Source organism: Pagrus pagrus, assembly GCF_965226575.1.
Source record: "Pagrus pagrus genome assembly, contig: HAP1_SCAFFOLD_42, whole genome shotgun sequence".
Classification (NCBI taxonomy): domain Eukaryota; kingdom Metazoa; phylum Chordata; class Actinopteri; order Spariformes; family Sparidae; genus Pagrus; species Pagrus pagrus.
Genome location: NW_028175421.1, coordinates 328,521 through 457,500, shown reverse-complemented (window position 1 = coordinate 457,500; position 128,980 = coordinate 328,521). Strand labels below are relative to the sequence as shown.

At 41.5% G+C, this 128,980-nt stretch overlaps 2 protein-coding genes and 3 long non-coding RNA genes across 14 annotated transcripts in view; 4 read left to right on the top strand and 1 right to left on the bottom strand.

Moving 5' to 3' along the window:
• Nucleotides 1-7,431: 7,431 nt before the first annotated feature.
• On the bottom strand, nt 7,432-22,989 carry LOC311253762. The gene is made up of 3 exons (XR_014621871.1): nt 22,573-22,989; nt 8,370-8,532; nt 7,432-7,707 (listed from the first exon to the last, which is right to left on the bottom strand). It is a non-coding gene; the product is annotated as an uncharacterized lncRNA (long non-coding RNA).
• A 7,310-nt stretch (nt 22,990-30,299) lies between these two features.
• On the top strand, nt 30,300-50,609 carry LOC311253754. The gene is made up of 4 exons (XR_014621863.1): nt 30,300-30,352; nt 31,835-31,943; nt 33,839-34,001; nt 48,389-50,609. It is a non-coding gene; the product is annotated as an uncharacterized lncRNA (long non-coding RNA).
• A 3,262-nt stretch (nt 50,610-53,871) lies between these two features.
• Nucleotides 53,872-66,462, top strand: LOC311253755. Its single transcript, XR_014621864.1, has 3 exons — nt 53,872-57,834; nt 57,926-59,880; nt 65,077-66,462. It is a non-coding gene; the product is annotated as an uncharacterized lncRNA (long non-coding RNA).
• Nucleotides 66,463-78,388: 11,926 nt separating this feature from the next.
• On the top strand, nt 78,389-80,261 carry LOC311253756 (uncharacterized protein). 2 transcript variants are annotated; one of them, XR_014621865.1, is made up of 3 exons: nt 78,389-78,517; nt 79,096-79,706; nt 79,793-80,261. XR_014621865.1 is itself a non-coding variant. In XM_084384233.1 (2 exons), exons 1-2 carry the CDS (start codon nt 79,679-79,681, stop codon nt 80,146-80,148), a joined length of 384 nt encoding a protein of 127 aa, XP_084240359.1. In that variant the 5' UTR covers nt 79,046-79,678; the 3' UTR covers nt 80,149-80,261. The 2 variants fall into 2 exon arrangements, 1 of the variants encoding a protein (XP_084240359.1); XM_084384233.1 differs by lacking the exon at nt 78,389-78,517 and having other exon boundaries at nt 79,046-79,706.
• A 36,242-nt stretch (nt 80,262-116,503) lies between these two features.
• Nucleotides 116,504-128,980, top strand: part of LOC311253764 (uncharacterized protein) — a 50,625-nt gene continuing 38,148 nt past the window's right edge. For all 9 annotated transcript variants that reach the window (XR_014621874.1, XR_014621875.1, XR_014621876.1 and 6 more), the window contains exons 1-3: nt 116,504-116,585; nt 118,507-118,669; nt 119,893-120,000. Coding sequence is in view for 3 of the 9 variants with exons in the window: in XM_084384237.1 (XP_084240363.1) it covers nt 119,969-120,000 (32 nt within the window). In the remaining 6 variants the exon portion in view is untranslated. The remainder of the gene's footprint in view (nt 116,586-118,506; nt 118,670-119,892; nt 120,001-128,980) is intronic.

Here is a 128,980-nt window from a genome sequence, read left to right as displayed (position 1 = left end):
AAAGTGTCATTACATAACACCTCAGAGTGACACCATAATGCAGATGGGGGTCAGTATAATAGACCAGAGGCAGCTAGGCCAGGTCTTTAAATTAGGACATCTGGATAGAAGACTCCCCATCTGGTAAATATACACTCACCGGTTTCAATATTGCTGTTTTATTTATGTTTTGCTATGTGCTACCACTCTCTGGGGTTGAGCGGTGTATGGAACACAGAGAGTTGGTCTTTTCCCTTGCCCGGGGTTTATGCTGGGCCAAGGAGGCTGGGCTTTGTCTCAGCTGGCCTTGGTCTTGCATAATCCTGTGGGATGGCTGGGAAGGCACCGCCTTGTCGGGGCTGGTCCTAAGCCATTCTGCAGGATTTCAACCCCTGTTTTGCTGGGCTGGGAGTGCTCCACCACTCTCTGTGGTTCTGCACTGCATTTTCTTGGTGCATGTAGCATTGTGTGTTTTTTGCTATGTGTTACCACTCTCTGGGGTTGTGCGGTGTATGGAACACAGAGAGTTGGTCTTTTCCCTTGCCCGGGGTCTATGCTGGACCAAGGAGGCTGTGTTTTGTCTCAGCTGGCCTTGGTTCTGCATAATCCTGTGGGATGTCTGGGAAGGCACCGCTTTGTCGGGGCTGGTCCTAAGCCATTCTGCTGGATGACAACCCCTGTTTTGCTGGGCTGGAAATCTTCCACCGCTCTCTGTGGTTCTGCATGGCATTGGTATGTGAGAGTAGCATTTTGTCTTGCGGGTTTCCCTTTCAAATGTCTTCAATTGACTTCAAATTCTGGTTTTCTTAAAAAGGGTGAAAATTCTAAAACTGGTCTTTTTCAACAAATTTAAAACATGGGTTTTTGAGACATTTTATACAAATCTGCTCAAAACGACCGAATTCTTTGGATTTTACTACTAAAATGGTGCTTTTTACAAAAAACCAACAAAAACTCTATCTCTTCAAAATGCAAAAGTGGCTAGTGTAGAGTAGCATAGGAGGGACACACCCCAAAGAAAAGCGCATCTTTGGGTGGACCTTCCTTAGGGGAGAGCGTCTTGTCGTAAGAGGTCGAAACACTCGATGATCCTAAGGCATTCAACTGAGGATGTGTCCCAGTGAGTACAAGACTTGGTTGGGCTGCGATCGGAATAGGACACTCCGGTGTTCTTTTTCCGCGTTTGGAGTTTCGCGGGCAGAAATTGCCCTCGTGCTCTTAAGTACAGACACAACATGTGGCTTTTTCACAACACGCTTGTGATCCAGTTTAAACATCAGGTCGGTCGTCACTGGCCTTCCTTTTGCGCATACTGAGAAGTAGGGATGTCTGTCATGGCGACGTGTGAGGGACCCGTCTGTCCTCGAGCTCTCTTGAACTCTCCACTTGCACCCACCACATTCCTCTCGGGGATTCAGGTGTAACAGGTGTGCCTGCTGGTGATGTGTCTTGGGAGTTTGATGGAATCTGACAGGGATGCTTTCCGCCGCTGTTCAGAGTACCCCGCTTAAGCCTTTTTAAGATCCTTTGCTGTAGTTGTCGGACTCCACTGGTGCGGACCACATGGAGGGGATGGCTATAGCGGGGACCGCGCCCAGCTCTGTACACCTCACTCAGCTATGATAATGTTAATTCAAAGTAATCACCTCTAAATCAAATGAAATTACATTTTTCCAAAAATGGTCACTTACTATAGAATTCTGATCTTCTCTCATTCTTTGTGTTTGCTGATTGGGCTATGTGGTTGGAATTTGTGCAATGTGGTTGTAATTTGTGCTCAGTGATCGACATGCTAGATGATCCTAAAAGACACTCAATTGTGGGGGTGGTCCAGTTAGTATGACACTTGGCAGGGCTGCGATCGGGAAATAACATTCCGCTGTTGTTGTTTCTCCGCGATTGGAGTTTCGCGGGCAGAAATTGCCCTCGTGCTCTTAAAAACAGACATAACATAGGGCTTTTTGCACGAGTGCTTGTGATCCAGTTTGCGAATTGGGTTTGTCGGTTGATAATGCTGGGGTCCTCACTCAATCCCTGCGGTGCCTGGGGCTGTAATGGCCACTAGGTCTGTGATAAGCGGCACGGGTGTGGACTTACAAGCTGCGCTGACTTACCTTTTGAGCACTGTTTCACGGGACTTGCGCTTAAGCTCGGTTAAGATTATTATTCTTCTTCAGCTGTAGTTGTCAGACTCCACTGGTGCGGACCACATGGAGAGGATGGCTATAGCGGGGGGAACGCACCCTGCTTTGTTCGTCTCACTGTACTTACTTACCTGCATTTGACATTGGGCTGCAATGTAAAATTGGCCTATAAGATAATTTTCACACAATCATCTCCACATGAAATTCATAGCCATGAATCACTCAGCTAAGCAATTGTGGTCTTCTCCTCTTCCTCTTCCTCCTCTTCTTCTTCTCTTTCTTCGCTGCTTTGGATTGTTGACTTACCTGCTCAGTCGCTCGATTCTATTTTGTCTTGCTCTCTTTTCACTCACTCACTCTGCTTGAAGTCGCTGTGGTTGTAATTTTGAATATACTAGCCTAGCTTCTAAACTAGCTTTTGGTCTGTGCTTTGATAAATAGGACATCCCAAGTTCACTTTTTCACTTCTCATACTCTCTACTCTCAACTCTTTTCTCCTCTTATATGGTTCATGGAAGCACGCGGGCGGTGGCCTGGGGACAAACATGCGTCGGCCCGTGCCTTGCCGTTGTCTCTCACACAAACCTATGTTGTCGTTGGGCAATGTAGGGAGAGGCTCTGAGTACCTTATCCACTATACCTAACCCTAACCCCCTAACCCTAACCCTAACCCTAACCCTAACCCTAACCCCCTAACCCTAACCCTAACCCTAACCCCCTAACCCTTTTCTGGTGACTGACACTAAATGAGATAGTCACTGCTTTGCCAAAATAAACTCCAACAATATAAAGCAAATGAATGTCTGTTTTCTTGAAATCAATAAGCACATTTTATTTTGGGTGATCGAATGATGGATGATATTTGGCTTTCACAGTTTCTTGAATGGCTTATGCAAATAAAGAGATGCTTATGTTTTAAAAAAATAAAAATAAAAAAAAATAAAAAAAAATATATATATTTTTATAGCACTGTTCCTAACCCTATAACCCCATAACCCTAACCCCCAACCCCCTAACCCTGACCCCCGATCATGGCTGCCTTAATCAAGGAAATCGTCAGCAGACCCACGTCCTAACCCCTGTCAAATCATCAAAATGAGGATAGGGGTATACGGCATAATTTGTCACTGAATGAGTATTTCATGAAGGTGCCGGGGGATGCTACCCCTGGCACCTAACCCTACCCCTAACCCCAACCCCCTAACCCTGACCCCCGATCATGGCTGCCTTAATCAAGGAAATCGTCAGCAGACCCACGTCCTAACCCCTGTCAAATCATCAAAATGAGGATAGGGGTATACGGCATAATTTGTCACTGAATGAGTATTTCATGAAGGTGCCGGGGGATGCTACCCCTGGCACCTAACCCTACCCCTACCCCTAACCCAGGTCTGAAGTAAGTTGTAACTTTGGATCCATAGTCTGCCACAACCCTAGGCACACAACCCTAGGCTCACACAACCCTAGGCACACAACCCTAGGCTAACACAACCCTACGCTGACATAACCCTAGGCTCACACAACCCTAGGCTCACACTAGGGTTACACTTGACCACTTACAGTCACACTTGACCACCTAGGGTTGATAAAATGTCATGACTATTGACAAGACTTGGATGCCAAGTGGTTAGGGTTAGGCACATATGCCTTAGATGGTTAGGTTTAGGATAGAAACTCAGGGTTAGCCAACCCTAGCCTCATTTGGGCTCATACATACCATTACAACAGACTACAACACAGTAGAATACAATGTCTTTATTGATCAATTTCACAAAAAAGTCAACTTTTATTATAGGTACCTATCAACTCCAAATGGCCTGAAACATGCTCCTATGCATGTTCTGGAGACACGTTTTTCCAAAACACTTGGTCGTTTTTCACTCGCTCCCATTGACTTGAATGGGAAAATTCAAACGCTTATAACTCGGGAACCGAAGGTCGTAGAGACTTGCAACCAAGATCCGTCGGATGGTTTAGGAGGGTGCTGAACACGCCTGTCTTGGTTCCGAGTCTCTACAACGTACGGTTCCCGAGATACAGAAAACCGGAACCGGAAGTGACGTATCTCGGAAACGGAAGCTCGTAGAGAGTCAAGGGTGGTACCGTTGGAAAGCCCACCCCTGATAATGGGGGGGGTAGGACTTTGTTTCAAGTCTCTACGACCTTCCTATCTCAAGTTATCGCCACTTGATGATCCTCAAGATGATGATCGTGGCTATTACCCCCTAACCCTAACCCTAAACCTAAAAAACAATTAAAAAACCTAAATATATGGAACTTAAAACCTAAGTACAGAAGATAGGGATGGGGGACTTACCTTCCATGGGGTGGAGAGTGCATCCCTGAGGCCTCTTGGCCCTAGACCCAGTCCCCTTCTCCTAACCCTAACCCCTAACCCTAACCCTTTCTTTCACTCTTTGTTTCTTCTTTACTATTCTTATATATTTCTTTTCCGCCTGAAGAAGACCTAATAAGGTCGAAACGTCGGGGCATCTTTCTTTTATTTCATCTTTCCATAACGTTTATAAATAATTTCATTTCATATATATCTGACCTATAAATAAATAAATATAAACACTATAATTAATTAAATACACCGCGAAATAGTCATAAACAAAAATTAAAAGACCAGCATCATGCCCTTTGAGGCTGATGGCTGGACAACTGTACGGTACGGGGGCAGACGTGGTCGTCCCCGTGACCGTACTGACAGTAGACCACGCAGATGGGATAGTGGGGGTAGGAGTCCTGGGTGGATGGACCGTGCTCCTCCTTTCCCCCGCGGAGGCGGGAGAAGGGGCCCAAACCTTTTTCCTAACCCAGCACTCAGTTCTTCCCCTAACCCTCGCTTGATCTAACCCTAGCCTTTCATAACCCTCGCTATAGCTAACCCTAGCCTTCCATAACCCTCGCTATAGCAAACCCTAGCCTTTAATAACCCTCGCTTGATCTAACCCTAGCCTTTCATAACCCTCGCTTGATCTAACCCTAGCCTTCCATAACCCTCGCTATAGCTAACCCTAGCCTTTCATAACCCTCACTATAGCTAACCCTAGCCTTCCATAACCCTCGCTATAGCTAACCCTAGCCTTCCATAACCCTCGCTTGATCTAACCCTAGCCTTCCATAACCCTCGCTTGATCTAACCCTAGCCTTCCATAACCCTCGCTATAGCTAACCCTAGCCTTTCATAACCCTCACTATAGCTAACCCTAGCCTTCCATAACCTTCGCTATAGCTAACCCTAGCCTTCCATAACCCTCGCTTGATCTAACCCTAGCCTTCCATAACCCTCGCTTGATCTAACCCTAGCCTTTCATAACCCTCGCTATAGCTAACCCTAGCCTTCCATAACCCTCGCTATAGCTAACCCTTTTTTATGCAGTTATTTTCCTCTAACCCTAATCTCTTTCCTTTATGGAATCGCTCTTCCAAATGCTTATAATAGCATTATTTTTTCCGAATTATAATTACTAGGAGTAATTACAAAGGGTAAATCCTACTGACCCTGCTTCTGGGAATGATTTCACTTGTGGAGTGTGCACTGTAGAGGAAGGTAGATTAGGTAAGGATGGAAAATGGAAGAAACAGAAAAACATGTATAAGGGAATAAGGATTACAAATACATTTATTAACAAACATGAATATATAGACAATTGGATGGGTAGCAGAATTTAAAACAAGAGGGTATTGGAAAGGGAAAGGGAAAGGAAGAAAGGGCAATAGATATATATTTCATAAAAACACTAAATTTAAAACCTAAATTCATAATTTCATATATAGAACTAATTGGGGATATAGGAAATAGGGTTAAAAACAATTTCATTGGAGTTAAAAACAATTCATTGGATTAAAAATACATCTAAAAACTAGTTAAATATAACATAGACAAACTCAATTTGAAATAATATGCAAATAGGGTAGAGTATAAATAGTGGAACAGTGTTAAAAAGATCAGTTTGGCTTAGACATGCAAAGGAACAACATCTCCTAACCTGAAGCTAAAATAGACTTACCTGACTATACTTACCTGTGTCTCCGGGCATGAAGAAGGAACAAACAGTACCGAAACATTTTTTTTTGTTTGCCTATTTAAACTAACCCAACCATGGGGAATTTGGAAAGCACAAGGGGACTAGGAGATGGGTCAGTCCACGGTAGAGGAGAGTGCACCTACGGTTCCACCTTGGTGGATGCCGTTTTTTTCCCCTAATCTAACCCTAAGGCTTTTCGCTCCACAGACTCTGACAGGAAAACGTCTCGCATCGATGACATCAAGGCTCTGATGGAGCTGTAGATGTCTGACAATGGGCCTGAGCTCATGTGTTAACACTGCAACAAGACAAACGGGGGGATGCTACCCCCTGGCACCTAACCCTAACCCGTACCCCTACACTCACACAACCCTACACTCACACAACCCTACACTCACACAATCCTACACTCACATAACCCTACGCTCACACAACCCTATGCTAACACAACCCTACACTCACACAACCCTATGTCACACAACCCTAGGCTCACACAACCCTAGGCTGACATAACCCTACGCTCACACAACCCTAGGCTCACACTAGGGTTACGCTTGACCACTTACAGTCACACTTGACCACCTAGGGTTGATAAAATGTCATGACTATTGACAAGACTTGGATGTCAAGTGGTTAGGGTTAGGCACATAGGCCTTAGATGGTTAGGTTTAGGATAGAAACTCAAACCCTAACCCTCATACACTTTACCCAACCCAAACCCTAACCCTGAAGTGCTCCGCAGATATCCCCATCACCAGAATGAGGATGCTGGAGACATCTGTTAAGGACAGTCCAAAGGACAAAGTCAAGGGCATCTGAAGTGCCGGGGGATGCTACCCCAACAGTATACGGCATAATTTATCGCTTAATGAAAGTTTCATGAACCCTAACCCAGGTTTTTGTTTACCAGGCAGTGTAAGTCCCATGTGGCATCCTGTTTTTTTTTTTTCTCGTTTTACAAGCATTGGCTTCCGTTTTTGTTTTGGATTATTTGTACATAGTACATACACAGTGGTCCCAGGGATCCAATAGAATTCTATGGGATCCCTGGGACCACTGAGGCCATACTATGTACTACCATGTACTAAAGAGTCCAGACAACAACTTCTATACCTCAGCATGTGTGTCCCAATCGACTCAGAATGGCCTGAAACGTGCTCCTAAACATTTTCTGGAACTTTGATTTTTCTTAGTGACACTTCCCTAACGAACTGCTCTCAACTCAAACCCTAATTGGTGGAAAAGTACAAAACCTAATTCTTATTTCTATTCTATTCTAGCCCTATCCCTATACTCTAAGCTTAAACCTAATATTAGATAAAGAAGAACCAAAGTATTGGGAGAAATGATTATAATTGGATTTCTAAAAGGGGAGGGGCTTATACATAAGGATTGGCAAACTAAATTCAGACAGACAGGAGGGTATAAAAGGGAATGACACTGAGACACATCAGTTTGGCACAACACAACAAAGAAACAACATCTACTTACCTGTCCGGGGTGGCTTGCCTGAAGAACTCCTACTCCGGACGAAACGTCACGATGGCCACCTACGGACCAAAAAACAAAAAGCCATATTTAACCAAAATAATGGAAACATATGAAAATTTCGACTCAAACTTAGGACTTTTTAAGACCTTTTTAAGACCAACCTCGCACCTATTCTGGCATACATTTATGAAATAATGCAAAGAAATTCTGTCAGAATAACTAAAAATACCAGCATAACACAGGGAGAAATACGATCACTTCTTTTAATAAACAATACAGTTTGTGTGTGCGCACGCCTGTGTGCAAAAGTATTACAAATGGAGCATACAGCCCTATAAAACTCTGCTGCAATCTCTCAACACTGTAAGAAACAAAACAACTGTGTGAGCAGTGTGTGTGTGCAGATACATTACACAAAAGAACAATGTCTTAACATATTAGACGCAATTATATACAAAACACAATAACTGCAAGGAATGTGTGTGAGTGAGTGAACGTCTGTGTGCGCATGTATTACAATGGAGCTGGAACAGTGTCAACACTGTATTAACAATCAAAACCATAAAAACAACACAAACAACTACAGTGTGAGAAGTGTGTGCATGCACCTGTGTGTGAATGCATTACACAAAAGAACCATTTCTTCACAAACATTTCTAAAAAGAAAAACACACACTCTTTTGGTCAGACATTTCCTACAACATAATTTGTCTTCACTGACCGCCACCGTTTTACAATGTAACTCCAGGTGGTGCACAGCCCAGAGAAGAAAAATGGAGAGACGCCGGATCCAGCAGTTGGGCACCCGAACACCGGGGGGTCTCAACGAGAGGATGGAGGGGCCTGGTTCGTTGCGCAGTTGATGGCCTGAGCCTGGGTCGTGCCTGGAGGGGCAAATGTCAATGTGGTGTAACCGTAAAAACATTGTACCAAATAGTTAAACTTGTTCAAAAAAGGTGAAATTCTCAATAAAACACTGTATCAGCTACTTTGGCATAATCTTACATTTGTGTTGTTTAATAATGAATAAAATCAATGGAACGCCATTGTTCTGAATATTATAATTAATTTGGAGAATTGTGTCTGTCAAGTCAACTTCCTAAAGTGTCAAGGTGGTGTAACCAACATTCAAGGAGCCATTTTGTTAATTTGTGCAAAAAGACCACGTGACAGGAAATTATATCACAGAGAAGGACCCCTGATAAGCCAAACTGCTGCATGACGAGACTAGCAACTCTCTTGGCAATCTTGATAATTTGACATTTTTAGGGTATGGTCAGGTGTGCTTAGGGTTACATGTCAAATGGTATGACCCCAGGAAAACATTTATCATTCATAATAATTGTAAAAATAAATATTTATTTTAAAAAATGTGTTTGAAATCTTCACACCGAGGCCACGTGCTTACATAGGTGTCCATCATAATGCCTGTTAAATTTGAATTTAAATTGAAATGTCAAATGGTGTAACTGGTTACACCGTTTGACATTTGACCTCCTCAAAATTATTCATACCCTTGCTAATTGTTGTGATCTTTTATTTTTGTGATAAAATGACTGCACTTTTTCAAGTTTGTTTATGAATTATATGTGACCAATAAGTGAAATAATGACATCAACACACAATTCAAGAAATTCTTTATTTCAGGGGTATTTTATTCATGGATTCCCAAAAAATGCCATGTTCAAAATTATTCATACCCCCGACAATACTTCAACAAAAATGTGGTTATTTTAAGATGTTACAATGGAATAAATACCATTAACATTGTTGAACAAATTTTAAACACTGATTTAAAAAAAAATTGCATCTTCCCAGAAGAGTATGAATAGAGGAAAAGTGTTCTGGTCATTCTTCATTTCTGGTCATCGTGGTCAAGAAGAAGGAGCTCAGTGAGGACCTACCTCAACGTCTTGTGCGTGCCCACAGTGAAGGAAAGGGTTACAGGGCCATTTCAAAGCAGTATGATGTCCCTGTGGCAACCGTCCAGAGCATAATCAACAAGCACAAGAGCTTCAATACTGTTAAAAACCTCAGCGGGCGTGGCAGGAAGCGTAAGATGTCCCCCAAACTTGCCAGGACAATCTGCCGAGAAGTCAACAACAACCCCCAGACCACAACGAAGGCCCTAATTGAAACGCTTGACCAGGCAGAGACAAAGGTGTTACGGCCCCCACCATTGAGCGAGTCTTGCACAGAGGAGGTCTCCATGGACGTAGGCCTCGGAAGACACTGCTGCTCAGGAAGAAACATCTGGAGGCTCGCCTGTCCTTTGCAAGAGGTCATTTGAAGCAAGATCCCAGCTTTTGGTCAACTATCCTGTGGTCTGATGAGACCAAGTTGGAGTTATTTGGCCATATGGATGCTGAATATGTCTGGAGGAAGAAAGGAGAGGCATTCAAACCGAAGAACACTGTGCCCACAGTCAAGTACGGTGGTGGAAGCATAATGTTATGGGATGCTTCTCTTCCAGTGGCACTGGGAACCTTGTCAAGGTCCAAGGAATCATGAGAAAGGAGGATTACATCAGGATCCTTGATGAAAATGTGAAGGAATCTGCTGAGAAACTCCAGCTTGGCCACAACTGGACATACCAGCAAGACAATGATCCTAAACATACTGCCAAGGTAGTGAAGAAATGGTTCAAGGACAATGAAGTCAACGTCCTAGAATGGCCAAGTCAGAGTCCTGACCTGAATCCCATCGAAAACTTGTGGCATCGCTTGAAGACCAGAGTGAAGGCTAGGAAACCGACCAACCTGACCCATCTTGAGGCTTTCGCAAAGGAAGAGTGGGCAAACATCTCACAGGAGACATGCAGGAAGCTTGTGGACACATACAAGAATCGTCTCGAAGCAGTCATAAAAAACAAAGGCTATGCGATTGACTATTAAAGAAAGACATTGGACTAGGGTATGGATAATTTTGAACATGGCATTTTTTGGGAATCCATGAATAAAACACCCCTGAAATGAAGAATATCTTGAATTGTGTATTGTTGTCATTCTTTCACTTGTTGAAGATTAAAATTTAGATCTGTAAAATTACATTTATTAACTTTCTATTGTTTCATAATTATTGCAATATAATAGAGCCTCTCTTCCCCCTATAGCTGCCATTATCAAGCAAAGACAAAGTGGCTCGTCACAGAGCACGAGTCAGTGCAGATCCTGCTGCAAGGGCCAATTACCTTGCCAAAAGACGTGAAAGGTGGTTTTTACACACACACACACACACACACACACACACACTTGAAATACTGTGAAAGAATACTCCAGTAGCTGAACTTTACAAAACAAAGCAGGAGAAGTTGAGGGAAAAGTGGACAAAGTACCAGCGAGACTGCTGATGTTCTCAACTTAACCCCACAATCTATGGACATGTCAGATGAGCAAATTCAGCATCTCGACAATCCAGAGCATATGCATAATCATCTGGACGATCGTGACTATGAGCAGCCAGTTACAGAGAGGCTGCAAGCATCCTAAACCCCTGCAAGGAAAGGAAAGGAAAGAAAGAACAAATACTATAGCTCAGTGCTGAAAGAGAGGGAAAAGCTGAGGTCTGAACTTCCCAAAGTTAAAAGGGAACTCCCGGCAGCAAAACAAAAGACAAAAAAAGATAGAGGAAACTGTATTGGCAAAAGACAAAAAAGAAAATGGTCAGTGAAAAGAACAAAATGAAAAACCATAAGAGCCTCACAAATGAAAAGAGAGGAAGTGGCCAGCTTTCTCTGTAGGGATGAGAATAGTCGCATGTTATGAGGCAAAATGTATCGCGCTTGGGCAAGTGTTGCTATAATGACATTGAGTTTGAAGGACCTCTGGAGGAGACTGTTCTAACATGGCAGCAGTGGTCCAGAGTAGTCACATCTGAAGAAGGCAAAACCTTTGCTAACTTTGCAAAAGTCACACAAAGTGGAAAGTGTGATGATCTGCTGGCTTTGCTTAACAAGAAGCTAGATTCTCTAGCTAAGCACCAATTCGACTGGCTCTACCAAGTCAAAACACTCAGAGAGCTGAAAGAAACACTACGTGAGGATGAAGTCTGCATTCGTGTAGACTTCTGAGAAATACGGCTGTAAGCTCAAGCAGTGAAATTCAGGCGTTCCGCTTCGGGGGCAGCCGCTAGCAGGTTACAATCCACGCAACTGTGGTGTATACAGCCTTATCATCCTTTTCCTATGCCGCTCTCTCTGCCTCTCCCCGCCATGATGAATGTGCTGTATGAGCTCACATGGAGCCTGTATTGAAGGATGCCATAGGCAAATGTAACACACCCGCCACTCTACATATCATAAGTGATGGACCAGTGACCCAATACAGACACAATAAAAAAATGAGAAAACACAATGCCTTTTCTGAGTGGGTTTCAAAGCGTAACTTGAAATTACAGTGAGAAATCGCATGGGAAAGGAGCTCCTGATGTAGTGGGAGGGGCTGTCAAGCGTACTGCAGACACAGCAGTCCAAAGAGGCACTGACTTGCAGACAGCTGAGGAACTTTACAACTTCCTGAAGGATCAGCCCTCAGGCATCGAGTACTTTTGGATATCCGAGGAAGCCGTTTCCAAATACGACGAATCGGTCCCAACAAATGTCCCGGCCGTAAAAGGTACGCTGAAAATTCGACAAGTGACCTCTGAAGAGCGAGCTGCGATTCAGTGGAGGGAAATTTCATGTTTCAGACCTGATATCTGCAAGTGCTATGATCCAACTGCAGTAGATCTCCGCAACCTGCAATCAGAAGACCTCCCCTCAACATCTACCAACTGTCAGCAGGATCTGAAAGGCAAGTTCATTCTGGTCAGATATGAAAGTAAGCCTTTCGTGGGACAGGTCATCCAGGTGGTGGGTGAAGAAGTAAAAGTGAGCTTCATGCAACAACTGGGTGGGAAGAATGTCTTCACCTGGCCTCATCTACCTGACATCCCTTTTTTATTATGCGCCAGAACCTTTGAACTCATGTAACTCAAAACTCATGACACAGGACTGGAAACATTTCCAAGCACACACACAGCCCTAAACACACTATTCTCCGTCTCTCTCTATCCCTTCCACCACCACCTCACACACACAACTTTTGACATGTTTTTACACTAATTCATCGCAGTCAAAACACGAGTTCACATGATTTTTGGAAGTTTGTTTTTCAAATTAATTCATAAAATAACACAAGTTCACATGATTTTTTGATGTTTGTTTTTTAAATTAATTCATAAAATAACAACTTCACATGATTTTTGGATGTTTAATTTGTAAAAATTAATTAATCTTGTTGATGTTTTTTCTTCATTGAAAATAATTTATAAAAGTTCAGTTGACCTTGTTCACTGTCATGCTTGATTTTTAGTGCCAGTTTCTTCAACAGACAATGGCCTTTGTAGAAGCAACATAGTCAGGTGGTGTAACTGGTTTGTGTCAATTGGTGTCACCAGTATTTTTCATAAAAATTGTATAATATACAGGAACATTCATGAGGAATAAGATGTAATCCTCTACTGCAATGTATTAACGTGTTTTTACAGTTTATACATAATTTGTCAAATATTATTTACAAAACAGTGTTTTCAGCATTTGTCCGGCTCTATATTACTAAAACGCATACAATTTTCATTTAAAATAATCCTAATAAAATCTATTTTCATGTGATATTTTAAAATTAAGTAACTGTTTTCATAAGTACACTTGCAGACATGAAACCAACAAAAATACAAAATATACATTTTAGCAAACCTGATGCAAGCTTTTTAAAAAAATTTAAATTTTTTTTTGAATTGCTCATAATGCAAACCCTTATTTGTCACTGACCCGCCTCTGCCTCCTAATTGTGCTGCTGCCTGTCTCTCAGACTAAAATGTGAAATGCCCCAACGCCTGTGAGAAAAGACCTTTTTTGTTGTTGTCATAACCATTGCTTGACCCCACACATCAAACATCCAAGATCAAAGATGTTTTGGAAAGCAGTATGGTGTGACAATTTGCTCCATCGCACCACTTTGTGCTGCAGGGTCTTTTTTGACCCCAGAGGACAATTATTAAGGATTAATAATTCATTATTAATTATTAAGTAATTTGATTGGACATAATTCAATCAAATGATCTCAAATTTATTTCAATCACAAAGAGCATAGTATCGGACAACCCTCATTATTTTCAGACCATTTGATGAATAAAAAACAATTTTGACAGGAAAAGATTTAACTTGGGGTCAGAACCACAGGACAACACGAGGATTAAGGTAAATATGAATTGTTTTTTTCAACTTTGTAAGGTGTCCTGTTCAAGCCGCACGTGCGTGGTCAACTAGGTGATGTGTGGTGACATCTATGTGTCCGCACTGAGCAGTGGGGGAGGGGCAGGGGTTACAGACACAGCACACAGAGAGAGAGAGAGAAACAGGAGGGAGGAAGACACACGTGTGAGAGAGAGAACAGCCCCTACAGAGACAACACGCTGGAAAGGTGAGAAAATGAGTGACGGCAGGAAACGCAGTAAAATTGAGTGTAGAGTATTAGACTTGCAGGAAGTGATACAATAGGCATAAATCATGAAAATTAATTTTCATAGTGAAACAACATTTTACTTTTTTGTATTTAAAATTAAAAGGTTTTCAAGTAAAATTCCTTCTCAGTTAAGATTGTCTAGCCCTGCCTGAACGAAATGTATTAATTCTTGAGTGTTTGTTGGGGCTATGGAACCCACAATTACCTCTGAAGGGCAATGTGGTTATGAGCAAAATAGAGAACCGTACTCAATTGCACTAAGAAATGTTTGGTTGTTTTTCCATGCGTCTCCCTCGACAATTTTGATGCTCGCAAATGCCAAGCGCATCTCTACTAGAAGGTTGAGATGTGTATATTGCAGTACTTTCAACATCTTAAACCTGAGTATTATGAGTGGCAAGTTATGATAAGCAACTTCACATAGGAATCCATTTTGTGCAACGCTTCTCTGGATTCAGAGGCTTGTAATTCCCAACTAAATCAATTTATTAATACACTTTCTGTTTGAATGTGTAGAAGAGATTGTTCTGAATATTGAATTTGAGAATCTTATCAAAATAGATTTCCATTAATAAATGACGTGGTTTTATTTTGCCATTAAGTGTGGGGGCGGGGGAGGGGCACCCCCTCTCCCTCCCTCAGAGGAGAGGGGCTGTGGGTTGAACTTGACTGTTATTTTAAATCACAACATACAGCTCTCCTGAGTAGAAACATGGATTGTGCTGCAAACAAAAGAAACCACCAACCTAATGGCAAATACCAGGTAATACAAATGTGTAACTTAACTCATATATTCAAATAATATTATCTTTTATTTGCAAGACAACTTGTAAGTTTTAATCACTGGCGGCAGGTGTTCTGATCAATCGAGACTAGCATAAGCTAGAAGCATAAGATAGCAAAGGCAATCTAATGGGTGTATGTGTGCATAACTGTGTGTGTGCGTATGTGTTTTTGATGGAGAAAGAGACAGACTTGGGCCAAGAATTGGTAACACAGATTTACTGTATTTTTCCATATTTACCAGAATTTACTCTAATAATGGAGACAACAGAGCCAGCGCAGTCAGCAATCCAGCCACACTCACAGACACTGGATGAAAAGGTGTGCTTAATATGTGGAAGTGCTCTCCAGGCAGATAAAAATAATCCACACATCAAGAACCCCACCTTGCAAGGACTGAAAACAAGGAAGACACGCGCATGAGAGAGAGAACAGCCCCTACAGAGACAACACGCTGGAAAGGTGAGAAAATGAGTGACGGCAGGAAACGCAGTAAAATTGAGTGTAGAGTATTAGACTTGCAGGAAGTGATACAATAGGCGGAAATCATGAAAATTAATTTTCATAGTGAAATAACATTTTACTTTTTTGTATTTAAAATTAAAAGGTTTTCAAGTAAAATTCCTTTTCAGTTAAGATTGTCTAGCCCTGCCTGAACGAAATGTATTAATTCTTGAGTGTTTGTTGGGGCTATGGAACCCACAATTACCTCTGAAGGGCAATGTGGTTATGAGCAAAATAGAGAACCGTACTCAATTGCACTAAGCAATGTTTGGTTGTTTTCCATGCGTCTCCCTCGACAATTTTAATGCTTGCAAATGCCAAGCGCATCTCTACTAGAAGGTTGAGATGTGTATATTGCAGTACTTCCAACATCCTATTCCTGAGTATTATGAGTGGCAAGTTATGATAAGCAACTTCACATAGGAATCCATTTTGTGCAGCGCTTCTCTGGATTCAGAGGCTTGTAATTCCCAACTAAATCAATTTATTAATACACTTTCTGTTTGAATGTGTAGAAGAGATTGTTCTGAATATTGAATTTGAGAATCTTATCAAAACAGATTTCCATTAATAAATGACGTGGTTTTATTTTGCCATTAAGTGTGGGGGCGGGGGAGGGGCGCCCCCTCTCCCTCCCTCAGAGGAGAGGGGCTGTGGGTTGAACTTGACAGTTATTTTAAATCACAACATACAGCTCTCCTGAGTAGAAACATGGATTGTGCTGCAAACAAAAGAAACCACCAACCTAATGGCAAATACCAGGTAATACAAATGTGTAACTTAACTCATATATTCAAATAATATTATCTTTTATTTGCAAGACAACTTGTAAGTTTTAATCACTGGCAACAGGTGTTCTGATCAAGGCAAACAGACACTAGCATAAGCTACAAGCATAAGATAGCAAAGGCAATCTAATGTGTGTATGTGTGCATAACTGCGTGTGTGCGTATGTGTTTTTGATGGAAAGAGATACAGACTTGGGCCAAGAATTGGTAACACAGATTTACTGTATTTTTCCATATTTACCAGAGTTTACTCTAATAATGGAGTCAACAGAGCCAGCGCAGTCAGCAATCCAGCCACACTCACAGACACTGGATGAAAAGGTGCGCTTCATATGTGGAAGTGCTCTCCAGGCAGATAAAAATAATCCACACATCAAGAACCCCAGGACAACACGAGGATTAAGGTAAATATGAATTGTTTTTTTCAACTTTGTAAGGTGTCCTGTTCAAGCCACACGTGCGTGGTCAACTAGGTGATGTGTGGTGACATCTATGTGTCCGCACTGAGCAGTGGGGGAGGGGCAGGGGTTACAGACACAGCACACAGAGAGAGAGAGAGAAACAGGAGGGAGGAAGACACACGCGTGAGAGAGAGAACAGCCCCTACAGAGACAACACGCTGGAAAGGTGAGAAAATGAGTGACGGCAGGAAACGCAGTAAAATTGAGTGTAGAGTATTAGACTTGCAGGAAGTGATACAATAGGCATAAATCGTGAAAATTAATTTTCATAGTGAAATAACATTTTACTTTTTTGTATTTAAAATTAAAAGGTTTTCAAGTGAAATTCCTTCTCAGTTAAGATTGTCTAGCCCTGCCTGAAAGAAATGTATTAATTCTTGAGTGTTTGTTGGGGCTATGGAACCCACAATTACCTCTGAAGGGCAATGTGGTTATGAGCAAAATAGAGAACCGTACTCAATTGCACTAAGCAATGTTTGGTTGTTTTCCATGCGTCTCCCTCGACAATTTTAATGCTCGCAAATGCCAAGCGCATCTCTACTAGAAGGTTGAGATGTGTATATTGCAGTACTTTCAACATCCTAAACCTGAGTATTATGAGTGGCAAGTTATGATAAGCAACTTCACATAGGAATCCATTTTGTGCAGCGCTTCTCTGGATTCAGAGGCTTGTAATTCCCAACTACATCAATATATTAATACACTTTCTGTTTGAATGTGTAGAAGAGATTGTTCTGAATGTTGAATTTGAGAATCTTATCAAAACAGATTTCCATTAATAAATGACGTGGTTTTATTTTTCCTTTAAGTGTGGGGGCGGGGGAGGGGCGCCCCCTCTCCCTCCCTCAGAGGAGAGGGGCTGTGGGTTGAACTTGACTGTTATTTTAAATCACAACATACAGCTCTCCTGAGTAGAAACATGGATTGTGCTGCAAACAAAAGAAACCACCAACCTAATGGCAAATACCAGGTAATACAAATGTGTAACTTAACTCATATATTTAAATAATATTATCTTTTATCTATTATCTGTCCTTCAAGGTTAAGGTTTCATATCACAGATCGTGCAGGGCCAATTATTCCAGTCCTAACAACTGTAATCAAGATCTTTTTGCTTATGATGCCAAGTATCACAGAAGCTGCCTTGGACACTATATTTCAGAGAGAAACATTTCAGCAGCCAGACATAAATATCTGTCTGAAAAAAAGTTAAGTGAATATGAAGAAGCTTTCACTAAACTAATTGAAGAAATAACTAGCAAAGTTTTTTCTGAGAATATGACTGTCACAACACTGAATGCTGTCACCGAGAGCTATGTTTCAAAACTGAGTGCAGCTGCAGGACCAAGCATGTATAAATCATGGAAACTCAAAGAGAAATTGATCCAGCATTACGGAGATGAACTGATTTTCATTGAACGTCCTGGAAAATCAGATCTTATCTGTTCTAGTGCCGTCGCTGTTGCTCACGCAATGAGAGGAGCTTCCATACTAAGAGAAAAACTAACAGAGGACAAGGAGCCAATGCCTCAACTGAGAACAGAGACTCTCACTGACAATCAAATCCTACACAAGGCTGCAGGTATCCTAAGGAGAAGTATGGAAGAGGTTAGGCATGAGCCTCAGTTCTACCCAGGTGGTGACACGCTTTCCCTTCTCCAGTGCAGTAAATATGTACCAGCAGAAGTGTATGATTTTGTTAACTGGTGCATTACTTCTGATGCCTTCAGAAAACTGCAGACCTGTAATGATGACCCAGCCATAAAGAAAAATCTACGTGTGATATCTTTTTGCCATGGTGTAATTGCACAGTGCTGCGGCCTGCCGCGTATTCGTCACCAACATCAGATATTTATAAAAAGCAATAAAATCAGGCAACTACAAGGTCAACTACATTCCTGAGGACCCCATTTTCAAACCTTCAGCTCTACTGCATGCTTCAAGATCACTCAAGCTCCTATAAGTTTACCATTTTCCCTTAAACTTGTTTGTACAGATACTCTAGAGAGATGAAAGCTATGAAAAATAAACTTCAAGAGGTAACAAGGGATAGGAACAGAATGAAAAACCATTGGGTACAAGAACAAACTTGGAATAAAAAAATACAAGAATCACCCTGAAAAAAAACAGAGCAGCTGCTGCGGGGAAGCCAACTCAAAAACCCCTCCATCAAGAAAATTCAGCTGTTCCACAATGCACTCATTCATAAAGTCTGCCCACAAAAACAAGAACTTGACGCTGTCAGGCAAGGTTCTGAAAAAATATTGGCTACTTCACCAGACAAGGCAATTTGGCGTAACGTGTAACACACTGCGGAAGAGGAGGCCTACTGACAAAAAACCTACATACATTCAAGCAATTACTCAGAAGTAAGACTGCATGATATTGGAAAAAACTGACATTGCGATTTATTTATTTTTTGAGATATATATTGTGATATTAAAAAATAGAAGAATTTTCACCAGATGACTTGAATAGCCTTATTTGGAAAGAATTTGGTTGATTCACCATGACACCATTGTATTCATATAATACCCTTCTATTAATCCAAGCTTAGGTCAATGATCGAATGTCATACTCTTAAATAGAGGGGGGGTTCATCTATAATTGCAGCTGTTTTTTGAATTTCTTTTGAAATACGTGCTTTTATTTTTTAATGAGACAAACCGGAAGTGGTATCTGTTAGCTCCGTAAGCTTCACGCAGAGACTGAAGAGCACCTGTAGCGGTGGTGTTACCTTGTTAGTTCGGTTTTCTTTTTTATCACTCCTTGCTTCTTGGTGTTTGCTACAGCTGTGTGCGTGTGGTTTTATGAGAAGTTTATGTTGAAGAAACATATGTTTGGACTGTGAAGATTGCCTCTGGGGGATGACCCTGCCGTTGGTTGAGAAGCAGGCTGAAGTGGTCAGAATTTACCCTATGTATTCTTTATCAGTATTAGCTACAGTGTTAAGCAATGCTATTTCTGTAATGATTGCAATAGCTGATGTTGTCTTTTATTTTGTTTACCTGAACTTTGGTTCTACAGTGTTAATTAACATCTGTGAAAGAAACTGGAGTCTAGCATCCAATCAATGGGCTGCATATCATCTGTTCATCTAATCAAAATAGAGCATTAGGGATGGAAGTCTCTTTAGCCAGCCTGTTGTGCAGTGCATCATAGGTAGAATAAGATGATGCACAGAAGAGAAAAAAAATTGCAACAGTGACACTTTTGACACTGAAGTGGACTTAGCTTTTAAGCTAGAGATTTTAATGAATCCGTTGACACCAAATACACCATGCTGGCTTACTGGGAAAGGGGTGAAACGTTGCTCCAAAGTTGAAATGTTTTAGCACAAGTGAACTTTGAAGGGGGGACTTTTAATATCGCATGTCATGCGATGTGACTATCTCGCACGCGCACATCGCGATGGCGATGTTCAAACAATATAGCGCTACTCAGAAGGTTCAGGATTTCTACCATAATGCAGCACGAATGACAACTGACATACAGGACACAATCACGCGCAAGAAAATAAAGCATCAGAGAATGATTCTGACTAATACAGTATTGAACCTCCACAAGAAGTTCACCAAGAAGGAACCAAGAGTGAAGCTCAGTTATTCATCCTTCTGTGCCTTACGTCCATTCTATGTCACAGCACCTAGACCGTCGGATCGTAAGACACGCCAAGTACCGTGAGAATGCTAAGCTGATGCTTGAAGTCTGAAGAGAAATGGTGTCGTCGAGCCTATCAAACTGGAGGATAGTTTTGAACTTGTCTGCTGTTCACAGACAAGCGAGGCATGTCTTCTGCGCTCCTGCACCTGGTGTCTCCACAAACATACACTTCCCACACCACAGCAAGACCAGACCAATGTTGAATGCCAGCAATGGGAACGAGTTCAGGATCAACACAAGACTTGTTGGGAGAGCTTCTCCTACGATATGAAGACAAACTGAAGACAGAAACAACAACACACGTGTGCTCATTTCAGAACCAGACCAGAGAGTACAGCAGCATGATCGAGAAGTGCAATGATAGCACAGCAAGTGTGCGTGTTGACTTTTCTGAGGCGTGGAAATGCAAGTATACTTCTGAGGTGCAGTCATGCCATTTTGGTCAGAATCTCCCACAGCTCAACCTGCACACCGGCATGTACTATACAAAAGAACAGAAGACAGGCTTTTGCACAGTATCAGAATTCAAGCGACAAGATGCGTCTGCCATTTGGACTCACTTGGAACCAGTCCTGACAGATATTCGTTTAAAGTTTCCAAAAGTTGATACTATTCACTTTTGGTCAGATGGCCCCAGCAAGCAATACAAGAACAAGAAGAACTTTTCTCTCCTCTGCAGTGTCCCTCCAACTCTAAGTTTCAAGAGAACAACCTGGGAGATATACAACCTGTCTGCTGAAGTCATGGAGTCACCACATACTTCCCAATAAAGCTAAATGAGTGGTGGAGTGATGTAAAACAGTCAGGGAATACTCACAGGAGTTCACGAATTATCATTATTATTATTTTTGTGCCAGATGTGTTTTGTGGCATTTACACAGAATGCTTTCTTTAATTTGAAACATTTCAGTTTATGGAAAAGAGACTGTAAGACGTAGTTATTCATTTATCTGTTCTTCACGTCTAGTTTACAGAAGAATATGATCTATATTATTTTATGAGTGGGGGGCACTACATGACAGTTAAATATGAGGTCAGTGATGAATTCTATCTATCTCTTTTTTTTTTACTTATGATGATTATTAAGGGGTACTTTTATTAATGATAGCCTATTGCTAATTGAACATGTTTCTTATTGAATGTTTGCCACATTGCTCACAATTGTTATTTGTTATCTGTTCTTCACTTCCAATATACAGTTTACAGAAGAATATAATGTATTATTTTATGAGTAGGGGACACTACATGACAGTTGAAGATGATGTCAGTGATGCATTTTACATTATTCCTACTCGTAATTACTTTATTTTTTACTATGATGATTTGATATTTGATGGTATGTAAGTAAACGTTGTATGATGTTAGATCTTTTAAAAGGAGCACACGTGAAACAGTATAAAAAATGAACAAAAGTGAATATTCGACATTTAACAGCATATGTTTACTAACGATGCCAGATAATGATTTAAAAACTCTAAATACATATTAGACCAAATGAATTAAAATGTATTTGCTTTTTATCATGTCTGCGGTGTGGACAAAAACAAAGTAATAACTGGAAGAACGCCTATTTTATGAAGAAAATACAAAATGAGGAGGTTGCACCGATACATTGCTCAACAGCCAAGACCTTGGTCTATAATGATATACCTTCAGATTTTGTTATTTAACTAACTTTTTATTTTCCAAATTAAAACCCGTTTTATTCAAATTCCCAAGAATCAGTGAAAGCCACTGGACCAGTTCTAGGTTCTGATGGAGTGGGGCGACAGATTAAAATTAAACCAGAGACCAGGTTCTTTAAAATTAAAGCCTGTACTTTACTTAAAGTAAACAAGAACAATAAACACAACAGTGTTCAGACAGTGTCTATCGTATCCTGCAGGTATGGGTTGGTATTCGCTTTCCCTTTTTCAGGTTTCTTTTCCTGAATAAGAAATATTCTTCCTTAATAATTCATCCAGGTAGGATGATTTAAATTATGTTAGACCGGTCTGTGACCAACTATCTCAATTTATGGTAATAGGTTGCACCTATTTTGGTTTCGTTATTTTTCTATTAATTCCATAAGTAGAAAAACCTTTTCACTATTTAAAAGCATCTAAATCCAAATAAAGTAAAACAATATTACACCTTAAATCACAATATTGACAATTATGAAACAGAATGTAAACTTGTAACACTTCAGTTCAAGTTCAGTGAAATATCTCCAACACTCCTACCTCTCTGGCAGCGAGTTTACCAGTAATCCATCTGGCAAATCCTCATTGAAGCGATGAATATGAAGGTGAAGATGAAGATGTCTTTTAGGGACCAAGTCTGTGGGTTTGGCTCGCGATCTTGTGTCCCACGGTCGCGTGCGTAGGCTATGTGTTGTCTCCCGCGCCGAGGAAGAGTGTCTCTCTCTGGTTTAGCTAAGGCGATTACCTCTTTGCTAGCGACCAGTCACTCATTCAAGTGCAAACAGTACAACGAAGCATCAATAAAACGAGCTGAAACTCACCAAAACCGCTGTGGCTTATTCAAACATGGTCCTCATGAAACACCAAGTACATGGGTATTATTTTCCAGGCGTTAAACCAACTGTCTCTGTAACTATTTCACTGTTAATTTCTCTGCTTCTCTCCCCTCCCCCCTCGCTCTCGGCTCTGCTCAGCTGAGCTGAGCGCTATGCGTAAACACGGGCAAGTGTCTTAAAGGGGAAGCGTCATCACATTTCTTAAAGGCATGTTTTAAATCATTTCCATGCAATTATTGCCAAATCTGTGTTAACTGGCTCTTAATGAAACGTATGCATTTAATCCAAAAACATACTTATGCTTCTAATTCTTTGTCATTTCCACATATTAATCCTGTGCTAACTCAACAAACCATACAAACTGAGGTAGAAACTATTCAAGAGGGTTGAGTTACTCCCTGCCTTGTAGGCTACACTATTTATTAATAGAAAAATTAAAGCTCAATTTCAACAAACCAAACTGATGAACTGAAGTGACTGACAGTAAATCACACACTGTTCACTTAATTTAAATTCCCACAGAAGACAATAATTTTCACAGAACTATATCAGGTTGCAGTGTCTCATGCAGCATTTTAAGCGGGGTTACCCATTGTTTATTTTACTCCTGAAACCTGGCATCTTTTAGCTTTCGCAAGTGCATCGATATCAGGTGTCACATCCTGACTGGCAGCCAATTTCAGGATGTTATTCAAGTGCTTGTGCGTGAGCCTTGAGCGCAGCTTTGTTTTATTGATGCTCATTACAGAGAAAACTTGCTCACAAAGACATGTGGTTCCAAACATGCTCAACACTTTTGCAGCAAGGGCTGTCGAGTTGGGGTGACCTGGCAAGAGATACTGATAAAATATGTCCAAGCCAGCTGTGGCAAATTAGCCCTTCAAATCTGAGTCACGAAAATGTGAAATTAACACCTTCATGACGTTAACACGTAAACACGTTTGACACCCCTGTTCTAAATCTAAAGGGAAATTTTGACACATTCGAGATTCTCCTCTGAAAATTGTGACACCACACACAATACAGTGAAATTCTATGAAATCAGAATTATTGCTTCAGTAATATTTGGCCGATGTATGTATATGTATATATTTATGTAGCGCTTTTGTTTCTATTCTGTCTACCAGTTACTACTTAGTTATTGTAGCCTACAACAGAGTTAGGAAGTCCCTATAACAGATATATTCCTGTGTTGCAGAAGAACCTCAGCGATATTGATGAAAAATGATGGGCTCTGACTGCCATTGTTTTACATACATTCAAACTTAAACTTACACGGGGTCAAACTAGCAGTAGCAGCTACAGGTAAACAAGCCGGCTGTCGGGGGTGCGCGCGCAGCTCAGAGATGACATCTTCCAGGTCGGAGGTAGTGGGTCAACCTACAGACCGCGGATGTTGATAACAGACAGAGGGGAATAGCACTAGTAACAAAATATTGGTGAAATGAACTAGTTTTGTGGCAGATAATGCTCATAGAGGCTGCGCTTCAGTGCCCCGAACACTCCAGTCCAGTCCGGTCCAGGTTGTAAAAAAACTGTAGTTCCCCTTTAAGTAGTTTCTGTGCTTACAATAATGTTTGTGTCTTAATTGAGAAAAATAACTTTTTCTCTGATCTAAAACAGAGCTCTGAGCTGATCTCCTCTGAAGATAAGGGGTCAGGTGATTGGCAGCCCCAAAAGAATGGAACAGAAGAAGAGGATTCTGAAGAGGAGGAGGAGGAAGAGGAGGCCAGTGTGAAGCGAAGGCTTCCCCAGCTGCGAAAGAAAAGGCCTGCACCCACACCCAGGAACAGTCCGGTGAGAGCTCCAATTTAATAAAGTTGGAATTTCTCTAATCCACCCAGTCATGGCCCATAGCCATGACAATAGCATTTCATGATGATGATATGATAACAACATAAACATTTCATTTTTAAGTATGATAACTAACAACAGCAGAGCTAGGGAGAGGAAGTGTTGGTAAACCTAAATTTGGTTGAAAAAATTTCCACATTGAAGCCACTGATACATAGAAACTTGGCATTCACTATTTTGTGTTTCTGATAATATGGGGTTTTCTGTCTGTAGGAGATGACAAAAAAGGCAAAGATGGCTGCACAAGTCCCTCCCCGGGTAGCTGTACTTGTATTAGACAATCTGGCTCTATTGACGCCTTTAAATCTAAACTCAAAACTCACTTTTTTGACTTAGGCTTTAATTAGTCCTTGACATCGACTGCTAGCTTCCTCGGTGGGTCGGTCTCAGTCTCAATGAGTAATCTATAGTATTAGATTCCACATTGTCCTGAAACAAGCTATTGTTTTGAAGAAAGTTGCATAACTGACAGGGGAGGTTAGAAATGGGTCTACAGTTCGCCAATACACCTGAATCTAGAGTAGGCTTTTTAAGAAGAGGTTTAACTACAGCTAATTTAAATGACTGAGGTACATAACCTGTAACTAGAGACAGTTTGATCACGTCTAAGAAAGAATCAGAATCAGAATCCTTTATTAAGAACTTCTTTAAGCAGACTGGTTGGGACGGGGTCTAGGAGACAAGTCGATGGTTTTGACAAAGAGATCGTTGAGGTTAATTGTTGAAGCTTGATTGGAGAAAAACTGTCCAGGTATACAGCAGGTTTTACAGCTGAGTTTAAAGTTCCTGTGCACTTGACACTAACAAATCTGAAGATCAGTATTGGTGTATTTTACTTGAGAACCTGTTAGTGTTTATTTTTGATTTTTTTTCTCTCAGATGAATTGGGCAGGGTGCCTGAGGAGAAGAGGACATCATGGAGACAAAGAAGTCAAAGTGGAGAGAGGGCATCCAAGGAGAAAAGGAACAGTTGGAGAAGAAGCGGGATGTCCGAGGAGAAGAGGATGACATGGAGACAAAGAAGTCAAAATGGGTTTTAACAACAGTTAAACAGTCAATGGGTTAAACAGTCAATGGGTTTTAACAAATAAGGTGCGAGTGACTTTGGAATCTTACTATAAGCATGTACTTTTACAAGTTACAATATATCTGACGAGAAAAAAAGGCAATTACACTGATTTACCGTGTGCTCCCGAATTAGAAGTCCATCTTCCTTACCAAGGTAGAGGCAAAGAGCCTTGAGAACTGCTGCCTTTTTGAGATTAACATCACTTGTAGCCTGTGTGAAGAGATTCCACCGATTAAAACATTCAGAAACACATAAATAACTGCAAAGAAATTTTCCAATATCCAACCTGTGGTAACCTACAAACATTGACTTCCAATCAGCTTTGTCAAGTTTGATCTATATAGCTCAAAAATATGTCAAACATACTGTAAAAGGTCATCCTTTTTTAATTACAAAATAGCTGAAGCGTGGCCTAGTTTTTATTTTTTTTAAAGTGAGGTATGAATATGTTTTAACTCCTGTTTATTAAGGGATATACAGTACAACCAACATCTACAGCCCGATCTTTTTATCACCACCTAAGAAAACAGGATTGAACTGGCACCTGTCTGATCACATGGCTGCATCTCTCGCCCATATGGTATTATTGCCTTAAAAAGACAATATTTCTTTAGAAATTATTTTTGCACCTTGCAAATAATCCAGGCTGTTACTGATGATGCAAACTGGGGCTTCATATGGACAATACAATTACACAGTGATTGCAATTAACATTGTATATTTAATATGCTGTTCTGTTTTAAGGGTGACTTTAACATCTGTCTATTTTCTGGCCAGAAACATCTCCCTTCTTCTGGAAAACAGATGTCAACTGGGGTAAAAGATTGTCCAACTGTACCATGAAGTTTGTCTCAAGTGGAAGTGTTGTAATCTGCTGGAATTAGGCATTTATCTGTTAGAAGTTAGAAGAGTAGCTTGCCATAGAGTTCTTCTGCCCCCAAGTGGCCAAAATAAAGAACTGCTTCCTCTACAGGAGATTTTTCTCTCTCCAAATGTTGGTTGTTTTACCGTATCAGACTTTAAATTTTAACAGGTGCACACTGAAATTGCACAATAAGAAGAGAGGAAAAGGCAAGCATGTATTTACCTCATCAGTATGAAAGAATGCAGACCATCTGGCTTTAAACTCTCTGGCTGCTGGGTTTTGCTTCACCACCTCACTGTTTCTTTGTCTGACATCATTCAAAAGTTCAACTCTCACATTTTCAAGACTTTCATCTGTGAGGGTGTGATGGACAATTTAATTTTAATTTTAATTTTAATTTTAATGAAACGCTACAGATTGGATGGTGCAGGAATCATGTTTGTGATTGCACTTACATCTCCAACCCAACGCCACAATGCAATACCACCCAAAATGAAAGCCAACCAACGCTGCTTCTTATAGGCCAGTCAGCAATCACAGACATTACCCTCGTTAATACCAAATTGAGTTGAAATGTTGAAAGTGCAAAAATTACCAGCATGGCAATTAATAGAAGCAAATAAATATAAGAATACTGTGCAAGTGGGCCTAAGTTTTCACACATTTTGTAGGATAATTTTAAAGTATAGCTTACTATTCATTTAACAGATATTTTCTTTTATGTGAAATAATATTTACAATTACACAGTCTTCAAAAGATTAGATTCTATGATTAAGTTTATCGATTTGAGGGTCCATCCTTTGCCCATTATCACCAAAAGTATATTTTTTATCTAGCTTTTAGGATCAACCAATCACAGCTTTTGTAATGATGACTCATACCTAGCAACGGGGTCAACCACACCTCCTCACTAAGATAGGAGTTTCTGTCCATTCCTTGCTCAGCATTGTCTGAGAATAATCTGGAATCACTCCTAAGCTAAGACTCCTTGCTAGGAATTTTTAGGTTAAGTTAGGAGCTCTCTGAGAGGATTCTCAGAATCTTTAGGAATATGGGCCCAGGTAAATATTTGTACTTAGATCTGTATCAAGACAACACAATATCAACTTCACGGTTGACCTTTCCTCCAATACAGTAATGATGACATTAGTGTTCTGTTATTTTGTCACTTTTTGAATTAAATTCTTGAGAATTTGGATAAAACTGGTTTAAACTTTGAAAAAAAACCCAAGAAGAAATCTATACTCATGTTTATAGAACAATTTCTCAACAATTAAGTACAGTAATGTAAGTAAAGTTTTATGTCATTTGTTCATAAAATATGTGTTTTTCCTGTCATAACTTAGTTTTTGTCAACACCGTTAGACACAATAGAAAATTAATCATTTCTATTTGTTTGGTCTGCTATAGATTTAACCCTTGTGTCTTCACACATGTTAAATGTTGAATATTCCTTTTTATTCAATTTTTATGCTGTGTCACATGTGCTCTTTGAAAACTCTTATGTCACAAAAGTCTTATCATTTGCATTTAATACAAAGAATAAAAGTTCTGGACATAAAAGAACACATTATTTCATTTAAAGAAACAACTACATTAATAATTTGGCTGTTTTAGAGAAACAGTTTGAAAGTATTCAAAAACACATACAAAATACTAAAGATTTTCTCCACTCAAATACATTTAACTTTGCTCATCCACTTAATTAAACAATTTGGTACAACAAATAACTTATCATGTAAATTTTACTTTCTCTCACCACTGTCAGACAGAGAAAATGATGGTGTTGACAAAAACAACAAACCTATAGGAACTTTTTTGACCTTTTTATTTTAGCAGATGTGAAGAGTTGTAGGGGGGTCGTCAGGAATATAGCTGACTATGTATTTGTCTGATTTTACTGCTAAATTATAAATGGCTTTTTCCTGTGACGCTAGTTTGGATGCCTCTTTCCTTTTATTTTATTCCAGGCTGTTAAGGACAAACGCCTAAAGACATATTCGCCATAACAAACCCCTGCTTATGGTAAATATACCATATTTCAATATATTTCCATTGCACAGTCGTGTAGATGTCAGAGTTAGATGTTAATTACTATCTGATATTATTTTGCTTCTGGATTCTTTCTCTTCAGAAAAATTGGTCAGAGATTATCAAGGCCACGTTGCAGGTGCCAACCCCACAAAGAAAATGCTGGAGAACGCTAAACAGCGTGCAATGCACATCATTCAGTTTTTGCGGTTCATGGCCAACTCAAAAATCCCAAATGTGGATTTACTCTTTCTGAAGAATTATGGAAGAGTTTGAGAGTAAGACTACACACTTTTTAAAGATTTATCTCTTGGAATTAATGTGTAATTAAAATAAAAGACATGAACTTGAAAAAAATGTTCACCAAGGTTTGTGGCTGAACTCAAAGGGCATGGATTCAAACCGAAAACACAGAAAATTTACCTCACTGATGTGAGGTGAGGTGTGATTGGATAAAAGTCTACAGTAACTGAAGGAACTTACAGCACCATGAGTGAGGAGGACTTTGCTGTCCTTCAAGACAGTATTGAGGGCAAAATAGCTCCCCTGGAAGTCAAAAGATGTCATGATCATGATAATGATATATAGGAAACATTAAGGATAGATGAAAAAAGACTTGACTTTATTGATCCCTTTGAGATGACTTCCTCAGGAAAATTGAATTTCCAGCTGCTTACAAAGTAAGGAAGCAGCACACAAGGCAGTTTGCAAACAACAACAACAACTACTCGCAAACGGGTGTATAAATATATATATACATATAAAAATAAGAAAAAAAAATGAACAATAAACTCTTAGCTAAAAATAAACAATAAACAATAAATTCTTGGTTAAAAATAGAAAGCAGAGATAAGAAGAAAATGAAAATAAATATAGAGGACTGTATATGGCATTGTGTTATTGTACAGTGGATAAATACAAGATACAGTTCAGTCACCAAACACGCTTAATTTTGTGGATTGTTACTCTTCATCTTGTGCCCTGATCAGGTTAATTAATAAGAAAGACAGATGATAAAGCTAAGATTCAACTATAATTCTCCTTGAGCATTAACATTCCAGGTCTGTCCTAATGTATACTTGTTAATTGATAGTATCAAGGATCAGGTAATACTGTATGTACTTTGCATGTACTTTGTCTGAGAGAATGTGGTAAAATGAATCCTTTGTATTTTGTTTTTTGATCTTTTGTTTGTTTCAACTCACGCTTATGCACATAAATATGTTGGATGTTTTCCTCTTATATATAAAAAATATACAAAAAAAGAAACATTTTCAGTAATGGGGGAAAGCTGAAAATTCGGTATACAACAACTGTTGCCTGGGTTCTTCATCAGTCAAAGCTTTATTGTAGAGTGGCAAAGAGAAAACCACTGTTGAAGAAAGCTCATTAAATCTCAATAGTGTTCACCCAAAGGCATGCGGGTCAACTGGAAGAAGTTTCTTTGAATACAAAAATAATATTCATTTAATTTGCTGAGTAGCACGTTACCTTTCCTTCGTTAAATCGCCATTACATTGTGACTTCCGCCGGTATGCTTTTAATGTGAAATCTGACCGGAAGTTGGCTGTCATACAACCGCCAGCGTAACAACTCCGAGCCACAGCAACAGCTCCGTGCCACCGCTGAAGTCGATGAAACAGGGTAAACAAGCTGCGTGTTCAGTAAGTATTCAGTATTTTCTTGAGATATACAGTAGCGTAATGCCATGACAGTTTGATGCGTTGTGTAGCCATTTATTTATTTACTAAAACTGTCGGCTTTCTTGTTTAAGGGTCGCTAGCCGAACACAGGTGTATCACTAATTAGCACTTGCTAGAGTTAACAGTCAGCTAATTAAGACAGTTATCAGAGTTTTCGGGTACCATGGTGGACTGACTCGTTAAAATTAAGGTCATTTGCATGTTCGGGTGTCAGTTATCTTATTTATTTTTCTTTTTTATCTGTGCCAGGGTAGGAGTATAGCGGCCATATTCATCGAGTCCATCACACCTGGTGTGGGGGGATGGGTGATTGGTTTCGCAGCACAATGCACTTGACTCAATCCAAATTTAACCTGAAGTCATGCTTATGTGGGCGACGATAATCCAACCATGTTGAAGCAGGCAGAGTTTTTAGAGCCATGCTTTTCAGACAAGGCGCAGTTAATTTCGAACGATTTTAATGTTGGTTGGTTATAGTTATTAAGCAGTGTAGCAAGCCAGGTTTTGCTTGGAATATTACTTAAAAACGTAGTGGACGTGTAACCTAAATCATGCCAGTGGAAATTAAATTCAGAGAATATATATCTTTATATCATAGAAGAAAATAATAAACGAGCAATATGTTAAATGAAGGATTTAGGGAACCTACTGTTGGAGCCATATTGCTCATATATGAAATGTTTCTGTTTGAATACTGGTATTTATGCGTTTTATTTTTATGTTTAGAATTATTATATTATTGTAGGCTACATATTTTCATGAAACAGTGTTATGCCTTGGTTAGTTGAAATGATTGTTCCCCCTATGGTTTGCTTATGGTATCATCTGTGGCTTGATGATTAATTGTCAGGTGTGTTTAAACGGGAAAGCAGGAAGTGATTTCCCTTGGACATGGACGGGGTGATCATACAGTTTTTTAACCACCGAATACCATCAGTTTACTTTCAGTTTCGTTTCATTTGTTGATTATCCATTGGTTGATCGTTTGGAATTGTGCATCCTGATTTATGGAGTTCGTTTGGGATCGCAATAAATTGCTTTGGATTAATTAAGATAGACTACTGGGCGATTGTTGGAAGGTGCGTCTGAAAAGGTTTACCCTGATCTAGACTCGACTGTACTGATTGATTTCATTACACAATAAACTCAATATTTCACAACTAAGTTTAGGCTGGATTTAACAGAAATTGAGTTGGCATAGCACAATAAAAAGAACAGAAGACCAAGTACTCTGTTGTTTGAGTCTCGTCATCAGTTTAAATGCTTCAAAAGTGGCAGGTGGAGAGAGATGGTAAAAACTGAATGTTTGCACTTCCTGTTTCTCAGTTTGCTAAGGGGAAGAGTCCATATGTTACTCAGGTAACATATTGTTTAAAACCCTGTAATCTAATTTAACTAGAAGTGATGCCTAAGCTATCTCATTTTTTATTAATTTCTTTGCAGTTTGAAATGCCACCAAGGATCAGTCTTCTTAAAGATGCCTGTCACCATGTTGTTTTAAAGACTGACAAAACATGGAGATTGGAGGTGAAGTACATCAATGCAGTGAAAGGTAAGATGGTGTTAGATTAGATTAGATTAGATTGTACTTTATTTATCCCTTGGGAAGGTTCCCTCAGGGAAATTGAGGTTCCAGCAGCATCACAAAGACCGACAGTACAGTAAAAAAGTAAAAAGAAAAGAAAAGCACACAGAGTTCAAATAGACAAAAAGTAGAAGTAAAAGCACAAAAAGAGCACAGTTGTGTGTAGGACAGGTACAGTGCAAGTATAAATATATAAAAACAAAAATATAATAATATAAGAAAAATGGTACATTGCACAGTAGATATTGCACAGTTATTGTTGTTATTGCACAGAGATATTGTACAGTTATTGTAGTTACTGCACATTTACAGCACTACAGATCTAGGTGTTCAGGTCATGTTGAATGCACCTTCCCCACTCTCCTGCTACTCCTCCCCCTCCCACCAAGTGCAGAGTTATAGAGTTTGATGGCTCGTGGGACAAAGGAGTCTTTGAGTCTGTTTGTTTTGCACTTAGGGAGGAGCAGCCTGTTGCTGAGAATAAATGTTATTGTTGTTAGTGTTAAATGTGTTATTGTTTATCTGGCTGTCTATCTAGATGTATAGATGGACAAGTGGTGATACATTTCTTATCAGTACATATACTCCTTATCAGTTCTTTTGCTTACTATTTTCTTTTTCCAAGAATAGATTCAGAAACAGATGATGATAATTTTTTATTAATTTTTATGTTACATTATGTTGTTTCTAGAGCAGCAACAGTAAAGCTAACAGCAGGAAAAACCACTATATAAACTAATATATCACTAGAAATTAGTCAAAATGTCGGTAAAATAAATACATATTCTTGAAATCGTAATATTGAGTAAAGTTTAGAAAGGATACAGAATACAGACGTCATACAGTAACAGCCATTCATCCTGTCCTCCTCCCTCTGCTGAGGTGATGCACTGCCTGCATGTATCACCTCAGCAGCAGCTGCGTGGCTGAACCGTATACCAGCAGGGTCACCTTAATAGCTGGCAGTTGGCAGCACATCTCAATCATGCAGCCATGAAGTGAACTTAAATGTTGAAAAGGGAAAAAGCAGGAAGTGGAAGATAAAAATGATAAAAATGGATTTAAAATCCTTTATTCAAAACATGGCAAGGTACAGGAATGTGTTCTTGTGATGGATATAATAATGGATGCAATTTAATGTTTGGGTATTTCTTATAAGTGTAGGATGTACTGTACAGGAAGAACATGTGGGGGAGGCGTGTCGTCTTAAACGTGACTTGTATTGGGATGTCCTGATGTCAGCCTCCTGTATTCACCAGAGGTGGGAATTGTGGAGTCATCAAGTCATCTCCATGCCATGTATTTGTTCTGCTCAGTCACTGAACCAGGTGCATTCACTAATTAGCTCACCTTCCTGGCTGAAGAGCTGTGCTGATTGGACTCAGCTGGTTTAGTGCATGAAAAGAACAAATACAGGGCATGGAGATGATGTGATGACTCCACAATTCCCACCTCTGGTATTCACTCAGTCAGGATTAGGTGGCCCCCCTTACCAAGGTTATAAACATTTTTGCCCTCTGTTCACCATTTTGTACCCTGATGAATGCCTTTTAGGTTGAAACAGGGCAGTGTTTTATCGTTCCATAAGTAGCCATGTTTTGAACAGAGGCATTTAAATCCAACTCAAGTATTTTTGTCCTGCTCCATTGCTTTTTTTTCTCATGTTGACCCTATTCTTTAAGAGCTCCAGCATTTTATTTAGTTTGACAGTATAAAGACGGGGCATGAGCACACCACTACCACTTTTTCATAAATTCTCGTTCTTTATCTACAGTGTGTGTTTTTATACATTTAGCTACAGATCAAAAAACAATTGTAGTGGACATAATTTGTTTTTTTTGTCCTTAATTTTTTTCTTACAGGACGTGGTTTATTCACCCGAGTTTCATTCTGCAAAGGATACTTTGTAGTTGAATGCAGTGGAGATTTGATTGATGATGACGAAGCCCAGAGGGGAAGAAGCTCTTACCACCCCTCATGCTCTACATTTTTGTTTGCATTCAAGTGGAGAGGGAAAACATGGTGGTAAGAGTTTCAGTTACTATACTGCTTTATAGTTATATACATTGTTAAATTTTTTCTTCAACAATATCTTTATTAGATTTTTTAACAACCCTAGAGCTGAATGAAAGGGCAATGTACAACAATATGACAAATAGGTACCAGATCAGCCCATCCCCACAGGTCCGACCATACATTCCTACAGAGTGTGTACCAAGTCAGATTAGTAAGAATAAATACAAGCCTTCAGTATATCATAAAAGAAAGAAAGAAACAAACAAACAAACAAACAAACATATATAGCCTAAAACACAACTGTTGCAGAGAGGGATTAAATGGCAGGGAGAGGTAGAAAAAAAAATTAAGACAAATAAAAATAAAGCTAGAAACAGCACCAAATGATGAATAAGCATGTTTAACAATCACATGACATTGTTTAAATATAAGAGGATTACTGTATTGTGGACTCTGTGTCCACATATGGTAGAAAACCACCCCAGATCTTTTGGAACTCTCCAGGTTTACCCTTCAAATTATACATAGTCTTTTCACCTGGTATGCATGATGCTAATACATCTTTCCAATGCATAGCTATACATTTGTTGGCTGTAATAAGGGCAATTCTAATAAATTTGAGTTGGTTTTTATTGACTTTCAACATAGATGTGTCACCCAGGAGAATTACTCTTAGCTCTGCGGGGATGGTTAGTCCTGTAATATCATTAAGCACTTTGACTATAGACATTTTATGTAGTCTGTCAGGGGTATAGTATGTTCTATGAATAAGATTGTATTGTGTAATTTTATGTCTAGAGTTAAAAGAAAAACACTGACTACTAGTACACAATGATCCCCTTCTTCAAAATTACACTCCAGGTCTTCTTCCTGTTTACATTTCACTCTTAGCTCTTCCCAACCTCTAATCTGAGAAATTCCTGAGTAAGAGTAGTATATTTACGCTGCCTGTGACGCATACCGGGACTTCTGTGAGATCGAAAGCTGTTGTTTACTGTGTCTCTCTCTTTCTCTATCCATCTTGGCTGTTTTTCTTCGATTTCTGAGTATTTCATAGTCAAACTGGTTTTGTACTGCAGCTAACGTTAGACTTTATAACTTGTACGTACTTTGTCGAACCGCTTTTCTGTTACTGGGTAGTCTGTTACTGCCCGGTTAGCTTCCTAGGCTTAGCCTAGCTCACTGCTTTTTGCCTTTCACCGCAGTCGACGCAGCCTCGACAAACAAGTGTTACGATGGCTTGTGCTGACTGTTCTGCAGTTGCAGATAGGGTGTCTCTATTAGAGAGACGTGTCCGTGAGCTAGAACAGCTTCTCTCAGTTAGAAACACGGGCACTGCAGATAGTGTTAGCCCCAGGCCTGATAGCAGGCCTGCTAGCCTTAGCACTAGCTTAGTCTCGTCGGCAGCTGCTGTGGAATTTGTCCCTGCTCGGTCGCGGCGTGGAAGGCGCGGGAGCAAGCCACTGGTTGTGTGGTCTGAGAGCAGATGGCCTTCATCCTACTGGAGTCGGCGCTGCTGCTTTGTCTAGCAATATAGACAGGTGTTTGATGCAGGTTTGACATCAGGGATGTAGCATTTGGCAGGTCACAGGTGACTAGAGAGCCTGCTAGCGATACAGTCAATGCTGGTGTGGAGTCTAGTTAACATGGTATTGTAGTGCAGAGTACCAGACTGATACCCTAGTTTGCAACATTGAGACTGTCACCTTCCCCCGCCACTCTCTCATTGAATCATGCTCTAAATATGCGCGGGGCTTCTAACCGACGTGTACCCGGTTACACGTCTGAGATTTATGATCTCTTTCTATCGCAGTTGCCTCCATTCAACCGCCTCCTAATCCCATTAAATCAAAGCCATTCCAGTAGTTATCAGACAAAAACGTTTATTCAACGTTATTCTGTTATTCTTAACCCTGTTAAAAGAGCTTTTTCCTCACTCGAATCGAGGGTCGAAGGACAGAGGGTGTCGTCTCTGTACAGATTGTAAAGCCCTCTGAGGCAAACTGTGATTTGTGAATTTGGCCTATACAAATAAAATTTGATTTGATTTGATTCTTGTAGACCTATTTCAAATAGGTACTAAATTAAAGCCAACATAACAGATAAATCACAGAGCTTCATTTAACATTTTAAGGCTTAGGCCTACTTATGACAGAAAGTAAAATGAGTTGAAAATAAAATCTATCATTTTGACAGAAAAGAAAACGTGAGTGAAAGCTGAAAAAGGTTTAACCTTCTTCTTTAATCATTGTTTTAACTATTTCTCACAGTTGTACAATTTGTTTTTAAACTTATAGTTCAAACTGCATCCCTCTCTCGCAACGGAAGCTGCCTCTGAATTTTAATACGTCTCATAGTAAAAGTAATCTGGAATTGGCGATAGAAAGAAACTAAAAAAGAAGCCAAAGTATGCTGAAGTGAGAGGAAAAAACTTCACCTTTATATCCACAAAGCTAAAAAAGTAGAGGGGGAATCTCACAATTATTCACTAAAACTGTCCGGGGGGGGGGTGTTTTTTTCCTCCTCTTTAGACGCGAGGATATGTGATCAGGTCGTAAAAAGCCGACACAGAACACCAACCAACAATATAATGTATACAACAACACGTAACAATAAAGGCTAAAATAAAAAGCCATTACAATTTTTTTTCGATTGCTAAGGAGCATTGGTCGAAACTGAAGCGACATGTTCAAAACTCTTAACACAGTCTGCATTTCCATCTTGCAGCTCAGCTCAACAGTTAATCTCATGCCCAAAAGTGTGTCTCACAACACACACAATCACTCTTAACAAACGGAACGGCAAAATACTAACAACAAAGAACATTACATCAAATACATCTTATATTTCAAGTTTGAATGATTTTTGTCAGGTAAATCAGTATTTTATATAGGATCTTTTGCACTTTAATGGTTCTAAATTATAGTATATGCTGTAATATATTGCAACAACACTGAATCAGGAATGCAGAGATTTATTCAAGAACATTTGTGCTTTTGCATAAGTACTTCAGGACCATACAAAAAATAAAGATTACGTAAACAGAATAATGCAGAATCTCAGAATTCCAGGGGTAGAATACAAATTACAGTAAGAGATAAAACTAAACTCCTTCCTCTCCTGGCTGCTCTTCTCTCTCTACCAACTTTGCCCGCTGCTCTTTGATCCATACTTGCACAGGAAAAAGAATCAGAAGCCACTCCTTTTGTATATGCTGTTATGGCTACTCTTGCATTCAAAAAAGGTCAGAGTAGTTTCTGAGGAGGAGGTCCACGACTCACTAAATAATAAGCACTCGCGGAGATGTTTCCAGTTTCAACAAAAAGTTTTGAATTTATTTACATAAACAGAAATATTCTCCGGGTTGACTTCAGACAATGAGCAAATAAAAAACGTAATTTAGTGGTTGATAAACTGTTTCACTCCTCACTCCTTCAACACAAAAAACAGACAAAAGCACAAACCAGCTGTCCTCTCTCCCTAATCACAGGAGGAGGATGGCCTGACTAGGAGGAGGGACCTGAGCAGCAAAACGATCATAAATAATAGTTCATGTACAATATATATCCTGAATAGTCATCCTTATCATTAGCATTATTTTATACCATTACCATATACCATTTTCCAAATAATTAATACAAAGAATCAATAGGCTCCAACATCCCGGCCCCTAATTGTTGGCTTTAGCAAAACAATTACATAAATAAGATTCAAAAGGAGCCAAAATAGAACAATTACACAAGGGAAATTAATTATGCTCTTTAAATTCAAAGTCCATTCAGTTACTTGATGATGACTATCTGTCTTCTCAAAGTTCATAATCGTGTCAGAATATCTGAAACGGTCCATAGTGAAGGCTGGAAAATCACGGCCTCTCTCCATTTATCCTGCTGCCTCCATTAGAAGACAGAGCTTATCTATTGGTCGTTGAATCGCACTGCTTTTGGTTTTAACCAAAACACTTCTCACACAGCCCTTGGCATCTGGAAATGTCTTTACAACACGGCCCATAATCCATGAGTTCCTTGGTGCTGTGTTATCAACAATGATGACCAGATCTCCAGGACTCAAGTTCCTTTTTATGCTCTTCCACTTACTTCTTTCTTGCATGAGAGGAAGATACTCTTTTGTCCACCATCTCCAGAAGAGATCTGTAAGGTACTGTGCTTGTCTCCACCTCTTCCTTGAATAATGATCTCCTGGTGGCATAGTTGTTTCGCTTTCAGTTGGAGCAAATGGTTTGGGGTTGGTGGTTCCAAATCATTGGGTTCACTTGACACTGTAGTTATCGGTCGGTCATTCAGGATGGCTTCTACCTCACACAGTGCTGTTGATAGAGTTTCATCGTCCAGCGTTTGTTGTTTTAGAACAGATGTGAGGATCTTTTTGACTAGTCTGATCAGTCTTTCCCAGACTCCGCCGTGGTGGGCTCACAAAGGAGGGTTAAGTCCATTTTACTCCCTCTGTTAAAAGGGTGTTTTGAATCTTCTGATGATTCAGCTCTTTCAAAGCTTCTTGTAGTTCCCTTTGGGCCCCGACAAAGTTTGTCCCACAGTCCGTCCTGATACTTATAACTGCTCCTCTCCTGCAGATGAATCTGCGTATAGCATTTATGCATGAGTCTGTGGTTAGGAAGTTTGCCATCTCCAGGTGGATAGCTGACTCACCAGGCAGTGTGTCTGACTCCTTCTTAGCTGACTTAGCAATTTAAGTAGTTTTTTCACCTTCAATATCCAGGCTACAGACCTCTGAAGTCGGTTCCATGATGAGTGATACTTGATTAATGTGCATATCGGATGTTGGTTTTCAATCCTCACAGTTAACTGTGATCTCCTTTTCCACACTGTTAACTGTGACCTCCTTTTTCACCTCAGGGTCATTTGCTGATATCTCTCCTAGACCTTGTGTGATCTTTGGCCATGTCTTTTTTTCCTCTGACCAGGTATTCAGGACCTCTCAGCCATCTTGATCTTAAGAAAGATTCCACGTGCAATCCTCGTGATGCGTCGTCAGCTGGATTGTCTCTTGAATTTATGTATCTCCACTGGCTTGTGTGAGAGAGATCATGGATCATTGCAACTCTGTTGGATACAAATGTATGAAATCTCTTTGTTTGATTGTGAATATACTTCAATACAGGTGTACTATCTGTCCAGAAAGTTGAATCTGTGAGTGGTAAATGCAGCTCCTTCCTCAGCATCCGATCCACTTTTACAGCCAATGTTGCTGCAGTGAGTTCAAGCCTGGGTATGGTGATCTGCTTGAGAGGTGAGAGTCTGGCTTTTCCAAATATAAAGGAGATATGGATTTTGCCTTGGTGATTTGTTAGTCTAAGGTAGCTTACTGTACCATAACCTGACTCACTTGCATCGCAGAAGTGATGCAGCTCAGCGGTCGCCACTGGGTCGTAGTTCTCAGGCTTTATACATCTTGCTGCTTGAAACCCACGTAACTGAATTAATTCCCCGATCCATCTCTGCCAGGGCATTGCAAATTCCTGTGGAATAACTTGATCCCATCCATACCTGGATTTGCAGAGCTCTTGCAGTAGTTGTTTGGCTTTCAGGATGAAAGGAGAGAGAAAACCTAATGGGTCATAAACTGAACTTACTGTGGAGAGTATACCTCTTCTGGTTGCAGGCCGGCTGTTGACAGTTACTTTAAAGCTGAAGGTGTCACTGTGGGTGTTCCAGTGGATTCCAAGTGCAGGCTCGACTGTGATTTGTTCTTTCAGCTTTTCTTTACCCAGGTCCAGTTCCTTGACTGCCTTTGCTCTGTGATGCTCAGGAATGCTTGCTAACACCTCACAGTTATTGCTGACCCATTTTGTCAATGTGAAACCTCACTGATCGCAGGCTTTAGTGAGATCTTTGACAAGCTTTATGGCTCGGTCTGCTGTTGCCACAGATCGGAGGCAATCGCCCACATAAGTTAGTTTTGATGGTTTTCATAACTTCATCAGAGTAATGCTTCTGGTTGTCATCAGCAGTTTGACGCAGGGCAAAATTAGCAATGCTCGGGGATGATACAGCGCCAAAGAGGTGAACTTTCATCCTGTAAACATCAAGCGGTTTGCTGATATCACCCTCTGGCCACCACAAAAACCTCAGAAAGTCTCTGTCCTTTTCATCAACATGTACTTGATAAAACATTGCCTCAATGTCTGCCATAACTGCAGTTTGTTCTTGGCGAAACCTTAATAGCACTCCGATGAGGGCGTTTGTTAAGTCTGGACCTTGGAGGAGCTCCTTATTCAGAGACGTTCCTTGAAATGAGGATGTACAGTCAAACACCACCCTCGGTTTGAGTTTTCGCTTGTGGTAGATGCCATCATGTGGGATATACCAGACCCGTCCATCCCCTCTGCGAAGCTGCTGAGGTGGAACCTTCTCTCCATAACCCTTTTTGAGAATGTCCTCCATGAAGGAGGTGTATTCCTCGGCATACGTCTTATCCTTCTTAAATTTTTTCGTAAGGTGCAGTGTGCGTTCCTTTACCGTATCATAGTTATCAGGCATGACCTTGTCTTTATCCCTGAAAGGCAGTGGTAAATGACAGTGGCCATCTTTAAGGAATGCTGAGCTGGAATCAATCTCCATAAAACGTTTATCCTCAACTGACATCTCAATTTTCTCCTCATACATGTTCTCAGAGAAATCCTGGTTATATTGTCTGATGAGTAGATCCTTCAACTCGACAACAGAGATTCTGTTACTTGACACTGCAATGGGCCCAGCACGTTCTGCAGGACTATTAACACTGAGTGGTCCAGTTACCACCCATCCCAGTAAGGTTTGGACTGCATATGGTCCATTATCATGACTGTTTATTATTTTCCATGGCTCCATTGCTCGAGGAACATCAGTCCCAATGAGGAGTTCAATGTCTGCCTCAATTTCCTTTAACTGAGATAAGGCCACCTCTCCAAATCAGCTTCTGTGATTATGTTTTCCTTTGAGACAGGGATTTTGTTCTGCGTGTAAACTTTCGGCAGGTCCAGATATGTGCAGCCCTCCAAGTCTCCCACCTCCAGTCCTCTGACCTCATAGGTCCCTGCAGGGTTTTCCTGTCCCATTGTTCGCAAAAGTATCTCTGTTTTGCGTCCTTTCGCATTCAACAGGTTCATTAGATTTTCTGTGCAAAATGTTGCTGTGCTGCCTGGATCGAGGAAGGCATAGGTCTGAATATACCTGCTCCCTTTTGCCACCTTAACTCTGACTGGAACAATCGCAAGTGCACAGTCTCTCCCGGCCCCAGTTCCATCACCTGCTGAAACGAGCACTGCTTATGGGGTTATCTTCTGTCTCAGCAGTGGCTTTTGGTTGATTTTCCTGTTTTGGGCCTTTTGCACTTTGAATATGAAGTACAGTAGGATGTTTCATTTGACAAACTTGACACATTAATCTTCTTTTTTGCTTAGATGACCTTTTAGTAGGCAACCAAAGCAGTATCCATGGCTTCTTAAGAATTCAACCTTGTTGTCATGTGACTGTGTTTTGAATTGTGGGCGGTCGATCAGAGTGCGTTTTACAGCGCATCCTGCTTTCTCTGTATTCACTGCTACTGAAGTAGCGAAGCTGCTGTTTTTGCCTCTTATTAATTTTGGTTCATTTTTACTTCTTGGGATAGACTTTTTTGTTGTCATTTGGTCTTGAATGTCCCCGAACAACGGATCCAAAAGCATCTTAGAATGTTTTTCCACAAAATCCACAAGGTGCTGAAATCTGATTCTCCTGCCAGTTCTCTGTTGTGTCTCATAGGCTGTGGTTCGCCACCTTTCCCGGAGTTTGTAGGGTAGTTTGGATGCTATTCGCCTTAGGTTTGATGGGATCTCGAGTTCCTCTAAATACTGTAAATCTTGCATTACATTACAACATGCTCTCAAATACATTGCATATGCATGCAGCGTTTTCCCATCCTCGGCTTTAATCGCTGTCCAGTTCAAGGCTTTTTCCAGGTAAGCTCCAGAAACTTTCATTTCATTCCCAAAGTGCTCTTTTAAGAGGTGTCTTGCTTCACTATAGCCCCTGCTCCCATCCATGTGCAAGTCTCTTGGTAAACCAGAGATAAACTGCTCAAGATAGTAGAGTCTGTCCTGATTATTTTTAGTCTTGTCTTCAATCCAAGTGTTCAAATGCATGGATAAAAGACTGATATGCCAATGGGTTACCATCAAACACAGAAATCTCTCTTGCAGGTAACAGACAGGTTTTGCTGTGAGACAATGAGTTCTGCTAAGTCATTTGTCTTTGTCTTTGAATAACCACATCCAAGTTATCATGAGCAGCATTAGTTATGGTGTGATTATGATTTGCAGTTTCGTTTTTATGTTTTTCAGTTAAATTCTTGTTTTGAGGTTTATTTTCTGGTGTGTTGGTACCCCTTGTAGGTGGAGGTCTGTGGAGACTTAAGATGGTTTGGTGAAGTGGAGTTTTGGGTATTGCACCTAACTGTGCAAATTCTACATTGCTCTCCATTGTTTCTGGTTCATGGTGAGAGTCATAATACTCCTTCATGCCATCACCCAGAGCTTCCTGATCCACCTCATCACTTTGAAGGATTTTTATTTTAGCAGTTGATGCTGCGAGGTCTGCTTCCAGCTCCATTTGCTCCATCTTTGATTTCAGTTTTGTTTCCTCCAGTTGCAAAGTGTGTTTTTCTTTCAATGCAGCAGCTCGAGCCATCACAGCAGCTTGTTCCGCTTTGGCCTTTTTTAACTCTGAGGAGACTGAGGAAGATCTGGAGGTTGATGATCCAGTGGAAGTGGAAGACTTTGATTTGTGTGACACATTTGATATGCTGTCCAGTGGTCCAACTTTTGATTGTGCAATTTCTCTTTTCCATGTTTCAACATCTTTCATGAAGTAATTCAGGTTAGTTATTCTGGGTTCATACCAGTCATAATAATCATTTTCCTTTTCCTCCTCTGATAAGAGCTCTTGCACAGATTTGTGAGCATTTTTAAATTCATCCACAGCTCCTTTAAACGCTTCAAATGTGTCATTGACTTTATCAACATTTCCAACGTCAGTCATCAAAGCCTTTATTTCATTTGTCCTCCTCGTGCATGCTCCCAATCTGCCTCTGCGCGAAGCAATGCGCGATTTCAACATGTCCTCAGACTCAGTTGCGGTCTCAGGTGTGTCAGACATCATCACAAATAACCACACAAATTCCTTTAATTTCCGTTAAGTTCATTCTTAAACATCATTCCAACGTCCCCGTTTTATTGCAATCCACATCCACAATCCACAACTTTGCCTTCCATAGTGTTCGATTGTTTCTTTGTAGCGCAACGGCGCATTCGTTCATAGAGTCGATCAGCTGATTTTAGTCACGGCCCGCCGGCTGCTTTCTTCATCTGTCGGCGAGTGATCCGCCGACTTTCCACTTTCCTTCCTTGCATTCAAAAAAGGTAAAAAAAACCCTAGTTTCTGAGGAGGAGGTCCACGACTCACTTAATAATAAGCACTCGCGGAGATGTTTCCAGTTTCAACAAAAAGTTTTGAATTTATTTACATAAACAGAAATATTCTCCGGGTTGACTTCAGACAATGAGCAAATAAAAAACGTAATTTAGTGGTTGATAAACTGTTTCACTCCTCACTCCTTCAACACAAAAAACAGACAAAAGCACAAACCAGCTGTCCTCTCTCCCTAATCACAGGAGGAGGATGGCCTGACTAGGAGGAGGGACCTGAGCAGCAAATGAACTACATAATAGTTCATGTACAATATATATCCTGAATAGTCATCCTTATCATTAGCATTATTTTATACCATTACCATATACCATTTTCCAAATAATTAATACAAAGAATCAATAGGCTCCAACATATGCTTTCTAATGAGGCCAAACGCAGTGAGACAGTTAAGCCCACATGCATTTCTGTTTTGCAGACTGTGTTAAGAGTTTTGAACATGTCGCTTCAGTTTCGACCAATGCATCTTAGCAATCGAAAAAAACTAACAGTTTTTGTTTTCAGCAGGACGACATTTGCGCATGGAGAAGATGAGCGCCGCGCTCTTCTCAAGTCCTCCGCAGCCTATTCTACACAGCAGCTGTCTTGCCTTTAAGTGGTCTCGCTGGTCTGAAAAACACAAATAGCTGTGGCCGCGGGTTTTTTTTATATATCACAGAACATTGTGCCCTATGCATCTATTGTGTATGCGGATAACTGCACTAGTGGGAACATTTAATTGTATAGTTAGTTAATGTTTTTATCTGAAGCTTTTAGGCAACATTATCACCCCTAAAAATACTATAGGCCTATATATTGGTGAGAAATAAACGAGGAGGAAAAATGACGCGTAAACTTTTCTAAACGGTTATGATTTATTATCCGCGTACCCGTTTACACGTGTAGATGTTGACACCCCTATAAACCACAATAATTTAATCTTGATCTCCACCTCTGACAGTGGGGAAATGTCTTAGCAAGCACCTTACACAGTCTCGCATAATAAAATACCAAAGCTAATCACAATGGCATCCCGGCATCCCGTCATCCCTACCTGCATAGGCAGCCAAATCTAACTACTAAAAGGTACCTTGTGCCAATTCCTTGGCTTTATTAATATTAGATCACTGTCAACCAAAGCCTTACTGATTAATGATTTGATTACTGATCATAAGCTGGACATGATTGGCTTATGTGAAACATGGCTGAAATCTAATACTTTTCTGCCATTAAATGAAGCCTCCCCTCCTGATTATAACTATGCCCATGTTGCTCGGGCCTCTAAACAGGGAGGAGGCGTTGCTCTAATCTACATCTATCTATTTTCAGTTTAAGCTCCAACCAGGAAATTAAATTTACTTCTTTTGAGGCCCTGGTGTTAAAACCATCTCCATCAAGTAGTAACAGGCTTTCCCCTGGTGGTAATCTACAGACCTCCAGGGCCTTATTCCCAGTTCCTAGAAGAATTCGGTGAATTTATTGCAGATCTTGTAACTAGTTCAGATAAGATCCTAATTATTGGGGATTTCAATATCCACTTAAATAAGCCTTCTGACTCTCCTAGTCAGTACTTCTCAAATGGTGGGGGGCGCGGTGAGGTGTCGGGGGGGCGTGAGAGGCAGGTCAGGACTTTCATTTCATTTTCATTTTCCACTGTCATTATTAGTAGCCCCATTCACACTGCTGTTTGCATGCGGGGATCCTGCGCCAATTCTCCCCATCTGCCTCTGTGTGAAAGTTTCAGATGCGGCGAGGGGTGAAATTTCCCTCTGCCTCTGATGCTCCTACGGAGGTATCAGAGGCACAGTATTGGCGAACCGAACCAGTGTGAGCAGATAAGCCGACGGTGGGGAGCGGGGGGTTGTCGATCTGATGGTGTTCACTGTGTGATAACTAAACAGGTCCGACACTCAATAAAATATAGAGAAATGTCCCACAAAGCAATGTTACAGGACCAAACAACAGTAACGTGGTAACTGGTCGTGTCTTTGGCAACTTATGAGGAAAAAAATACAGCAATTATATGTGGAAAAGTGTCTGTCAGCCTGTCGGTCCAACCGACTCTTCGTCACATTTCTGCCCGAAAAACGGCGTCTGTCCCCGGCAAAAAACTTTAACTCGGCAAGTGTTTGTCGCGGTGAAAAACATCACTGCTAAGTCAGCCCTACTGACCGAGACTTCAGTGATCTTTCCTCCATAAAACAGCCTCCCTCCCTGCGAGTGACAGACGGCGTCCCGTTTACTGATGGTGATTATGTAATTAAGAGAAAAATGTAACTTTGTCATTTTCCAGGATGTTTGGTGGGTCAGGATCCCACATTAACTGCATCCATATGATGATAAGTGTGTACATGTTTAGATTTGTCAGTGCGTAGTAAAATAACGTTTAAAAAAAAGCAATATTGTTGCAAATGTTGCACAAAAAAAATTAAAAAGTCCTTTTTGAAAAGGAATAAGCTGATGAAGCTGACAAGTGACCAATGTTTACAGTTTAAAGTTTTGAATGTTAATGTGTTAAGTCTATAAAAATGCACATCCCAGTGAATCATTTGCGCTTTTTTCTCTGTTTTGAGAATCACAGTCTTGTTTAAATGTTACAAATTGAGTTAATAAACTAAACTTGGAAATTGTTTGAAGTTGTTGCAGATGTTAACAGATGAGATGAGATGCAGATGTTTTTAATCTATTTTGATAATCAGGTGATTGTATGCAGAATGCTGGTGCCAGCAACTCATACAGTGGTTTATACAGATAAATGAATAATTATTATCAGGTTCTCAATAATATTTCAATTCAGGGGGGGTGTGAAAAAATTTCTGTCCTCTAGGGGGGGCATGACAGAAAATAGTTGAGAACCACTGCTCTAAGTAAAGCTTTTTTGGGTCTGCTCGATATGTCTAGCTTTACTCAGCTCGTTCATGAACCTACTCATTCCAGTGGTAACGCTCTGGATTTGATTCTTTCCCATGGATTAGATGCGTCAGCCCTGAATGTTGCTTCCGTCTCCTCTGCTGTGTCGGACCACTCTCTTATTACATTTGAAGCGTCATTAGCCTGTCCCTGTATCAATGACACAAATGTTTCCACCTCTCGTCATATCAGCCCGGCAATCATAGCGACACTCTGTGATAAATTGGCTGGGGTCCTGGCCCCTTTTGCGATTGCGACAAAGCCTGTGGAAAAATTCACCAATTAAGTTAACTCGGTAATCGTTTCTCTCCTCGATTCTGTGGCACCGGTCTCTACCAAGACAAGACGACCAAAGAAATCTTCTCCCTGGTTTACTAATGAAACCCGAGATCTCAAACAGGCCTGCAGGAAAATGGAACGTGCATGGCGAAAATCTAAATTAGTCGTTTTTCATCTTGCATGCTGTCATAGTGTACTTAATTACAAGCGTGCTCTTAATGCCACTAGAACAGCATATTTATCTGGCCTAATAAACAATAATAAACACAATCCTAGATTTCTCTTTGACACTGTGGCTAAACTTAATCAAAAAACCACAGTCTGTGAGCTGTACATCCTTTAATGCAAATGATTTCTTAGATTTCTTTTGCAATAAAATTGATGATATTAGAGCCAAAATTAATTCATCATCTCTGGCTTCCTCGTCAAAGTTGATTATAAAACAGCCTTCTGCCGATTCTCAGTTAGCCCCGGCTCTAAACAATTTTGAAGATATCTCCCCTGAGATATTGTCTAAAATTGTCTCATCCTCAAAGCCAACTACCTGCATCCTGGACACCCTTCTGGCAAAACTGTTTAAGGATCTATGGCCAGCACTGGGACCTACAATGTTAAATATTGTTAACTTATCGCTCATGACAGGTGTTGTCCCTGCTAGTTTTAAGTCTGCTGTGGTTAAGCCTCTACTTAAGAAACCCCACCTTGACCCAGGATCTCTAAATAATTATAGGCCAGTATCCAACCTTCCCTTCTTCTCCAAAATCTTAGAAAGAGTTGTGTCCCAGCAACTTTCAGGCTACCTAACTAATAACAATCTCCTGGAACCTTTTCAATCAGCTTTCAGAGCCTGTCACTCCACCGAAACTGCCCTTACTAAAGTGGTAAAGGACATCTTACTTACTTAATTTAGATTTAGACTCTACCTCAGTGCTTCTGTTACTAGATCTCAGTGCTGCATTTGACACCACAGGTCACGGCATATTGTTATATTGTATATATAAAAGTACTACATCGATATTTACTGATGTGAAGTATGGTGTTCCATACTCGGAGTTTGGGAATACAGAGTTAGGGAATACATTTCCACTATGTGGAACTATGTGGACGACACTCAGCTGTATGTGCCCATCAAAGCTGATGATAAATCTCAAATCGCCAAATTGGAGACCTGCCTGTGTGCCGTGAAGAGCTGGATGTCAGAAAATTTCCTGCTCCTAAATTCGGATAAAACTGAGATGCTGGTCATTGCTCCCCCTCGACAGAGACACCCCTTTGAGAAATAACACAACTGTCGAGAGTTACTGTCACGTGATCAAAGTTCAACTGTTAAGAATTTAGGTGTTACTTTTGACTCTAGCCTCTCTTTCCATCGGCACATAAAAGAAATTACCAAGATCGCTTTTTACCACCTGCGCAATATGGCCAAAATTAGGTCCTTCCTGTCCACGGCCTTTGTTTCGTCTAGGCTGGATTACTGCAATGCCTTATTTTCGGGTCTTCAACATGGGAGCACTAAAGGTCTTCAGATGGTTCAAAATGCTGCAGCTAGAGTCTTAACATGTACAAGAAAATTTGATCATATTACACCAATCTTAGCCTCACTGCACTGGCTCCCAATACAAATGAGATCAGACTTTAAGGTGCTGCTGATGACATACAAAACTGTACACAGCCTTGCCCCGTCGTACATGTCAGATCTTATTATACTGTATTCTCCAACTCGTGCACTACGCTCTCAAAATTCAGGGCTCCTGATGGTTCCCAGGGTTAAGAAGAAGTCAGCTGGCTGCAGGGCTTTCTCCTATCAGGCCCCCTTCCTCTGGAATAAACTCCCAGCTGATATTAGACAATCTGGCTCTATTGACGCCTTTAAATCTAAACTCAAAACTCACTTTTTCTGACTTGGCCTTTAATTAGTCCTTGACATCGACTGCTAGCTTCTTCGGTGGGTCAACTCAGTCTCAGTGAGTAAGCTATAGTATTAGACGCCACATTGTCCTGCCGACGAGTAATAATCTGCTTATTCTGATTAACATTGCATTTCTATAACCTTGTTTTTCTTTCTGTTCCCACAAGGTGCAAGCTGTGTCACTTTCTCCCCCTCTTTCTCCTCCTACTCTCTTTTCATTCAGGCTCCCTTCTGATGAACTCAGGCCCCAGAGACCATCTACCTCTCCTGGCTCCTACAGCCCCACATACTGTCAGATCTGGATTGTCACACCCGGGCTCCGTTGGATCGTTCCTCTCCTTGTTTCGCTATCTCCTTATAACTGTATTCCTGTAAATTTTGAGGCCTCCTCATTCTGATCTCTCTCTCTACTACTAATTATCCTGTGTGGCCTGCCCTCTTCCAGGTCACCACGGTGGACAGGAGGTCGTGTGGCTCGGGCACCCCCTGACGATGCCTTGTCCTGCTCAGTCGTCTCCTGGATCCACATACTTTACATATATAATTTTTATCAGATTTTCTGTCAATGCAACCTGTAAACTGTGATTGCTGTTCTTTCTGTACATGCGACATCTATTGCATGACTGTCCGTCCTGGAAGAGAGATCCCTCCTCTGTGGCTCTCCCTGAGGTTTCTTCCGTCGTCTTTTTTTTCTGGTTAAAAGGGTCTTTTTTTTTTTTTTTTTTCCCCCATCAAGATGGCAAGTTTTTCCTCACTCGAATCGAGGGTCTAAGGACAGAGGATGTCGTTCACTTTACAGACTGTAAAGCCCATTGAGGCAATGTGATAACTTGGAACAAAACTTAATAGAATATGAACAGGTTATAGATCCGGAACATAATCTTTTTAAAAACAAACACCAGTTGCTGTTGTTATACAGAAAACAGTTTAACAATATTACTGTTGAACATGGGATAAATATTATTCATTTTAACAGTAGAATTTATATGCAAACTTCCAAAGTATAAAAGAATATCTAATGCAGTTCAAAAAGCCTTTTAACATTATAGCCATCTTAGAAACATGGCTTGACGAAGAGAGAGGTACAGATTTTGTTTTGCAGGGATAGGAACTTAATTGCATTAATAGAGGGAGCAAAACTGGAGGAGACGTGGCTCTATTTGTTGACAAAGGCCTCACAAGGTTGTGGACAATATGTCAGTAATCATGGATGATGTAATGGAGTGTGTTACTATTGAAATATGTATTGGAAAAAAAGAAAAATGTCATTGTCAGTTGTGTGTATAGGAAACCTGGTTCAAACATTGAAATCTTTATAGAAAATATGGAAAGGGTATTCGCTAAAGAAAAGCAAAAAAGTCAATTATGTCTGTGGGGATTTTAACATAGCCTTGTTGAATCCCAACAACCATAAAATGACGGATGCATTTGTGGAAGCAATGTATAGTATGAGTTTATTTCCAACGATTACAAAACCAACCAGAATAACATCTCACTGTCACTCTGATTGACAATATTTTTACAAACAATATGGAGAGTAGTACTGTTAGTGCATTATTATTTAATGACATTAGTGATCACCTGCCTGTCTTTGCGATTCATGAATGTAACTACAATAGGAAGTGGGGGTGTAATGAAGTTAAATACAGGAGAGTAAGATCTGAGGAAACTATAGCTGCATTTAGGAATGATTTAATTAATTATGATTGGAAAGTTTGTGAAGACACTGATAATTATTTTTAGACATATTCAAAAATGAGTATGACAAAAGCTGTCATATGTATATATATATGCAAACAATGTAACAAGAATAAGTATTCTGAAAACCCCTGGATGACTAAGGGACTGCAAAATGCCTGTAAGAAAAAGAATACTCTGTATAGGCACTTCATAAAATATAGAACAAAAGAGGCGGAGATTAAATATAAGAAATACAAAAAGGCATTAACTAATATTATGAGAGTATGTAAGAAGGGTTATTATAATAAAATATTAGAGAATAATAAAAACAATGTAAAAAGTATATGGAATATATTAAAGGTATAGTTGGTAATCCTGTTCAGAAACACTTTTTGTTATACTGGGTGAAATGGCCTTTCCATCCTGAGAGTAGTCCATACATAATGTGTTCAGAAAAATAAACAAAATAAATCATACCTCTGTGGCAGCTGCAGGCCTGTAAAATCTCTGACCAATCCCTCCCTCTCAGTCAGAGTTTAAAGAACCGTTGCCGGATATATTCAACACAGTCCACATGAGCTGTGTCCAAATTCAGGGGCAGCATCCTTCAAAGTGCGGATTTGAAGGCCAATCACAACGCTGCGCGAAGGATGTCCAAATTCGAAGGCTCCTCCAAATGCAGCCCACAAATGCAGCCTGCTTCTCCCGCTTTTTGGAGGACGGACCGCTACTGTCCTTCGCGGCCTCCCATATCCCAAGATCCTTTGTGCGCCGCTGCTCAGTCACGAAAAAGAAGAGGGAAAACTGAACAATGGCGACATCAAGTGGCGCGGACTTGACATTTAAATGTAAGTTCTGGGTTTATACTCGGTTTTTACTCATTTGATCATCCATTGCCAGATATGTTAAACTTCAGCGGACTTTCAGTTAAAATACGTGACCCTGGTAATGCATTAGCATACGGCATAAATTAGCATTATGCCGTTGGAAGTAAAGCTATAAAAGCCTTCGCTTTCAAAATGTTAGACGTTCAGAAAACCATAAAATCCATTCAGTCAAAACTCTTTCGCGGGCCTGGGCGGCATCAATCATGACATAACCGTAAGGGCGGGAACATCTGGTGACGCAAACCAGGAAATACGCCGAAGGCTGGACCGTCCAATTTAACTATGGTTGACGCAACCGTCAAAGGACTCTCCGAAGGACCCGGCCTTCGAAGGATGCGGCCCCTGAATTTGGACACAGCTATGGAGTTAGCAGGAGATCCACACTCCAGTTCAGAAGGTGGCGGTAATGCACACCTAAAGTTGTTTGCCAACAGCCATAAAACAGCAGCAGAAGAAGAAGCAGCAGAGTTACCAAGAGAGAACAATGGCAGAGAAAATGCAGCCAAAAGTAGCACTTCCAGAAGTGATGCAGAGGTTGCTGTCTTTCTGTTGGACAGGTAATTAGTTGTTTTGCTTCGGGGATTTGTTATTTTCATGAAATATGTAACGTTAGCCAAATTAGCTACTTTTGTCGCTTGTCTTAGCCCAATGCTAATGGCTCTCCTCTGCCCTGCTGATGGACTGGACAACTATTCCCTTAAATAATATAATTAGAAAAAGACAAACCAAACCAGATTACCCTGAATTGTTTACGGACAATGGCATAACAATTACTGATAGGAATGAAGTGGTTGACAAATTTAACAGTTTTTTTGTTAATGGATGGGTCCTAATCTGGCCAAAGAAATAAATCCGAGAAGAAATGTGTTGAGGAAAAATGTGTGGAGAGAAATCCAAATTCAGTCATATTGGGAACTGAAAAGTAAGGAAATTATTGATATTGTAAATAAGTGTATAAGTAAAACGTCAAAAGATTAGAATGATATCGATATGAGTCTTCTAAAGAAAATAATAAATGGAATTGTGGGTCTGTTAACACATATATGTAATTTATCATTCATAACGGGAACATTTCCAGATAAAATTAAAGTTGCTAAAGTAATTGTATAAAGATGGTGATAAACACCTTTTCACCAACTATAGACCTGTATCCTTGCTTTCTCAGTTCTCAAAAATTATTGAAAAACTTTTTGTTACAAGACTGGATAATTTCATTAAAAAAAATAATATATTCATGGACAGTCAGTATGGGTTCAGATCAGGCAGATTAACTTCTATATATTTGTTGACCTAAAAAAAGCATTCGACACAATTGATCATGGGATGCTACTTAAAAAACTGGAGAGGTATGGCATCAGAGGGGTTGCATTGGATTGGATAAAGAGTTACATTAAAAACAGGCTTCAATTTGTGCAGATGGGTCTTCACAAGTCAAAGAACCTGAACATTACCTGTGGTGTCCCACAGGGGTCAGTCTTGGGGCCGAAGCTAGTTATTTTGTACATTAATGACATTTGTAGAGTTTCAAATGTACTGAAGTTTGTTGTCTTTGCGGATGACACAAATATTTTTTGTTCTGGGGAAGACTTGCAGCAGCTCTTGGAAGTGGTCACGGAAGAAATGTATAAATTAAAAAGTTGGTTTGATATAAATAAATTATCATTGAACCCAGGGCCGCCCCTGGCAAAATTGGGGCCCTAAGCAGAATTTTATTTTGAGGCCCCCCCCCCCTTTACAAAATGACTGTATCACGGAATGCCATTTAGGTTTACAACCTTTTATAAGTAGGAACAAATCAAATGAACAGCCTCTTTCAACAATGGAACAAGCCTTTTACAGATGCAGGCTGCTTCAGTAGACATGGTGCCTGATGGCCCTTGTGACATACTGGGTGCTGGCTCCGTGTCACCCTTAGTAACAAACTTCAGCATTGACCCTGTTATGACAAGAAATCCACCATACAAGCAGATTATTAATTTTTGTTTTGGTCTTAATGGTAAATTACACAATGAAATTAATGTAAATACTAGCCTCACAAAGATTAAAATGCAATTAATGCAAATACGACTACAGCTAATAATATTCATTATGATTTGATTTGATGATATTTCTATATCTAAATATTTTTAAATACTTATTTTTACATTTAGTGCTTAGGTTCTATATTCCTACACTGCTGTTTGCTGCTGTAACGCTTTACATTTCTCCATTGTGGGTCAAGGATTATCTTAATTTTTCTTATCTAATCTTATATGACTGTTATAAATTAAATTCACCAAGAGATGGCGACATTTTACCTCCATAAAAATAGCCCAAAACTTCTATTGATAGCATAGATTGATAGGCTATAAACCTGAGCCAACATACGACCACCAACTGGTCAATTAACCGCTCCTTTTTCAACAGAGCTGAATGTATATGCAGTTAACAAGACATTCAATAAATGATAATCAGGGCCGCTGGAAAATTTCATCTCCAGTCCACATCTAGACAGAATTATCCTCTCTTCTGTCTCATGATTAGCATGCTAGCAGCTGGGGTGTTTATGCCACAAAGTTTTCTTTTTTATTTCAACAACATACCCACCTTCAAGTGAAGCACGAGCCTCCTCTTGTTTAGACTTTGTCTTTCTTTTGCTTGCTCCCGATTCATATTGCCGTTGGGAGGCCATCTCTCCACCTGCATCCAACTGCCTGTCGGCGCATCTGACCGCTGATTGGTCAGATGCTGCGTGCTGTCGATCATTGCGGCAACGTGTGCGGCGTCAGATTACTCGTCTCTTTTTTTTTCTCTCCTGCCTTTGGCTGACTTGGTGCTCTAAGCGTGCCTCACGGCAGCGATGCGCATCCTTTGCGCATTTGCGGAGAATGCGTCCCCTTGTGCAAAATGGGGCCCCCCACGGATCGTGGGGCCCTACGCACAGCGCGTGTTCTGCGTCTAAGGAGGGGCAGCGCTGATTGAACCTGAACAAAACTAAATTTATAAATTTTGGACATCGTAAAATGAATGAAGATGTTCACGTAGAAATGAATAATGTTGCAATAGAAAGAGTTTATGAAAACAAATTTTGGAGTGTTTTAATTTTTAATTTATTAATTTAGTTTTGCTGGAAGGCCCACATTAAGTATCTGTGTACTAAGATGGCAAAGAGCATTGGAGTGCTGAGTACATGTAGATATATCTTGAATCAAGCAACACTACACTTTCTGTACTGTGCACTCATTACAATATCTTTTTTTTATTTTTTTTTATTATATCTTTATTTGGAATGGACATAAATACACCAGCATATCAACATTGGTAAGAGTGAAAACAAGTGTCCTTCCGGTTTTGTTTGTTTGAGTCCAGGAAAAACGCATCACCAGCCGTCCAGGCATGCGAGTCCAAAAAAGGTATAGTCATGGGTCGTGGATTAAATTACGTTCGGCCTTTGTAGTACCCACTTTCCTCTAATAACTTAAATTACACAGCAATTGTAATGGAATAATATCAGTGGATACAGGTTATCCTCTTAAAAGACAGTACTGATAATTTGCGTGAGGTACACAAAGCCAGATGAGATTTACATGCTCACTTAGAGAGAACTCTGGTACAACTTACTTGTAGATCTCATCTCTCATCTCACAGTTTAAATGGAACTATGTACAGGAACCAGGGTGGTCGCCCGCTGCTGCTGTCATAGAAATAATTAACAATAACCAGTCAGAAATTAAGTAAGTAATCTAGGAAGTAATATTACCAGTGAGATCAAATGAAATCTGCTCTCGTGGGGGTTATGAATGAAATCCAGTTGTTCCAGATTTGGTAAAATTTGTCCTTTTGGATTCTTAATTGATAGCTCAATTTTTCCATCCTAAATATCTCTAGGGTAATTCCAATCCAATCATCCAGGGTAGGCTGAATCGGGCTTAACCATCTCCTTGTAATTGTTTTCTTACTAGCCACCAAAAGTAATTGCAGCAGCTTTATCTCGGTCCTGCATTTCAAAAAAGAGACAAGACCCAGGTACAGAACATCAAAAACCAGAGGTATTTGAGTGTTAAAAAACGTGCTTAAGGAAGCCTGGATACCCCTCCAGAAATCATTTAACTTGGGACAATCCCAGAAGATATGATAGTGGTTAGCAACAGTTGAACCACATTGTCTCCAGCATGCCATATGTGTGGAAAAATTCTGATTCACGTTCTGTAAGGTCGGTCAATTTACATTCATAAGCAATATATGATCGTAATTGCAGGTATCTATGAAATTTGTTTCGTGCCAAGCCGTGATTATCCCGCAAGGTCTCAAAGCTGTGCACAGGCTTTCTTCGAGTAAGTGAAAGGAGTGTTGTGAGACCATACAATGTCCATGATTTAAAACTAGAGTTGTGCCTATTGGGAATAAAATCTGAGTCATAGGCAAACCATCTGAAAATTCTCAACATTCTATGCATCTCACAAATATTAATTACCTTCTGCCAGACTCTGAGTGTGTGGGATACCCAGGGGTTCGCCGACTTTTCCAAATGAGACGTTAGACCTTATCCGCTATTACACATATTACCATATCTGATCTATTGTGTTGAAATCTGGGGTAATACTTACAAGAGTACCTTAAAAAGGATATGCACATTGCAAAAAAGAGCAGTAAGGATAATAAATCATGCTGGGTATCTTGATCATACGAATCCTCTATTTTTTAAATTACAGACTTTGAAATTTATGGACTTAGTGAAAGTTAGAACAGCAATAATAATGTTTAAAGCAAGAAATAATGCACTGCCTGAAAACATTTAAAAAAATGTTTCAAGATAGAGAAGGTAAATATCATCTAAGAGGAAAATTAAATTTTAAAAAACCTTGTGTACGTACTGCTTTTAAAAGCATGTGCATATCAGTCTATGGGGTAACATTGTGGAATGGTCTTGAAGAAGAAATCAAAGTACTAGCTCTATACAGTTTAAAAACAGATACAAGAAAGCAATTCTTGACAAATATAATAAAAAAATAAGACCTCAAAACAACTATCTATTTTCTGGATGTAATTATTCTATTACATTTCTGTTCCTTATACGAAGCAATATGTATAATATAAATATAACTAATCGCAATCACGGCTGGGTTATGGAATACAGTACTTCACTTTGGTGGTATATGGGGAGTGACTGGGGAATTAACTTTTTCGAGTTTAGGATATTGTAGGAGGCTAGTTTAAGTATGCCTTGATTTTTTGTTAATTGTTTTGTTGTATTTATCATTTTGTCATTACTTTGTATTTTACTTTTATATATTTCTTTTTTGTTGTATTTATTTTATGATGTGAGGAAGTTGTGAAGAAGGGACAGGACTAAATAAGCTTTCTGCTTCCTCCTGTTCCCTCTCGAACAGATTATTTTGTTTGTCTGACATATCATTTTGATGGCTACTTGTTGTTCAAGATAAAATGAAGAATAAAGAATGAATTGTGATTTTGGGCTATATAAATAAAATTTGATTTGATTTGATTTGATAAACCCCCCCCCACTCCCTGTTTACTACGCACAAGTTTATCTAGAGGCTGCTCTTTTAATGGTTGAAGATGGCCACCCTGTTCGGAGATAACAAAGTGCCTAACCTGGAGGTATTTGAAATAATGGGTGTGGAGTAGTCCATACTGAGATGAGAGCTCTTCAAAAGTCTGAAGGGTTCCATCTTTGAACAAATTCCCAAAAGTTGTAATACCTCTTGTAAACCATAGGTTTGTAATACCATCTCTAAGGGCTTTAGGTAAAGAGGGATTGGAGTGGAAAGGGGATTTGTCATAAATAGGTTGAATACAGCCCGTTTTCTTCCAAATTTGCTGCCATATCTTATAAGTATGGACAATAACTGGGTTTGTTGTTGTAACCAAAAGAGAGCTAAGCGAGCTGTTATATTGAACTGATTCCAGTTTGAACTCTGTTAAATGGTTCTGTTCAATTTGTTTCCACTTAGGTGAATGGGATTTGCACTGTTTGCCAGACCCACATTGCTGTAATTTGTGCTGCCCAATAGAAATGCTCAAAATTGGGGACTTTTCAGTCCACCTTTTTCTAGAGGGTTTTGCAATATTAACATCTTTATCCTGGGTGGTTTGTTTCTCCATATAAACTGTGTGATGCAAAGGTTGAGTTGTTGAAAAAATTGCTTTGGGACCAGAACTGGTAACATCTGGAAACCTGTACGCCTACAGGTGAGAGATTGACCATTTGGTGACCTGGTGCAGCCAGAACAACCTGGAGCTTAATGCTCTAAAGACAGTGGAGATAGTAGTGGACTTCAGAAAGAACCCAGCCCCACCCGCCTCCTTCAACCTGTGTGGCTCCCCAGTCAACTCTGTGGAGTCCTGCCGTTTCCTGGGCACCATTATCACCCAGGACCTAAAATGGGAGCCGAACATCAGATCCCTCACCATAAAAGCCTGGAATGGGAAATTGCATTACTATACCATTTTTATTCATTATGTCGTCTTACATTGTCTTCACTGTGTTCTTCCCACATCCTCGAATGTTTGTACTGTCAGCACAAAGAGAGATATGTGCTTCTTGTTATGGGAACGGAGCCTGGTACAGACATGAGAAGGACACAGGGCATTCCTTTCCTTTAACAAAAAGGGTTCTCAACTGTCTCATCTTGTTCTTCTTTCTGCAGACCGCATGCCACTCTGTTGATTGATGAACCTTTTTTATAAAGAATAAAATCCTTAAAAGACAACTGGTATTTCTTACAAGTTTGTTTCAGATATCTCACAAATAAGACAAATTTCCACAACAATTTGGTGTCAGAAGTGGGATTCCTTGTGTGACAGGATCTGGAGCCTGCAGCGGACTGTGACCGGCCAGCCTGGAGGAAAACTTCGTCCAGCCTCTACCTCGAGAAAAAATCTTAAGAGACGAGAGGACTGACCGCTGCGGCCCCGGACCGTCATCACTGGAATCCTTATTGAGGGAAAAAGGACCACGTTGCTTAACAAACGGTGAGATACTGAAAGAAACGAAACTTCTTTAAGAGGGAAAATAAATGAATAAATAATTATAATTATGTTTTGGAAAAAAAAAAAAAAAATTAAGTAAATTAGTAATTTTTGCTGGATTTCTGTTGATCATTGTGATAGTTGGGCGACTCGAACCAATTCAGGGCAGAGTAATACCGGGTTCTGGGAACACCGGCGCTAATAGGAAGAAAAGGTGTTTATCCTATTAAGCTGTTTTACCGCTGGATTGGGGGCCAAATCAGGGCCGAGTGAAACCAAGCAGAGACAAGGGGTCTCTTAAGGTTATCACCGCTGGTTGGCTGCTTTTTTTCAGAATTTGTAGCGTAATTAAACTGAATTCATGGTAATGACCGGGTCTTAAGGATAAATATAAAGTGCACTGGGACAAGTGACAAGTAGAACAATGGGAGGCAAATCCAGCAAAAAAACAGGAAGCTGGCGTAGGACCAGACCTGGCTGCCCCAAACATAAATTACATAAAGGTTAATGATGGTAATGAGGCTATAGAGCCTTTACATGTCTGGGTGAGAGAGTTTGGTTTTCCCTGCGGAGGGACATTCAGCATGAGACAGCTGAATCTGTTGGAGGAGAAGATTAATTTTAGAATAAAAGAGATAAAAGCAAAAAGAAAAGTGTCACATAAAAAAACTTGGGGAGGTTGAAAGGCATTTGAAAGCCTTTAGGATGTGGAAAGTGGATGCAGGGAGAGACGTAAATGTGCTAGTCAAAATGAGAAGGAAAAGAAGAGTGCAAGTGATGAGAAAAGAACAGAGTTGTCTTCTCAGAATCGGGTTTCTTCTCTGTATCCCCCACTTCCAGGTCCTATGCCTCAGTGTCTCAGAGTGGACTATGACCTCGACGCGTCCCTCCTGTTCAACCCATAGCACCGCCGAGACCACCACCGCCACTACGGTCTCCAGCACCACCGCCATACCCGGACGACCAGAAACCGTCATCGTCTGCTTCCCAACCAGATATGAGCGCAGCGGGACACAAACAAGGGGATGCGAAGCTCAGTGCCAACAAAGGACAGCTAACCAAAACCACATCTGTTGCTGCAAACTTTGGAGAACATTCCCCTCTTACTCCTCGACCTTACACCAGAAGCAAGGCCAACAAGGAAGATAATACAGGAGCCACCGGCACCTATCCCATGGTGGAGGTGGCAGGAGCCCGGGGCGTCCAAATGGTTTTCCGCCCCAGGTCTGATACTGATGTGAAAGAGGCCATGGCACACCTGCCACAGCCGAGTACATGTGGAAAGAAATTTGATGAGGACTTAGAACTTTTCTGTCGAGAATTCAGCCCAACCCTTCCTGAACTGAAACGCCTGCTAATCCTGAAAATGGGAGCAGCAGATTGGTCAAAGCTTTCAGAAAAGTTTCCAAGTGGCGACACGTGCTGCTCACATCATGACTGGGACGACGTGGAAAATGAAGACTATAGACATGCTGTTACCGCGCTGTATACAGTAATTACAGCTGCCTTCCCACCTCGGATGAACTCTGCTAAGATCTCTGACTGCGTACAGGCGAAAGGTGAAACTGAGGCTGCATATCGAGGACGAGGTCACAGAGGATACGGTGACTGGAGACGCTCTTATTGTGATCCAGAAGTGTGTCTCCGATGTGAACAAAAAGGACATTGGGCCAAGGATTGCACCAAGACTCTAGCTGCGACCTCCAGCCAGGCGGACTGAGAGAAGGGAAGGGGGGTGCGGCCGGACAGCTCATTCTCTACTCTGACTCACCCGACGCATCTGGAGCCTGGTAACACACCCACATCGCACACTACAGATCACACGTTTGAATTGTTATGTGATGCAATAACCTTCCTTGAAACAAAATGTTCACCTCCAGCTGGTACATATGTGAAATATGAAAACAATGCCTTTAAGAAAATGCCAACATATTCTCTATCTGTGAATGACAGAATGGTTTCTTTCCTTGTTGTCTCTGGTGCCACACACTCAGTGATCAAAGGAAAGGAGTTTCTGAGCTCTCCTAAAATGTCAGTCTGCTTTGTCAACTCTGCAAGTGCTTCTGGTGTAGTAGTACGTGAACATTTTACTGTTCCTCTTAAATGTTCCGATGATAACAGCACCAACTTCAAACATGCATTTCTGTTGTCAGACTGCTGCCCTATAAATTTATTGGGCAGAGATCTCATGTGCAAACTGGGAATAACTCTTATTCCCACACCAGATGGTGTTCAAGTCATAAAACCTCATGAAAATGCACAGTTGTTTGTGAAATATTGCCCTGATCAGCTGTTGTATGCTTATCAGTGGAAGCTACCGTAGAGCGATATCTGCAGTCTATTTTTGGAAGAGGCCAGAAAACACACACCCCCTGGCCCACCACACACGCACGTGCAGTGCATGCCAAATGACTCACTTCAGTGTACATCTTTTGTTTCAGTGGGTCCAGATAGACAGTATGAAAAGAAATGGTATGATGACAAATACAAAAATGAACGGTTGTGTATCACACACCTATGTTGGACAGAAAACAAATGCATTGCATCTGTGCAACTTACACCCACTCAAAAACATCAGTACTATGTAAATAACTCTGCGCCGCACATTGCACTTGAAAAAGCAAACACTGATAAATGGGAGGATTTGGGTCTTTTTGCACGTGCATGTAGATCAGCCACTAAGTGGGACCCCACAGATGACCCACATGTGTTTTACAATCCAAAACTGCATGCATTTAGAAAGGTTTTTCTGCAACCACTCACACACAACGAACAGTTCAGTTAGTTCCACCTATAACATCCTCGCACATTTTTCTGTCAGAGACTGAGGCTGCAGCCATCCCAGCCCTCCAGGAAGTCCTAAGACTCTGTGGGCTCGAGGAAAACATGATGTTGGTCTAATTAAAACAGCAGAACCAGTGGTGATCACCCCCAAATCTGATTACAGACCTTGCCAACACCTTGCCAAACCTGAGGCTATTGAAGGTTTTTGAGTCCCTGAAAAAGGCAGGAGTAATTGTGCCTTGTGACACTTCTCCTGTGAGGACTCCTATTTTTTCCTGTGAAGAAAATAAGAGACAAAGGTCAACCAACTGAATGGCGTTTTGTACAAGACTTGCAAGTCGTAAATGATGCTGTACAGCCGAGAGCTCCTCAAGTTCCTAATCCTTACACAATTTTGTCACAAGTGGTTTTCGGTGGTGGACCTGGCCAATGCATTTTTCAGTGTTCCTGTTCATCCAGATAGTCAGTTCTGGTTTGCGAGTCCCGTACTGTTTACGACGCGTTGCGGAAAAGTCTAGAGCCTCTGGCTTTGTCCGAGGGCTCTGCACTTTTGCAGTATGTGGACGACCTTGTGATTTGTGCGCCAACAAAAGAACAATGCGAACGCGATACGATCCGACTCCTAAAACATGTCCGACAAAAGGTCACATTTTTGGGTCATGAGATTTCCAGCGACGGGAAATCCCTTTCACCCAATCGTGTTGAGGCAATTCAGAACATTCCCAGGCCTAGAACCAAAAAACAAGTTCTTTCGTTCCTGGGAATGTGTTCTATGCAGTGTTAGAAGCACCACTTGGTGCCACGGTGCATGGTAAAAGCCCACAATCACATGATTTAGTGACATGGACTCCTGAGGCTGAAAAGGCCTTCACTGACCTGAAACTAGCTCTACAGACAACACCTACTTTAGGGCGACCTGACCCGAGCAGACCATTCACACAGACTGTTGATGAGAGGAATGCATGTATGACATCAGTGCTGCTCCAAGATCATGGGGGGAAACTTAGACCTGTGGCTTATTTCTCTGCTAAACTCGACCCTGTAGCTGCTGGGTTGCCACGTTGTCTCCGGGCTGTAGCAGCAGCTGAGAAAGCTGTTATGGCTTCGAGGGATACTTTAGGTTATTCAGATCTGACTCTCCTTGTTCCTCATGCTGTTTCTCTAATTTTGCTTGAACAGAAAACCTCACATCTCTCCACAGCACGATGGCTAAGACACAATACTGTTTTGCTTGACATGCCTAACATCAAGATCAAAAGATGTACTGTTCTTAACCCTGCTACATTGCTTCCCATTCAGGGGGAGGGTGAAGATCACAACTGTGTTGCTGTGTTGGACGAGGTGTGCACCCATTGCACCGATTTGTCTGAAACTCCACTGATTAATCCTCACTTTGTTTTGTTTGTTGATGGCTCAGCATCCCGTAACCCAGAAACCGGTAAAAAAACAGGTTGGTTATGCTGTAGTCTCACTACATGAGACTTTGAAATCAGGTTCTTTGCCGCCTCACTACTCTGCTCAAGCTGCAGAGTTAGTTGCTCTCACAGAGACCTGTAAACTAGCAGAAGATAAATCAGTAACGATCTGGACCGATAGTCGTTATGCTTTAAGCGTTTTGCATGATTTTGGTGCTCTATGGAAGCACAGGAAATTCATAAAATCTGATGGAAAGCCTATTCTGAATGGTGACAAAGTTTCTGCATTATTGGATGCTGCGTTATTGCCCAGAGCCATTGCTGTGTGTAAATGTCAGGCTCACACTAACAACAGTGATTCAGTTTCTACAGGGGGGTATTTCAGAAAGTGGGTTTTGTGAAAACTCTGAGTTTGTTAACCCTGAGATGAGAGAAACTGAGTTTTTAGTTCCAGAAAGAGAGGTAACTTAAACTCTGAGTCTGTTACTGCGGTAACTGACTCTGTGAACATAACCTGCTCACTGGCAGGTTTACCTGAAGAAACCCTGAGTCTGACGGAGCTGTCTGACAGCAGCTGTCCTTTCCTTCAGTCCGATCGTGTTGAAGCAGAAATAATTCACATAGTTTTACACCAGGAGGAGAATTTAGATTCATTTAGATGAGCTCTCACTCCCCGACGAGGACTGAACCGAACAGTAGACCGCTTCTCATCAGTCCGTCATTTATATTCTCCGGCCGCACAGCGAATATCAGGCTACACATCGCTGACGTGCTCTCAGATCTGAACAATCCTCTTTGTTTGTTTTTTTTGTTTGTTTGTTTTTAATCACTTCGCAGGTTAATCAATCACCTTCAGCAACCAGAAAAAGAGAAATAACTCACATTTCATTTGACTTTCTTTATTTCCCACAGATAGCTACAAAAGTAACCATCAGTAGAGCCTATTGTATTTTTTCCAACAACGTAATTTCAATGTCCGTGTTTCTAGTTTGCAGCCGCATTGAGTATAAGATTAAATGACTTCTAGTTAAATCTGTAGACAGTAGGCTACGTGTGTGTCTGACTCCAATGTTGGGTACTGGGGGAGAGTGACGCCCTCAGCCTCTGGTCACCCAGCGACCTGACTCAGGACCAGCTCCTCTGTCTCTGGCGGACGTGGTGGAGGTGAGCACCACTTCATGTTCATCTACTCAGCAGGATGTTAGGACACAGATGTGTGTTAAACAGCATCTGTTGGTGGTAAAAGCTACTACAAGTTAAAATATCCACTGAATAAACTTTTACTTTGTTTAATATGTGAAATAAAACCAAAGTGAGGAGCCATCGTGAGACTGTTTTTATATTTTCAGCCGATTTGAATTAAATAAAATAGCCTAAAATAAAATAAAACACTGAACAACATTCAACCACTTCCTCAAAGGCTAATATAAAAGAAAGTGATGTTAAATTCAAAATGAAAAGACGGCCGCATCTAAAACTCTGTCAGTGATTTTTATTACGGCTGCAGCCGTGTTACTTTTTTTCCCCACAGAAAATGTCTGCTTCCTGTTTTCTCCCCTGTTGCCATGGTGAATCACAGTATCGGAGCTCCATTGATGATGGCTTTTTACTAGTCGTCAGGCACGAGCTCAACTCAGAGTTAACGTACTCAGAGTCGACTTACCTAACTCAGATCAGCTATCCTGGAACTGAAAACTCAGAGTTTCACTTCACAGGGTAAGTCAACTCAGAGTTCAGGGATAGACTCAGAGTTTGTTGAACCTCCTTTCTGGAATACCACTCTGGAAATGCACGAGCAGACGCAGCTGCTAAAGCTGCTGCTGGAAAACATGGAGTAAGACACACCCACACCCTGCTTCACTCTGACCCTGAAAAACACACAGACACTAGTGCTTCCAACTCTGACACACACACACAGATATTAGCGCTTCTGCTGATGAAAAAGGAATCTGGCGATCACTCGACTGCACATACACTAACGGCATCTGGCACGGACCTGACAGTAAACCATGTTTACCAAAACACTTTTTTCCACATTTTGCCAAATTTGGGGGGGAATGGGGGAATGTTTGATCTGATAAAAAAACATTGGTTCACAAAAGGCTTTACAGCCTATTCGCAAAGATTTTGCCAATCCTGTCATATCTGCACTACACATAATGCAGGTAAAACTACACGACAGCCACAAGCAGCACATCCACAACCAGAGGGACCTTTTGAACATGTCATGATGGATTTCATTGAACTAACCCCAAGTGAAGGCAAGAAATATTGCCTTGTGATGGTTGACATGTTTTCCAAATGGGTTGAGGTGTTTCCCACCTCAAAGCAGGACAGCGCTGCTGTGGCCAAGGCCCTGATGACGTGTGTGATACCACGATGGGGTATCCCCAGGAAAATAAGTAGTGATAATGGTACACCATTTGTGAGTGAAGCTATTAAACAGCTAGGAGGTTTTCTTGGGATTGACTTGAGACAACACTGCTCCTACCATCCAGCGAGTGGGGGTGCAGTGGAAAGAGAAAATTGCACTTTGAAATCAAAACTTGCAAAGTGTTGTGAAGAAACAGGTCTCTCATGGACTAAAGCCCTGCCGATTGTGCTAATGTACATGAGAATGAGAAAAAGAGCGCGCGCAAATCTAAGTCCCTTTGAAATCCTCCTTGGCAGGCCTCCCGAACTGGGAGTAGGGCCTGTTAATAGACCACTCCCTGAGACCTGTTTCTATGAAAATGATATGTTGCAATATTGCCAGACGTTGTCCTCTGCTTTATCTCAAATCCACAGACTGGTAAAGGACGCCCTTCCTGCTCCGGCCAACCATCCTCTCCACAGCCTTACTCCAGGCGACTACATCGTGATTCGTGACCTCAGGCAAAAACACTGGAGGTCCAAAAAGTGGAGCGGCCCGTTCCAGGTCCTCCTCACCACCCACACTGCCGTCAAAATCGCTGAGAGAGCCACCTGGGCACACGCCAGCCACTGCAGGAAGGTCCCAACTCCACAACACGCTGAGGACCAGGAGTGTTCATAACGCCAGGAAGAGAAGCAGACGGTCACAGTATTGACATACTGTGGGAGGAAACAACTTTCGGAGCGCCGATTGATCAAAGCACTGATTCACCTGTGTGCAACATGGAAAGACGTCAACGTCCGTGGCATCCATTCAGGCAGCCAGGCATGTGCGGTCTCCGAGGCACCTTGTGCTGTCTTGTGGGGATCGCTGTCATCATAGTGGTACCCATATTATGGCCTTCGACTCATCCCAGCAAAAGTGTCTCACAAAACACTACCACTCACAACAACACTGCACTTCTACACAGAACCAAAAGACACCTGACCTCTGACCCCTATGGACCAGACAGGGCCCCTGAAGAATCTGTGGATGCAGTATGTCAATTATACTGCACGCACAATGACAAACTCATCATGCCTCATCTGTCAAGGCTACACAGCAAACCTGTCACTGGTCAGTCTGCCTGGAAATCCTCATTGTCGCACTGAACCCAAACCAAGAGTGGGTCCCTTTGTAGTGTGTCTGGTGGACTGTTTGCTCACTAGAATATCTACACAACCTCACTGGAGGTACAGCCACTCACTGTTCAAATCTTGCCCTCCGCTGCCCCGTTTCTCAGTTCCTTCACCACCATTACCAGTTGCAGGACAAGTTGAAGTAGCATCGGGTGCTACCTTTATTTGTTTCAACCGCACCTATGGCAGTATCAGTGTTGGACAGACACGTCTTAAATGTGCAAAAACTCATATCCTGTATCCTCCTGACAGCAGCAGGCAAAGAACTAATCGAGGATGGCTCTTATGGTCGGCGCTGGAAGCGTGATGCGTTTGACTATAAGATAGAGCCATACCCAGACATCTACTGGGATTGTGGTAGAATGCGAAAATCTCTACCTGCTAATTGGACTGGTTTGTGTGCAGTAACCATGTTTGCTTCGCAGGTACACCTGTGGCCGGTTGGAGAATACCATCACTCCCAAAATTACAGGGTGAAACGTTTCTCTAACCCACTTGGCAGTTTTGACAAAACAGTGTACATCGATGCTATAGGGGTGCCTTGTGGTGTCCCTGATGAATTCAAAGCTAGAAATCAGGTTCTTGCAGGCTTTGAAACAGCTTTTTGCTGGTGGTGTACACTGAATAAAAATGTGGACTGGATTAATTACATCTATTACAACCAACAGAGGTTCATAACTACACACATGATGCCCTCACTGGACTAGCTGAGCAGATGTCAGCAACATCTCTGATGTCTTGGCAAAACAGAATGGCGCTTGACATGCTGCTGGCTGACAAGGGGGGCGTCTGTGTAATGTTTGGTGACTCTTGCTGTACTTTCATTCCCAATAACACAGCCCCAGACGGATCTGTCGCCCAGGCTCTTGAGAGACTGAGGTCTCTTCGTGGAGAACTTTCTGGTATTAACAGCACCTTTGGCTGGTTTGATACAATGTTTGGTAAATGGAAAGCACTGATCTTGTCTCTGCTCACTGGGCTCATTGTAGCATTAACTCTCATGGGACCAGGGCCGCCCCTGGCCAAATTGGGGCCCTAAGCAGAGTTTTATTTTGAGGCCCCCCCCCCATTACAACATGACTCTTTCAACAATGGAACAAGCCTTTTACAGATGCACACGTCTGCATTTTCTGGATGCAAAGTCATCAATGAGGTCATCATATGACAGCTGCTGTGCCACTTCTGAGTTGATGCTTATGATAGCCAGGCCACTAAAGCGTTCTTGCGCCATTGATGAGCTTCAGTTTTTGCTCAGCAAAGGCAACTGTAACAGGGAGAGTTCCTGCAATGGTGCTAGCCTCCTCACAAAGATTAAAATGCAATTAATGCAAATACGACTACAACTAATAATAATATGCATTATGATTTGATTTGATGATATTTCTATATTTAAATATTTTTTATATACTTATTTATACATTTAGTAATTAGGTTCTATATTCACACTGCTGTTTGCTGCTGCAACGCTTTAACTTTCTCCATTGTGGGTCAAATAAAGGATTATCTTAATTTATCTTATTTTATTTTATCTTATATGACTGTTATGAATTAAATTCACCAAGAGATGGCGATATTTTACCTCCATAAAAACAGCCCAAAACTTCTACTGATAGCATAGATTGATAGGCTATAAACCTGAGCCAACATACGACCACCAACATGGTCAATTAACCGCTCCTTTTTCAACAGAGGTGAATGTATATGCAGTTAACAAGACATTCAATAAATGATAATCAGGGCCGCTGGAAAATTTGATCTCCAGTCCACATCTAGACAGAATTATCCTCTCTTCTGTCTCATGATTAGCAGGCTAGCAGCTGGGGTGTTTATGCCACAAAGTTTGCTTTTTTATTTCAACAACATACCCACCTTCAAGTGAAGCACGAGCCTCCTCTTGTTTTCACTTTGTCTTTCTTTTGCTTGCTCCTGATTCATGTTGCCGTTTAGAGGCCATCTCTCCACCTGCATCCAACTGCCTGTTGGCGCATCTGACCGCTGATTGGTCAGATATTGCGTGCTGTCAGTTGTTGCGGCAACGTGTGCGGTGTCAGATTACTCGTCTCTTTTTTTTCTCTCCTGCCTCGGACTGACTTGGTGCTCTACGCGCGCCACACGGCAGCGATGCGCATCCTTTGCGCATTTGCAGAGAAAGCGTCCCCTTGCGCAAAATGGGCCCCCCCCACGGATCGTGGGGCCCTACGCACAGCGCGTGTTCTGCGTTTAGGGAGGGGCAGCGCTGCATGGGACTGTGTGGTTGTTGCATCATTCCTTGCATTTTTTTTATTTTTTTATTTATTTAGCACAAACAATATCATATAAAGAAAAAAACCAACATGAACAATCAACATGACAGGGATGTGCAAAGGGGAGGTATGAAACCCAAAAGGGCTTATATGAAAACCTCACCCACATATTCAAAGATCAAATTTAATACAGTTTAAAAACAATAACATAGGAAAATAATTAAACAATAATGAAAAATAAGTAGAAAAGTAAGTGATTAAACAGTAAATGTAAGGAAGTAAGGGGAAAAAATACATACATAAATGAATAATACAAAACAGAAATAATGAATGAGATGATAAGGAAAGAATAAGAAGTGTGAGAGAGAGAGAGAGACGAAGGAAAATCATGACAATAATTGTCTTATGTTTGATGGTACATGGTTTGACTGATTAGGTACTTTTTGAGAGCCTTTTTAAATGACGATAAATGAATAATTTTTTTCAGATAGTCGGGTAGCTGATTCCAGAGACGTAATTGCATTAGAGTCTTAATTGTTGGAGCCATAGATAGGTCCATCTCAACGTCAACTGGAATGGCATCACTTGAACCACCTCCATATTCAGAAGATAATTCCCTTGATCTGTTCCCTCACCCTGGTTGGTCCCCTCCTCCTTATCCTGACTCTGACGATGAAGACGTGTAAGGTGTGGTGAGTTGAAAGAACACACAGAGACTAATGAAGTCACTGTGTGTGATATCAGTATTATTTTTCTCAAGCTTATACTATTATGAAAAGTTTTGACATTTAGTAACAAGTTCACTAATCATTTTTTCTCAAATGTTTACAGCTATACTTTTATGATTATTGTTTACCCATTTCTAGTCATAAAATATGTGATGAATAAAGATCAGGGATTTGCAGCAGAAGACGACATCATACTACCTTGTGATCGTGCTCGTAACCTCTCCAAGGTAGTGGCCCCCTCTACGCTTGCAAAACACAGGGGCTGGAGAGGAGCAAGCCTGCATCCCTGAATCCATTTTAGCATGATAAATTGAAAAATATTCTTTAAGACACATAGATGATTAAGATGTGTTGGTCTATTTTATTAGTGGATGTTTGCTTAAGAATCAAATATATGCAGTGTTCTATATTTTTGTTAGAAATAATCACATGACATGATCAGTAATTCACATGTGTTTTGCCTCCTCCCAGCTTGCAATGAATACTAGTAATGTCTATGTTCCACAAACACAGCTATTATTGATTTTCAACTATACAATATGTGATAACTTAAATTGAATCCTGAGTGAATTTTTAAGTTTGATGTCTAGTGTGTAGTTTGTATATACTTAAAGTGATCAATAAATGATCAAAAGGGAGGAGTGTAATGGGAAATTGTATTACTATACCATTTTTATTCATTATTATGTCTTACATTGTCTTCACTGTGTTCTTCCCACATCCCTGAATGTTTGTACTGTCTGCACAAAGAGAGATATGTGCTTCTTGTTATGGGAACGGAGCCTGGTACAGACATGAGAAGGACACAGTGTAGGAGATACACTAGTAATAATTGTAATTTATTAATCACTGGCGATTAATAAAACACTCGTTAATGGGGCACCACCGCCGATGTTTTGTCTATTTGAATAATCCGGAGGTAATTAATCAAATCCGACTAAACAAGGTTAACTTGTATCAATTCTAATCAATTTTAAATCAATTTATTCAATCTCATAAATGAAGTAGTGAATTCTACACAGTTTCCATCGGTTCTCCACATTAAAAACAAACCTGCACAGACAACGACATACGGTTAAATAGGTTTATTGACTAAATAATTCAGATTAAATAAATGAAATGGCAATTTAAATGAATAGCAACAGGGAACAGGAAATGTTACCAAATTTCTCTTAAACTAAAATATCAGAACCCTAAGACACCACTCATTTATCATGTGTGAATCCAGCTGTTATGGGTGATGGAGAGCCTACTTTCTTAGCAGAGTGGCGGAGTCAGCGGCGGAGGGTTTCTCTCCGGTGGTTTGCGACTCTAGCCGGAAGTCCCGGTCCAATGGCCGAGTGTCAGCTCATCGGGAATCAGCCGGTTGGGGACCACGGTCCGATGTCTTAGGAAGAGTGTGGCTGGTCCAGTACTGAGCCGGTGACGATTCTGGCTCACTGCCCAGCGGGGAGTTACCGCTTGAGAGTGTGCTGTCTTTCACAGGAACTCACTTAAACTAAACTATAGTTTTAAACGTTTCAAAACCGTACTTCACCTTTCACAGAATCTCACCATGGCTCAATAGATGAACTTTGTCTATCATGAAAAAGGATTATGTCATGATTAAAAATCACTGAACAATTAAAGGAAATTAAAACAGGATCAAAATAAAAACACACTTGAATATACCGTAGAACTAGTAGAATTGATCACTTACTTATTCCTCCTGGTTCTAGCTTAATACTTGTTAAAACAAAACATATCAGAAACATTTACTAGTTATCAAGGAACTTATTACACAAAAGATCTCCTGAAGGTCTGTCCCAATCGTACCAGAGCTTATCATCAGGAGGTGCTGTGGTTTCACCGAACACAGGACACATTAAACATTAAACTTGATTTTAATCAAATTTCATCACAGAGACACGGGGAAAAGTTCAGTGTTATCAACTTCTTTAGCTGTTTCTTAATCTGTTAACATTAAGAGCATAAGTTCCTGGTTTAATGACAATTAGAACTTGCTTAAAATCTGGATGAGTGCAGAAACCATTATAGGATGGAATGTGTGATAAGAGAGGCATAGTCCTAAACCATTTGGGCAGGAGGGCTAGGAAAACAGAGGAGAGGCCCAGAGTGCTTTTACTCTGGAGGGTGTACTTGATAATTCTTGTCACAAGAAGACAAGAAGACACAGAACATCAGAGTCGTTACCTAATTTACAATTGCAAAGAAATAAGTTATAACACATGATTATGACAGTTCTTCTGTTCCTCATCATCTCTGAAAGGAGATTCATTTGATGATGAACTCGACCTACCTGAGAGAAAGGAGTGTTCATCTTGAGTGGGGGAAGAGGGCAAAAAGGGTTATTCAAGCTGTAAATAAAGAAGAGGGGTTTTTCCTGTGATGCGTCAATCTGACGGTTTCATTGGAAGCAAAACAAGTCAGGTGAAGAGGTGAGAGACTTCATAGCGTCTTTTTCCTGAAAACAGTCAGCTTGCAGATGAGAGGAGTAATTAATGCAAGAGCAGAACCTCAATGGAATGTAGAGGCGATGGACACGTGTTCCTACAACAGGGCATTCCTTTCCTTTAACAAAAAGGGTTCTCAACTGTCTCATCTTGTTCTTCTTTCTGCAGACCGCATACCACTCTGTTGACTAATGAACCTTCTTTATAAAGAATAAAATCCTTAAAAGACAACTGGTATTTCTTACAAGTTTCTTTCAGATATCTCACAAATTAGACAAATTTCCACAACAAGCCCAACAGAGGATGTTCTTCCTGCGGCAGCTGAAGAAGTTCAACCTGCCAAAGACGATGATGGTGCACTTCTACACTGCCATCATCGAGTCCATCCTCACCTCCTCCATCACCATCTGGTAAGCTGCTGCCACTGCTAAGGACAAGAGCAGACTACAGTGTATCGTACGTTCTGTCGAGAAGGTGATTGGCTGCAACCTTCCATCCCTTCAAGACCTGCACAGCTCCAGGGCTCTGAGGCGTGCAGGTAGGATTGTGGCCGACCCCTCCCATCCCGGTCACAGACTATTTGACCCTCTACCCTCTGGCAGGAGGCTGCGGTCCATCAGGACCAAAACCGCCCGCCACATGAACAGTTTTTTCCCCTCTGCAGTTGGGATCCTCAACAAGTCCCGGGTCCCCCACCCCCACTGACACTGACTCTTTCACTCCTGCACTCAAACCCACCTCTGCCCTTGAATCTTTGCATTACATTAATGCAGAATTTGTACATCCTGTATTTTTAATATCTTCTATATTTTATCTTCCGTCTTTATTTATCAGCCATCCCACACTTTTTGCCTCTGTGTGTTGATAGCGTTTATATTGTTTATATTGTATATGTTATAGTCACTGTTTGTTTGTTTATTGTTTATTGTCTTCAATGCATGCACCTTATTCACCAAGAAAAATTCCTTGTCTGTGTAAAATCCCTCTTGGCAATAAATCTGTTTCTGATTCTGATTATTATGAATGCAGAATTGACTTCAACATAACACTGTAATGTATCTTATATTAGTGACAGGGGGTTGTAACTGCATGTGTTGGCATGTGTTGAAAGGCGTGCAAGATTACAAATTGTTATGTGTATGTGGATGGATTAGTATTTTGCACTGCATTGCTTTAGGCTCAAGTTCACATAGAATTGTTACGTTTATGAAATAAGAAAAAGTTTGGGAAATACTTCATACTTCAAGTCTCATGTGCTGATCAGAGTTGTGATTAAAAATAAGGGCGGGCCCCAGATGATTTCCAAATACCAATAGGGTCGCGTCATTCTTAAAGTAGGGAATGACTACACTCCCATTAAGTGTAATTGTTGTTTTTGTACACTTTTGTGCAGTTATGGTTACACATACCCTTTTTCCACCCTCCCACTCTTGTATTTCGTTTGTTATTCATTTGACATAAAAGAGAAAAACACACAGTAAATCATGCAGTGAAAAGCTGACAGCCCTATGCCAAACACATACTTTATATGACTTGTTAATATGGATTCAAATGGGCAAGCTGAATCATCAAGATACACATTTTGTAAACAACCCTAACCTGAAGCTGCACTTGTACTACTGGGATTGCTTTGAGTGTTGCTGTATATAATCTGAAACCATAGACAGCTGTTCTTGATCACGGAGACAAAGATCACAAACAACAAAGCATCAGGGTACTGTCAGTCCAATGGCCATTGTTCTCGAACATTTTTCAAAACAATTGAAGCACCCAGCCTTTACACCCACTGACTCATCCTCAGCATTTTTTTAATGTACCACAGTAATTTAATTTTTTTTAATGTAAAGTATACACTTACTTACTGGACAAAAGATTATGAGGTGCACACTCCACAGTAAACTGCACCCCAATAGACCCTAAAAATTGCTTCTTTTTTCTTTAATGCCACCTAAAGATGTGCACTGAGCTCAAAACTCATATCTGCATATTTTGTTGTAGCCACACAGATATTGGCCGCGTTTCCCAGATACCATAATTCTTAAGGACTTAAGAAGGCTTGTAAATGACCTTTAATATGAGCATAGTATTTCTATAAATGTGTTTTTATGTTTACTTATTAACATTCTTTAAAGCCAGGCTTTTATTTTTTATATATTAAGCAGACGTTACATTCAGTGCTTTTATTTTGAAAGCGTCTCGCCGAGACCTCGTACACATCCGGTGCTTCGGACTTTACCTGCAGTAGGAAAAGTGTGTCTGCAAGGCCAAGAGTTTGTCTTCAATGCTAAAGTGTGCCTAACTCACATGAAACGCCCTAGCACCTGGCTAATAAGGGGCACAAGGTTTGTTTTGTTACCTTTTCATGCCATATTTATGTCCGGCTCGAGTTTGGTTGCCGTGGATATTTTCATGTATAGAACGTGTTGTGGTTAACGGTAGCTACTATTAGCAACGGCCAAGCTGTCGTGTCGGTCTGTATTGGAAATGAGATGAAGCTATAAGCTAACTCGTAGGTTGTTTTATTAGTGCAACAGGATGTATTTTGTCTGTTTTATGTGAGATCTGCTAAGGTTAAAAACTGTTTTTTTTGAGTTAGAAACGAACGGTTAAAAATGCTAATTTCATGTTAAATATTGTTTTATATTTCACTCTATGGGAGGTTGTCCTTCAGTTAAAATATGAATTTTCCTTCATGATTGTTACATCAATCGTAGCAGTTAAAATATATATTTAAATTCATGGAGTAAAACCTGTGAGTCTACAATGAGTTTATTAAAATAGTTAAAAGGAGAGTCAACTTACATGATTGTTTATGGGATAAAAGCAGTTAAAAGTAATTTCATTTAAAGGTAACTGTATTTTGTTTTCTTCTTTCATAGCTCTTACGGTGTGTTTACATTGAATACGGTCCAAGGAGTAAATCATTGTGAACCATAAGTTTGAGAGTTCGACCATCATTTAGCCGGGGATGCTACAAGGCTCTTAAGAAGGGTTCGGCTAAGAAGGAGCGCTAATACACGGGTGTTTCCCAGACGCGTTCTGAACTGCCTTCTTAGGAGAACCTTAAGATCAAGCAAAAGAAGCTCTTAGTGGGAGCTGTCCACCGCAGTGGTGCTGAAACTGAATCAATCGATGCCAGGCAAATTGATCACCCACCTCTTTAACAGCACAAAAGTCACACACAGCGACCCGTGGTCCCCCCACACAGTGCAATTAGGCTACGCATGTATCGTGTGTGTGTGTGTGTGTGGGGGGGGGGGGTTGCGGGTGTGTGTGTGTGCCAACAGGTGTATCCAAGTAGTAATCAAGCCCATTAGCGCATATATACCCCTGTGGATATAGCCACACACGTGAGAATGGAAGAAACTGGCAGCAAAAGAAACAAGCGGGCGTCTTAGTGGACGAGGTCTGGCAGCACCGTGATGTTTTATTCGGGGGAACAAGGGGCAAAAAGGACATCACAGTGAAGAACAGTGTTTGGCAGGCCATAGCCGAAAAGATCTCCCCCTCCAGCCCATGTGGCCTGCGTGAAAGTCCTCTCCATCATCGAGAAGACGGCCTCTGAATGCATTAGTGGGGGCATCGATGTTCAGGGGGACGAGGGGCTCTCAGAAAGTGAGGATGAAGAGGAGCCATCCGGGAGCGGAGCAGGGGTGTGCCCGCCCCCAGGAGAGGACGACCCCCACAACAGTGCCCTGTCCCTGCGCGCCAACCAGCAGGGCCTGCTGTCTGCATGCGGGGAGGCTTAACAGGGCAGCCCACAATAACGACCTGCGCCTGCAGCGAGATGCTGGTGGAGAAGCTGGTGGTGCTACGGGGGATAGAGGGCCGACTCGAACGACAAACTGCCCTGCAGGAAGAGATGGTCCGGATAAAGCAGGAGAGGTTGGAGCTGCACCGGAGACAGCTGGCGCTTGCCGAGGCGCAGTTCAACCGTCCCTCCATCTCGGTTCCAATCATCCTTCCCCAGGATTCAGGTACGGGGCATTTCTATTTTGTATCTGCATTATGCAATGTATCCCGTTCAATTTTACTAATCAATCTTCCTTCATTGCAGGTGATGCAGACGCCCAGTAAAGACAGTGCGGAGCCATAATGCTATCCGCAGCTCGAACATCTGCATCCCAGCTGACTTTGCTATCATTAGTAAGAGGATTTAGTAAATCTAATGCTGGGATTCAAAGGAAAATATCTGTGAATGAATGTTTAATTTTCATAGTTTTGGGGGACCATTTCGATAAATTATGATAGTCTAAATAATATAATATAATATAATATAATATAATAGTAGTGACCAAAATAAATTTTGAAATTAGCGCTAGCTAAAAGTAAGTAAAGATATTTTACTGATACTTTTCTAAGTTTGATATATTCCAGGTATGTTGTGCCGTTCTCACTACCAGTGAGTCAAATACAGCAGCCTGGTCAGTTGTCCTATGCTTCTGAGTACGACACTGTAGTTACCCCTCTATCCCATTGTACAGTGATTCCCAAAGTGTGGGCAGCAGCAGGCTGTGGCCCCTGGTGGGCTGTGAAGGTAATTCACAATAAATAAATATGGTTTAAAAAACATAAACACACACAATAAAACTAAAATCACAGGATCGTGACAAGAAATTTCATTAACAGTCTGATGATTGCCTTAATAGATGTGTTCAAAATACACAAATCACAATTTCCCTCAAGATACAGTAGAGGATAAGGAAGATACGATTTGGATAAGGAAAAACTCCCAGCTTTGAATTTACAACTGACAACTTAAGAGCTATTTGAGAAGGTGGTTACATGCTAAAGTTGATACACAAACAATTACCTTACCAACATACAGTAGGCTAGCAAGGGATATTGAGCGGTAGGATAGCAGATAGGGATGCTGATTATCAATCACTGATCGAAACACCGTTAAGAATTTTTTGTCGTATTTAGTTTATTTTTCATGTAACTTGGTGTATACCTTGTCTGTTCCTTTAACTCATAATGTAGCCTTATGTTGGGACCCACAGATGAAGTCATTCATTGTGGATTTCAAAATGGACTCTGAACTGAACTCAGTGTCCCAGAATTCCCCATTCTTCACACCTAGGTGCAATATTTAGCTTTGAGCTACTATTGGTCAGGGTGACAAACCCCCCTCTGATCAGAGAGTCAAAACTCCAGCGCCTTCCTTTGTTCTCGCTCTTCTCCTCAAGCCTCTCCGCTCCTTTGACTTCTTATCCTCAAGGGCTCCTCTCCATCCCCCCCCCACCGGGCTGCCTGCCCTCAAGATCTCTTCTTCCGGGCTTAACAGCTGCGGAGAGCTGCAAGCTTCATTTGCAGCAGGCCCAAAGAACTTCTCCTCACTGCAGCGGCACGAGGTCCTGCCAGTATTCCTGATCAGTTAGCACCAGCAGCTGCGACACAAAGCTTGCCAGCTAACTTCACCATCTGAGGAACACCAAGCAGGTTAGCACTGAGCTGCTACCCTCGCAAAGGACAGGAGCGAACCTTTTCCTCCTCTGCTGACTTTCATCGGTCCTTGCACAGCAAGAACAGCATTCATTGGAATCCCAACGTTCTCCTGCAACCACCGACACCTTTTCCTTAAAGACTGGTAACATTGAACTGGGCTTAGATAGCATAGCATAGCACAGCTAAGCACAGGACTTTAAACTCTGATTGATGTAATGCATGTGTGTTCAATTTATGTGTGTCCACTGTTTGAGTGTTATTGTAATCTCAGGTCAGGTTATTGGTAGTTTGCTTTCCTAGACGGCTAATTCTACATTAGTCGATTGATGCTTCACACAGACTCAGGGTCTTTGCATGCAACTAACCATCTTCTATAACCTGGCATCCCGTCACACACACACACACACACACACACACACACACACACACACACACACACACACACACACATTCCTTGAGCCTGGAGCATATCAAACCCACATGTGATATCAGTGACCACCATTGTTTCTTTGTTCTGCCAGACACACACTCACACACACACACACACACACATACACACACAAACCTGTATATAGTACATGGAAGTTAGTGTGTTTCATCTTTGTAAATAAAAGACTTTTGAACCCACATGTTGTCTATTTAATATTGTACAAGAGTGATTGTTGCCAACTTCTACTTTGTCAAGAGCTCCAAAATCCTTCAACCATTACTAGCTGTTATGGTAATTGGTTGTAGTTATTAAGTTCATTATTAATCAGAGTTACAAACAGTTTAGTACCTTTTCTGAGACTGATTTGGTGAATTGGCTTTTTTTCCCTTCTTCAAGGGTGGTGCCCCGAGGTGATCTAATGTAAATTGGAACTTATTAGTAATCATAATTTATAATTATCCCTGATAATCATTAATTATTATTGATAGCCAAATTTAACCCCAAACTCCCTATTACTGTTGCATGAAGCACTACATTATGGTGGCTCGTGTGTTGTGAGCACAACACTTATGTTTAAAGTGTTTTCCATAAAACAATGTTCATATTTCATATATTATTAATGATTAATTGATAATCAGCAAAGTATCAATTAAAGAAATTGTTTAAAATGTACATCCCTAGTAGCAGATACTACGAGCAGTGTTACTTTTAAAGCCCCACTCCAATATCCAGTGTTACTTCATTATTAACAGTTTTGTTGTAACATTCTTTTCTAACAGACTATGAGCATTTCTCAATACCAAGAATGCAAAGAATGGACTTGTGTTCTTGAGGAGAATGTTCTTGCTAGTCGTTCTCCGAAGAATGAACTCCGGAGATCACAAGAATACAGAATGCTCCGTTTTCAGTTTTGAGACGATGCATTCTTGTGGAGCCAAATGCAGCCTGCACTGATTAAACAGCTGGGCGTTATCATCCAAAACAAGTGCTCTCTCTCTCTCTCTCTCTCTCTCTCTCTCCTGTGTATGTGACATGTAAATAAATAAATACACACGTACATAAAGCAGCAACAACCTTCATTCGTTGTACATAAGTATGTTATTTTATTTTTAAGTGCTTCTCAATCTCACGAGCCAACAGCGGGAAAAAAAACCCGCGAAAAGGCTGTTGTTTGTAGATGATCGCCATTGTGGATTTGTGGATTGTGTAGTTAGTAGAGTATTACCACTGTTAAATATGGACCGGCAAGTGTTGCTAGCTGTCGCGGTCGGTATTCTTTACTGGGAGGCTGAGGAGGAAGCTGCTGAGCTGAGGGGGCGTCTTCAGCGGAGGAGAGCCAGGATGAGGAGGAGGAGTCTGGAGAGACCTCGCGCTATCCTAGCCTTTGCTGGATTCGTAAGTTATCTTTTCTTCGGGAGCACTTGGTTTTCCATTCATATTAAAGTTAACAAAATAAATATGGTACGGTTTAGAAGTATTATTATAAATATTAATGTATGAAACAGGATTAACAGGGTCTGCCCCAAACTGTTTAGTAATAGTAACGCTATAGACCCACCCCTTTCATTCATAAATTTCCTACTATGCTACTATACTATTCACCTACTGGTGAAATCATGGGGGGACCCAACAATTACAGGTGAAATAGAGGAGCATATTAAGTTGTATAATTTCTTTATTTCTGATATCTGATACAAGTCTGATAAGTCTTGTGTAATGAATCAAGTGAAGCTCATTTGTATAGAACACAAAACATACATTAAGTTTCATGAGAGAACTATAAATACATTTTTACAGCATGTGTTTAAATTCATCAGTCTATTCAAATATTCATAGTTGATAGTTAAAAGCAAGTCATTAATAAATAAATAAATACATTCAAATATTATTTCATAAAGTAATAAATAAATAAATAAATTCAAATATTATTTCATAGTTTTACTAATTAAAAAATATTTTTTATTTTACTACAGGATCATTCTCCTCGAATGTATGCACAAGTTAACAACACTGTGCCCATCCTCTGCGCCTTCTTCTCTGAGGAGGCTGACCTCAAACCAGCCTTCAGGCTGTCAAGGGAGACCATCAATCTGTTGGTCCAGATGTTGCCCCGGCTAAAGCCACATGGCTGGAGCCACGAAATTGAGGTGGCTGTCTCTCTGTACTGGCTGGCATGTGGCACTTCCTACAGGGTCACGGCAGACATATTTGGAGGCCATGATGGGCATCCTCCACAAGGCTATCCATTTCCCCAAGCCTGAGGAGATGGAGGAGGTGGGAGCAGGTTTTGCTCGGCTGGCTGGGCATGAGGCTTTTCCGGCGTGCAGTTGGAGCCATAGATGGATGCCACATCCGGCTTGTCCCACCTGCGGAGCAGAAGAAGAGCAACAGGGGATTTTTGCATTTTTGGATGTTTACATCGGCAACACGGGGTCAGTCCACGATGCCCTTGTCCTCCAGAGGTCTCCTATGTACAAACAGTCCCTCTACTCACCAGCTGGCTTCTTCCTCCTGTGAGACGGGGGGTACCCTTGCCTGCAGCATCCGGTGGCCCTCATGACTCCCTACCGTCAACCTGTAGCAGGTGAGAGAATAAATTATTTATTACAGTTGTTACTTTGAATTTGAATTCCTGGATGTATTCTACATTACCTGTATTTTAATCAACAGGCCAAGTTGAGGCCCGTTTCAACAGGCATCACGCCAAGGCCCGCAACATTATTGAGCGCACCTTCGGGTTGCTCAAAACCCGCTGGAGAGCCATCTTCCTCCGGGCTTTGGAGATCCGGGCTCTGTTCGCCCCCAAGGTTGTTGGAGCATGCTGCATCCTCCACAACCTTTGCCTGTTAGCTGGTGACATCCAGGAAGAGGAGGAGGCAGAGGAGGATGACTGGGAGGATGAGGAAGCTGGGGGGAATGCTGCCCAAGGTCAGGAGCTGTCGGGAGTCAATCTCAGAGGCAGACTTGCTGCCGAAGAGTCTGCCCCTCAAGAGCTCCCGGCATTTCTGAGGGAGCATGATTACTAAAGAAAAACCCCAAATTCATAATCAGTTCAATAATTATTTGTAATTTTAATTAATGTTAATTGTAAATATTGTTTTGCTGATTAATTAAACATATAACAATGGTTAATTGTAAATATTGTTTTGTTGATTAATTAAAAATGATTGTATAGTTTATCTCAATTAAAAATGATTATATTATGTGTATAGTTAAACATATAACAATGGTTTGAAAAAACACCTGTAAGTAAAGTCAACCTCCCAATCAGATTTCAGTTTCAGAAGCGTTTGTTGTGACCACCGTTACAAGCCTTGGTGCCTCGATTTGTCTAGGAAGACGTTTTACCTCTCATCCAAGAGGCTTCATCAGTTCATGTTCGCTGACCAGGCTGAGACTGGTCCAAGGTCCGAGGACCAGTCTCAGCCTGGTCAGATGCGAACATGAACTGGCAAATAACTGACAGATAACCAAGTCCAGTTGCGTTTCGAATTTCTTTGAGACCACTTCATTCACAACTCAATACTCACACTATTTAATTGACAGAATAACAATAAAACAACAACAAAGAACTACATTTAAAAATTACCTACAACTACTACGTATATACACTATTTACATTTTCTCCACAAGCCTCTCAAAGAGAGACAAATACTTGTCAGCTCTCTGACTTGCTGCCCTCTCCCTCTCTTCTTCCCTCGCCTCTGCCCTCTTCTCCCTCTCTTCCTCTATTTCTGCCTGCTCTCTCAGAAAGTCCATCAGCTGCCCACTGGCCCTGGCCCTCTTGGGACCTGGTGGCTTTTCCCCTTCTCTGGGAGGGGCAGAGGACGGGAGGGTGACAACACCACCTGTAGCGGGGGTCAGATTGGCCGCAACTACCAGGGGCGGACTAATGGAGTGCTGCCCCTGGAGTGCGGCATCCATCTGACCATACCATGGCCAGGTGGCAGCTGTCACCCCTCCTGCCTCCACCCCTTTCCCCGTTGGTGGGTCCCTAAGCTCCTAAAAAAATAAAAATTCACTGAATGAATGTTGCCATGTCCAACTTGTTTACTGAAAAGTAGATAGAATGGTGGTACCTTGTACTTTTCTTTCAGGTTATTCCACTTCTTTTGCGCCTGTTTGGGGGTGACAGGCACAGCACTGTCTCTCACAAAGACTCTGGATAAAGCACACACATTCACACAAAAAAGGACAACTTAAACATATTATTACACATTGAGAACACGTTAACAAAGATATTACAGTGACTAACACACAAGCTGACAGAGACTACTGAATGTGATGTAGAATAGGGATTCTCTATTCTCTTCCTTGCATGCATGTAAGTGCAATCATATTATATAGTGAATGTCTGTGTAAATACAAATACTTCATCAATAGTTATATTGATAATATATAGTTAATATTGTTAGTACAAACTAGTATATCACTTAGGTTGATAACTACACCTGTACTATTGCTGTTGCCCTTCACTTGTACTTTGTGGCACTTTAAGTCATTTTTGTTCACCAGGTTACAATTCACACTACTTATTTGATTTGTAGTATTATAAACATTTAGTTTAGCTTTATACTATATTTTCCTTTTATTCATTTAGGTTGCATCAAACTATTTTAAGAGGCTGTGAAGTCTGGCACAAACAAACACACCACCGGACCACTGCTCCTCGTATAAAAACACATAAAAAGCTTACTCACTCCCATCCGGTTTTAGACGAATTCCTCCATCTGGTCAAGAGGGCTTCGTTAGCGGCTCTCCATTTTATGAGAGCTGCGGTTTCGTCAGTTGTCCCTTGATTGAAGTTAAAACAATACAAAAATCAACCAAAATACAGGTCGTTAAACATTTGGCTAGGCTAAGTATAATCTCTTGAACTGACGTTAGTTTACATTATAATTACTCGGATATTAATTTGACGGAATGGCAGCTGTACGAATATGAATTGAAATCGGGGAGAACGGAGGAGCCTGATCCGGGGCCGGGGAGCGACTGAGCAGGAGAGGGAGACCAAAAAAAAGACATAACATACACACACATGCGGGGCCGTAACACCATGCATGATGTACACTTATTTACGTTTGAAGGCACGGACCACAGCACCAAGCACGCAGCACGAAATACACAGACCACAGTACGAGTGGACAGACCACAGAACGAGAGCACAGTATACAGTACACAGCATACACACACAGACCACAGTGTACCGTGTAGATAGATAGTTTATTTCGAACATGTAAAAACCAAAATTATCATGTACAAAGTAAACATAAACTGAAAACTATAAATTCTGTTTACATATCCGAAAAGGAATGGGAGGAAGGATAAACTTATTTTATTCCACCCCCTTTTAATAAATAGTACCACTGAAATACTTAAAAACAATATACCCCTATTGATTATCAAACACCTGCCTCATTTCTGTACCTTGTAAAAATCATCTCCTTATTTTTTTTTAAAAACTGGTTTATGTTTGGACATTCCCTGAGCGTCCCCTCCAGACTGTTCCATACCGTTCTAGTTTCTTGAATAATATATCATGGTTTATTGTGTCAAAAGCTTTTTTTTTTAGGTCTATGAATATCTCAACTGTATACTCTTTTTGGTCTATTGAATTTGTTAGTTCCTCAACTGAATCGATTAATGCCAGTGATGTTGCTCTGTTCGATCTAAATCCATATTGACTTTTAGTGAGTAATTTGTGTTATTTATGAAACTGTCCAGTCGGTTATTGAAATGTTTTTCTAGAATTTAAGAGAATCTATAGTAATGACACAGGTCTGTAGTTTGTGAATTGGTGTTTGTTCCCAGTTTTGTACAGAGGTATGATCTTTGCTATTGTCATTTTGTCTGGAAATGTCTGGATCTGGGATTTCAGAATTAGAATCAGAATCAGAATTCCTTTATTTGTCCCGCAAATGGGGAAATTTCTTTGTCACAGCAGCCAAAGGACAGTATCACACTTAAACAGTAATAAAAGTAAAACATAAACAATATAATAAGACATAAGAAATAGAATTTAACTGGTATATACATAATATCTACAATATGAAATTGGTATTTACATTATGACATAGTATTTATTATTTATAATATGGACAGTGTAAGTTTAAACAGTTGATATTTTTATTTACAAACAATAAATAATAAATATGGATATTAAAAATTGTCCAATTTGTGCAAACCAGAAAGTGTGTGGATATGTGCAGAGTTTTTTATTGTACAGTGCACAGTGAGGTCTACTGGGAGCAGTGCTGGTTGTAGACTCTGACAGCAGCAGGAAGGAAGGACCTGCGATACCTCTCCTTCACACACTTGGGGTGTATCAGCCTGTCACTGAAGGAGCTGACCAGTGCTGTGATAGTGGCCTGTAGGGGGTGGGACTCCTCCACCAGCAGCGATGATAGCTTGGCCATCATCCTGCTGTCTCCCACCACCTGCACTGGGTCAAGATTTGTTCTGCTAGGTCAGGTCCAACACTAACAAAAAATTTATTAAAGCTGTTAACTACTTCATTCATATCGTAAAATACTTAGGATAACTTAATTGTTTAGAGCTATTTTTTATTACAGTCTTCAGTATGTTCCATATACCTTTAATGTTATTCTTATCATCTAATAGTTTGTATACTATTCTTTCGGAGCTATTCTTATAAAAAATATAAAAACAAGTTAACTAATATTATATTTTTTTTCTGCCTCCTTGATTCTCTGTCTCATACTTTCTCTGTACAGTGTATTTCTCTTTTTGCAGGCATTCTGCAAACCCTTTGTGATCCAAGGATGATCAGCATATTTTAGTTTCCTATTAATTTTTATCATAGTGTTTTAAATATTTTTAAGAATTCATCATATGCACTATTTATATTATTGCTATTGTATACAATATCCCAGTTTTGCACCATTAGGTCATTTTTGAATGCTGTTATCGATACTTCTGTTCTCACTCTCCTGTACACAGTTTTATTGTCAAGTCAAGTCACAAGATAAGTCACAATTTATTTATAAAGCACATTTAAAACAACCTCAGTTGACCAAAGTGCTGTACAATTGCAAAAGCACAACAAAGTTAATCACAAACACTACAACAAATAATTAAAACAACACAAGGGATAGTAGTCAATTTAAAACAAATTTAGATTAAAAAGAGAGAATAAAAAAGGAGTAAAAAAGAGAGAGAGAGGGAAAGAAAAAGAGAGAGCCAAGATTGCTTGCTTAGCTGGGAGTGAACGCCAAGGAGAAAAGATACGTTTTTAGGAGTGTTTTAAAATGTTCAACGGACTGTGCAGCTCTAACATGGAGAGGTAGGCTGTTCCACAGCTTAGGAGCCGCGACTGAGAAGGCTCTGTCTCCACGAGTGGAGAGTCTGGACCTGGGTACTGCCAGGAGCACCTAAGTGCCCTAGCAGTGGTGTGCAACTGTAAAAGCTTAGATAAATAAGGTGGTGCCAGACCATTCATACATTTAAAAGCAATTAATAAAATTTTAAACTGAATCCTAAAATTAATAGGCAGCCAGTGCAAAGATGCAAGGACAGGAGTAATGCGCTCGCGTTTTTTCTTTCCAGTCAGCAGGCGGGCAGCCGCATTTTGAACAACCTGCAAGCGGCGCAGTGCTTTCTGGTCCAGGCCAACAAACAAGGAATTACAATAATCTAAACGTGATGTAATAAAGGTGTGAATTAATCTCTCAAATACATTTTTTGGGAGATAAACATTTGCTTTTGCCAACAGCCTTAGTTGGAAGAAGCTTTGTTTTGACTATGGAGGATATCTGCTTGTCAAACCTAAAGTCACTCTCTAAAATAACACCAAGGTTCCTTGCAAAAGGATGACAGTAAAACTTAAGGGAGCCAATGGCGCCGTCACATCCATCAAGCAGATTTTGTTGACCAAATAAAATGATTTCAGTTTTGTTTTTGTTTAAAGACAGAAAATTAACTTCCATCCAAGTTTGGATATCTTTAAGGCAGTCTAGTAGAGTCTGAACAGAGGCTTGCCCATTTATCTTTAGGGGTAAATAGATTTGTACATCATTGGCAAAACAATGAAAAGAGATGTTGTAATTTCTAAATATGGATCCCAGAGGCAACATATATATCGAGAAAAGGAGTGGGTCCAAAACAGAACCTTGGGGCACTCCACAACTTAGAGGGGAAGTGGCTGAAAAATGCTGGCCAAGCTGAACAGAGAAGCTCCGGTCTGAGAGGTAGGACTGAAACCACTTAAAAACAGTGCCCCTAATGCCCACACAGGTGTTCAAACGTGACAGAAGAATTTTATGATCCACTGTGTCAAAGGCAGCTGTCAGATCTAAAAGGACCAGGACAGCAGAGTTACCAGAGTCAGCTGTCAAAAGGAGGTCATTAAACATTTTTAAAAGCGCTGTTTCTGTGCTGTGGCGTGACTTAAACCCAGACTGGAACTTCTCTGAGATACCATTTTGATCAATAAAAGACTGAAGCTGTTCATATACCACCTTCTCCAAGACCTTAGAAAGAAAAGGAAGCTTGGAGATGGGCCCTAAAGTTTGATAAAACTGTTTGGTCAAGGTTATGCTTTTTGATGAGGGGCTGGACCACAGCATGTTTTAAAGCAGCTGGAACACAGCCGGTCATCAAAGATAAATTCATCAGGTCCATAACACGAGGGCCAATGATATGGAAAACCTCCTTAAAAAGGCGCGGGGGGGGGGGGTGCTGTCAAGAGGACAATAGGAAGGCCTGAGGTGCTGTACAATATCAGTTAAAGATGGGAGGGAGACTTGCTCAAAATTCTCAAAGACAGCAGGGCATATAGGAGGGACAGCAGGATCTGATGCAGACGGCAAAAGAGAGGACCTAATAACAGAAAATTTTATCAATAAAGAAATTCAAGAAATCTTCACACAGTTTGGATGAAGGAATAATAGCACTGTGATCACAGGGGTTCAAAATATTATTCAAAGCACTAAAGAGAAACTGAGGCTTATGGTTGTTAGCTGACACAAGATTGGATAGAAACTGACTTTTAGCAAATTTGACAGCATTTTGATATTTGATCAGACACTCATTTAAGATTTCTATGGAAACTTGTAGATGATCTTTTTTCCACTTTCTCTCAGCAGGTCTGCATGTGCGTCTTAACGTGCAAGTGGTGTCATTAAGCCAAGGCTCTCCTACTCGCTTAGAGCGTTTGCACCTAAAGGGAGCCACTGACTCCAATATGTCAATACAGGTACCATTAAACATGTCCAAGAGCTCATTAAGAGTGAGACCACAGTCGTGATCCTGCAGTACAGAGTCGCAAAAGGCTGCAGAGAATTCGCAGGCAGTTGTAAGGGTTAATTGTGCGCACACGGAGCTCCGTGGTGCACAATTTAACCGGGGGATGAGGCAGTGTGATATTGAATAAAACAGCAAAGTGGTCGGAGATGTGTGTGTCAACAATCTCAATGACATTTAACTCCAGACCGAATGACAATATGAGGTCCAGTGTGTGTCCCTTTTCATGTGTTGGGTCAGATACAGATACACACAAATTAACTTTAATCTGTAGATGTTGCTCGCTGCACTATACTGTATAGTATACTGTAATACATACAAGCAATGATATATACCTATAAAGTCTCCCTAAATGTCCCACCCACAGCACTCTTTGTATATATAAACTGTATACACACAGTCCACATACACAGTATACGTATACAGTCCACAGGATATGAAAAGAAGGATTGGCTGACTGTGGCTATCCTGAAGAGACTGTTGCCGGTGTGGGGAAACGAACCCACCATAGATGATCCGTCAGATTCATAGTCCAGTATTTCAGTTTCAATTAAATTCTTTATTGGTGATTGAGCATGATTGCAAACTTAATTAGGTGTGGTTTTCCTATAAAAGGAAATAAACAACAGAAATAATAGCGAAGGCTTTGACCATCTGGAAGCCCCCGGCAAAGGCACGGACCGCCGGCGGCGAAGGCTCGGACCCTCTGAAGCCGGAGGCGAAGGTGGCTAGAACCCTCTGGAAGCCGGCAGCGAAAGGCGGCTGGAGGTTGGCAGCCAAGGCTCAGACTCTCTGGGAGCCGGCGGTGAAGGCAGCTGGAACCCACTGGAGGCCGACGGCGAAGGCTTGGACCCTCTGGAAGCCGGCGGTGAAGGGGGCTGGAACCCAATGGAAGCTGGCAGCAAGGGCGGCTGGAACCCAATGGAAGCTGGCGGCAAGGGCGGCTAGAACCCTCTGGAAGCCGGCGGCCAATGATCGGACTCTCTGGGAGCCGGCGGTGAAGGCTTGGACCCTCTGGAACCCACTGGAGGCCGGCGGCCAAGACACGGACCCTCTGGAAGCCGGCGACGAAAGTACGACCTGCAGCGTGAAATACACAGACCACAGAACGAGTACCCAGTACAAATGCCGCATACACAGACCACAGTACGTACACCGAATACACAGAATAGAGTACACAGACCACAGTACATAGTATACAGCATACACACAGACCACAGTAAAAATCCACGGTATACAAAACAGTCCACGGTATACGTATCAATCCGAAGTGCACATACACGGTATACACAACAGCCCACAGAATACATACAGTCCACAGTATAAATCCACAATATACATAACAGTCCACGGTATACACAAGAGTCCACAGTGCACAGACACGGTACACATAACCGTGCACACAACAGTCCACAGTATGAATACAAGGTATATACATAACAGTCCACAATATGAATCCACAGTACACACAGTACACATAATAGTCCACAGTATGAATACAAAGTATACACAAAAGTGCACAGTATGAATACAAAGTATACATAACAGTCCACGGTATAACTCCACAATATACATAACAGTCCACAGTATGAATACAAGGTATATACATAACAGTCCACGGTATAAATCCACATACAGGGTATACATAACAGTCCACATACAATATACATAACAGTCCACACAGTCCACATAATAGTCCACAGTATGAATACAAAGTATACACAACAGTGCACATAACAGTCCACGGTATGAATACAAGGTATATACATAACAGTCCACAATATGAATCCACGGTACACACAGTCCACATAATAGTCCACAGTATGAATACAAGGTATATACATAACAGTCCACGGTATAAATCCACATTATACATAATAGTCCACAGTATGAATACAAAGTATACACAACAGTGCACATACATGGCATACATAAGAGTGCATACAACAGTCCACAGTATGAATACAAAGTATACACAACAGTCCACAGTGCACATACATGGCATACATAACAGTGCACGGTATAAATCCACAATAGTCCACATAACAGTCCACACAACAGTCCACAGTATACATAATAGTCCACACACAGTCTACATAATAGTCCACAGTGCACATACATGGCATACATAACAGTGCATACAACAGTCCACAGTATGAATACAAAGTATACACAACAGTCCACAGTGCGCATACATAACAGTCTACATAACAGTCCACGGTATAAATCCACAATATACACAACAGTCCACATAATAGTCCACAGTATACACAACAGTCCACACACAGTGCACACAATAGTCCACACAACAGTCCACAGTGCACACAATAGTCCACACAACAGTCCACAGTGCACACACATGGCATACATAACAGTCCACATAATAGTTCACAGTAGGAATACAAAGTATACACAACAGTCCACAGTGCACATACATGGCATACATAACAGTGCACGGTATAAATCCACAATATACACAATAGTCCACATAATAGTCCACAGTATACACAACAGTCCACACACAGTCCACAGTATACACACCAGTCCACAGTCCACATAATAGTCCACACACAGTCTACATAATAGTCCACAGTGCACACACATGGCATACATAAGTCCACATAATAGTTCACAGTAGGAATACAAAGTATACACAACAGTCCACATAATAGTTCACAGTATGAATATAAAGTATACACAACAGTCCACAGTGCACATAATAGTCCACACACAGTGCACACAATAGTCCACAGTGCACACAACAGTCCACACTGCACACAACAGTCCACAGAACAGTCCACAGTGCACACACATGGCATACATAACAGTCCACATAATAGTTCACAGTATGAATACAAAGTATACACAACAGTCCACAGTGCACATACATGGCATACATAACAGTGCACACAACAGTCTACATAACAGTCCACGGTATAAATCCACAATATACACAACAGTCCATATAACAGTCCACACACAGTCTACATAATAGTCCACACACAGTCTACATAATAGTCCACACACAGTCTACATAATAGTCCACACACAGTCTACATAATAGTCCAGTGCACACAACAGTCCACATAATAGTTCACATTATGAATACAAGGTATATACACAACAATCCACGGTATAAATCCACATACACGGTATACACAACAGTCCACAGTATGAATACAAAGTATACACAACAGTCCACAGTATGAATACAAAGTATACACAACAGTCCACAGTGCACATACATGGCATACATAACAGTGCACACAACAGTCCACAGTGCACATACATGGCATACATAACAGTGCACACAACAGTCCACAGTGCACATACATGGCATACATAACAGTGCACACAACAGTCCACAGTGCACATACATGGCATACATAACAGTGCACACAACAGTCCACAGTGCACATACATGGCATACATAACAGTGCACACAACAGTCCACAGTGCACATACATGGCATACATAACAGTGCACACAACAGTCCACAGTGCACATACATGGCATACATAACAGTGCACACAACAGTCCACAGTGCACATACATGGCATACATAACAGTGCACACAACAGTCCACAGTGCACATACATGGCATACATAACAGTGCACACAACAGTCCACAGTGCACATACATGGCATACATAACAGTGCACACAACAGTCCACAGTGCACATACATGGCATACATAACAGTGCACACAACAGTCCACAGTGCACATACATGGCATACATAACAGTGCACACAACAGTCCACAGTGCACATACATGGCATACATAACAGTGCACACAACAGTCCACAGTGCACATACATGGCATACATAACAGTGCACACAACAGTCCACAGTGCACATACATGGCATACATAACAGTGCACACAACAGTCCACAGTGCACACAACAGTCCACAGTGCACATACATGGCATACATAACAGTGCACACAACAGTCCACAGTGCACATACATGGCATACATAACAGTGCACACAACAGTCCACAGTGCACATACATGGCATACATAACAGTGCACACAACAGTCCACAGTGCACATACATGGCATACATAACAGTGCACACAACAGTCCACAGTGCACATACATGGCATACATAACAGTGCACATAACAGTGCACACAACAGTCCACAGTGCACATACATGGCATACATAACAGTGCACACAACAGTCCACAGTGCACATACATGGCATACATAACAGTGCACACAACAGTCCACAGTGCACATACATGGCATACATAACAGTGCACACAACAGTCCACAGTGCACACAACAGTCCACAGTGCACACAACAGTCCACAGTGCACACAACAGTCCACAGTGCACACAACAGTCCACAGTGCACAGTGCACACACATAAGTCCACATAATAGTTCACAGTATACATATAGTCTACATAAATTGTATACAGAACAGTCAAGTCCACATACAGTCTACAGACCACAATAGACATAGCACAGTCTACATACCACCGACCATAGTATACATACCACAGTACGAGGATCTTCTGGAAGCCTGCGGTGAAGGCGGCTGGAACCCCTCTGGAAGCCAGCGGCAAAGCAAACAGGAACCCTCTGGAAGCCGGCGGCAAAGCCAGCAGGAACCCTCTGGAAGCCAGTGGCGAAGCCACAGACCCTCTGGAAGCCGGCAGCAAAGCTGGCTGGAACCCATTGTAGGCCAGCAGCGAAGGCTTGGACCCTCTGGAACCCGGCTGGAACCCACTGGGGGCCGACGGTGAGGGCTTGGACCATCCGGAAGCCAGCGGTGAAAGCAGGGACCATCTGGAAGCTGGCAGTGGAGGCTCGGACCCTCTGGAAGCCGGCTGGAACCCACTGGGGGCCGACGGTGAGGGCTTGGACCATCCCGAAGCCGGCGGTGAAAGCAGGGACCATCTGGAAGCCGGTAGGAACTTGATGGAGGCCAGTGGCGAAGGCTCGAAAACTCTGGAGTACACAGACCAAAGTATGAGTACACAGCATGCAGACCACAGCAGGAAATACATAGAACGAATGCTGAGTACACAGTGCAAATACACAGTACCAAGTACACAGACCCTCTGGAAGCCAGCGGCGAAACTGGCAGGAACCCACTGGAGGCCAGCGGCGAAAGCTCGGAACCTCTGGAATACACAGTACGAGTACACAGCATACACACAGACCACAGTACGAATACACAGTGAGTATACAGCATACATACAGACTGCAGTATCAATACACAGTACGAGTACATAGCATACATGCAGTCCACATACCACAGTAAAAAAGGATTGAATCCTCTGGAAGCCAGCGGCGAAACTGGCAGGAACCCACTGGAGGCCAGCTGGGAAGGCTCGGAACCTCTGGAAAACACAGTACGAGAACACAGCATTCACGCAGACTACAGTACAAGTACACAGACCACAAAACTAGTACACACTTGTGAGTGAGAATTGAGGAAGAGAAAAAGAGACGAGAGAAATTACTGGCTAATCAGGCACACACGTTAATTATTCTGTATATTTGTGTACGTTTTGTATGGTAAATAATTTCTGAGAGTGATGTATGTGAATTGTGTTTGTTGCAGTTTTCACAGTGCTCCGTAACTTTCAAAGAGAGAAAATAAATTGATTGTGGACATCAGTAAGAGGCGTGATTCCTTTAACCAGAGTAGATACAGTGAAAATGTGTCCTAATCCATCACAAGGCTTCAGAGTTTCTCATCCGACTACGGCTAAGACGAGTGGCAGTGCTTACAGGCTGCAGCAAGCTACAGGCAGTGGTGCTACACATCCTGCAGCAAGCTACAGGTTTCGGTGGGCAGCAGTGCTTCTCATCCTGCAGCAAGCTACAGGTTTTGGCGGGCGGTGGTGTTTCTCATCCTGCAGCGAGCTACAGGCATCGTTGCTACACATCCAGCAGCAGCTGCAGGTTTCAGCGGACACGCCGTGGAGCAGTTTCGGGCTACAACGTGAGTCCTCAGGTCAGACTGCAATTATTATGCCTCAGGAAATCGATGGATAGAACATAAACTACCGTTTAATCTCGACAAACAGGAGTAAAGGGATCCTGAACATCAAAAAAAAAAAAGGGAAAAAAAGGGGTCTATTGAATGCTTTAAAAATAACTGCTATTGTTTTGCCGAAAAGACTGCTCAATATTACTTGATTTCATCAAGTTGGGAAAGTTAATTTCAGGTACTAACTACATATTAAGGTGTCACTTTTGAGTGAAAGTTCAAAATGTCTCAAAATGGTGATAGTCAGTCTAATGTCATGTCACAAGGGCAAGATACAGGAGAGTTAGATGAGGAAAAAAAGAAAATCCTCTTGTGAAAGACGATTAACACCTAAAATGCAAGAACTGAAAGAGTAACAGTTAATTCAAAATAAGAAATTTAAAGTAACATATGAGAAATGGAAAAATATAAAGGAGGTATTAAGCTGGTTTAGATCCTACCTATCTAACAGAACTCAGTTTGTACATGTTAACGATGAATCCTCTTTGTACACCAAAGTGAGCTATGGCGTTCCACAAGGATCAGTACTTGGTCCAATTCTATTCATTTTATATCTGCTTCCTCTTGGTAGCGTTATTAAAAAATATGACATTAATTTTCATTGTTATGCGGACGATGTTCAGTTATACTTATCCTTTAAACCTAACGCAACCAACAAAATTTCTAAACTTCAAGCTTGTCTGCAGGATATTAAAATATGGATGACTCGTAACTTTCTGCTGCTCAACTCAGATAAGACTGAAGTTATTGTACTGGGTCCTAAACATCTTAGAAAACATCTAGTCAATGATACTGTTATTTTAAATGACATCTCTTTAACTTCAGCCCTCACGGTCAGAAATCTTGGTGTTACTTTTGATCAGAATTTATCATTTGACTCTCACATTAAAGAAATCTCAAGAACTGCCTTTTTTCATCTGCGTAACATTTCCAAAATCAGATCCCTTCCATCTCTAAAGGATGCTGAAAAATTAATTCATGCATTTGTGACTTCACGACTTGACTACTGTAACTCTTTACTGTCGGGTTGTCCGAGTAAGTCACTAAGGACACTCCAATTAGTTCAAAAACACTGCTGCCCGTGTCCTGACTGGGACGAGAAAAAGAGACCATATCTCTCCTGTCTTGGCTTCTCTACACTGGCTCCCAGTAACTGCTAGAATAGATTTTAAAGTTGTCCTCCTAACATATAAAGCACTACATGGTCAGGCACCCTCATATCTTTAGGACCTTATAGTTCCCTACCACCCAAATAAGACTCTGCGATCCCAAAATGCAGGCTTGCTGGCTGTGCCTAGAGTATTAAAAAGTAGTATGGGAGGCAGGGCTTTTTGCTATCGGGGCCCAACTTCTCTGGAATCAACTCCCAATTCAAATTCGTGGGACAGATGCTCTCTCTATTTTCAAAAATCGACTTAAAACATTCCTTTTTAAAAGAGCATATAATTAGGGATCCGAGTATGGTATCTTATCTTTTTATTTTTTCCTCAAATTGATTTGTTTTTACCTTGGCCTAATTTTATTTGTATGATTGTTTTTTTGTTTTATCACTGCTATTGTTTTGTTGTCACTGTGTATTTTTACTGCCTGACTGTTGATTAATACTGTTTTTAATTGTTTGATGATTTGTTTAAAGCACCTTGAGATGCATTTCATGTATGAAAGGCGGTATATAAATAAAATTATTATTATTACTCGTACAAGGTTGAAGCAAGAGTGCTCTGAGGGCGCCATGTATGATATGTTGGATAGAGCTGAGAAGCTTGGTTCCCAATTAAAGGAGCTGTACGATACCATCCGACTCCAAACTACACCAAGTCAAGAAATTTGGAGGAAAGTTGATGCATGCTCAGCTGTGACAGCAGACTTACCGCAATTAATGAGTACGCCTCACTGGAGGAGGAGATGAGTTTGATGCTCAGGCAGAAAGATCAAGGTTACGCATGCTACTTGATAACGACTATGCTAGGTCCATATATGGATCCGCAGCCTCCAGAGTTACTGCACGCAGCTGCCACCATTCTGACCATCTCTCAGAGTCACCTAGCATTTCGGCTAAGAGGGCAGAAACAGCTGCTCAGTTGGCTGCAAAGAGAGCTGAAATTGATATGGAAGCTGCCATTGAAGCAGGTGAAAATCAGAGAGACATTGATGTTATTCAAGCAAACTAAATGTTTACACTGAAGAAGAGACAAAAGGAAAGGATGGATCATGCAGTCCTGTATGCAGCAAAGTTAATGATACGAACCCACTCACTCACTCCATCCCAGGCCAAGAACAGCAAGCTGTAAAAAAAAATGAGACATCCCTAGTCCAGGCATTACAAGAGTCATTAGCTCTCACTCGCCTTCCAACCCCAGAACCTACCGTATTCTCAGGTGATCCTTTGAAGTTCACAGAATGGAGTACAAGCTTTAAAGCTCTTATAGAAAGACGATGCTCTAATCCTGCAGATAGGCTGTTCTACCTGCAAAAGTACATAGCAGGGGAAGCTAAATCTTTTCTTGAGGGCAGCTTCTACAGAAAAGACGAAGAAGCCTATCAACAAGCATGGAATAGGTCGAACGCCAGATATGGCCATTCCTTTGCAGTGCAACGGGCTTTCAGAGAGAAGCCAAGGATCGGTGGAAAAAGAGTGTCAAGCTGAGAGAATTCTGTGATTTTCTCCAAACATGTAGTAATGCCATGTCCCATGAAGAGTTTACAGGTTCTGAACGACTGCGAGGAGAACCAGAAAGTGCTGGTCAAGCTTCCTGAATGGGTGACATCCAGGTGGAATTGCGTCACAGAGCAGCTGGATCAAGGCCGTGACTATCCAAGCTTTCATGAGTTTGCTTCATTTGTCGCTAAAGAGGCACATATTGCATGTAATCCAGTGTCATCCTTACATGCTTAAAGGCACTCTGCAGAGACACCAGCAAGAGAGATGAAGCGCTCAAAAGCGAATACGTTTGAAACAAATGTGAAGGCCCCAGTTTCATCGAGCTCCACATCCAAACCAGACCTTAATGAAATCCGGTTGAAAGATGCTGGAAAATCAAAGCAATGGAGCACACCGCTACAAAACTCAAACATAAGCAAGTGTATTTGCTGTGGAGAAAACCACTCCATACATAGATGCAAAAAGCTAACAAATGTCTGCAGGAAAAGAAAAAAAATTATACATGAAAATAAACTGTTTTGTGTGTCTGAGAAAAGGTCACAATTCTAAAGACTGTAGAAACAGAGCCATGTGTGGAACAGGCCCGGACTGGCCATAGGGAGAACCGGGAGTATTCCCGAAGCACCGGCCTATGATTGGCCTGCTGGCCTGCATCTCTCTCTCTGGTACCTGCTGCGGTGTGTGTGTGTGTGTAGCGAGTGGACCGGGAGAGGAGATGAGGCTTCGTCGATGATGGACCCTAACCCGGGTAAAAAAAAAGAGGAAAGGCAGTGCCGAGAGGGAGAGAGAGAAGAAAAAGAAAGGCGCTGGAGGATGACGCGGCCAAATGCCTAAAATTGACTAATTTATCCCCCATCTCCCATCAAGGGGTTTACCACCCCAGGAAACCAGACAAGTTTCGGGTTGTTTTCGACTGCTCTGCAAAGTACAAAGGCACCTCATCAAATGATTATCTGCTAACAGGACCCGATCTTACAAACGGTCTCACAGCTGTACTGTGCCGTTTCCGTAAACATCCCATTGCAGTCATGTGCGATGTGGAAAAAATGTTCCACAGGTTTCATGTCAGCAAAGAAGATAGACTATTTGCGGTTTCTCTGGTGGGAAAACGGGGATACAAACTCAGAACCCACAGAATACCGTATGAAGGTGCACCTGTTTGGAGCATCATCTTCCCCTGGATGCGCCAATTATGGCATGAAACACCTCGCTAGTCAAAATGAGAAAGAGTGCCCCTTGCAGCTAGCTTCATCAGGAAGCATTTCTACGTCGATGATGGCCTCATAAGCGTGAAATCGGTTGGTGAGGCAATTGAGTTAGTGAAGGAAGCCCAAGTTGTGTGTGCTAAAGGACAGTTGCACCTTCACAATTCCTTTCAAATAGCCGAGAGGTACTAGATTCCATTGACATTGCAGAACGCGCTGTGGAGATAAAAAATGTTGATCTCAACCACGATGACTTACCAGTGCAAAGAGTGCTAGGTGTAAGATGGAACATTGAAAGCGACAGCTTCTCCTTTAAGGTGATACTTGATGAGAAATCAGCGACATGACGAGGGATTCTTTCAATCGTGGCCTCTTTATACAACCCTTTGGGGTTTCTAGCTCCATTTATCCTTGAAGAAAAAAAAGTACTGCAGGAGATGTGTCAGAGAGGTATGGGGTGGGACGAACCACTACTGGATGAAGGATTTGGAAAACCTTGAGAAGATCAAGATTCCAAGATGCTTCATACCTGATAGCTTTGGTGAGGTCCAGAGAGTTGAACTGCATAATTTTTCTGATGCGAGCAGTCAAGGATATAGCCAGTGCTCTTACATCAGGTTGTTGAGCAAAGAGAAAGTGCAATGCTCCTTGGTCATGGGTAAAGCGAGAGTCGCGCCAACCAAAATAGTCACAATACCAAGGTTGGAGCTAACTGCCGCAGTAACCTCAGCAGCCGTAAGCAACATGTTAAGGGAGGAGCTGGAGCTCACGATCGATGAGGAATATTATTGGACAGATTCTCAAGTGGTTCTTGGCTACATCAATGAAGCACAAAGGTTTCATGCTTTTGTTGCGAACCGTGTCCAGAGAATTCGAGAAACCACTAACAAGACAGTGGCACTACGTCGACACAGGAGAGAATCCGGCTGACGACCCCTCCAGAGGCCTCAAGGTGGCCGACCTCATCAACTCAAATTGGCTCTCTGGTCCTAAGATTTTATGGGAGAGAGATAACCACAAACCAGGTCACATCAGAGCTGTTGGTGGGAGATCCGGAGGTGAGGATTACACAGGTGCTGAAAACTGAGGCTATAAGGCAGTTTGACATCCAAGGACACCTGTCAAGGTTCTCAAGATGGACCACAGCGCTCAATGTCATTGCTTGTATCTAGCGGTTGGCTAAGAGAATCAAGACCACGGAACCTTTAAAAAGGTGGAAGAGAGAAGGCAAGCCGCACTGACTCATTAAGCTTGCGCAACAAGATGCCTTCCAAGAGGAGTTGGACATGCTCAGTGAGAAATCAGGAAAGCTACCTTGCAACCACCAACTCAGCTTGACCCGTTTCTCCAAGATGGTATAATGAGAGTGGGAGGAAGACTGAGAAAGGCATCTGCGCCTTTTGAGTTGAGACACCCAGTAATCCTTCCTAAAGATGGCGCTGTCACAAACCTCATCATTGCACATCATCATGATAAAATACAACACCAAGGCAGAGGACAAACTCTCAATGGATTAAGAGCCAACGGTTACTGGATAGTGCGTGGAAGTAAAGCTGTAGCCTAATACATCAGGCAGTGTGTATGGTGCAGGAGGGTGCTTGCACCGCCAGAGGAACAACGGATGGTGGACTTACCGAGTGACCGTGTTGATCCTACACCACCATTCACTTACTGTGGCATGGACTGCTTCGGTCACTTCCATACCAAGCAAGGTCGTTAGGAACAAAAACGGTACGGCCTCCTCTTCACATGTCTTTGTTCCAGAGCAGTGCATATAGAAATGTTGGAGGATATGACGACCGATGCGTTCATCAATGCCTTCCGATGCTTTGTCGCTATCCGTGGAACTGTTAGACACATTAGATCGGACCAGGGCACTAATTTCGTGGGAGCAAGAAAGGAAATGGCAAAGGCTCTGAAAGAACGCAATAAGGAAAGAGTGGCTGCATACCTGGCAGACAATCAGTGTGACTTCCAGATGAATACGCCGCACTCAAGTCATGCTGGAGGCGCCTGGGAGCGCCAAATCAGGACAGCGAGAAGTGTACTGAGCACAGTCCTTGCCAGCAGTGCTGGAAGGGTGGACGATACATCCTTAAGGACATTCCTTTATGAAGCTATGTCCATTGTAAACAACCGCCCACTCACTGTCGACAACATCAGTGATCCCACAAGTTTGGAGCCACTCACGCCAAATCGCTTGATCACAATGAAATCTTCTGTTCCACTCCCTCCATCGGGAAAGTTCATCAAGGAAGACCTGTACACTAAAAAAACGGTGGAGAAGGGTTCGATACCTGTCAGAGCAATTTTGGCACGGATTGAGGAAGGAATACCTATCAAACATTGCTCTATGACAGCGATGGCATGCGCCAAGCCGTAACATGGATGTGGGTGATATTGTAATCATCAAAGAAGAGGACGTCCCTCGCAATGAATCGAAAATTGCTAAGGTTGTTGAAGCACGTGAAGATGATGGTGGACTGGTACAAAAAGTGACAGTGCAAGTTGGAGAACGAAAGTTAGGAAAAGGGGGTGAACGCCTCAACCAGCCATCCATCGTTCAAAGACCCATTCAGAAGCTAAAAGGGGGAAAGATTAGTCATTGATTAAATGTCTCCTTTAAGCTAAAAGTGGTCATTAGCCGCTTCAAGGGACGTCCCCTTGAAGCGGCTGAGCTGCAAGCAGCAACAGATTCTCGTTGATGTAGCAGCAGAGCCAAGTTTGAGATAACTTGCACTACAAGGAAAGTGAAAAAAGGAGAAAAAGACAAGTGAGAGGAAATGGGGAAACCCAGAACAAACACCAGGTCGGAGAATAGCGCCGAAGCTGAGTCAATGTTGGACGCTATGAATGAAAGACTGGCGGCGATGAGAGAGGAGCTTAAGGAAAGCATGACCGAAATCATGAAGAAGATGGAACCTCTCCAAAAGGTGATAGCTGAAATCAAACAGCTCCAGGAAGAGAATGCAAAAAAAGACCAGCTGCTAAAGGAGCTGGGGAACAGAGTGGAGGAGCTGGAACAGCAGGGAAGACTCAATGAGGTGATTGTGACTGGCCTCAAAATTAAGCATCAGACATACGCAAGGGCGGCTGCGGCTGCGGCCAACCGGTCGTCGGAGCCTGATGAATCGGATACCAAATCTGTGGAGAAGCAGGTGTCTGAGTTCCTGGCTGACAAAGACATCGATGTGGATTTCAACAATGTGGAAGTATGTCACCTCTTACCCCGGAGGAAAGAGTCTGGAACGCGAGCTGTCGTGCTGAGATTCACCAATAGAAAATACAAGACAGCACTGCTGAAGCAGGGCAGGAAGCTCAAAGGCTCGGATGTCTACATCAACGAGAATCTCATCAAAAAGAATGCTGACATCGCCAGAAAAGCTCGCCAACTGAAGAAAGGGGGCAAGATTCACCACACCTGGACGGCAAACTGCAGAATCCACATCAAAACAAATGGATCTTCAGCAGAAGAAGTCATAATAATACAAATCAGGAGTGAGGACGAACTGGAGAAATTCAACAATTAAGGTATGGCTCACGAACACTCCATAACTACAGCACAGCAAAGGTCAAGGGTTTTTACACAGACTAAAAAGATGATGGAAATATCAGAGAGGATTGCTGAGCATGAAAGTGAGGAGCTGATTACAAATCAACATGTGAACCACACCTTAACAGACCCGAATGAAGGAATTGACCCGGATAATCACTTCTACTTTAACATGACTGAGAAATGCCAGTGCTACACTGAAGATCAATACAACGAGAGCATTGAGATGGATGGGAAACTGTCTAATTCACTTTAATAGCAGGAGTCTATAGACCAACTTCAACCACATCAAGGAATACCTAACATCACTTCAAAAATCCTTTCATCATTGCGGTGTCGGAAACATGGATTAATGAAGACGAAGGCACAGATTTTTGCCTGGATGGATATAAACTTGTTTGTGTTAACAGAAGAAACAAAGGTGGAGGAGGAGTGGCCCTGTTCATTGACAATAACATCAAGTATGAGACTGTACAAAATATGTCTAAAGCTGTTGAGCACTTAATGGAATGTGTGACAATTGAAATCTGTGACAAAAGGTAGAAATATAGTGGTAAGCAGATTCAAAAATAGAAGATATCAATGAATGTGTGGGAGGAATAATCTCAGAAACTAGCCAAAAGAGGGTTTTTATCTGTGGTGATGTAAATATTTACTTACTCAACCCAAAACAAAATACAGTGATTGATGAGTTCACTAATATGATGTATACGATGGGCTTACAACCTCTCATTACACGACCAAGCAGGATCACAACACACAGTGCTACTCTAATCGATAATATTTTCACTAATATTATATTATATTATATTATATTATATTATAGGGAATGACATAATAAGAGGACTACTGATAAATGAGACAAGTGACCACCTACCAATCTTTGCCATCTATGACTGGAAACACACTGAGACAGACACTGAACAAAAACACATATAGAAGGGTCAGGACTGAAGAAGGAATGAATACACTGAAAAATGAACTACTGAGGCAAAACTGGAACAATGTTTACAATGAAACAGATGTGAATGGTGCATATGATTCCTTTTTGCAAGTATTTAAAACGCTGTATAACAGACACTGTCCTGTGAAAAAAAGACAAATCAAAATAAGGAGGGGAAACCATGGCTAACAAACATTGCTAAATGCCTGCAGGAAGAAAAACACCCTGTACGGACAGTACATAAAATTAAGGACGGACCAGTCAGAAACGAGAAACAAACTAAATGGCATCCTAAATGATCACAAGAAAGAATACTACAGTAATCTACTAGCAGAAAACAGGAACTATACCAAAAAACTATGGGATACTCTAAACGATGTGATCAAGAATAAAAATACAAAACCTAGCTACCCTCCCTACTTCAAGGATAATACCATGAAGGAAGATAACATGAGAATCATAGCAGAAAGATTCAACAACTTCTTTGTTAATGTGGGGCCAGATCTAGCCAAGGACATTCCTGACTCATCCCTACACTGGGACCACTTTGATAAGGACAGAGGCAGAAATCCCAGCACAATGTTTCTCACACCAGTGAAGGACATAGAGATTAGACACCTGGTCAACAAATGCGTAGCAAAAACATCCACTGATGTCAATGACCTCGACATGAAGCTAATTAAGAAAGTATTAGATGGAATCATTTCACCTCTAACACATCTGCAACCTGTCATTTCAAACTGGGACATTTCCCACCAAAATGAAGTTGCAAAAGTTGTGCCACTGTTCAAGAAAGGTGACATACACGAAATTACTAATTACAGACCAGTCTCAATACTGCCACAACTGTCAAAAACTCTAGAGAAACTATTTAACAATAGGCTAGACAACTACATCAACAAACACAATCTGCTATACGATAGCCAATATGGATTCAGAAGAAACCACTCGACTGCTCTAGCTTTAACCGAGTCTGTGGAAATCATTACTGATGCTGCTGACCAAAAACTACATTCAATAGGAATTTTCATAGATCTGAAAAAAGCATTTGACAACATTAACCACGATATTTTGATAGCTAAACTGGAGAGATATGGTATTAGAGGTATAGTACTGGAATGGGTCAAGAGCTACCTACACAAGAGATCCCAATATGTTAAAATGGGTGATAACACAATAACTTGCTTGGACATAGTTTGTGGGGTCCCACAGGGGTCAGTTATGGGTCCAAAGCTGTTTATACTATATATAAATGACATATGCAAAGTATCCAATATTCTGAAATTAATATTATTCGTAGATGATACTAATATTTTCTGTTCTGGGGATGACTTGAACCAATTAGTGGAAACAGTCAATAATGAAATGGCCAAGCTTCATATGTGGTTTGATATAAATAAACTATCACTAAATCTAGAGAAAACTAAATACATGCTGTATGGGAAAAAAGGCTACAAGAAGAGTATTAACATTCAAGTTAATGGAGTGAATATTGAAAGGGTTAGTGAGAACAAAGTGCTGGGAGTGATTATCGATGACATGTTAAGTTGGAAGCCATACATAAGACACTTAAAAAGTAAGCTGGCCAGGAGTGTGTCCATACTTTGGAAGGCACAAAAACTACTAAATCAGAAAGCACTTTATCTGTTGTATTGCGCACTAGTCTCTCCACACCTACAATACTGTACAGAGGTTTGGGGACACACTTATAAAGGCAACACACATGCCCTGCTAATACTCCAAAAAAGAGCTTTGAGAATTCTACATTATGCCAATTACAGGGAACATACAAATCAATTATTTATCAAATCAAAAATACTCAAATTATATGATTTAATAAACCAATTGTACCCAAACAATAGCTGACATTGAAAAGCACAAATGTCAACTTGTGTGAAGAACTCAGCTGACTCCTGTAAATCGAGACACTAAGGAGAATCAATTGGTCCATGATGGAGTTGCTAAGCTGGTCACTGAATGCGATTGACAGACTGTTCTCAACAAGGCGTGTGGGTTCTGGTGAACCTACATGCCCGGACCGGACCTTCCTACCTTCCTATCGGAGTCAGGAATTGAGTCTCTAAACGACCCGGACTGATTTGAATACTCCAGCCCTCGCGCTGGGTATCTCCTCCCACACTATGCCAGCTACCTTACTAGCTTACTTGTAAGGTAATTGGCATAGTGTGTAATCTTAGCTGCTGGCATGAGAGACCAGACCTGAGAGCACCAAAACGTTATCTGCAGTAAAGCAATCACTACTTTGTTTTGGAGCCGGAGACAGGGGTTACCTGCTACATGTCTGCTGTGCTACTATCAGTTATATGCAGGCACGGACACAGAAAAGTTGCTTTGCGTTGTGTATTGCCCGTTGCCATGGTCATGCGATGCCATCCTCACGTCTTCCTCCTGGCAGGAAGAGGTGGGAGGCGCATGCAGTAGGGAAAGGCACTCAAACCGGCCGCTTAGAGCAGGCCTGTGAAACTGGTGTGTAAAGAACCCTGCTGTGCTTAATCCTATGTTTTTTTCGACCAAAGCATGTTACTATCATTTCATTTAGACCATTTAGTCACCTTTAAAGGACACAACAGAACAGTACTCAGAAATCACCATTAATCATCTAATGAAGAGTGTAAGTGTATTTCACATCTCCATTTGTGCTAATCAAAGGTAATTTGGTGGGAGTGTAGCTGACGCTCGCCATAGCATCTATGTGTTACCATGGCAACACCGAAGTTGGGTTGATATCACATTTGACTTCTGAATAATTATTATTATTATTATTATTATTATATGATGAAACCTAAATGCAGTTTAATTCATGGTTCTGCTGTCAGACTTGAAATGTATGAAATGTTTAAGTTAAAATAGTGGTGAGAGATTACTTCCTGTCGGACTAACATAAGATGTGAGCTGGAAGTTGTGAGTGAGAATTGGGGAAGAGAGAAAGACGAGAGAAAACTGTCTACTACTGGCTAATCAGGTGCACACGGTAATTATTCTATACATTTGTGTACGTTTTGTTTGGGAAAATAATTTCTGAAAGTGATGTATGTAAAATGTGTTTTGTTGCAGTTTTCACAGTGCTCCGTAACTTTCAAAGAGAAAATAAATTGGTTGTGGACATCAGTAAGAGGCGTGATTCCTTTAACCAGAGTAGATACAACAAGTACATAGCATACATACAGACCACAGTACGAGTACACAGACCACAGTACATGCAGTCCACATACCACAGTATACATACCACGGAACATAGTATACATACCACAGTAAAAAGGATTGAATCCTCTGGAAGCCCGCAGCGAAGGCGCGGACCCTCTGGAAGCCGGCGGCGAAACCGGCAGGAACCCACTGGAGGCCAGCTGGGAAGGCTCGGAACCTCTGGAATACACAGTATGAGTACACAGCATAAATACAGACCACAGTATGAGTACACAGATCACAGAACAAGTATACAGTACGAATACAGAGGAGACAACACGCAGACCACGGTACAAACAACAAATACACAGTACGAGTCCACAGCACAAAATACACAGCAGGAAATGCATAGAACGAATGCTGAGTACACAGTGCAAATACACAATACCAAGTTCACAGACCACAGTATGAGTTCACAGCATACATGCAGAGCACAGTACGAGTATACAGCATACATACAGACCACAGTACGAGTACACAGACCACAGTACATGCAGTCTACATACCACAGTATACATACCACGGAACATAGTATACATACCACAGTAAAAAGGATTGAATCCTCTGGAAGCCGGCAGCGAAGGCGCGGACCCTCTGGAAGCCGGCGGCGAAACCGTCAGGAACCCACTGGAGGCCAGCTGGGAAGGCTCGGAACCTCTGGAATACACAGTATGAGTACACAGCATACATACAGACCACAGTATGAGTACACAGATCACAGAACAAGTATACAGTACGAATACAGAGGAGACAACACGCAGACCACGGTACAAACAACAAATACACAGTACGAGTGCACAGACCAAAGTACGAGTCCACAGCACAAAATACACAGCAGGAAATGCATAGAACAAATGCTGAGTACACAGTGCAAATACACAATACCAAGTTCACAGACCACAGTATGAGTTCACAGCATACATGCAGAGCACAGTACGAGTATACAGCATACATACAGACCACAGTACGAGTACACAGACCACAGTACATGCAGTCCACATACAGTATACATGCCACGGAACATAGTATACATACCACAGTAAAAAGGATCGAATCCTCTGGAAGCCGGCAGCGAAGGCGCGGACCCTCTCGAAACCGGCAGGAACCCACTGGAGGCCAGCGGCAAAGGCTCGGAGCCTCTGGAATACACAGTAAGAGTACACAGCATACATACAGACCACAGTACGAGTACACAGCACAAAATACACAGCAGGAAATGCATAGAACAAATGCCGAGTACACAGTGCAAATACACAATACCAAGTTCACAGACCACAGTATGAGTTCACAGCATACATGCAGAGCACAGTACGAGTATACAGCATACATACAGACCACAGTACGAGTACACAGACCACAGTACATGCAGCCCACATACTACAGTATACATACCACGGAACATAGTATACATACCACAGTAAAAAGGATCGAATCCTCTGGAAGCCGGCAGCGAAGGCGCGGACCCTCTCGAAACCGGCAGGAACCCACTGGAGGCCAGCTGGGAAGGCTCGGAACCTCTGGAATACACAGTATGAGTACACAGCATACATACAGACCACAGTATGAGTACACAGATCACTGAACAAGTATACAGTACGAATACAGAGGAGACAACACGCAGACCACGGTACAAACAACAAATACACAGTACGAGTGCACAGACCAAAGTACGAGTCCACAGCACAAAATACACAGCAGGAAATGCATAGAACAAATGCTGAGTACACAGTGCAAATACACAATACCAAGTTCACAGACCACAGTATGAGTTCACAGCATACATGCAGAGCACAGTACGAGTACACAGACCACAGTACATGCAGCCCACATACCACAGTATACATACCACGGAACATAGTATACATACCACAGTAAAAAGGATCGAATCCTCTGGAAGCCGGCAGCGAAGGCGCGGACCCTCTCGAAACCGGCAGGAACCCACTGGAGGCCAGCTGGGAAGGCTCGGAACCTCTGGAATACACAGTATGAGTACACAGCATACATACAGACCACAGTATGAGTACACAGATCGCAGAACAAGTATACAGTACGAATACAGAGGAGACAACACGCAGACCACGGTACAAACAACAAATACACAGTACGAGTGCACAGACCAAAGTACGAGTCCACAGCACAAAATACACAGCAGGAAATGCATAGAACGAATGCTGAGTACACAGTGCAAATACACAATACCAAGTTCACAGACCACAGTATGAGTTCACAGCATACATGCAGAGCACAGTACGAGTATACAGCATACATACAGACCACAGTACGAGTACACAGACCACAGTACATGCAGTCCACATACAGTATACATGCCACGGAACATAGTATACATACCACAGTAAAAAGGATCGAATCCTCTGGAAGCCGGCAGCGAAGGCGCGGACCCTCTCGAAACCGGCAGGAACCCACTGGAGGCCAGCGGCAAAGGCTCGGAGCCTCTGGAATACACAGTAAGAGTACACAGCATACATACAGACCACAGTACGAGTACACAGCATACACGCAGACCATAGTAGGAGTACACAGACCACAGTACATGCAGTCTATATACCACAGAACATAGTATACTTACCACAATAAAAATGCACAGGCCACAGTATGACTACACAGACCGAGTACACGGGTACGAACACCAAATCGCAGTAAGAGTACACCAACCACAGTAAACAGTACACCGCATACCACAGTGTACATACCTCAGACCACAGAACAAGTACACGGTACAAATACCGAGTACACAGACCAAAGAACTAGTACACAGTATGAATATCGAATACACAGTACCGAGTACACAGTCCACAGCACGAAATACACAGACCAGGGACCACAGTAGACAGACCAAAGTACAAATATACAGTAAGAGTACACAGCACGCAGATCACAGCACAAAATACACAGTACGCGGACCACATTACGAAATACACAGCATAAACACAGACTGCAGCTTGTTCTTCATGTGCAGCTGTTTGTTAAACAGGTAACAGACAGAAAATCACAGGTGCTGTTTAAACAAGTCCACAGCACAAAATACACAGCCCACAGCACATAGCACACAATATGCAGACTGCAGCACAAAATACACAGCAAGCACAACAGTCAAGCAAAACTTTGTCGTCTTTTCAAAGATTTTTAAAAACGGGTATAAAGAACAGGATTGTAATGTAGGACAGTAGCTGAAATAATGCAAAGTACTAACTGGAAAATAAATCATATTTTAAGCCATCCCTGAATCAAGTTGATTTCCAAGTGCAATGTTATGCCCCTGGTCTAGGGGAACCCAGGACATAACTGGATGGGAATCTACCCATTCTTTTCACTCCAAAAGTCAGTGTCACAGAGGAGTCACATTAAAGAAGCATTTATTTTGCTTCAGAGGGAGAACAAGGCTAACACAACAAACAAAATCCGTTTACCCGAACTTCCTGCCTCAAATCAAAAATATAAAGACAAAATCTTCCCTCACTCCTAAATCAGTATAAACAGGAGAAAAATGGGTTATCCAAAGAAAAAGGCTTCTCCCTCCTACTATGCTAACACACAAGTAGTCTATTAATGAATTAAAAAGGACAGGTAAAACCAAATTCAACCAGTTCAGGCTATGAAACACCTTGAAAAACCTTGAAAAACCTTTTTTCAGTCAAATACAGCTTATGCTACTGTACAGTGCAAAAAGAGACTTCTCACTCAAAATTGACATAAGCCAGTTTTCACCCTTAATGAATTAAAGGACAGGTAAAACCTTGTTTGTCATGAAATTGATCCAAATTCAACATTCAGGCCAGGAAACTTGCTTGAAAACCCTTTTTTTCAGTCAAATACAGCTTATGCTACTGTACAGTGCAAAAAGAGACTTCTCTCGCTCTGAATCACTCAAAATTGACATAAGCCTGTTTTCACCCTTAATGAATTAAAGGACAGGTAAAACCTTGTTTGCAATAAAAGATCCAAATTCAACCAGTTCATGCCAGGAAACTTGCTTGAAAAACCTTTTTTCAGTCAAATACAGCTTATGCTACTGTACAGTGCAAAAAGAGACTTCTCTCGCTCTGAATCACTCAAAATTGACATAAGCCTGTTTTCACCCTTAATGAATTAAAGGACAGGTAAAACCTTGTTTGCAATGAAAGATCCAAATTCAACCAGTTCATGCCAGGAAACTTGCTTGAAAAACCTTTTTTCAGTCCAATGCAGCTTATGCTACTGAACAGTGGAAAAAGACTTCTCTCGCTCTGAAACACTCAAAATTGACATAAGCCAGTTTTCACCCTTAATGAATTAAAGGACAGGTAAAACCTTGTTTGCAATGAAAGATCCAAATTCAACCAGTTCATGCCAGGAAACTTGCTTGAAAAACCTTTTTTCAGTCAAATACAGCTTATGCTACTGTACAGTGCAAAAAGAGACTTCTCACTCAAAATTGACATAAGCCAGTTTTCACCCTTAATGAATTAAAGGACAGGTAAAACCTTGTTTGTCATGAAATTGATCCAAATTCAACATTCAGGCCAGGAAACTTGCTTGAAAAACCTTTTTTTCAGTCAAATACAGCTTATGCTACTGTACAGTGCAAAAAGAGACTTCTCTCGCTCTGAATCACTCAAAATTGACATAAGCCTGTTTTCACCCTTAATGAATTAAAGGACAGGTAAAACCTTGTTTGCAATGAAAGATCCAAATTCAACCAGTTCATGCCAGGAAACTTGCTTGAAAAACCTTTTTTCAGTCCAATGCAGCTTATGCTACTGAACAGTGGAAAAAGACTTCTCTCGCTCTGAAACACTCAAAATTGACATAAGCCAGTTTTCACCCTTAATGAATTAAAGGACAGGTAAAACCTTGTTTGCAATGAAAGATCCAAATTCAACCAGTTCATGCCAGGAAACTTGCTTGAAAAACCTTTTTTCAGTCAAATGCAGCTTATGCTACTGTACAGTGCAAAAAGAGACTTCTCTTGCTCTGAAACGCTCAAAATTGACATAAGCCAGTTTTCACCCTTAATGAATTAAAGGACAGGTAAAACCTTGTTTGCAATGAAAGATCCAAATTCAACCAGTTCATGCCAGGAAACTTGCTTGAAAAACCTTTTTTCAGTCAAATACAGCTTATGCTACTGTACAGTGCAAAAAGAGACTTCTCACTCAAAATTGACATAAGCCAGTTTTCACCCTTAATGAATTAAAGGACAGGTAAAACCTTGTTTGTCATGAAATTGATCCAAATTCAACATTCAGGCCAGGAAACTTGCTTGAAAAACCTTTTTTTCAGTCAAATACAGCTTATGCTACTGTACAGTGCAAAAAGAGACTTCTCTTGCTCTGAAACGCTCAAAATTGACATAAGCCAGTTTTCACCCTTAATGAATTAAAGGACAGGTAAAACCTTGTTTGTCATGAAATGGATCCAAATTCAACCAGTTCAGGCCAGTTCAGGCCACTTGCTTGAAAAACCTTTTTTCAGTCAAATGCAGCTTATGCTACTGTACAGTGCAAAAAGAGGCTTCTCTTGCTCTGAAACGCTCAAAATTGACATAAGCCAGTTTTCACCCTGAAATGCCAGATTGTAGTGCAGCTGAGTTACTTACAACTGGTTTAGGTCACAAACAAAACACTGGTCAAACCAGACACTGGTCCATGTTGGAAGTGGAAGATTGGTGGAAAGGGAGATTGCAGTAAGCCGGTGGTTTAAAGAGGGCTGCTCTCCTCCCTCTGACCAATCCCATGTCAGCAATCAAGCTGAGCAAGCCAATCAGCAGGTCCAACCTGCTCTCAATCAGAAACACACACAATCACACAGAGACTGCTCACACACAACACTGAGGAGGAGATTAAGATCAGCAGCAAATGAAAAAAAAAAAAAACACAATCATGACTCAGGGTCACAACAGTAGGCCTAAACTATATTCACTATATATTTAATCACATAAATGTCTGAACTGATTACACTTAAATTGCAGACACGTGTTTGCTTTTATCACTATTGTCACTACTATTTGATCACAGGTAGGCCATATCCATGGACACCGCAGGAAATCGGTGTTGGGCTGTCGAGGTCATAAAACAGCCGTCATCAGAAACGGACATTGCTTCACGTGACGCTGCAGATGAAAGGACGTCTCACTTGTATTCAGACAGATTTCTTTGGTCCTCTCTCCTCCTGTGGTTTCCTCGGGTCTCTCCCTGAATCCTTGGGGGCTGGACTAAGACACAAGGAAAGGACGCAAGAAAGGACGCAAGTGAGTGAAACGTGGATGCAATTTACTGGCCAAATTGGGGCCCTAAGCAGAATTTTATTTTGAGGCCCCCCCTCCCCATTACAAAATGACTCTTTCAACAATGGAACAAGCCTTTTACAGATTCACACGTCTGCATTTTCTGGATGCAAAGTCATCAATGAGGTCATCATATGACAGCTGCTGTGCCACTTCTGAGTTGATGCTTATGATATCCAGGCCACTCAAGCGTTCTTGCGCCATTGATGAGCTTCAGTTTTTGCTCAGCAAAGGAAAGAAACTGTAACAGGGAGAGTTACTGGAATGGTGCTAGCCAAATGCAATTAATGCAAATACGACTACAACTAATAATAATATGCATTATGATTTGATTTAATGATATTTCTATATTTAAATATTTTTATGTACTTATTTATACATTTAGTAATTAGGTTCTATATTCACACTGCTGTTTGCTGCTGTAACGCTTTAAATTTCTCCATTGTGGGTCAAATAAAGGATTATCTTAATTTATCTTATTTTATCTAATCTTATACTGTTATGAATTAAATTCACCAAGAGATGGCGACATTTTACCTCCATAAAAACAGCCCAAAACTTCTACTGATAGCATAGATTGATAGGCTATAAACCTGAGCCAACATATGACCACCAACTGGTCAATTAACCGCTCCTTTTTCAACAGAGGTGAATGTAGATGCAGTTAACAAGACATTCAATAAATGATAATCAGGGCCGCTGGAAAATTTAATCTCCAGTCCACATCTAGACAGAATTATCCTCTCTTCTGTCTCATGATTAGCATGCTAGCAGCTGGGGTGTTTATGCCACAAAGTTTTCTTTTTTATTTCCACAACATACCCACCTTCAAGTGAAGCACGAGCCTCCTCTTGTTTAGACTTTGTCTTTCTTTTGCTTGCTCCCGATTCATATTGCCATTTGGAGGCCATCTCTCCACCTGCATACAACTGCCTGTTGGCGCATCTGACCGCTGATTGGTAAGATGCTGCGTGCTGTCAATCGTTGCGGCAACGTGCGCCATGTCAGATTACTCGTCTCTTTTTTTTTCTCTCCTGCCTCGGGCTGACTCGGTGCTCTATGTGCCTCATGGCAGCGATGCGCATCCTTTGCACATTTGCAGAGAATGCGCCCCCTTGTGCAAAATGGGGCCCCCCACGGATCATGGGGCCCTACGCACAGCGCGTGTTCTGCGTTTAGGGAGGGGCGGCGCTGGCAATTTAGGTGAAATGGGATGCACTTCTGCTGTGAACGGTTGTCAAGCTGTCTAGGGAGGGAACTCAGAACTGCATTGTAGGTGGGTGATAGGTAATGTCGTAGACCACCTCCTCTGTTCAAAGATGGTTGTTCCAGTTTGACATAGATGGACTCTTTTACTCCTCTTTCAAAACATCTGTCTTCTCTGGACAGGATGTTTACATTGTTGTCCTCAAAGGAATGATTTTTCTCCTTCAGATGTAAGTGGACAGCAGAGTCTGGACCTGAGGAGTTGGCCCTCCTGTGTTGTGCCATTCTTCTATGGAAAGGTTGTTTTGTTTCCCCAAACAGTATTATTTAGTTGTAAAGCCTGAAGCTGCTCCTCTGTCACTAACATAGTTTATAACTCCATGGTATCATAAACTGTTTGATATAAATAATCTAAATTCAAATATACTGTTATATCCCACATTGTTATTTATTCAACTGAACATCACCCTGAAAGTTTTAGTGTAGCACAGAGTGTAGAAGATCAATTGACTACTGTGTTGTTGTTTTTCTTTACTTTTTCTACAAGTGGAGTTTTGTAGTGTATTCCTGTTAGTCATTATATTTCATATGACTTTGTGCTCAGAATGCCGAAAGGCCTTGAAATTGTAATTTCCTAGAGAAAGATATCTGTATACAGTAATTGATAAAATAAAATAATAATAAGTATAACCAGTATAATAATACTGGACCAGTACTGAGTGATAAACCTACACTTGAAACAAAGATAATGATGATGGAATTAGTAAAGCTCATACCAACAATTGGAAAGTGTGTATGTTGCAGCTGCAGGTGTGCCACTGGAAGCACAATGACATCATGACTTGTAACCAGGCCACTCTTGTCCAGGTTCCCAAGCCTCCTCTGTACACCTCACAGCTCAACCGAGAGAGGCGTCACCATCAGAAGCAACGCTTAGCACAAGAAGCTCAGGTGTGATCCACATTAAATATTGATCGTTTATATTTTTTGCCTTGATGACAGGATGAGATAAACGGTGTTTTGTAGGCTAATGCTCACTGACAATGGACCTTAAATCTAGGCAAGCAGAAGTTCAAGTTTGTTATTGCTCAACACCTGTCATTGTTCACAGAGGGGATTTTGTTTCTGAGTCACTTTCTCTGTCAGGATGTAATTGGAATTCCAACTGATGGCCTTCTAAATTGATTAATTTGACGAAAGTTTAACAAACTTTTCTCCCAGCACATTTGTTTCACATGTCAAACAAAGAAGAAAACAAATGAGTGACATGAGTTTGTTTGTCTTGCTGTTATTATTGTAAAGTCTGTCCACTTTGTCCATGCAGATGGTCCAGACTTAAATAGCCCAGTTTGAGATGAACAGGGAGAAACTGGTTACTTATGGCTTTGCTTCCTCATCAAGGCGAAAGAGAAAAAAAACATTTCCATGTTAACATTTAAGTAGAATTATGTATTTTTTTAATTTAGTTTAAGGAGTTTTATAGCAATATTTACAATCATACATTAGAAACATGACATTATGTTTGATTAGAATCTTTTTTATTCCAGTGGTCAGCCCTTGCCTGGAGACTTTGCTCTTCCTGGCAGCAGTCAGGGCTGTGACGCCTGTTCAGAAAGCAGCTGTACCAGGAGCGGAGAGAGAAGGATTTTCAGGAAGCTCTGGAGAGAGAGGTGGTGAGATAGGATGAATAAGGAGGAAAAGAAATCCTCTCTATTGTCACTTCGTATTAAGCATATTAAGCACAGGCTTGACTGTGCAGTATCATCAACAGGGTGTTAGGTATTATGAAGAGAGAGAGAGGGGCAGGAGGCATAGTAAGACTATATGACCCATTACATGAACAATTATATGTTTATGCTATGTTTATGTTTAACAGCAATAACAAATTTAGTTAAGAATGCACAGATACTTGCATAAACACTGTTGGGACCCACAGATGAAGTCATTCATTGTGGATTTCAAAATGGACTCTGAACTGAACTCAGTGTCCCAGAATTCCCCATTCTTCACACCTAGGTGCAAAATTCAGCTTTGAGCTACTATTGGTCAGGGTGACAGACCCCCCTCTGATCAGAGAGTCAAAACTCCAGCGCCTTCCTTTGTTCTCTCTCTTCTCCACAAGCTCTCTTCTCCTCGCGCCTCTCTTCTCCTCCAACTTCTTATCCTCAAGGGCTCCTCTCCATCTCCCCCCCCCCACGGGGCTGCCTGCCCTCAAGATCTCTTCTGGGCCTAACAGCTGTGGAGAGCTGCAAGCTTCATTTGCAGCAGGCCCAAAGAACTTCTCCTCACTGCAGCGACACCAGGTCCTGCCAGTATTCCTGATCAGTTAGCACCAGCAGCTGCGACGCAAAGCTTGCCAGCTAACTTCACAATCTGAGGAACATCAAGCAAGTTAGCACTGAGCCGCTATCCCTGCAAAGGAAAGGAGCGAACCGTTTCCTCCTCTGCCGACTTTCATCAGTCCTTGCACAGCAAGAACAACATTCAACAATGGAATCCCAACGTTCTCCTGCAACCACCAGCACCTTTTCTTCAAAGACTGGTAACGTTGAACTGGGCTTAGATAGCATAGCATAGCACGGCTAAGCACAGGACTTTAAACTCTGGTTGATGTAATGCAAATGTGTTCAATTTATGTGTGTCCACTGTTTGAGTGTTATTGTGATCTCAGGTCAGGTTACTGGTAGTTTGCTTTCCTAGACGGCTAATTTGACATTAGTCGAATGATGCTTCACACAGACTCAGGGTCTTTGCATGCAACAAACCATCTTCTATAACCTGGCATCACGTCACACACACACACACACACACACACACACACACACACACACACACACACACACACACACACACACATTCCTTAAGCCTGGAGCATATCACACCCACATGTGATATCAGTGACCACCATTGTTTCTTTGTTCTGCCAGACACACACTCACACACACACATACACATACACACACACCTGTATATAGTACATGTTAGTTAGTGTGTTTTCATCTTTGTGTTGAATAAAAGACTTTTTAACCCACATGTTGTCTATTTAATATTGTACAAGAGTGAATGTTGCCAACCTCTACTCTGTCAAGAGCTCCAAAATCCTTCGACCATTACTAGCTGTTATGGTGATATTGGTTGTAGTTATTAAATTAATTATTAATCAGAGTTACAAACAGTTTAGTACCTTTCCTGAGACTGATTTGGTGAATTGGCTATATTTTCCCTTCTTCAAGGGTGGTGCCCCAAGGTGATCTAATGTAAATTGGATCTTATTAGTAATCATAATTAATAATTGTCCCTGATAATCATTAATTATTATTGATAGCCAAATTTAACCCAAAACTCTTGCATGACATTATGGTGCCTCGTGTGATGTGAGCACAACAACACTTTGCAAAGGATGATGGCTACAGTTAAGCACGGTTTCAGTGTTAAATACACAGTATGCTCGTCTTCATTTGTCCAACAATCCTAGAGCAGATTGTCGAGCAATTAAGTGTCAGACTCTGCGGTTATTTTCCATTTTCCAACTTTTTTAGGAGATTTAGGGAGAAAATCACACAATCAAACGTACATCCATACTAGCAGTTTAATGAGTTATTAATTATGGTGTGTCCATTGACAAACTAGGGAGATGATAAAAATATTCCTTTCTTTTTACTGAAACCTTTAAAGGAAAAGTTCACTCTAAGTCCGGTGTAGTTTCTTATTCCTCAAAGTGCAGCTGGAGACCCGCGGGGGTACCCTCCGGCAGCAATAATCCATATAACGAGCGTTAATGGCGTCCGAAACGAAAAGGTCCATAAAACTACAGAAAAACTTTGTAATATTCCTCCATACTGCTCGTCCGCTGCAATCCAAGTGTCCTGAAGTGGTGACATCCAGAGTTTACTCGAAACAACGTCATTTAGTACATTTTTCTAGCCTAAACAGTCACTATACTAAATTTGTTTGGAGGCATGCTCCCGCGTTCACGCGAGTCTCCCTCACAGCGTTTGCACTACGGAAGCCGTGCCAAACAAAATCAACGAGACTCGCGATAGATACACACCTGTAGTTACATCCTCCATTAAACCTCAACTAGTGTTCACCCAAAGGCATGCGGGAGACTCCAAGGTCAACTGGAAGAAGTTTCTTTGGTCTGATGAGACCAAAATGAATCAGACTAGATGCTATGTTTTGCAGACACCAAACACTGAACATCACCACAAACATACCATCCCCCCTGTGAAGCATGGTGGTGGCAGCATCATGCTGTGGGGAGAGGGTTTAATGAATGAAGCAAAATATAGGGAAATCCTGGAGGACATCCTGATGCAGTCTGCAACTACTACTTGGGAGAAGATTTATTTTCCAGAAAGACAATGACCTGAAGCAAACAGCTAATGCAACACAGAAATGGTTTAAAGACAACAAGGTGAATGTTCTGGAGTGGCCCAGTCAAAGCCTAGACCTCAGTCCAATAGAGAATTTGTGGTTGGACTTGAAAAGGGCTGTTCACACCCGACCCCCATTCAACCTCACAGAGCTTGAGCAGTTTTGCAAAGAAGAATGGAGTAAAATTGCAGTGTCCAGATGTGCAGGCCTGATTAAGATCTATCCACACACACACAGACTCGGTGATTGTATTGAGGCCAAAGGTGCATCTACTAAATACTGACTTTAAGGGGCAAATACTTATGCAGTCACTTATTTTACATTATATATATTCAGTTAATTTACATCAATTTGTAGAAATCTGTTTTCACTTTGACACTGAAGAGGTTTTTTTTGTTATATATTTTTGTTTTGTATATATTTTCTATATTGTCCATGATTCCATTTCTAAAAGCAATGAAAAGGGGAAAACAAATATATATTTATATATGTTAATTGAGATATGAGATCTCAATATCTGCTCTTATGGCAAGCAAAATGATTTGTGACAAAGCCCCTGCAGACCAGACTAGGAAACCCGTTTAATTCGCTGAGTAGCACGTTACCTTCCCTTCATTAAATCGCCATTACATTGTCACTTCCGCCGGTAGGCTTTTAATGTGAAATCTAACAGGAAGTGGACTATCATACAACCGCCAGCGTTACAGCGCCGTGCCACCGCTGAAGTCGATGAAACAGGGTATAACAAGCAGCGTGTTCAGTAAGTACTAAGTATTTCATTAAAATATACAGTAGCGTAACCATGACAAGCCATGATAGTTTGATGCGTTGTGTAGCCATTTTTTATTTACTAAAACTGTCGGCTTTCTTGTTTAAAGGTCGCTTGCCGAACACAGGTGTATCATAAATTAGCACTTGCTAACAGTCACAGTCAGCTTAAGACAGTTATCAGAGTTTTCGGTCACCAGGGTGGACTGACTCATTAAAATTAAGGTCATTTGTATGTTCGGGTGTCAGTTATTTTATTTATTTTTTATATTTTATGTTTGCCACGGTAGGAATGTAGCAGCTATATTCACTGAGTCCATCACACCTGGTGTGGGGGGATGGGTGGTTGGTTTCGCAGCACAATGCACTTGACTTGATCACAATTTGACCTGAAGTCATGCTTATGTGGGCTACGATAATCCAACCATATTGAAGTGGGCAAAGTTTTTAGAGCCATGCATTTCAGACGAGGCGCAGTTAATATGGAAGATCTAGTGTTGGTTGGTTATAGTCATTAAACAGTGTAGCAAGCCAGGTTTTGCTTAGAATATTAATTAAGAATGTAGTGGACGTGTAACCTAAATCATGCCAGTGGAAATCAAATTCAGAGAATATATGTGTATATATATATGTATCATAGAAGAAAATAATAAATGAACAGTATGTTAAATGAAGGATTTGGGGGCCCCACTGTACTGATTGATTTCATTACACAATAAACTCAATATTTCACAACTAAGTTCAAGCTGGATTTAACAGAAATTGAGCTGGAATAGCACAATAAAAAAAAAAGAGATGGTAAAAATGGAATGTTTACGCTTGCTGTTTTTCAGTTTGCTAAGGGGAAGAGTCCATATGCTACTTGGGTAACATATTGTTTAAAACCCTGTAACCATATTTTACTAGAACTGATGCCTAAGCTATCTCATTTTTTATTAATTTCTTTGCAGTTTGATCCCGATCTGAGTCATTTAATTATTATTATTATAATTATTAATCCGATACTTAGCCCAATATTTTCTTAGATAATACAGCTGCATTACGAAAAAAACACCTGCATCCAAGCTGTTCTTAATAGCTTTTTTTTATTTTGTTGAAACAAAGTAAATACTTTCATATGGCTCTTTCTTATTCTGCATACCCTATTGCAACATTGGTTTTCATTAGTTTAACAAAAACAACAAGTAAACAAAGTCAGTAAGTAAACCCTGATCCTCTACCACAGAGGTGGGCTGGTTATCCAGAGCGATGAATTCAATGACCTCTGTAATATTTGTTGTCATGTCGCTGACTCGAGGATATTTCTTTTTCCTTTGGAAAGTATCCACGAGTGTTTGTTGCTTCGGTGCCTTTGCCTGTATTGCTTGAGTGAACTCATGTTTTTGTTTATGTGCTAAACAGATAATAAGAATTTTTTATCTATTATTATTTATTGTTTCTAGAGCAGCAACAGTAAAGCTAACAGCAGGAACATCACTATATAAACTAATATATCACTGGAAATGAGTCAAAATGTAGGTAAACATAAATACATATTCCTTAAAATCATAATATTGAGTGAAGTTTAGAAAGGATAAAGAATACAGACGTCAGTCAGTAACAGCCATTCACCCTGTCCTCCTCCCTCTGCTGAGGTGATGCACTGCCTGCATGTATCACCTCAGCAGCAGCTTCGTGGCTGAAAACATTTTTTTCTCATGTTGACCCTTTTCTTTAAGAGCCCCAGCATTTTCTTGAGTTTGACAGTATAAAGACAGGGCATGAGCACACCACTACCACTTTTTCATAAATTCAAATTAGTCATTATTCTCGCTCTTTATCTACAGTGTGTATTTTTTAATACATTAAGCAACAGATCAAAAAACAATTGTAGTGGACATAATTTTTTTTTTTGTCTTATTTTTTTCTTACAGGACGTGGTTTATTCACCCAAGGTTCATTCTGCAAAGGAGACTTTGTAGTTGAATACAGGGGAGATTTGATTGATGATGACAAAGCCCAGAGGAGAAGAAGCTCTTACCACTCCTCATGCTCTGCATTTTTGTTTGCATTCAAGTGGAGAGGGAAAACATGGTGGTAAGATTTTCAGTTACTATACTGCTTTATAGTTATATACATTGTTAAATTTGACATACAGGCTTGCACAATCAGTGATCGCCATTTTGCCATCTGCTAATATGATCCTGCAATGTAAATGAAATACATTTCGAAATGTATCAAAGTTAAAACAAATAATTGTATAGGACCTGTAGGAGACTATTTTCATTTCTGTAATATTTTCCCCCTCCCTTTACTTGTTTTTTTTATCCTTTTTAAGTATTGATGCCTCCAGAGAAGACGGTTTATTTGGGTGTTTAGTTAATGATGATGCTCTCATGGGTAACCACTTCTTCTTTTCTACTTTGTGTATGGACTTTTAACTTTGATGTGAAGCAAGACTTATTTTTTGTAAGATTTCTACATGTTTTATCCTGCCTTAGGACAACGGATAAAATTTAGCAACTGTGCTAACTCCGGCATATTTACATTGATGCTTTTTGCTGATATGTTGATTAATATGCATTGTCCTAATCAAATAGATAAATAAATAAATAAAAATGAACACAGACATCCAAATTGTAAGATGAAAAAAATTGATGTGGAAGGAAGACCACACTTATGTGACATAAAGGAAGGTGAGGAAATTACATATGACTATGGAGGAGATGACTGCCCATGGCGAATGCAAGTTTGTGTCACAACTGCACAGTGTTTAAGTGTGTAGGGTTTATTGTCTTAGAATAACATGGTGGTTGAATGTAGCGTCATTTGAAAAATAAATGAAATCTAATCAATCTGTGTATGAATACTTTCACGAATTTATGACATTTAGGACAGATCTGAACTTTAATAGACATGTTTTCCTTTGGCAGAAATATTACTCTAATCGGGGACATTCACAACGTCCCCACAGTGCACTTTTACTCTGGTGTACGAGTACAAACTTTTTTTGTTTCTGATGACCTGGAGACAACTGGTCCCCATAAATGATGACAACGTGGTGTGTGAAATGTCCCCACTAAGCTTCTTGTTTTCAAGATGTGTGACAGCACACAATAGCTGAAGTAATTGTAGGAAAAAATGCAGTAGAATTGGGTGTTTGTTTTCCTCTGAAGTCTGGTGTGTAGGCATGTCTTTATCTTTAGAGCTACGTCCTTAAGGAAATGTATTACTCTAATTGAATATTATTAGTGTTAACATCAAATTGACCAATTGCTTAACATATTTTTTATTTTTTTTCTTCCATGAAATCATTGCAGACGACCACAACCACAAGGGATGTTCCTCCTGTCACAGGCTCCAACCATGCTGTCGTTACAGAGATGGAGATAACTGATGCTTCTTGTCCACAGGACACTTATCAACAGGTACGTTCATAGTTGATGTTAACTTCTGGAGTCTCTGTGAGTCTTCTTTTAGTGCTGTTGTTATCTTTAAGCAAGTAAATGCAACAAGTAAGGTCAATATGAGGGAAATCTATTGTGAATCAGGTGAGCCATACAGTTTGATCTACTGCACCCATAAGGCAGATGATTTAAGGGACATTTAGGATAGATCTGAACTTTAGTAGACATTTTCTTTGGACAGAAATATTGCTCTAATCAGGGAAATTCATGACGTCCCCACAATGCACTTTTACTCTGGTGTACGAGTACAAACTTTGTGTGAGGTTTCTGATGACCTGGAGACAACTGGTCCCCATAAATGATGACAACGGGGTGTGTGAAATGTCCCCACTAAGCTTCTTGTTCTCAAGATGTGTGACAACTAGACTTTTAGTCAAGACTGCCTAAACCGAGACCAAGACACTACCAAGACCAGAGAGACACTGACACTGCAGCCCTGGCCCCTGCTGGCTCTCCTGTTGACTGTCTCCAGCCACCACAGCTTCAGACCCCCCCTCCTCCTCCTGCTAGCACCTCCAGAAGGTCCCTGTGATATGGAAGACGTCCTGCCTCGTTCCAGTGCCAAAGACGCCGCAGCCCAGTGGTTTCTCGGACCGGTGGCACTGACGTCACATATCATGAAGACCCTTGAGAGACTCGTCCTGGAGCAGCTCAGGCCTATGGTCAGGCCGCACCTGGATCCCCTCCAGTTCGCCTACCGGCCCCGGATTGGAGTCGGGGATGCCATTATCTTCCTGCTGAACCGTGTCTACGCCCACCTGGACATGCCGGGGAGCACTGTGGGTGACAAGCTGACGGCGATGCTGGTGGATCCCCCCCTTGTGTCCTGGATTGTGGATTACCTCACTGGCCGACCACAGTACGTGCGCTTGCGGAACTGTGTGTCAGATGCTGTGGTCAGCAACACCGGGGCTCCACAAGGGACTGTCCTCTCTCCTTTCCTCGTCACACTTTATACCACGGACTTCAGCTACCAGACAGATGTCCCCATTATGGACATCTAAATCTACCCAGCTCAAACCAAACTGGGGACAAGTAGTGGCGGCTCCAGAGATTTATTACTGGGGGGTCCATGGGGGGGGGGCCGGATTGTTTATAGGAGGTGCTAGTGAATTCTGACACAACAAACACCAAAAAAATAATCTTAATAATAAGATTTATTGATCCCGGGTTAATATACTGTACATAAGGGTTTTGTGTTTTGCTTTACTTCAATTATCAAAACAATCATACAATCAACCCAGTATTTATGTCCCCTAACCAAATAACATGACGGCACAAAACAAAAACAGCAGCTGATCACCATCACTCCAAAACTAAATAGAAAGGGTTCCAGATCTTGTCCGACTTGTGTTTCAGGCTGTAACATGTAACATCATAAGCACTGTGAATTATTTTAACAAGCACCACAGAGAACATCTGTAGATTTACAAAATAGTGCAACTGTGAGCAGCAACAAATGTAGCACAGTATATAGTTAAATATACAAAGCCATCTAACAAAATAAACTGTTACAGGCTACATAACTTGTGTGTCACTCCTCTTGTGTGTCCTATAAACTCCTCTCCACTCCCATCCTCCTCTGTTCTCCCCTCCTTTTAGGGCTCCACTGAAACTGAGTGAGACACACAAATACACACACACACACACATACACACACACACACACACACACACACACACACAGGATAAATACAACAGGTATAATAATAGGCAAACAATAAGTAGCATAATTCAGACCTGTCAAAAAAGAATTGTGTACTCACTAGTCATAAGAGAATGATCCGCCTGTTGTTGTGATTAGCTGCGAAGCGGGCAATGACTGCATCCACATCCAGTTCTTTGGTCCTTTTTGGAGCTGATTGCCAGCACACCCAGATTGCTGGTTCGGGCATCTCCACTTCTGTTCCTGAGGTAGGTTTTTAAACGCCGTAAGCAGGAAAAACTCCTCTCACATGCAGCTGATGTGATGGGCAGTGTCATGGAGATGCACACAAGTTTGCACAGGTCGACAAAAGCATCCTTGTATGTCCTCAATAGCACCAGCACATCATGGGTGGTGCTGACAACGTCCCCACTTTGTTTTTTCCTCACAATAAGTCTTTTTACCTGGTGAAGTTCTGCTCCAAGGTTTTCCTCCAAGACTCTATAGTGTATAGCCATGGGCAAAAGGGCATTTTTGTCCATGAATGTCTTGTGTTTGGGGTTAACGGCTGCTGCTCCTTTCAGAATGTGGCAGCTTTCAGAAGAAAATCGCCTGTTCAATTCACTGATTAATCTGTCGATTACTGGGGAAAAAGCAGTGCTTGCAATAGTCATCTGAAGTTTCCAGTGGCTCTTTTGATCCTGTTTGGCTGTTCACCACAAACTCCAGCAGGTGGCGGGGCTGTTTTTTTCTCCTCACTTGTGGGCGCTGCATGTCAATGCTAAGTGACTCACACATGTCACTGGCACAGTCCCAGATTTTTGTCCATGTTTCAGCATTGCGTTTGTCATTGAGGGCATCAACAACTGCAAAGACCAGGTCAATGGCAGATGCCAGCTCCAAATCTGTGGCCTGTAGATGATCAGATAAGGTTTTTGTGAGACTAAATATGCTCTCCAGCATATAGATGTGCAGAACAAACTGTGCATCAATAAGTCCAATCAGTGATTTCGCTTCAGTAGCTCTATGAGCATTCGTCTGGTTGCTCACATCCACAAGAGTTGCTAAGATAGAAGGGATTGTTCTTTTTATTGCCCACAGTGTAGAATATTGGCAGGCCCATCTGGTATCTGATAGTCTTTTCAGTTCTGCTGTTCGTTTAGTGGGCTCGAGTTCTTGCTGTTTCTCCATGAACACCTTGTGTGTCACTGCCCCAGAAAAAAAGTTGTACAGCATCTGGACTGTTGCAAAGCATTCTGCAACTGGTTTCACATTATGCACACAGTCAACTAAAACTAAGTTTAGTCTGTGCGCTTCGCAATGGATGTAAAGTGCATGTGGCACTTCTTGGCGAAATTTTTCATGGACACCGTTGTTGCACCCGGACATGACAGATGCCCCGTCATAGCACTGTGCAATGCATGCATTTTTGTCTATGTTGCACTTAGCCAATGTCTGTTTAACTGACTTGAGTAAAGACTGTGCATCCAAGCCATCTGCAGGGATAAAGTCCAGAAACTCCTCATGAATGTTGTCATTATTTAGGTAACGCAGAACAACAGATATCTGCTCTTTCTTGCTCACATCTTTTGTTTCATCCACCATTAGAGCAAAGTGCTCTCCTAGCTTAACCTCGTTGCTTACTTGTTCTCTCACCATGCTGGACATAATATCAATCAGCTCATTTTGAATATCATGGTGCACATATTTAGCATTACCGGGTCCACTAGATAATTTCTTTGACACAGTACTGTCAAATTTCCCCAGCAGATTTAACAGTTCAAGGAAATTACCTCTGTTGGTGGACTGCTCATCCTCTCTGTGCCCCCTCCGTCCAATCGTTGACAAGCTGTAAACTGCAGTGACTCCACCACTGCTTGCATGTACTGCCTGTTTTCTTGTACAATCTTGCTATGTCCAGTATCAAGGTGCGTCAAAATCCTCGACCCGCTTTTCTGTTTTTCCTTAAACTCACACCATCCTTCCATGGCTAGTCTGTGAGAAGCACTTGCATTGTGCTGAGCCAGTTTCTCTGCTCCTTTTCTCCAGTTTGTGAACCCGGCATGGGTGAAGCTCTTTTCTGTGTGACTCGGCCCATGGCCAAGGTGGTGGAAAAAATGCCTACAGGCATAGCAAATGGACTCATCAATTGACAGCGAGTATTGCAGCCACGAATACTGTTTGAACCACAAGTAGTTTAAACTCCTTAAAGTTGGCTGGGAATGGGATCCAAATCTCTGACGCGTGTATGACTGGAGTTGAGGCCGCCTCGGTCCCTCTGCTGGGTCTTGGCTCAAATCCACAGGGCCACCAAGATTCCTGCCACCCGTGACCACAGCTTCACCGCTCGTTGAAGCACGCCCTTCACTCTCGGCACCGTTCTCATTTTCGTGTCTGTTAGCATTACCTCCGGTCTCAGAGTCAGAGTCTGTTGTTGTTGGAAATAAACCCTCTGCGGATGCAGCAGTCGCCACTGATTCCGCTGACGCCGTTCCAGTTAATGCCTCTTCCTTGTCTTCATCCTCCCCTTCATTCTCATTCTCCACGTTTGGCACCATCACTCTTATCCTCCACGCTGGCGCTGGAATGTGTGTGTGAATCGCCGCAACCGCCATCGTCCACTCTCACTCGTTTTTTTGGGATAACGAAAGTAAATCGGTCCATGATGCTAACTCGCAAGCTAGCGGTTAATAGCCTACGCCAAGCAACGTCAAAAGGTCAAATGTAACGTGCCGTCTGCGTGCGAAACCAGCCAATCAAATCACGTGACACAATAGCAGCAAGGGTCATCATCATTTAAAAAAGTTATGCCGGTGGCGGCAAGGAAGTAGATCCGATGATTAAATGGCTCCTCGGGATCCCCCTGCTCCATGTTGATCCTTCTGAAGATCCCTGAGAACCTCTTCTCTAAAGACTTTTTTAGTGCTCTAACTATTGTCACAATCTGCGGCAGCTGCACTTCCATCTTGTTGAGGTAAGTTCCAGGACGGTGGGGACCAACATGCTGATGGTAACCACAATATCTCCTTCTGTGAGGTCTGTTGCCTCAGAAAAAGGCTCAAGCACAGTACAAAGGTCTTTCAGCTTGGGCCCATTCTCGGACTGAAAACGCAATATTTTCTGTATCACATTCGCTGCACATTTCTGTGACAGCCCGGTGGTATTGTTAGCTGCCGGGATAGATTTATTAGCCCCAAAGTGGGTCTCAAACATGTCTCTGACCTTAGAACTGCTGTGAAGCAGGGTTGTGAACTTGGTGGCCTTAGCAATGGCTCTTGCAATTACCTTCACTTCTTTCATGCCATCACTGACGACCAGTTGGAGCGAGTGTGCGAAGCAAGACAAGCGTTCACCTGATGACCACGGCTGTTCAAAGTCTTCTACGTCCTCCCACATCATTTCATCATCAAGGTCATCGCTGTCACTTTCAGGTTGCTCTGAGTCTGGCAATCTCACTTTAAGGGCCCGCTTCATGTTGGATATGTTATCCGTCAGAATGAAGCTTATTTTGTTGCTAATGCCATACTCCTCAACAATTTCATCAAATTCTGAGGTGATTCGTGTCTTGTACTTATTTGTACCTCGTAATACAACAAACGGACCAGAGACCAAGACGTGTAGTTGACTCTTTACTGAAGCATCACTTCCTATCTGAACACTCGCGCATGCGCGCTCATTACATATCCAAACCTGCTCACTACATCTCCCCCTTTAAACTGAGACTTTCCACTTCTTTATAGAAAACTGAAATCATATGCTATTAAAGCCTAATGCAGATTTTACCTTCTACGCAGGGGAACAGATGACATGTTAACCATCACTGTAAACATGAGCATATATGTAAACTGGTTAGATTAACTGGTTTATTTCAATGTTACATCACTTATCACATCTCATTTTCTCTCTCTTTTTTTAAAATTTTTTTTTAACATTAAGGTAAGTACATAACCTAACTGAGAGGTAGGGTAGACTGCCTGATCCTCTCTGTTGTGGTATGGAGTTTATTCTGCTCCATGTATACACACAACACACAAATTCAGTCTTTTCACAGGCTTGACTTCCCTGCCAGCCCTGGTGTGTTGTGCAGAGTCTGGCTGGTCCTTAGACGATGAAGGCACCACTCTCAGGTGAGAACGGTTTCTCCGGAGACTGCCGGTGGAGGTTTGAACCACATAAGAGCGTGGTGTCCCTGCTGAGCCAGAGACGACTCCTGTGTGTGTTGTGTTCCGTATCCAAACCTTCTGACCTGGCTTGAGAGGTGGTGTCTCCCGTGCTCTGTGTCGTCTGTTGTATCCCTCAGCCTGTTGTCTTTTCAGCTCCTGGTCTTTCAACTCAAAAGCCCTTAAGTCCGGCCAGGCTGGTGTGAGGGTGTTTGGACTCACCGGAAGGGGTGTTTGAATGTTTCGCCCCATCAGGAGCTGTGCAGGTGATACTCCATGAGCAAGAGGAGTTGCTCTGTACGTCATGAGTGCTTTGTGAGGGTCCTCACTCTTCTGCAGCAAGGCTTTGACAGTTTTTACTGCCCGTTCAGCTTCCCCGTTGCTTTGTGGGTAACGGGGGCTACTGGTTACGTGTTGAAAGTTGTAATCCTTAGCAAAATCTGCAAACTCAGTGGCAGCAAACTGTGGTCCGTTGTCTGTGACGAGTGTATCCGGCACTCCGTGGCGGCTAAAGATGGCTTTCATCTTCTCGATCACAGCTGTTGCTGAAGTGCGTGTAAGATTGACAACTTCAATGTAACGTGAATAATAATCAATGACAACTAAGTACTGACCCTTCTTCCACTCAAATAAGTCAGCTGCTAGCCGCTCCCAAGGGCGTGAAGGCAAGGGTGTGGTTATCAGAGGTTCTGTGGCATTTTGACACTCTTTAGCGCAAATTTCACACTGACGTACTTTCTCTCTGATTTGTGTGGTCAGCCCTGGCCACCACACTGATTCATGCGCCCTGGCCATGCATTTCACCATGCCTTGATGACCCTGGTGTAGTTTGTCCAAGATGTCGTTTTGCATGCTTAATGGGATCAGTATCCTGTTTCCTTTCATTAGCAGGCCATCTACCATCAGCAGGTCATTTCTGTATTGCCAGAAGGGCTTTAACTGTGGTGCCGAACTGTTTCTTTCCCACCCTGTGTGGATCAGGGAGGACAGCTGCTTACACACGGGGTCTTCCTCCTGAGCTCTCCTTATTTGTAGCAACTTCTCAGGTGAGGCTGGGAGCTGCTGAATGACCTCCTGGATATGAGCGTTCACGTCATTCTGAAGCACAAGGTCATCCTCTGTTGCTGTCGACTGTAGTGGCGCTCTTGATAAAGCGTCGGCTGCCACTAGGTTTTTTCCTGGTACGTGTATGATCGTGTAGGAAAAACGCATAAGTCGTAACCTAAATCGCATGATGCGAGGTGGGACGTCATCAAGCGGCCTTGAGCTGAGGAGACTGATCAACGGTTTGTGATCTGTTCGCATCACAAAGTGCAGACCCAGGAGGTAAGTCTGAAATCTTTCGCAAGCCCAGGTGACTGCAAGGGCCTCCTTCTCAATTTGGGCATATCTGCGCTCTGTCTCAGTCATACTGCGGGATATGAAAGCCACTGACCTCCAATCTCCTGAGTCTTGAAGCTGAGACAGCACCCCTCCTAACCCATACGAAGAGGCGTCTGCTGACACTCTTGTCGGTTTGTCTGGGCTGTACTGGGCAAGGACAGCAGATGAACTGAGCTCGTCTTTCACTCTATCAAATGCACTCTGCTGCGCTGCTCCCCACATCCACATGTTTTCTGCTTTCAGGAGTTCTCTAATAGGTCCTGTGAGCTCTGCAATGTTAGGTGAGAACTTTCCCACATAGTTGACCATTCCCATGAAGCGCTTCACATCGGACACGTCTGTCGGTGGTGGCATCTCCCTAATCGCTCTGATCTTCTCTGGATCTGCATGTATGCCTTCTGCACTCACAACATGTCCAAGAAATTTGACCTGCTTCACGGCAAACTGACATTTGTCATTTAGAGTGAGGCCATGCTGCTGCAGTCTTTGCAACACTTTATGCACTCTCTCATCATGTTCTGTGGGGGTGGCACCGAAAATCAGGATGTCATCTGCATGACATAAGGTTCCCTCCAGGCCGTCCAGCAGTTGCGTCAATCTCTTCTGGAAGTGCTCAGGGGCCGACGATATACCAAAAGGGAGACGATTAAAGCAATAACGACCAAAGGGCGTGATGAAGGTGGTGAGTGGGGCTGAAGCTCTGTGCAAAGGCACCTGCCAAAAACCAGCAGTGGCGTCCAGTTTGGAAAAAAATCTAGCTCCGGCTAGTTTAGCTAGTGTTTCATCAACTGCTGGAAGAATATGTCGCTCCCTGCACACATTTTCATTCAGGCGGGTTAGGTCAACGCATATTCTAATTTTTCCATTTGGTTTTGGTACTACAACCATACCTGAGCACCACTCTGTAGCTTCCTCTATGGGAGAAATAACACCCATTTCCTCCATCCTTTTTAACTCTTCTTGGACTTTTCCCCTTAATGGCAATGGCACGCGACGTGGCAGAGCGAGGGCAAAGGGAGAGGCATTGTCTTTTAGTTTAATTTTGTATTCTCCCTGTAGCTTACCTAAGCCAGTGAAAACTCTGGGATATTGTTCTTTGTAGCTTGTTTCCGCTGTTGTGATAGCCTGTACTGGATTGAGCAGGTCAAGGTCTTGTATAGCAGGTAATCCCAGCAAAGGAGTCACTAAACCTGGCACAACGTACACCTGCTGCTTTGCTACAGTTCCATTATGGCTAATCTCTGCAGTAAAATGTCCGTTTACCTCTATGGGAGCGTTGCTTGGTCCACACAGTCTTTTGGTTGTCGGTAACAGCCCCCCGTGTAGCTTTTTTGAGTACAAGCGTGCTGGGATAGCTGTCACTGCGGCGCCCGTGTCCAACTTGAACACCATCTGCTGGCCATTCACTGCAACTGACTTCTGCCAACATGTGTCGGATTTTGTACAATTCACTGTGCCCAGGAACAATGACTCAACTCTCTCATCCAAGTCACTTTCTTTAATTTCCTCCATTCTCATTTTAGTTTTACAGACAGCGGCGAAATGTCCCTTTTTCTTACATTTCTTGCACTCAGCAGTGCGGGCGGAACATGCATTGAATGAGTTTTCATGTATCCTTCCACATCTGCCACATTTATCATTTGCATAATTTTGCACTGTTCTTTCCTTCGGCTTAAAGCCACTCTTCCCATGTGGGGAGAATTTCTGTTTGAACTTGAATCCAACTGCATCCATGTTTGCCTCAGTGGCATCAG

What these genes read in the sequence shown, in the direction of transcription:
- LOC311253756 (XM_084384233.1), top strand. Translation starts at nt 79,679, where the DNA reads ATGACTCCCTACCGTCAACCTGTAGCAG. An exon ending in CTACCGTCAACCTGTAGCAG is followed by an intron (nt 79,707 to 79,792) that starts GTGAGAGAATAA and finishes TTTAATCAACAG; the next exon opens with GCCAAGTTGAGGCCCGTTTC.